Source organism: Oncorhynchus mykiss, chromosome 19, assembly GCF_013265735.2.
Source record: "Oncorhynchus mykiss isolate Arlee chromosome 19, USDA_OmykA_1.1, whole genome shotgun sequence".
NCBI lineage: Eukaryota > Metazoa > Chordata > Actinopteri > Salmoniformes > Salmonidae > Oncorhynchus > Oncorhynchus mykiss.
Window position 1 is genome coordinate 18,145,670 of NC_048583.1, and position 144,179 is coordinate 18,289,848.

At 43.2% G+C, this 144,179-nt stretch overlaps 1 protein-coding gene and 1 long non-coding RNA gene across 2 annotated transcripts; one reads left to right on the forward strand and one right to left on the reverse strand.

Annotated features, from left to right (window-relative positions):
- Nucleotides 1-488: 488 nt before the first annotated feature.
- Nucleotides 489-4,050, reverse strand: LOC118941355. Its single transcript, XR_005037600.1, has 3 exons — nt 3,961-4,050; nt 3,185-3,269; nt 489-947 (listed from the first exon to the last, which is right to left on the reverse strand). It is a non-coding gene; the product is annotated as an uncharacterized LOC118941355 (long non-coding RNA).
- Nucleotides 4,051-15,427: 11,377 nt separating this feature from the next.
- Nucleotides 15,428-72,990, forward strand: LOC110497458 (melatonin receptor type 1A-A). Its single transcript, XM_021573568.2, has 2 exons — nt 15,428-15,976; nt 71,090-72,990. The coding sequence occupies exons 1-2, from the start codon at nt 15,793-15,795 to the stop codon at nt 71,956-71,958; spliced, it is 1,053 nt and encodes a 350-aa protein (XP_021429243.1). The 5' UTR covers nt 15,428-15,792; the 3' UTR covers nt 71,959-72,990.
- Nucleotides 72,991-144,179: the final 71,189 nt, after the last annotated feature.

A 144,179-nucleotide genomic window follows, 5' to 3' on the forward strand; every position in this document is an offset into this window, starting at 1 on the left:
CTGAAGTCCATGGTCTGTGCCATATTGAAGATGAACCTACGGTGTATCCAGCGCCCTCTCCATTTCAGTCATCTCGTTTTGCTATTCTTTGTTTGTTATTTGTGTTCATTAGTTCATTTATCCAAATATACATTTTGTGGACCTAATAGCCTAGCTTGTGTTTCACTGTTGTACCTGTAGATGGGTTCAAGGTTCCCAAAGGTGCCAACGCCATCACCATGCCCTACTCCCTCCTACATCACCATGCCCTACTCCCTCCTACATCACCATGCCCTACTCCCTCCTACATCACCATGCCCTACTCCCTCCTACATCACCATGCCCTACTCCCTCCTACATCACCATGCCCTACTCCCTCCTACATCACCATGCCCTACTCCCTCCTACATCATCATGCCCTACTCCCTCCACCGTGACCCGCGCCACTTCCCCCAGCCAGAGGTTTTCCCCTAAATTTTCCCCTAAATTGGTAAATCAACATCATTCCATTTGAGATTAATGACACAAGATTGGTCACCTTTGGCGGCAATTTTCAATTTGAAGCCAAAATAAAAGATTTTAAAAATAAAACAAGGATTGGGTTGTACAATGTCACAGGTATTGATCAATGTTTTATCAGCTTGATAGTGGACTGTCCACTACAGTGGGCCTGTCCAACGAAGATGCTTACAAGCTATCACTACCTTAATGATAGTGACAAACTAAAGTTTAACTTCAGACAACAAAAAACAAGACATAATTAAAACAAAATGGAGGATTAAAAGTGTGTATCCTCACATGCTCTTGTTACACCCGTGCCCCCAGGTCAGAGCTTTGCCGTGATGGAGAAGGTGATCCTGGCATCCATCTTGCGCTACTTCAACGTGGAGGTTGTGTCAGAAGCGGGAAGACCTCAGTCCACTAAGGGAGCTTCATCCTTCGCCCCCGAGAATGGCATCTGGATCAAACTGGAGTAGAGGAATCAGCATCAGCACTCACAGGCTGCGTCCCAATGATATCTAATTTCCCCTGAAGGGCACTTCACTACTTCCTACGAATCTAAAAGCATTGGATTAATGGAGACGTGGGCTAGAGGGGAGTTTCTACCATGTTTTTTTTACACAAGTCATTTCCTTTTCAATCAGTGAAGGAAAGTGAACAAGTGCACACTTTGAGAGGAAGGAGAGATAATTGGGACATGGCCATAGAGATGTACTAGAGAGCTCATATCTTTGCATATCTACCTCGATGTGAAAGTAATACATTTCTTCTTTGACTTTAACAAGTGTATTGGCAACAAATGCTCAGCCAAAGTTCCCAAATAATATAGACAGAACTTCAGCCTCTTCCAGGCTAATCAGTCTCCTATGGGGGCTCTAGATCTTTCTTTGATGACAAATTGGTTATTAGTGACTAATTGGGTTACCCGTAAAGCAAGGTGGTGAGCCAATCAGAAAATTGCATGTTGCCGCCTGATCTATGGTCAGTTTTGCATTGCCCCCCCCCCCTAGATCCTAGATCTAGAAAAACCCTTGAAATGAAGACCTCTCACAGTGACAGGGTTATAAATGTTTACGCGATGAAGATTGCAATGAAATAAAAACGAAAACATCTCACCGACATCAAACGACGTGTGTCCTGACATATTCGTGTCCGACAACACAAGTGTCCTTGTTAGGACTCTCAGTTATTGGAAGCTATTATCGTTTCTCGAGAAGACGGTACGTTCAGTATGTTATTATCTGAGGACATATTGAAATAGTACTGATAATGGAGGCTGTGGTTGTCAGGTTCATTGTTGCATGTGATGTGGTGAAAAGGGACCTACTGTTTATTCTCCACAAGGGGGTGATAGTGGTCCTCTTTTCCCTCCTGTTATTGACAGGGAGTGTGTATGTGTGCCCACGCATGCCAGTGACAGTCTCACGATGTGTGTTAGTGTGCATGTCAGTGGTTGTTTGTGTACGAGTGTGTGTGCGCGTGTGAGTGTGTCCACATCAGTGGCTGTGTGGTGCGTGTATTGTCTGTATGCTACATTTGTTTGGGGGCATGTTCACTCTATGAATGGGTGAGCACTCAAGGACAAGACACTGCCACCGCCTGCCCTGCAATCTGCACGACCACAACGAACCACATCGTCAGAACAACAGAAGAAGAAAATAAAAACACGCCACAGGGCTGCCAAATCTGAATGAGAGAACTCTGATGTGGCAACCCTCCCATCTTTTTTTCAGACTCCTCCTTTGCCTCTACCTCTCTCTTAGCTCCCTCTGCCTCCCTCTCACTCTTAGCTCCCTCTCCCCTCCAGTCATCTCCCTTTTAAAGAGAATCTCAGATGCCGTATTCACAAACTGTCTCAGAAGTGGTGATCTAGGATCCTGTTTAGTCTTTTGCTCATTATGAATACGTTTAGCTGATCCTAGAATGAACCGGATCCTAGATCAGCACTCCTACTCTGAGACACCCAGAGCTCCGATCAATGCAATCGACCTTGTGTGGCGCTCCCCCAAACAATAGCTTTCAAAGACAGGGAGCGAGCGGCAAGGGAGAAAGCCTAACCACTATCTGCAAAGGCTGTTGTTAAATGCCCCAAAGAGGATGTGTCCAAAATACAAATAAGAAATATTGCTGGATAGCAGGGAGGGTAGAGAAGGAAAGAGAGGAAAGTATTGATCGTTTATTTCTGAAGAGTGATAATGTTGAGGTGGGGGCAGGGGGTGTTTAGGGATGATGGGCATTCTCTTGTCCTTTCTTGTGGTTCCACATCTGTGGGAGGCTGGTGGGAGGAGCTATAGGAGGACAGGCTCATTGTAATGGCTGTAATGGAATAGATGGACTGGTATCAAACAGATTAAACATATGGCCACCACGCCACCGTCCTCCTATAGCACTTCCAACCAGCCTCCACCGTTCCACATACTCCATGGGGTGTTGTGTGTGTGTGTGTGTGTGTGTGGTGTGCATGTGTGTGTACGAGGATATGCATGTGTTTACAAGCATACTGTATATATGAGTTCCTAAACATTTTTTTTTTTTAAACAGCAAAGCAAGGGAATTCTGTCGTATCACCTCTCGGACTTCGAATCAAACAATCTCATTGGTTCGTGCCGAGACATACCTCTCAAAATACACAGGGACGGACTTATAAATAACCCTCGCTCTCAGCCACATTCTCTCACACACACACACACACACACGCACATACCACCAGTGATCGCTTCATCCCTGTCTCACAGAATACACCTCTCTCTCGCTCTGGCCCCGCCGGGCTCTCCAGTCCCTGTGGTAACCTACGAAAACAAGACAGTGGCAAGTCAACTACAAAAACACCAGGGAAATAGTAAAGCTCACCTCTGGACCTCTGCACCATGCTTCAGAGCACAGTGATGCGAGAGAGAGAATAGGGAAAGAAAGCAGGAGGGAGAGAGTAAGTGAGGAGAATGAGAGAGGTTGAGAAATTCATCACCTCTCCATTACTCTCTTCATTACTCCCTTCATCACATCTCCATTACCCTCTTCATCACCTCTCCATTACCCTCTTCATCACCTCTCCATTACCCTCTGTTACGAATCCCTTTTGGCCCGACAGTCTAGGGGGGATGGTAATGAGACCCGTAACATAACTCATGCAATTTATAATAGTGACAAAGTAAAAGTGAGAACGAAAGAACCACGACTACTGAAATATACCGTCAAACTCAGGGTTTATTGGAAAACACACGGTAATGGGGGGAGCAGGAAAAGGGGCTGAGCTGGACCCAAGGAAAGAAATAGTAAGTATTCAAAAACACCCCTAAGCTAGACTAGCCTATTTCAACAACAGCTAACTAACTAACCAAAAATACAGTGGGTGGTCCGCCCAGTTCTAACTAGGGTATTTAAGAAAGTTTACCTACGGGTAGTGTATGCCCATGGGCGACTTGTCTTGGTTCCCCCTTTTCCCACCAGCAAACAGACACCATAACCAAAAACATTACTCACAGATGATGACAAAGTGCTATGGAGGTGCTCAAACAAACGATAGCTCAATACATAAAGAGAGCGTGAAACAGAGAGGCCTACAGACATGGCATTTACAGAGAGATTCAGACAACTGATTGGGGTTTTTAAACCAAGGGAAAGGAACTGTGATTGGGTAGGAAAGAGGAGGAGGTGTGTCTTCTGATTGATGATTGGTGACTGATTGGGAAGTGATGATTTTCACCTGTGAGGGGAGAAGGAGAGAAAAGAAACACACACACACAGGATACTTGTATCCGTAACATCCCCTTCATTACTCCCTTCATCACCTCTCCATTACCCTCTTCATCACTACCTTCATTACTCCCTTCATCACCTCTCCATTACCCTCTTCATTACTCCCTTCATCACCTCTCCATTACCCTCTTCATCACTCCCTTCATCACCTCTCCATTACTCCCTTCATCACCCCTTCATTACTCCCTTCCTCACCCCTCCATTACCCTCTTCATTACCCCTCTATCACTCCCTTCATCACCCCTCCATCACCCCCTTCATCACTCCTCCATCACTCCCTTCATCACCCCTTCATCACTTCTCCATTACATCACCCCTTCATTACTCCCTTCCTCACCCCTCCATTACCCTTTTCATTACTCCCTTCATCACCCCTCTATCACTCCCTTCATCACCCCTTCATCACCCCCTTCATCACCCCTCCATCACTCCCTTCATCACCCCTCCAGCTCTCCCTTCAACACCCCTCCATCACCCCCTTCATCACCCCTCCATCACCCCTCCATCACCCCCATTTCATCACCCCTCCATTACCCTCTTCCTTACTCCCTTCATCACCTCTCCATTACCCTTTCATTACTCCCTTCATCACCCCTTCATTACTCCCTTCATCACCTCTCCATTACCCTCTTCCTTACTATCTTCATCACCTCTCCATTACCCTCTTCCTTACTACCTTCCTCACCTCTCCATTACCCTCTTCCTTACTACCTTCATCACCTCTCCATTACCCTCTTCCTTACTACCTTCATCACCTCTCCATTACCCTCTACATCACTACCTTCATCACTCCCTTCATTACCCCCTTCATCACCCCTTCATTACTCCCTTCCTCACCCCTCCATTACCCCTCTATCACTCCCTTCATCACCCCAACATCACCCCCTTCATCACTCCTCCATCACTCCCTTCATCACTCCTCCATCACTCCCTTCATCACCCCTTCATCACCTCTTCATTACTCCCTTCCTCACCCCTCCATTACCCTCTTCATTACTCCCTTCATCACCCCTCTATCACTCCCTTCATCACCCCTCCATCACTCCCTTCATCACCCCTTCATCACCGCTCCATCACCCCCTTCATCACCCCTCCATCACTCCCTTCATCACCCCTCTATCACGCCCTTCATCACCCCTCCATCACTCCCTTCATCACCCCTCCAGCACTCCTTTCAACACCCCTCCATCACCCCTCATCACTCCCTCCATCACCCCCTCCATCACCCCCATTTCATCACCCCTCCATTACCCTCTTCCTTACTACCTTCATCACCTCTCCATTACCCTCTTCCTTACTAACTTCATCACCTCTCCATTACCCTCTTCCTTACTGCCTTCATCACCTCTCCATTACCCTCTTCCTTACTACCTTCATCACCTCTCCATTACCCTCTTCCTTACTACCTTCCTCACCTCTCCATTACCCTCTTCCTTACTACCTTCATCACCTCTCCATTACCCTCTTTCTTACTACCTTCATCACCTCTCCATTACCCTCTACATCACTACCTTCATCACTCCCTTCATTACCCCCTTCATCACCCCTTCATTACTCCCTTCCTCATCCCTCCATTACCCCTCTATCACTCCCTTCATCACCCCAACATCACCCCCTTCATCACTCCTCCATCACTCCCTTCATCACTCCTCCATCACTCCCTTCATCACCCCTTCATCACCTCTTCATTACTCCCTTCCTCACCCCTCCATTACCCTCTTCATTACTCCCTTCATCACCCCTCTATCACTCCCTTCATCACCCCTCCATCACTCCCTTCATCACCCCTTCATCACCGCTCCATCACCCCCTTCATCACCCCTCCATCACTCCCTTCATCACCCCTCTATCACGCCCTTCATCACCCCTCCATCACTCCCTTCATCACCCCTCCAGCACTCCTTTCAACACCCCTCCATCACCCCTCATCACTCCCTCCATCACCCCCTCCATCACCCCCATTTCATCACCCCTCCATTACCCTCTTCCTTACTACCTTCATCACCTCTCCATTACCCTCTTCCTTACTAACTTCATCACCTCTCCATTACCCTCTTCCTTACTGCCTTCATCACCTCTCCATTACCCTCTTCCTTACAACCTTCATCACCTCTCCATTACCCTCTTCCTTACTACCTTCATCACCTCTCCATTACCCTCTTCATCACTCCCTTCATCACCCCTTCATTACTCCCTTCATCACCTCTTCATTACCCTCTTCCTTACTACCTTCATCACCCCTCTTCATCACTCCCTTCATTACCCCCTTCATCACCCCTTCATTACTCCCTTCCTCACCCCTCCATTACCCCTCTATCACTCCCTTCATCACCCCTCCATCACCCCCTTCATCACTCCTCCATTACCCTCTTCTTTACTCCCTTCATCACCCCTCCATCACCCCCTTCATCACTCCTCCATCACTCCCTTCATCACCCGTTCATCACCTCTGCATTACTCCCTTCATCACCCCTTCATTACTCCCTTCCTCACCCCTCCATTACCCTCTTCATTACTCCCTTCATCACCCCTCCATCACCCCCTTCATCACTCCTCCATCACTCCCTTCATCACCCCTTCATCACCGCTCCATCACCCCCTTCATCACCCCTCCATCACTCCCTTCATCACCCCTCTATCACTCCCTTCATCACCCCTTCATCACCCCTCCATCACCCCCTTCATCACCCCTCCATCACCCCCTTCATCACCCCTCCAGCACTCCCTTCAACACCCCTCCATCACCCCCTTCATCACTCCCTCCATCACCCCCTCCATCACCTCTCCATTACCCCCATTTCATCACCTCTCCATTACCCTCTTCCTTACTCCCTTCATCACCTCTCCATTACCCTCTTCATTACTCCCTTCATCACCCCTTTATTACTCCCTTCATCACCTCTCCATTACCCTCTTCCTTACTACCTTCATCACCTCTCCATTACCCTCTTCCTTACTACCTTCATCACCTCTCCATTACCCTCTTCCTTACTACTTTCATCACCTCTCCATTACCCTCTTCCTTACAACCTTCATCACCTCTCCATTACCCTCTTCCTTACTACCTTCATCACCTCTCCATTACCCTCTTCATCACTCCCTTCATTACTCCCTTCATCACCTCTCCATTACCCTCTTCCTTACTACCTTCATCACCTCTCCATTACCCTCTTCCTTACAACCTTCATCACCTCTCCATTACCCTCTTCCTTACTACCTTCATCACCCCTCCATTACCCTCTTCATCACTCCCTTCATTACTCCCTTCATCACCTCTCCATTACCCTCTTCCTTACTACCTTCATCACCTCTCCATTACCCTCTTCCTTACTACCTTCCTCACCTCTCCATTACCCTCTTCCTTACTACCTTCATCACCTCTCCATTACCCTCTTCATCACTCCCTTTATCACCCCCTTCATTACTCCCTTCCTCCCCCCTCATTACCCTCTTCATCACTCCCTTCATCACCCCTTCATTACTCCATTACCCTCTTCATCACCCCCTTCATCACCCCTCTATCACTCCCTTCCTCACCCCTCCATTACCCTCTTCATCACCCCCTTCATCACCCCCTTCATCACCCCTCCATCACCCCCTCCATTACCCTCATCACCCCCTCCATTACGTTCTTCATCATTCCCTCCATCACACCCTCCATCACCCCCTCCAAGACCCCATTTTATATTGCTCCTACGGACCAAGGACACATCTTCTCAAATTAACAGTTATACACATTGCATTCAGAAAGTATTCAGACTCCTTATTCTAAAATGGATTAAATTGTCCCCCCTCATACATTTTTTAAATATGAAATATGACATATACATAAGTATTCAGACCCTTTACTCAGTACTTTGTTGAAGCACCTTTGGCAGTGATTACACCTTAAAAGTGTTCTTGGGTATGACGCGACAAGCCTGGCACATCTGCATTGGGAAAAGTTTCTCCCATTCTTCTCTACAGATCCTCTCAAGTTCTGTCAGGTTGGATGGCGAGCGTTTCAACACAGCTATTTTCAAGGCTCTCCAGAGATGTTAGATCGGGTTCAAGTCCGGGTTTTGACTGGGCCTCTCAAGGACATTCAGAAACATGTCCTGAAGCCCACTCCTGCGTTGTCTTGCCTATGGGCTTAGGGTCGTTGTCCTGTTGGAAGGGGAACCTTCGCCCCAGTCTGAGGTCCCGAGCGCTCTGAAGCAGGTTTTCATCAAGGATCTCTCTGTACTTTGCTCTGTTCATCTTTGCCTCGATTCTGACTAGTCTCCGAGTCCCTGCTGCTGAAAAATGTCCCCACGTCATGATGCTGCCACCACCATGCTTCACCGCGGGGATGGTGCCAGGTTTCCTCCAGACGTCCACAGAGGAACTCTAGAGCTCTGTCAGAGTGACCATCGGGTTCTTAGTCACTTTCCTGACCGATGCCTAGCTCCCCTGATTACTCAGTTTGGCTGGGCGGCCAGCTCTAGGAAGAGTCTTGGTGGTTCCAAACTTTTTCCATTTAGGAATGATGCTGCATACGTTTTTTGGGACCCTTCCCCAGATCTGTGCCTCGACACAATCCTGTCTCAGAGCTCTACAGACAATTCCTTTGACCTCATGACTTGTTTTTTTGCTCTGACATGCACTGTCAACTGTGGGACCTTATATAGACAGGTGTGTGCCTTTCCAAATCATGTCTAATCAATTTGAATTTACCACATGTGGACTCCAATCAAGTTGTAGAAACATCTCAAGGATGATCAATGAAAACAGGATGCACCTGAGCTCAATTTCGAGTCTCATAGCAAAGGGTCTGAATACTTATGTAAATAAGGTACTTCAGTTTTTGTTTTTTTAATACATTTGCAAAAAAAATCTAAAAAACGATTTTCACTTTGTCATTATGGGGTATTGTGTGTAGATTGCTGAGAATGAGTATTTATTGAATCAATTTTAGAATAAGGCTGAAACGTAACAAAATGTGGAAAAAGTCAAAGGGTGCGAACATTTCCCGAAGGCACTGTACAGAGTTATCACTGAATGGAACTCTTTACCAACTCATATTTCCCAAGCAAAAAGTACATTTACATTCAAGAAAATATTTTTAAAAATCTTTGAAACCAGATGGACCATGTGACTGGACAGATACTGAATCTGCTTATTGAATGTTACATTTTACCTTTCAGATATATAAGATGATAAATATTTTGGTAAGTTGGTAAATGTAAATGCATGTCTTTTTTGTTAGTCTTTTTGGGGCCCGACACCTATCTGCCCCCTCCGACACCTAACACCCAGAGCTATGACTCTCTTGTGCCTGTCTAGCTTCCATATCCTTCCTGTCCAGGGAGTTTCTCTCTCTCCTGTCTATCCCTCTCTCTCTCTCTCAATCTCTCTCTCTCTCGACCTCTTTCACCCTCCCCTCTCTCTCTGCCTCCCTATTTGCACGTCTCTCTCTTTCATGTCTCCCTTCATCTCTCTCTCTCTCCCTCCATCCCACAATCCCATCTCCTCTCTTTCACGTGAGTGTTGCCCCCCCATTGAAATCCCAGTAATCCCAGTCTATGGAAGTATTGCAGCAACAACTGTTAGGTAATTCAATTTTATGAAGCTCCAACAAATATCACCCACCCAGGTTGTACTGTACTGAGTGTCCCAGAGTAAGAGTAGGATCAGTTTTACCTTTTGGAAGATAATGAGATTAGATGGACAGGAGGGACCTGATCTTAGATCAGCAGTCACTTCCTTTTAGAGGCCCTGGAAATAAAAGAGGGCCCAGAGGCAGTGGCGTCATGCCTGTATCTGTTCTCTGTTCTAGGAACTCAGTGAAGTCATACAGTAATCTGAGTAGACCCGACGAAATAGGCAGCCTCTCCCTTCTCTCTCTCTCTCTCTCTCTCTCCCTCTCTCTCTCTCCTCTCTCTCTCTCTCTCCCTTCTCTCTCCCTTCTCTCTCTCTCCCCTATCTCTCTCTCTCTCTCCCTTTTCTCTCTCTCTCTCTCTCTCTCTCTCTCTCAATTCAATTCAATTAAATTCAGTTAAATTTAAGGGCTTTGTTGGCATGTTAACATTGCCAAAGCAAGTGAAATATATCATAAACAAAAGTGAAAAATACTATATGAAATTAACAGTGAAAATTACACTCACAAGATTTAAAATGTCAAATTATGTCTATATGCAGTGTTTGTAATGATGTGCAAATAGTTCAAGTACAAAAGGGAAAATAAACATAAATATAGGTTACATTTACAATGTTGTTTGTTCTTCATTGGTTGCCCTTTTCTTGTGGCAACAGATCACACATCTTGCTGCTGTGACGGCACACTGTGATATTTCACCCAGTAGATATGAAAGTTTATCAAAATTGGATTTGTTTTTTTAATTCTTTGTGGGTCTGTGTAATCTGAGGGAAATATGTGTCTTTAATATGTTCATACATTTGGCAGGAGGTTAGGAAGTGCAGCTCAATTTCCACCTTAATGTGTGGGCATTGTGCACATAACCTGTCTTATCTTGAGAGCCAGGTCTGCCTTCTGTACATATTCAAATATTACCCTAAGTTTGGGTCAGTCTCAGTGGTCAGGTATTCTGTCACCGTGTACTCCCTGTTTAGGGCCAAATAGGATTCTAGTTCTCTGGTTTTTTAATAAATTCTTTCCAATGTGTCAAGTAATTATATTTTTGTTTTCTCATGATTTGCTTGGGTCTAAATGTGTCTTTGTTCTGTCACACACACACAGTCTGTCTCGCCCCCCCCCCCCCCCTCTCTCTCTTGCTCTCATTCATTCAGAGGTGTGTGTAGTGTGTTGCCCTTACGTCCCTGCTCACTTCAGTGCCTTTGTATTTTATTCAAACCATAGATTTATTAGTGATCGGTAACGCAGCAGAACCATGTGTGTAACGATCCTCTTCGGGAGAAAGAGAGAACCAAAATGCAGCGTGATGATTATCTATTTTTAATGGGATACTTAAACAACGAACAAAAACAATGAACAGACAAAAAAAGTCCCGTAACGTGAATACCAACACTGGAACACTGGAAACAGGAACAATCACCCACACAATACAAAACAGGCTACCTAAATATGGTTCCCAATCAGAGACAACGACTAACACCTGCCTCTGATTGAGAACCAGATCAGGCCAAACACATAGAAACAGACAAACTAGACATACAACATAGAATGCCCACTCATATCACACCCTGACCAAACAAAACATAGAAACAAACAACGCAAACCATGGTCAGAGTGTGACAATGTGTATGATTCTGTTTTTGTTGGGGGGGTTGCTTTGTGAGATTCACTTCCACTGTGACTATGATTCTTGTTTGGACTAAAAAGTTTGGATGCATTGGTTTCCCCACTCATTCTCTATTGTCTGAAATAGTTTGGGGGGGGGTGTTTGGGTTTGGTTGGCCAGTATCAGACCCAAAGAGGATGATAGAAAACTCAACAGATCACAACACTGTCAAAGGGTCTCAAAACGCAGAATCTCTCTCTCTCTCCCCTCCCTACATCTCTCTCTCTCTTGCACTCTCTCTCTCCCTCCTTCTAGCTCTCCTCCCTCTCTGCCTCCCTCTCTCAATTCAATTCAAGGGCCTTTATTGGAATGGGAGATATATGTTTACATTGCCAAAGCAAGTGAAATGGATGAACAAAAGTGAAATAAACAAACAGTAAATATCTCTCCTGCTCCCCCCCCCCCCCCTCTCTCTCCCTCTCTTCTTCTCTCTGTCTGTAGTGTATCATGAGATTAAGCAGTAAAACATAGGGGTAGGGTTGTTAGAGAATCGAAGTTACCATGAATGTAATAAGAAACCTTGGGTGCTGGCTTAAGGCCGGTAGCAACCACTACAGAATGTCCGATCAAAACAAAGATGAGGCGGATGTCGAACGGAAGAAGATGTCCACATTCACACACACACACATCACACACACACATCTGACCTCTCATGGTTCAGATAACTGAGGATCATGTCCAATGAGAACTGACATGAACTATGTGGTGGTTTGGATGCACGCGCAATTAAACATCAGACAAACAGGGACTCAGTCCACAGAAGGATAAGTTCAGCAGGAGGGAAAACTGTGGAAGTGCTCATTAGGATGGGGAAAACACGTTTCTGACCACACAGCGTTCTGGGGTCATTTATTATTTGTAATGTAACCTTTATTTAACTAGGCAGGTCAGTTAAGGACAAATTGTTACTTACAATGACTGTCCTACCCCGGCCAAACCCTGACGACGCTGACGACGCTGGGACAACTGTGTCTGGACGTGTGCGTGTGCGAGCGTGAACCCGTGCCTGACTATGTGTGTGTGTGTGTGTGTGTATCATGCAGGGGCCATGTTTTTTTGGAGTGACCTTTGCCCTCTCTTCAACTTAACTCAAGTCTATTCCTGGTTCACTAACAATTTAGTCTGGATAATATTTTTTACTACCACACATGGACACATTACAACCTTATGACAGGTGGTAATGGGTCTAACTTCATATTGGCTTTCAGGGTAATATGTTAACATTTTTTGACAAGCTAAAAAAGCATGGTGGACATACAAAGTCGCCTCATATAGTAGCCGTGCTGGGTCAGACACAGTGTTTGCATCGCAAACAGCGCCCTGTTCCCTTTTGTGCACTTCAGGGCTCTGGTCAAAAGTAGTGCACTATATCGGGTATAGGGTGCCATTTGGGACAAAGCCCTGTCCCGTCCAAACTGAATTACTTGAGTAGTGCTCAATCAATCAAATTGTTTCTATATAGCCCTATGAACAAGATGTCAAAATGAAGCTGCTGCTATCGTGAACAAGTGATTTGGCTAAATAGATTTGATCTTAATGAGACTAGCCTGTAACCTCCTACAACCACCCAGAAGTCTTACGGGTTTACATTCTGTTTTGCAACACGGATTACATCTGACTATGGGTGGAAGATGTGAGCTTGGTGCGCTCACCGTTTTGTCGGACCAATCAGCGTCCTTTGATGAACTATGGGGGTGGTTTAGTTGATGGCGAACGTAAAGCGCCACTGTTGACAGGCACCATTGGGCTTTAGTTCAGTTGGCATTTCTTGGCTGAAGCCAAGGTAGTAAGTAGATAGCTATGTTAGCTAAAATGCTTTTGCAGCCAGGTCATCAGGATGCAAGTCAGTATTCAACGTCCATCCATGTCCAAGGACGTCGGGAGATGATATGGAAACCGGCCACTAGGGGCAACCGTGAGCGCAGTTAACTTAAATTAGGTTTTGGTTTTGCTAGGGCGTTTTGCTAAGCATCTGCCTCTGATTCCAAAGGTTGCAAGTTCGAATCCAGCGATAGAAAGTTGTTTTTTGTGATTTTTTTTCAAGCCTATCCCAAACCTCAACCCTTACCTTAACCATGCTGAGTTAATGCCTAACTTTAAGATTTTGGGGATAACGCCTCAACTTAAACCCTAACCTTAAAAACTCTAAGCTAATGCCTAAACTTAACCTTAAACACTACAATAATATACTTCGAAAGTTGATGTTTGAGAAAGTTGGACGAACGTCTAATTCTGACGTGAGACTGTGAGACCTAGTTGGTTTATGTCTTGGTACTCGATGTGCCTTTCTCTGCAAAGACGACAAGTGCTGGTTTTACTTCTGCAAAATGCGGCGCTGTGGCATCTGTTTTCTGACTGGTTGAATATGATCCAATTACTTTTAAAATGGGTTTTTCTGCAACACCACTCGGGCAAAACAGCTTCAATGGTATCTCTTCCAGAATGATAGTGCAGCGGTAATCAGTCTGATAATTGGGATCCTAATTTACTTGTATTAAAGGATAAATATGCTGACAATAACCAAGCCTAGAGCCTAGGATTTGGAATTAGCCCAACGTTAATCCAACACACAAACTGCTGATGTTCTGGGTTGATTATAAAGGTAATTTGAACAGATGGACCTACCTTCTACTGTGAGACAGACTATTTTGAGTCGGTGGTCTGGCTCACGGCATCTGGACTCTGTCACTGACACACACACACACACACACACACACACACACACACACACACACACACACACACACACACACACACACACACACACACACACACACACACACACACACACAGAAGGATAATGGGGAGAGGGAGAGCTGGAGGGAAAGAGAGTGAATGAAAGACAGAAGGGGAGAGAGAATTAGAGAGAGAGAGAGAGAGAGAGAGAACATAGCCCACACAACCTTTTTAATGAACTGCCATACTCACAGCAGACATATTAGTGGGATGTCTCCACATTAAAGTTGCGTTCGCATGGCAGAGGAGGTTTGGGTGACAACCCCTCAACAGCGTGTGTGTGTGTGTGTGTGTGCTTGTACGTGCGTGTGTGTGGGCATTTGTGCAGAATAAAGCGATCATAAATGTACTTATAGGTCGCAGGGGCGCAGTTTCCTTTGGTAAAATAAACATAACCGTAGCCGTTTCGAGTCAGTTCCACTATATTCCCCCAGCTCAGCTACAAGCAGTCTCCTCAACCTGTCTCTATAAGTCTGCACATTACTATATAGTGCACTACCTTTGATCAGATCCCAATGAGCCTTGAGCAGAACTAGTGCATGGGGTGCCATTTGAGATGCAATTCATGTTTCTATGTCAGAGTTTGTAGTTTATCTTGATATTCTGTGGTACTAATCATGTGGATTCTGCTTTGCAACACACACACACAGAGAGAGAGAGAGAGAGAGAGAGAGAGAGAGAGAGAGAGAGAGAGAGAGAGAGAGAGAGATGCATGCACATGCCATTATATTCTCTCATCCTGACCTATATATTGTGATCTAACATGTCATCTGGATTTACATCCGTACATCTGTCTAAATCTTTCTGTCTCTCCATAACAATTGTACATATGTTATTTGAATAAATAATACTTTCTCTATCATAGTAATTGGAATCAATTCCAATAATTGATATTAAGCATAATCATTAGGATCATTTTAATAATGCCATAGGCTAGTCAACATCCTTATATCGACATGTTATAAAAGGTGCATGCTATCTGCTTCTTTAAGTGTGAATACATCGATGTGGGAATGGATAAAATATGAACTATTCCTCAGAAATAATGATCAACGAACGCATGAATAAATGAACGAGTCGCTGGAAGCAAAGCAAAGCAATAATTGCGAGGAGAGCTCGCAGCCAGGCTTCAAAACACACCCGGGAAAAAAAAGGAGTGCCGCCGCGTGCCGTCCACTGTTTTTCCCTCTTTCGGGCGCTGAGAGGCAGCATTAGGCTACCACTTACCCGTCACCACCCAAGACAGGCTCACTGTAATAACACAATGTTAACATGGGAAGGTTTGGAGTTGCCTCTGAATGTCACATACCAACAATGTGATGCGTACACATATAGCCATGTACGTCTAGACTCTGACACGCGAGCATTGTGACTAGAAGGATAAACAGAAGGTTGTCTACGGGAGCTATAAACGGGCAATATGGAGAGGAGGAAAGTCACGGGAGAATACCACGGCATCCCTGTATCCAAAATGTAGACTACATTTTATGGGACGGGCGGCACGTTTACTTCGCTAATTGGAAAAGTTACAAAATATACAATGATTATCAATGGGTCTTATCTGAACAGGTCGTCGCTGGACCCGTACGAGGAAGTGCTGAATCGCCCTCCGTGGGTTACTACAACTTTGGGGTGCTTCCTCATATTCACTATCGTGGTTGATATTTTGGGCAACCTTTTGGTGATATTCTCTGTCTACCGGAATAAGAAGCTAAGGAATGCAGGTGAGTAATATTGTGCATGAGGTCGGAGGAGCCAAAGTATTGTATTGTGTTTATAAACAAGTTTCAAAGTGTTGTAATTGACACAACATTGTTGTTTTGATACATTTGAGTCCGAAATATGACAACAATAGACCTGCGTTTGGGTAAATCTGTGTACACTTCGCGCGCAATTGTCGAAATGAACAAGAAAAGTAGGCTTATTTCGGATTCAGAAATTGTGATAGGCGTATTACATACATCGATGAAAATCAATAAAGCGCATTGGTCTATCCCAATTAATTTAGCTTGGGTTTAAAGCTACGGTGAAAGTAATGTCCCGTTGCCATTTGGAGGTAGCTACCCGAGCGTTATAGAGGATTCCGTGTCAATGTTGGTAGCCTGATGGTAACCTTGATACCTTATGATGTACCTTATGATGTTATACCCCAAACAATGTATGTTATATACCGGTAGGTTTTTATATAGGCTAGTCAAGGATGCCTAAATCGGCATGTCATGAAAGTTAGATTATCGCCCTCTTATTATAACCGTGTATGGACGCGCAAGCTGCTCTGACCAGACCGAATAACCATGTCTAACTAAACACTTCTCTGTTTAAACTCCGAGCGAGCAAAGACGAAATAATAACTAGAGAGTGTCAACGAATGAGGCTCTTCCAAGAATGAAAAATAGACTCGCGGGGATTGATTGACACGCGTCGCCCGAAGCCACTCAAGAGAAACTACAGAATGGACAGCAGTGTATTTTAGGAAACATTTGCGCCACAGCCTCGGCATGCTTAGCTGGGGATTGCGTTTCACATCCTATCAATAGCATGTAACTAAACTTGGAAGTTGAATGAGAACGTCTTGTACTATCCGTTTTATTTTTCAATGGAACATTTGGATTTAGGTGACGGAACATGCGTCACGTGCGCACTTCGGTTTTATGAATTGGGATCGGAGTGGGGCTGCTGTGTCTCGACCAGCCCATTAACACCAGATATTATATAATGTAGCATAATGCTGTTTATGGGATAATGTTGTATGTTGTGTAGTGTGGATATCTTAAATTCGTTATAGTATTGTACTGTGGCGTGATTATTTAACGTATTGTTTGGATGATTATATTCCGAAGTACTGTACTGCTGTAACCCTGTGATAAGAACCTATGGCATTATTGTGTGAGAAAACGCAATAATATGCACATCATAAAAACGAAGTACATCGTGATTTGATAAGCTACAGATAAAATGTGCGCCAGATAGAAGTTAGGCTGTTGAGAAAATATCAATTTTGTCCTACATTATTACAGACGGGTGTGTTCTCCAAATACCAAATGGACATGCTTTGCGCTTCGGTGCCGCTCTGGCCATTCAATGACAGATTGGAATTCTAGACGAGCCCACATTGTAGATAGATTTGAGTGCTTTATCGTTTACTGGAATGTGTATCGAGCTAAATCACAATTTTTTTACCCCCCAAATTAGTTTTATTTTCTTTGATGTTTCATGTTATTAGTTGCGTTTGTTTATCACAGCCTAGAAATAATGTAAAACGCAGAGGATTTGTTTTGTGAATTAAGCCAAATGGATTTGTGCCAGTCAGGGTAGCCTAGTGGTTAGAGCATTGGACTAGTAACCGAAAGGTTGCAAGTTCAAATCCCCCAGCATGTGAGGCACGTGAAAAAAATGATTTCTCTCTCTTAACACTGTTTCCACAACAGCATTTGGTGAGTACTAACATCCCTTTAAGCAGGCCAGCCACCCGGTTTCCCTGTATCCTTAGGTTCATGCCTTTCAGGAGCGTTTGCAATTTCTCAGCCCAGTTCCCAAAGATGGTGCCTGTCCTTCTATTCAAGCCAAAGAAAAGGAGAAACCCTGCATTGGCAAATCGTATACCTCATGGCGGCCATATTGATTGACACAGAAACTTTTCTTTTGTACTTTCTAGGTCTATCTGCCCATGTGGCCTGCCCCTCTGCCAGCGAACAGAATGGCTGTGCCGCAGGAGAGTGTGTGTGTGTGTGTGACTGCACATTGAACTCTGATCTGAAGCACTCTCTCTCAACCCAGCGATGTTGCATTGTTTTCCATCCTTTCAGAAGCAGAATGTTGTTTGTGTGCCAAAGTTTTGTATAGACGCTACATGCACGCACACGCTTGTGTGTGTGTTTGTAGTACACCAGGCACAACAACAGTGTTTACTTCTCATGTTGTGTATGATTGAGGGCAAGTCATTCAATTCAGTTCATCATTCAGGTTGTAACAGACAGTAGATCTTGGCAACAGAGAACTTGAAGACATGACATACATGTAAAGTGCATTCGGGAATATTTTCAGATCCCTTGACTTTTTCAACATTTTGTTACATTACAGCCTAATTCTAACATGGATGAAAACAAACATGTCCTCATTAATCTACACACAATTACCCATAATGACAAAGTGAAAATAGGTTTTTATAATTTTTTGCAATTGTTTGAATAAATAAAAAACAGAAATACCTTATTTAGCTAAGTATTCAGATTCTTTACTATTAAACTCGGAATTGAGCTCAGGTAGGTACATCCTGTTGCGGTTGATCTTCCTTAAGATGTGTTTACAACTTGATTGGAGTACACCTGTGGTAAATTCAATTGATTGGACATGGTTTGGAAAGGCACACACCTGTCTATATAAAGGTCACATTTGACCTTGCATGTCAGAGCAAAATCCAAGCCATGAGTTTGAAGGAATTGTCCGTAGAGCTCCGAGACAGGATTGTGTTGAGGCACAATATCTGGGGAAGGGTACCAAAACATTTTTGCAGGTCCCCATTCCTAAATGGAAGGTTTGGAACCACCAAGACTCTTCCTAGAGCTTGCCGCCCGGCCAAACTGAGCAATCGGGGGAGAAGGTTCTTGGTCAGGTAGGTGACCAAGAACCCGATGGTTACTCTGACAGAGCTCCAGACTTTCTCTGTGGAGATCGGGGAACCTTCCAGAAGGATAACCATCTCTGCAGCACTCCACCAAACAGGCCTTTATGGTAGAGTGGCCAGACGGAAGCCAGTCCTCATTAAAAGGCACATGACAGCCAGCTTGGAGTTTGCCAAAAGGCCCTTAAAGAGACTCAGACCACGAGAAACAAGATGGTCTGATGAAACCAAGATTGAACTCCTTGGCCTGAATGCCAAGTGTCACGTCTGGAGGAAACTTGGCACCATCCATATGGTGAAGCATGGTAGTGTCAGCATCATGCTTTGGGGATGTTTTTCCGTGGCAGGGACTGGGAAACTAGTCAGGATCAAGGGAAAGATGAACGGAGCAAAGTACAGAGAGATCCTTGATGGAAAACCTGCTCCAGAGCGCTCAGGACCTCAGACTGGGGTGAATGTTCACCTTCCAACAGGACAACAACACTAAGCACACAGCCAAGACAACGCAGGAGTGGCTTCGGGACAAGTCTCTGAAAATCCATAAGTGGCCCGGCCAGAGCTCATACTTGAACCCAATACAACATCTCTGGAGAGACCTGAAAATAGATGTGAAGCGCCGCTCCACATTTTTACAAATTTAAAGTAAAGATATCTTATTAGAAAATGACTCAAGTAAAAGTCGGCCAATAAAATGCTACTTGAGTAAAAGTATTTGGTTTTAATTATACTTAAGTATCAAAAGTCAAATTCACTTCAAATTCCTTATATTATGCAAATCAGATGGCACCATTTTCTTGTTTTTGAAAAAATGTACAATAAGCAAGGGGCACACTCCAACACTCAGATGTAATTTACAAAGAAAGCTTTTGTGTTTAGTGAGACCGCCAGATTAGAGGCAGTAGAGATGACCAGGGATGTTCTCTTGATAATGTGTGAATTGGACCCTTTTCCTGCTTAGCATTCAAAATGTAACGAGTACTTTTGGGTGTCAGGGAAAATGTATGGAGTAAAGAGTACATTATTTTCTTTAGAAATGTAGTGAAGTAAAAGTTGTCAAAAATATAAATAGTAAAGTACAGATACCCCCAAAAATGACTTAAGTAGTACTTTAAAGTATTTTAACTTAAGTACTTTACACCACTGGTATTTGTACCTGTTTTTCAAAATCTGATTCTACTGCTTGTATCTGATGTGGAATAGAGTTCAATGTAGTCATGTCTCTATGTAGTACTGTGCACCTGTTCTGGACTTGGGGATTGTGAAGAGACCTCTGGTGGCATGTCTTGTGGGTTATGCATCATGGCTTTCCTGGCTGTAAATACATTAGACCTCACTCCCAGATCCCTTAGTTACCTCACAAGGGCAACAATCATAACCACATAACTTCATATAAAGTTACTTTGAAATGATTTGTGCATGCAAAAAAATAGTATAATATCCTCAGATTGTGTTTTTCTGTCTCTGATGTGGAATGGAAAGTATTCTGTGTTTACCCTCATGTGTCACGGTCGTCCTCCTCTTCATCTGAGGAGGAGAGGCGAAAAGGATCAGAGGACCAATATGCAGCGTGGTAAGTGTCCATGGTAAATCTTTAATAAAGAAAGTACTGAACACTGAAAACTATACAAAACCAGTAAACAAAATAACAACCGTGAAGCTAATGCGAGCTGCGCTGAAACAAGCCATCAACATAGACAATCACCCACAAACAAACAGTGCAACCCAGGCTACCTAAGTATGATTCTCAATCAGAGACAACTAATGACACCTGCCTCTGATTGAGAACCATACTAGGCCGAAACATAGAAATCCCCAAATCATAGAAAATCAAACATAGACTGCCCACCCAACTCACGCCCTGACCATACTAACTAAATACAAAAACAAAGGAAATAAAGGTCAGAATGTGACATCATGAGAACACTTCCTTCACTATGGCCTGACAGAGCTTGAGAGGATCTGCAGAGAAGAATGAGAGAAACTCCCCAAATACAGGTGTGCCAAACTTGTAGCGTCATACCCAAGAAGACTCAAGGCTGAAATCTCAGCCAAAGGTACTTCAACAAAGTACTGAGTAAACGGTCTGATTACTAATGTAAATGTGATATTTCCATTTTGTTTCAAGAAATTTGGTAATATTTCTAAAAACCTGTTTTGCTTTGTCATGATGGGGTATTACAGTACCAGTCAAAAGTTTGATCATACCTACTCATTCCAAATTTGTTACAGTGCCTTGCAAAAGTATTCGGCCCCCTTGAACTTTGCGACCTTTTGCCACATTTCAGGCTTCAAACATAAAGATATAAAACTGTATTTTTTTGTGAAGAATCAAAAACAAGTGGGACACAATCATGAAGTGGAACGACATTTATTGGATATTTCAAACTTTTTTAACAAATCAAAAACTGAAAAATTGGGCGTGCAAAATTATTCAGCCCCCTTAAGTTAATACTTTGTAGCACCACCTTTTGCTGCGATTACAGCTGTAAGTCGCTTGGGGTATGTCTCTATCAGTTTTGCACATCGAGAGACTGACATTTTTTCCCATTCCTCCTTGCAAAACAGCTCGAGCTCAGTGAGGTTGGATGGAGAGCATTTGTGAACAGCAGTTTTCAGTTCTTTCCACAGATTCTCGATTGGATTCAGGTCTGGACTTTGACTTGGCCATTCTAACACCTGGATATGTTTATTTTTGAACCATTCCATTGTAGATTTTGCTTTATGTTTTGGATCATTGTCTTGTTGGAAGACAAATCTCCGTCCCAGTCTCAGGTCTTTTGCAGACTCCATCAGGTTTTCTTCCAGAATGGTCCTGTATTTGGCTCCATCCATCTTCCCATCAATTTTAACCATCTTCCCTGTCCCTGCTGAAGAAAAGCAGGCCCAAACCATGATGCTGCCACCACCATGTTTGACAGTGGGGATGGTGTGTTCAGCTGTGTTGCTTTTACGCCAAACATAACGTTTTGCATTGTTGCCAAAAATTCAATTTTGGTTTCATCTGACCAGAGCACCTTCTTCCACATGTTTGGTGTGTCTCCCAGGTGGCTTGTGGCAAACTTTAAACGACACTTTTTATGGATATCTTTAAGAAATGGCTTTCTTCTTGCCACTCTTCCATAAAGGCCAGATTTGTGCAATATACGACTGATTGTTGTCCTATGGACAGAGTCTCCCACCTCAGCTGTAGATCTCTGCAGTTCATCCAGAGTGATCATGGGCCTCTTGGCTGCATCTCTGATCAGTCTTCTCCTTGTATGAGCTGAAAGTTTAGAGGGACGGCCAGGTCTTGGTGGATTTGCAGTGGTCTGATACTCCTTCCATTTCAATATTATCGCTTGCACAGTGCTCCTTGGGATGTTTAAAGCTTGGGAAATCTTTTTGTATCCAAATCCGGCCTTAAACTTCTTCACAACAGTATCTCGGACCTGCCTGGTGTGTTCCTTGTTCTTCATGATGCTCTCTTCGCTTTTGACGGACCTCTGAGACTATCACAGTGCAGATGCATTTATACGGAGACTTGATTACACACAGGTGGATTGTATTTATCATCATTAGTCATTTAGGTCAACATTGGATCATTCAGAGATCCTCACTGAACTTCTGGAGAGAGTTTGCTGCACTGAAAGTAAAGGGGCTGAATAATTTTGCACGCCCAATTTTTCAGTTTTTGATTTGTTAAAAAAGTTTGAAATATCCAATAAATGTCGTTCCACTTCATGATTGTGTCCCACTTGTTGTTGATTCTTCACAAAAGAATACAGTTTTATATCTTTATGTTTGAAGCCTGAAATGTGGCAAAAGGTCGCAAAGTTCAAGGGGGCCGAATACTTTTGCAAGGCACTGTATTTATTTTTACTATTTTCTACATTGTATAATAATAGTGAAGACATCAAAACTATGAAATAACACATATGGAATCATGTAGTAACCCAAAAAGTGTTAAACAAATCAAGGCCACCCTTTGCCTTTAATGACAGCTTTGCACACTTTTTTTAACCCCTTTTTCCTCCCCAATTGGTAGTAGTTACAGTCTTGTCTCATCGCTGCAACTCCCGCACGGACTCGGGAGAGGTGTAGGTCGAGAGCCATGCGTCCTCCGAAACACAACCTAGCCGCACTGCTTCTTGACACAATGCACATCCAACCCGGAAGCCATCCACACCAATGTGTTGGAGGAAACACTGTACACCTGGTGATCTGGTCAGCGTGCACTGCGCCCGGCCCGACACACGAGTCGCTAGTTTACGATGAGACAAGGATATCCTTCCCAGCCAAACCCTCCCTAACCCGTACGGTGCTGGGCCAATTGTGCGCCGCCCCATGGGCCTCTCGGTCGCGGCCGGCTGCGACAGAGCCTGGGCCCGAACCCAGCATCTCTGGTGGCACAGCTAGCACTGCGATGTAGTGCCTTAGACCACTGCGCCACCCGGGAGGCCAGCTTTGCACACTCTTGGTATTCTTTCAACCGGGTAGCCATTTACAGGCAACATTCACACTGAGCTAAAGGGTAGACCTGCCGCTTTCAAGGTGTGGGACTCTAACCCGGAAGTTCCGGGCGTCTGTTGACCAACTGGCAGGTATCTTCACTGACATTTTCAACATGTCCCTGATTGAGTCTGTAATACCAACATATTTCAAGCAGACCACCATAGTCGCTGTGCCCAAGAACACAAAGGCAACCTGCCTAAATGACTACAGACCCGTAGCACTCATGTCCATAGCCATGAAGTACTTTGAAAGGCTGGTGATGGCTCACATCAACACCATTGTCCCAGAAACCCTAGACCCACTCCAATTTGCATACCGCCCAAACAGATCCACAGATGATGCAATCTCTATTGCACGCCACACTGCCCTTTCCCACCTGGACAAAAGGAACACCTACCTGAGAATGCCATTCATTGACTACAGCTCAGCGTTCAACACCATAGTACCCTCAAAGCTTATCATTAAGCTAAGGATCCTGGGACTAAACACCTCCCTCTACAACTGGATCCTGGACTTCCTGATGGGCCCCCCCCCAGATGGTGAGGGTAGGTAGCAACACATCTGCCACGCTGATCCTCAACACGGGGGCCCCTCAGGGGTGCGTGCTCAGTCCCCTCCTGTACTCCCTGTTCACCCACGACTGCATGGCCAGGCACAACTCCAACACAATCATTAAGTTTGCTGACGACACAACAGTGGTAGGCCTGATCACCTACAACAACAAGACAGCCTATCGGGAGGAGGTCAGAGACCTGGCTGGGTGGTGCCAGAATAACAACCTATCCCTCAACGTAGCCAAGACTAAGGAGATGATTGTGGAGTACAGGAAAAGGAGGACCGAGCATGCCCCCATTCTCATCGACTGGGCTGTAGTGGAGCAGGTTGAGAGCTTTAAGTTTGTTTGTGTCCACATCACCAACGAACTAGAATGGTCCAAACACACCAAGACAGTCTTGAAGAGGGAACGACAATGCCTATTCCCCCTCAGGAAACTAAAATTATTTGGCATGGGTCCTCAGATCCTCAAAAGGTTCTACAGCTGCAACATCGAGAGCATCCTGACTGGTTGCATCACTGCCTGGTATGGCAATTGCTCGGCCTCCGACCGCAAGGCACTACAAAGGGTAGTGCATACGGCCCAGTACATCACTGGGGCTAAGCTGCCTGCCATTCAGGACCTCTACACCAGGCAGTGTCAGAGGATTACCCTAAAAATTGTCAAAGACCCCAGCCACCCCAGTCATAGACTGTTCTCTCTACTACCACATGGCAAGCGGTACTGGAGTGCTAAGTCTAGGACAAAAAGGCTTCTCAACAGTGTTTAACTCCAAGCCATAAGACTCCTGAACAGGTAGTCAAATGGCTACCTGGACTATGTCTGGCTACCCAGTTGAAATGGCTACCCCCCAACCCTTCTTTTACACTGCTGCTACTCTCTGTTTATCACATATGCATAGTCACTTTAACTATACATTCATGTACATAGTACCTCAATTGGCCCAACCAACCAGTGCCCCCGCACATTGGCTAAACGGGCTCTCTGCATTATGTTCCGCCACCCACCACCTGCCAACCCCTTTTTTACGCTAACCATACCTACATGTAGCTACTACCTCAATCAGCCCGACTATGTAGCCTCGCTACTATTATAGCCTCGTTACTGTATATAGCCTCTCTACTGTTATTTTTCACTGTCTTTTTTACTGTTGTTTTTATTTCTTTACTTACCTATTGTTCACCTAATACCTTTTTTGCACTGTTGGTTAGAGCCTGTAAGTAAGCTGTTGTATTCGGTGCACGTGACCAATAAACTTTGATTTGTCCAAACTTTTGACTGGTACTGTATGTGTAGATTGACGAGGAAGAAAAAACAATTTCCTCCATTTTAGAATACGGCTGCAACGTAACCAAATGTGGAAAAAGTCAATGGATCTGAATACTTTCCAAATGTACAGTATGTCTATATCACAGAGTCCGATTATAGAGTCTGGTGTAAAAGCTATATCAGGTCTACAAGCCATTTGTGTACTATCAATCTTTTCATGTATGCACATTACAAGTTTCAATGGTGTTACGGTAAACTTCAGATCCAATCTTCAAGTCCCAATGAAGTTCTTTAGCTCAAAGCATGACTAGATTTGCTACCGGATGTCCCCAAAGTTTGTTTTCATTTCATTAATGTTATTTTGGATCATCATAGAATCCAAACCCCACTGCCCCTCCAGAGTCTGTTGCTGTAGCTCCAAGCGTAATACATGATTTCTAAGCATATAATACGGCATTAAGTGCTTTGCGTATGTCTCCATTTACGACAAGCGTTTATGGCCCCTAAATATCCCACTGGCTTTGTTGTTAAACCTCTTTAAGGTAAAATTGGCACACAGCGCAGTGGCGTCAAATTAGAGAGCTCAGGGAAAAACAAAAGACAAATCCTCATTTTGGAGGGAAATTGATATATTTTAATTGCAGTGATTCCTCCCAGGGTCCTGTTTGATTTTAATCTAGAGGGAAACCATTTTATATCCCAATTAAACTCTGGATCAAACAAGATTGAGGTTTGTACTTTTGGGACTATTCCATTGTACTAGTCACACCTAACCAACAGCAACTCTAAAGTATAAGAAAGTATTACAATATTTCGATTAGCAAGATTGAGGTTTGTACTTTTGGGACTATTCCATTGTGCCAGACACACCTAAACAACAGCAACTCTAAAGTATAAGAAAGTATTCAAATATTTTTATTAGTTAGTATTTTATTGTGTGTTTTCACAGAAGTGTCTATTATATACAGAAATTGCACTGCGTTCAAAGAGATTCCACAACAAAAAGAGAAACCTAATATAGTCACAACATCAGACATACAAATTCATGAATTTATTCCTATTTGACACAGGTCTGGTATTTCCTAATCATCTGGATGGTCAATGGACAGCCTAGCATGTTTGAGTGACAGGAAAATACATGGGTGTTGTGAACAAAGCTTTTGTCCACCTCTCTGACAATCTGCTGCTCAATATCTGTCATTGGAGTGTACCAGACAGAAGGAGAGTCCCATTCTAAATCTGTCTTGTGAAGTGCAATGTTAATTTTGCTGTTCATGTTCATTTGCAAAGTATTACCAGAATGTAGTGTGTTGTATTTAGTTCACAAGGTTTGGAATGAGTACATTTTGGCACCGGGTCGATTTGTTAAATCCAGTTGCAGTAGTCAACTTCTATTGCGTAGTCGAAACAATATCAAAGTGAGCTGTCATGCTGTTCCATAAAGACGTCAACACCACCTGTTTTCGAGAGACACGCTCAATAGGCTTGGGCACCCGACCGTATATACCCTATACCGTGGTATTTTGAAATACCAGCGGTATGATTTTCAACAGCGTAAAAAAAGGGAGAAATAAATTATCTCCAGCTCAGGGCTTCAGCTATGCATTTGGTTGCTAGATAAGTGGCTAGCTTGCAAGATCACGTTTCTTGGTTACAGCAGAGACAATCAATCTCCTCCTGGATCAACATCCCTGCTGCCTAAAGTAGCTTTGTGCGCCCCCCCCCCCCCCCCCCCCCCCCCAAAAGAAAAGGATTAACCCGGTATGGTACAGGAACGGTATGAGTTATGAAAATCTGGGTACTGCCCGACCATAGCACTCAATACCCATTAAAGGCCCTTGCTGTGTAGACTGCTGCTTGGACAATAAATTGTGTAAAAAAAACAAAAACTGCTTTTACATTGCACAACCTTCAATGTTATGTCATAATTATGTACAATTCTGGCAAATTAATTACGGTCTTTGTTAGGAATAAATGGTCTTCACAGTTCGCAACGAGCCAGGTGGCCCAAACTGCTGCACATACCCTGACAGAACGCAAGGGAAGTGACACAATTTCCTTAGTTAATATTGCCTGTTACCATGAATTTCTTTTAACTGAATATGTAGGTTTAAAAAAATATACTTGTGTATTGATTTTAAGAAAGGCATAGATGTTTATGGTTAGGTACATTGTTGCAACGACAGTGCTTTTTTTTCGTGAATGCGCTTGTTAAATCAGCACCCGTTTGGCGAAGTAGGCTGTGATTCGATGATAAATCACTGCATTGATTATTTGCAACGCAGGACAAGCTAGTTAAACTAGTAATATCATTAACCATGTGTAGTTAACAAGTGATTATGTTAAGATTGATTGTTTTTTATAAGATACGTTTTAATGCTAGCTAGCAACTTACCTTGCCTCCTTGCTGCACTCGCGTAACAGGTGGTCAGCCTGCCACGCTGTAATGCTCGTCTGAAGAAGTGGACCAAGATGCAGCGTGGGGTAGGTTAATCATATTCTTTAATGATAACCCAAAAAACAAGAAAGAGAGAATACAGCCTTGTAGGGCTCAACAGCAACAATACAAGGACAAGATCCCACAACATAGGTGGGAAAAACGGCTACCTAAGTATGATTCCCAATCAGAGACAACGATAGCCTCTGATTGGGAACAACACTCGGCCAAACCCAAAGAAATACAAAACATAGAATTTCCCACCCGAGTCACACCCTGACCAAACAAACATAGAGAACAAAAGGATCTCTACGGTCAGGGCGTGACACACGCAGTCTGGAGTGCAATGTAATTGGCCATAATCGGCGTCCAAAAATGCTGATTACCGATTGTTATGAAAACTTGAAATCGGCCCTAATTAATTGGCAATGAATCGGTCGACCTTTAATATAAATCCCAAAAGCGCTCAAACAAAGCAGCAACAGTTCCGCTCTTTCTTCTGTAAGACTTGCCGGGACCCCATTTTGACTTCGCTTTTTCTGTTGGCTTTTTCTGTTGGATCAGTGCAGCTATAGGTGATTTGAATGTGGGGTGGAGTGTCACGCGCCAGGTGTCCACTGCTACTCTATGTGAAATTGAACAGCGGCTGGCTGATATGTTTGAAATGCCCCACCACTGTGAACGCTGCTACATCTGACATATTGTTACTCAAACACTGTGCTTGCTCGCTTTCTCCTCTGGCTGCAGGGGAGAAGCTATCATTAACTATGTCCTTGAAACCCCTGTTCACATTTCTACAGAGACATCGTAGACACGTTGGTCGTATAGACTGTATTGTATACATGAGACATCACTCAATCTTGCAAGGTGAATACCAGTAATCTGCTTCCGCAATCTCTCTGTAGACACAGTTCCTGTCTCCTTTAGTTGCATAACTGTCTCAGTTGGATATGTCTAGCCTTGGTTGATATGCTCAAACTTTTCATCATGTCTGTCAGAGTTTCTACAAAACCATCAGCCGAGAACCATTATTTTACCAAAGAGTTTGCCTCGCTACACTACACAAAGCACAACTTTCCTATCAAGGGAATTGGTACCATTCTTTCAGTATAAGAACATGTTTAAAACAACACCTCAAGGCATCAAAACGATATCCAGGAAGTCACATTGCGATCAACATCTTTGTCAACTCTTACATGTGAACACTGGCCAAAAAAGCTGCATGCTCCTGTTGACGTCATGCTCCTGCTGACCACACTAGGAGTCAAGCTGTGGCATAGGGATAGGGCACGTTATCAGGACCGTTATCAGGATGGTGGGTAAACTCGGTTGACTCAGGTGAGAGTGGCCGCGGGGTTGCATGACCTTGGGGTGCCTTCGCTGTGTGTATGTGTGTTGGTGGCTTACCTGAGTGTATGTGTGTGTGTGTGTGTGTGTGTGTGTGTGTGTGTGTGTGTGTGTGTGTGTGTGTGTGTGTGTGTGTGTTGGTGGCCTCGCTGTGTGTGTGTGTGTTGGTGGCTTCGCTGTGTGTGTGTGTGTGTGTGTGTGTGTGTGTGTCCAAGCTGCATAAATGAATAATGTGTTGGGAAGAAGTGGATTAGATAGCAAGGCCTGGCTAAGCAACGTTCTCCTTAGTTCTCATTATAACCCACTTAACATCGGCTGTAAAATCAGTCTTAAGATCACCACCAGTCAACTAGGGCAATAACAAAAAAAGTGGAAGTCGTCAATACCTCTTCAAGTAGGCTTGCGTGTGTGTGTGTATTTTGTATTTTATTAGGATCCCCATTAGCTGTCACGAAAGCAGCAGCTACACTTCCTGGGGTCCAACCAAAACATGAAACATGACATAATACAGAACATTAATAGACAAGAACAGCTGTGTGTGTTTGTACCTTTCATGAGTTACGCCAACAGTACTCTTCTCTGTGACACTGTGGTCTTTTCTGGTGATCTGTAAATTGGCCAATGTGAATTCTATTGGAGTGCCGTCAGGTGCATGTGTCTGTCAAGCCACCCTGGAGCAGTGAGCAAACCTAATGAAAGGTTTGGATTGTGTGGTTTGGTTATAAGTCTGCTGTTATCCTCTATTGTGCTAACTCCCATGGGGATGGACCGAGTGGGGGGAAAGAGAGGTAGAGAGAGACTAATAGAGAGGGAGGGATACAGAGACATTTAATCTGTTGAATTTGTTCATTGAAGATGAAAATATAGACATTTTCTGGGTCCCTCTTTTTTTGCCTATTCCATTCCCACGGCACAGATGTCAATTCAACGTCTATTTCTTGTTTGTTCAGCATATTTGAACTGAAATGGCGTGGAAACAATGTTGATTCAAGCAGTGTGTGCCCAATGGGTTGCTATGTCTCTCTTTCTCTCTCTCTTCAATACTTTCAAAAGTACCTTAAAAGCCCCTGTGCCCATCCCCCACATCTTCCTTCCTCATCTTTATCCCCCACATCTTCCTTCCTCATCTTTATCCCCCACCTCTTCCTTCCTCATCTTAATCCCCACCTCTTCCTTCCTCATCTTTATCCCCCACATCTTCCTTCCTCATCTTTATCCCCCACCTCTTCCTTCCTCATCTTAATCCCCACCTCTTCCTTCCTCATCTTAATCCCCACCTCTTCCTTCCTCATCTTAATCCCCACCTCTTCCTTCCTTCCCCTTCTTTATTCCCCACCTCTTCCTTCCTCATCTTAATCCCCACCTCTTCCTTCCTTCCCCTTCTTTATTCCCCACCTCTTCCTTCCTCTTCTTTATCCCCCACCTCTTCCTTCCTCATCTTTATCCCGCACCTCTTCCTTCCTCATCTTTATCCCCCACATCTTCCATCCTCATCTTTTCCCCCCACCTCTTCTTTCCTCTTCTTTATCCCCACCTCTTTCTTCCTCATCTTTATCCCCCACCTCTTCCTTCCTCATCTTTATCCTCCACATCTTCCATCCTCATCTTTATCCCCCACCTCTTCCTTCCCCTTCTTTATCCCCCACCTCTTCCTTCCTTTTTTTTCCTTTTATCTCCTTCCTTCCTTCCTTCCTTCCTTCCTTCCTTCCTTCCTTCCTTATTTCATTCCTTCCCCTTCTTTATCCCCACCTCTTCCTTCCTTCCTTCCTTCCTTCCTTCCTTCCTTCCTTCCTTCCTTCCTTCCTCTTCTTTTTCCCCCACTTCTTCCTTCCTCTTCTTTATCCCCACCTCTTCCGTCCTTCCTTCCTTCCTTCCTTCCTTCCTTCCTTCCTTCCTTCCTTCCTTCCTTCCTTCCTTCCTTCCCCTCCTTCCCTTCCTTCCTTCCTTCCTTATTTCATTCCTTCCCCTTCTTTATCCCCACCTCTTCCTTCCTTCCTTCCTTCCTTCCTTCCTTCCTTCCTTCCTTCCTTCCTTCCTTCCTCTTCTTTTCCCCCCACCTCTTCCTTCCTCTTCTTTATCCCCACCTCTTCCGTCCTTCCTTCATTCCTTCCTTCCTTCCCCTTCTTTTTCCCCCACCTCTTCCTTCCTCTTCTTTTCCCCCCACCTCTTCCTTCCTCTTCTTTATCCCCACCTCTTCCTTCCTTCCTTCCTTCCTTCCTTCCTTCCTTCCTCTTCTTTTTCCCCCACCTCTTCCTTCCTCTTCTTTATCCCCACCTCTTCCTTCCTCTTCTTTTTCCCCCACCTCTTCCTTCCTCTTCTTTTTCCCCCACCTCTTCCTTCCTTTTCTTTATCCCCCACCTCTTCTTTATCCCCAACCTCTTCCTTCCTCTTCTTTATCCCCCACCTCTTCCTTCCTCTTCTTTATCCCCCACCTCTTCCTTCCTCTTCTTTATCCCCCACCTCTTCATTCCTTCATTTTCTTAATCCTGCTTTTTCTCCCTCATTTCAGGGCTGCATTTAATCGTTTACAATACTATACAGTACAAACCTCTTTCTGCTTGATGTGCACTGGGGATGACGCAAATTGGCGGGCTCAATCAAGTATAACCTAATGCTCGTCCGTGGGAAACCGTGCACAACATATGCATACAGTAGTATATGCCGGGTTAGAGTATAAGAGATGTTGTGAACATGCACACACACACCCACGTACACACACTTAAAGGCTGACCACACCGCTCGCGTTGCGTGCGCGAGCGTTGCTAAATATATTTAGAAATCTATGTTATTCAATTATTGCACTCACACTACGCGCACCAACGAGCATCTGCATTGCCAAGGGCTAAAATAGAAATCACTTTTATTTCTGACGCAGATCGCGCTGCAAGTCCTGCCTCTCCCATCTCCTCATTGGTTTGTAGAAGCAGGTACCCACGTGCCATCTCCTTATTGGTTATACCCACGTGGGTGACTGAAGACGAACAAGGTCAGTGGCGGTAATGCACCTAATTTATGAAAGTTGCCAATCGCAATATAAAGTCAAGAGAAGAAAAATCCTGGAAGGAAGACAGATGACTAGAAATGATTCAGTTGACCGTTTTATGTGTGGATTAATTGTCGGAGTAGAGGACCTTGGGCATTTCAGGTAAAATAACAGCTCAGTGTTTAAATCCTAGGACAAATTAGCTAGCAACCGCAAACTAGCTAATTAGGACAAATTAGCTAGCAAGTGCAAGCTAACTAGCTAAATTGCCATACATGTTTAAAGCTTTTCGACCTGTCCCCAAATTAATGTCATTGGTTCAGAGTTTGTTTTGATATTCTAACCTGCGTGTCGTGATCGCGTTTGGTGTAGGGTGACAAAATACATTTATTCACGATGGCGCACGCGCGCAGCCGGTTTGGGTTCCGTGTTACGCCTCAATTACACTTACAGTGCCATTGCGCAAAATGGTATGCAGCATCATCATGAAAATTCAACATTAAAGGTTCTTTAAATGTAAAAAAAAAATTGTATTGAAAACATACAATATACTTGCAGTGAAGCCGCTCAACAACTACATAACATTAGTCATCTAACAGACTCCCATCCAGAGCGACACACAGAAGTAACCAGGGTCAACAGATCTCCCACAGGGTCAAAAAACGGGGACCTGAACCAGCGATCCATCAGCTACCAGCCCAAGCTCCCAACTGCCAGCCCTTCCAAGATCCCACCCACAGTTCCCCAAGAGCTGCCTCTCAACCATCCGAGACCCTCCCCACAGCCCCCCCCCGAGAATTTTTTTATAAATAATTTTAATTTAAAAAAAAAAAAATGTAAAAAAAAATTTAACAAAAAAAATAAATTCCCCCACTCCCAAGAGCCCCCCCCCACCCAATGCCCCAACAACCAACAAAATTAACAAAAGAGAAAAAAGAGAAAGACAAAGGAAAACCAGAAATAAACTATTCAAAAACCAACAAAGACACCAAGGACAACAACAATCACAACAGCAAGGTCAACTAAATATGTTTGAGTGCATGTATGGCACTATTTACCTGTGTGTGTGCGCCTGTGTATGTGCAGATGTGTGCATTTGAATGAGTGTGTTCTGCTATCATTTATGTCAAGCCGTCTACACATACGATTTGATACATACGTTTGATAAATGCAACGCATGCACCACACTGAACACACTGCAGCTGCCTCTGACACACACAATGCTGCGAGGCAAACACAGGGTTCCATTGGAAATTAATGTGCTTCTGGTGTGTCAAAATGCAATGACACTGTATGTGTGATCAAGGCGTTACTGGGCAGCTCTCCCCTCCGGTGCGCCTGTCTGTTTCCCCAAAAGAGCTTGGGCATGATCCACTTATGTTTGTGACATCGTGGTCAGGTTTTATATGCGGATTGCGAAAGGACGTTCTTTCGACATATTTCTAGAGACCAAAAAAATTGACCTGTGAAATCTACGACCAGAAAACCAATTTACAACCAGAAAATGTCATACATCGCATAACACATTTGGCCTTCTGGTTAAACTCAGGAATCATTACTACATTAACTTTGGAACTAGTGAACAGATGTACAGTTGAAGTTAGACGTTTACATACACCTTAGCCAAATACATTTAAACTCAGTTTTTCACAACTCCTGACATTTAATCCAAGTAAAAATTCCCTGTCTTAGGTCAGTTAGGATCACCACGTAATTTTAAGAATGTGAAATGTCGGAATAAGTTGGGTGAATTTTGGCCCATTCTTCCTGACAGAGCTGGTGTAACTGAGTCAGGTTTGTAGGCCTTCTTGCCCGCACACGCCTTTTCAGTTCTGCCCACAAATTTTCCATGGGATTGAGGTCAGGGCTTTGTGATGGCCACTCTAATACCTTGACTTTGTTGTCCTTAAGCCATTTTGCCACAACTTTGGAAGTATGCTTGGGGTCATTGTCACGACTTCCGCCGAAGTCGGTCCCTCTCCTTGTTCGGGCGGCGTTCGGTGGTCGACGTCACCGGCCTTCTAGCCATCGCCAATCCACTTTTGATTTTCCATTTGTTTTGTCCTTGTTTTACACACCTGATTTCAATTCCCCAATTACATGTTCATTATTTACCCTCTGTTTCCCCCATGGTTTTTGTGCGTGTTTGTTTATTGTAAGTTCAGTCCGATGTTTGTGGGCCTGGTGTTACTTCATGTATTTTGATATTTTTAGTAAAGTTCCTTGTGTTACTCATCTCTGCTGTCCTGTGCCTGACTCTTCTGCACCAGCTACACCCAGATCCTTAAAGTCATTGTCCATTTGGAATAACCATTTGTGACCAAGCTTTAACATCCTGACTGATGTCTTGAGATGTTCCTTCAATATATCCACATAATTTTCCCGCCTCATGATGCCATCTATTTTGTGAAGTGCACCAGTCCCTCCTGCAGCAAAGCACGCCCCACAACATGATTCTGCCACCCCACTCCAAACATAACGATGGTCATTATGGCCAAACAGTTCTATTTTTGTTTCATCAGCCCAGAGGACATTTCTCCAAAAAGTATGGTCTTTGTCCCCATGTGCAGTTGCAAACCGTAGTCTGGCTTTTTTATGGCGGTTTTGGAGCAGTAGCTTCTTCCTTGCTGAGCAGCCTTTCAGGTTATGTCGATATAGATACTGGATATAGATACTTTTGTACCTGTTTCCTCCAGTATCTTTACAAGGTCCTTTGCTGTTGTTCTGGGAATGATTTGCACTTTTCGTACCAATGTACGTTCATCTCTAGGAGACAGAACGTGTCTCCTTCCTGAGCGGTATGACGGCTGCGTGGTCCCATGATGTTTATACTTGCGTACTATTGTTTGTACAGATGAACATGGTACCTTCAGGCATTTGGAAATTGCTCCCAAGGATAAACCAGACTTGTGGAGGTCTACAATTTTTTTTCTAATGTCTTGGCTGATTTTTTTTGATTTTCCAATGATGGCAAGCAAAGAGGCACTGAGTTTGAAGGTAGGCCTTGAAATACATCCACAGGTACACCTCCAATTGACTCAAATTATGTCAATTAGCCTATCAGAAGCTTCTAAAGCATGACATCATTTTCTGGAATTTTCCAGTGTTTAAAGGCACAGTCAACTTAGTGTATGTAAACTTCTGACCCACTGGAATTGTGGTACAGTGAATTATAATTGAAATAATCTGTCTGTAAACAATTGTTGGAAAATGTACTTGTGTCATGCACAAAGTAAATGTCCTAACCGACTTGCCAAAACTATAGTTTGTTAACAAGACATTTGTGTGTGGTTGAAAAACGAGTGGTTGAAAAACAAGTTTTAATGACTCCAACCTAAGTGTATGTAAACTTCCGACTTTAACTGTGTCATAGATGAACGTGAACAAGAGACTCTCCACTCACCCCAGTCTTCAGAGTGATTAACTGATTCACTATGTAAGTCCCAAATGGCACCCTATTCTCTAGTGAACCAGCGCCCATAGGGACTTTATAGAGAATAGGGTGCCATTTTGGGACAAACCCATAGTGGATGATAGACACATAGGCACTTTAATGTTCTTCTTTAATATCTACTGTGAACACTTGGTCCCCTTCAAGCTTTATCTGAACGCTGCCTCTGCGTTTCCTTGTTATTATTAGCTTGGCAGTTACATTTATTACAATCAGAACTCACATAAGTAAGAGAGAGAGAGGTGGAGAGAGGTAGAAAGATGGAGAGAGTGAGGTAGAGAGAGAAGGAAAGGTAGAGAGAGAGGGAGAGAGAGAGGATGAAGAAGAGCAGCGAGGTAGAAAAAGAGAGAGAAAGAAGGGGAGAGAAACAGAGTGAGAGAGGGATGGAAGGAAGGAAAACAGCATGACATATATGCAGAAACCAGCAAAGGATGACACGAGGTGATGAAACATCACTGTTGTCTTTGTGTGCCAGAGGAAAAGAGCAAGAGAGGAATACAAGCCAAAATATGAAGGAAAAAACCTAAAGCAAAAATCGTATCTGATGTGCCTCTTCTTATTTTGGGCAACAGATTTGTTGGAAATTATAAAGTATCACGATGCTCAAAGTGTAATTACAGAGACAAACTTTTATCAAATGGGTATTTGTTTCTCAGCAGGATAGAAAGAAAGCCAGTTCCACCCCAAGGCGAGATGCGTTGACTCCTTCCATGTGATTAAAACAATTAACCTATTGTTTTTTTTCTTCTTGTGCTTGGATCAATTACGGTATCTGGGTTTTCAGCAGGGGTTGGAACTAAAATTATTTTCCGTTCTGAAAATAACCATAATAATTTTGCTTCCGTTCCTCTCTTACGTCCAGCTAAATAAAGTTCTGATCCGGTTCGAACCCCAAAAAAGTTAATGGTTAATATTGTTCCTTTCTGTTCCTTTTAAACATCTGAAATTGGAGACAGCCTCATATTTAAACCTCTGAAATCAATTTTGTACGTTTAGCTCGGCATTAAATTACTTCACCAATCAGTGCAGATAGAGCAGCTTGCTATATTGTATTATATATTATTATATATTATATTGTTTACATGCATTGGACGGACAAATGTAGGGCGTGTGATGCGGTTGACATTTTGTGGGTGGGGAGAGAGCATGAGACTGTGGAGGAGGAGGCTTGTCTTGAAGCGCTGGGCATGATCTGAATTAGGCCCACAGAATTATACCTATGGAGGAGTGGCTTCCATGAAGGAACTTTGAATGTCTTTGAACTTCCCATGGTTGGTTTGATGTTGGACCAGAGCTAGCTAGCTAGCTTACACAGCTACTATACCTTAATAGAAAATGACTCAAGTAAAAATGAAAGTCACCCAGTAAAATGCTACTTGAGTAAAAGTCTAAAAGTATTTGGTTTTAAATATACTTAAGTATCAAAAGTATAAGTATAAATCATTTCACATTCCTTATATTAAGCAAACCACAATTTTCTTGTTTTTTAAAATGTATTTACGGATAGCCAGTAGGGATAAGTGTTTGAATTTGTCTGTCCTGATAAGCGTTTGAAAATGTAACGAGTACTTTTGGGTGTCAGGTAAAATGTATGCAGTAAAAGTACACCATTTTCTTTAAGAATGTAGTGAAGTAAAAGTAAAAGTATTTTTACTTAAGTACTTTTCACCACTGGTGCAGATCGGCACCAGAATTAAAATACAACACATCTTACCTTTTTGTAGTTAATAAATCCAATTTGAAACGTGACGACTATAGTGTCCTTAATTAGCATTGAAAAAGTGAATCCATTCTTCTCTAATAAAAATCTTTCTCCCGTATTTCTGAATCACACTTGTAACATCAGTAGGCTGCAGTAGCCTATGCTTCGGAAGGGAGAGGGGCAGGTAGCCTACACACGCACGAACACTGGTAAAGATTTTCAGCTAGCAGGCAGACATCAGAATAAGCTTCTGAGAATATGTTCACCAGAATGTTATTAACCGGTTCCCATGCTTTTAAAATAACGGTTCTGTTCCGGAACGGTATAGATTCACTTTCTTTCTTGGTTCAGATTCTGGTCCTAGAAAAATGTAGTTATTTTCCGGTTTTCTGTTTTGTTTCCTGAACCGGTTCCAACCCATCTGTCTGTGGATAAATTTACCCTGGAATCCTAGTATTCACCTAACACTGAAGGTGTTAAAGGGCTGGTTCTGTGAACCATGTTCACGTGACAAGTAACCTTGCCTGAGACTTGAAGACTTGCATAAGCGCTCAGAGCTAATGCCTAGGCTTTAGCTCAGCGGGATAACACAGTCTTGTGGTGCACAGTTGACTCGGTTTCTAGCCCAGACATCCCATTTCAACATTGCTGCATGGTCATTTCTCTCCTTAAAGAATTGAAAGTCTTATCACACTGTCAACCTCAATGCAGTGCGGATTACAAGGGCCAAAGACATGAGACGAGTAGGTGTAATATCATTTAGCTCTTCTTTCCAGAAGGACTTACAGTGAGCGCAAACATTTGTTGTATATGTGACCCAGTGGGAATCGAACCTACGGCCCTGGCGTTGCTAGAGCCACGCTCCTATAACCTGAGGAGGTTATAGAGGACCAGCGAAACCACGTAGCTGTGAACTGCCAAGATAAGCCATTTAACGTACCTGTCCTCGTCACACGATATGCCAATAGCCACTCCATTGTACTGACCAACCGCTAATGGCTTGTATTGTTGAGGCCTGATTATGTGGTAACACATGCATCCCAAATAGCACCTTATTCCCTACATAGTGCACACATTTTTAACCAGGGCCCATAGTAGTGCACTATGTAGGGAATAGGGTGCCATTTGGGATGTAGGCATTGTGTCAACGACCGCAGTTGTACTTCACAGTACTGTATGTATCACTATTGTGACAGGGCCGTCCATGTACCAGAGGACATTGGTGTCAGCTTCTCCCATAGGGCGGTATACATTCCCTTGTCTGGATGGACCTTAGGGACAAGTAAGCACCCCCTCTGACTTCTCCTCCATTGTCATTGTCACATAGTGAGAAGCTTTTGACTTGTTATAAACAGCTATAGCAGCTCATGGCTCCGAGTAACAGCCTATATATTCAGTAAATGCATCAATGAGGCCTTCAATTATGAATGAATGAATTGCGCTACATACAGAGATTGTGTAGTAGTAGCAGATTGTGTTGCCAAACTTTCTAAGGATATTTATACCTCCAGTATGTGAACTGTATGTCCCAAAACCACAAAGACATCTCTTGTAGAATTGTATATATTGTTTTAGAATTTGCCATTGACTTGCAAGGATGGGGGATGAAACAGTAACTTTCCGTTTGCTAATGCCAATGTGAAAGTGGGTGCAAATTGTTTTGCTTCCAAGCTGTATGATTTCTTTTAACAGGCCATTAAACAAACTCTTTGAAATTGGGTTAGGGTTATTTCATAGACTTTCAAATCCGTTACACGCTCCCTCCGCCTGCCTGGCTGCTTAGCCCTTGTCCAAGCCAGCTAGTCCAGAGCCGCCTCCCGTGCACTCCGACGGCGATGAAATGGCATTTGAAAATGATGCAGTAGGAAATAAGATGATCTCGACCATAAAGAATACCTGCACGTCCAAAACTGTCAGAAAACACTTTTGGATGTGTTATGAATCCAAAGGAGTGACTTCCGTGCTAATGTGGTGGTGAAGACAGCCTCGCGTTTGTCTATAATTGATATCACCTCTGGTATTTTAGGGGAAAAGATAACATTGATGAGCATTTTGGCGGTTGGAAGGTGGCTGCATGGGTGTGGTTCACTGATATTTCTCCTCTGTCAGAAATGGTGTGGCTTCCAATTTGAGTGAGCTGCGCTCTGTATCAAATGCCAAATCAGACCGTAGCAGCTTTGCTGTCGTTACCTTGTGGATTATCCCACATTTCATTCTGCTGCACATAACAGAAGGAAATAGAGAGTGAGAGAGGAAGAGAGAGAGAGAGAGAGAGAGAGAGAGAGGAGTGGAGGGGAGGGAGGAAGAGAGCGACAGGAAGGGACAGAGACCGGAAGGGAGGCGACAGGGAGATAGGAAGGGAAAGAGAGAGAGAGAGAGAGAGAGAGAGAGAGAGAGAGAGAGAGAGAGAGAGAGAGAGAGAGAGAGAGAGAGAGAGAGAGAGAGAGAGAGAGAGAGAGAGAGAGAGAGAGAGAGAGAGAGAGAGAGAGAGAGAGAGAGAAGGAAGGAAGGAAGGAAGGAAGGAAGGAAGGAAGGAAGGAAGGAAGGAAGGAAGGAAGGAAGGAAGGAAGGAAGGAAGGAAGGAAGGAAGGAAGGAAGGAAGGAAGGAAGGAAGGAAGGAAGGAAGGAAAAAATGTCCGTGTTCCACTATATTGCAACTTTATCTTATCTCAACTTTTTTTCATTTGTTGCAACAGGGTTTATTGTAGTGATGGGGGGGGGGGGGGGGGGAAATCTATACAGTCACATGTCAGGATATTCTTTTTGATGATATGTTTTATTTCATCGTTTGAACGATATTATGTTTTTGTCCTTGTTGGCTGGACCTCCATTTTGTTTTCAGCACTTTTATTTCCATGACAGATCAAAACGTGTTTTCTCATAGCTCTCTGAAACATTGAATTGCAATAAAATAACAGTATAGAATTGTAACACATATAGAATTGTGATAATTGTGAGACTCGCAATACATATCAAATCAAACTTCATTTGTCACATGCGACGAGTACAACAACTGTAACCTTACCGTGAAATGCTTATTTATAAGCCCTTAACCAACACTGCAGTTCAAGAAGAGTTAAGAAAATATTTACCAAATAAACTAAAGTAAAAAATGTAACACAATAACATAACAATAACGAGGCTATATACAGGAAGTACCAGTACCGAGTCAGTGTGCGGAGGTACAGGTTATTGTACATGTAGGTAGGGGTGAAGTGACTATGCATAGATAATTAACAGCGAGTAGCAGCAGTGTAAAAACAAATGGGTGGAGGTGGGTGGGGTCAATGTAAATAGTCCGGTGGCCATTTTATTGTTCAGCAGTCTTATGGCTTGTCGGTAGAAGCTGTTAAGGAGCCTTTTGGTCCTAGACTTGGCGCTCCGGTACTGCTTGCCATGCGGTAGCAGAGAAAATAGTCTATGACAATTTTATGCGCTTTCCACTGACACTGCCTATTAAATAGGTCCTGGATGGCAGGAAGCTTGGCCCCAGTGATGTACTGGGCCGTACGCACTACCCTCTGGAGCGCCTTGCGGTCAGATGCCGAGCAGTTGCCATACCAGGCGGTGATGCAACCGGTCAGGATGTTCTCGATAGTGCAGATGTAGAACTTTCTGAGGATCTGGGGACCCATGCCAAATCTTTTCATTCTCCTGTCGTGCCCTCTTCTCGATTGTCTTGGCGTGTTTGAACCATGATAGTTTGTTGGTGATGTGGACTTGAAATGCTCGACCCACTCCACTACAGCCCCGTCGTTGTTAATGGAGGCCTGTTCGGCCCGCCATTTCCTGTAGTCCACAATCAGCTCCTTTGTCTTGCTCACAATGAGGGAGAGTTTGTGGTCCTGGCACCACACTGCAAGTTTTCTGACCTCCTCCCTATAGGAAGTCTCATCATTGTCAGTGATCCCTGTTGTGTCGTCAGCAAACTTAATGATGGTGTTGGAGTCATGTTTGGCCAGTCGTGGGTGAACAGGGAGTACAGGAGGGACTAAGCACACACCCCTGATGGGCCCCAGTATTGAGGATCAGCGTGGCAGACCTGTTGTTGCCTACTCTTACCACCTGGGGGTGGCCCGTCAGGAAGTGCAGGATTCAGTTGCAGAGGGAGATGTTTAGTCCCAGGGTTCTTACCTTAGGGATGAACTTCGTGGGCACTATGGTGATGAACGCTGAGCTGTAGTCAATGAACAGCATTCTCACATAGTGCGATTGAGATTGCGTCATCTGTGTATCTATTGGGGCGGTATGCAAATTGGAGTGGGTAAGGGTATCCGGGAGGATGCTGTTGATGTGAGCCATGTCCAGCCTTTCAAAGCACTTCATGGCTACCGACTTGAGTACTACGGGGCGGTAATGATTTAGACAGGTTACCTTCGCTTCCTTGGGCACAGGGACTATTGTGGTCTGCTTGAAACTTGTAGGTATTACAGACTCGGTCAGGGAGAGGTTCAAAATGTCAGTGAAGACACTTGCGAGTTGGTCCACGCATGCTTTGAATACACGTCCTGGGCTTTGTGAATGTTGACCTGTTTAAAAGGTTTCGCTCACATCGGCTACCGAGAGCATTATCACACAGTCATCCAGAACAGCTGGTGCTATTGTGCATACTTCAGTGTTGCTTGACTTGAAGCGAGCATAAAAGGCATTTAGCTCATCTGGTAGGCTGACGTCACTGGGCAGCTCACGTCTGGGTTTCCCTTTGTAGTCTGTAATAGATCCGGTGTAGTAGGATTCAATCTTAATCTTGTATTGTAGCGTTGCTTGTTTGATGGTTCGTCTGAGGGCATAGCGGGATTTCTTATAAGCGTCTGGATTAGTCTCCCGCTCCTTGAAAGCGGCAGCTCTAGCCTTTAGCTTGATGCTGTTGTTGCCTGTAATCCATGGCTTCTGGTTGGGATAGGTACGTGTTCACTTTGGGAACAACGTTGTCGATGCACTTATTGATGAAGCCGATGACTGAAGTGGTATAGTCCTCAATGCCATTGGATGAATCCCGGAACACATTGCAGTCTGTGCTAGCAAAACAGTCCTGTAGAGTAGCATCCGCGCCATCTGACCACTTCCGTATTGAGCGAGTCACAATTACTTCCGGATTTCGTTTTTGCTTGTAAGCAGGAATCAGGAGGATAGAATTATGGTCAGATTTGCCAAATGGAGGAAGGGGGAGAGCTTTGTGTGTGGAGTAAAGGTGGTCTAGAGTTTTTTTTTCCCCTCTGGTTGCACATGTGACATGCTGGTAGAAATGAGGTAAAATGAATTTAAGTTTGCTTGCGTTAAAGTCCCTGGGCACCAGGAGCACCGCTTCTGGATGAACATTTTCTTGTTTGCTTATGGCCTTATAGAGTTGGTTGAGTGCGGTCTTAGTGCCAGCATAGGTCTGTGGTGGTAAATAGATGACTACAAATAATATAAACTCAGCAAAAAAGAAACGTCCTCTCACTGTCAACTGTGTTTATTTTCAGCAAACTTGACATATGTAAATATTTGTATGAACATAACAAGATTCAAGAACTGAGACGTAAACTGGACAAGTTCCACAGATATGTGACTAACATAAATGGAACAATGTGTCCCTGAACAAAGGGTGGGGTCAAATTTAAAAGTAACAGTCAGTATCTGCTGTGGCCACCAGCTGCATTATGTACTGCAGTGCATCTCCTCCTCATGAACTGCACCAGATTTGCCAGTTCTTGCTGTGAGATGTTACCCCACTCTTCCACCAAGGCACCTGCAAGTTCCCTCACATTTCTGGGGGAATGGCCCTAGCCCTCAACCTTCGATCCAACAGGTCCCAGACATGCTCAATGGGATTGAGATCCGGGCTCTTCGCTGGCCATGGCAGAACACTGACATTCCTGTCTTGCAGGAAATCACGCACAGAACGAGCAGTATGGCTGGTGGCATTGTCATGCTGGAGGGTCATGTCAGGATGTGCCTGCAGGAAGGGTACCACATGAAGAAGGAGAATGTCTTCTCTGTAACGCACAGCGTTGAGGTTGCCTGCAATGACAAAAAGCTCAGTCCGATGATGCTGTGACACACCGCCCCAGACCATGACGGACCCTCCACCTCCAAATCGATTCTGCTCCAGAGACAGGCCTCGGTGTAACGCCCATTCCTTCGATGATAAACGCGAATCCGACCATCACCTCTAGTGAGACAAAACCGTGACTCGTCAGTGAAGAGCACTTTTTGCCAGTCCTGTCTGGTCCAGCGAGGGTGGGTTTGTGCTCATAGCCAAGGTTGTGCCTGGCGATGTCTGGTGAGGACCTGCTTTACAACAGGCCTACAAGCCCTCAGTCCAGCCTCTCTCAGCCTATTGAGGACAGTCTCAGATCTGATGGAGGGATTGTGTGTTCCTGGTGTAACTCGGGCAGTTGTTGTTGCCATCCTGTACCTGTCCCGCAGGTGTGATGTTCAGATGTATTGATCCTGTGCAGGTGTTGTTACACGTGGTCTACCACTGCGAGGACGATCAGCTGTCTGTCCTGTCTCCCTGTAGCGCTGTCTTAGGCGTCTCACAGTACGAACATCGCAATTTATTGCCCTGGCCACATCTGCAGTCCTCATGCCTCCTTGCAGCATGCCTAAGGCACGTTTACACAGATGAGCAGGGACCCTGGGCATCTTTCTTTTCTTTTTTTTCAGAGTCAGTAGAAAGACCTCTTTTAGTGTCCTAAGTTTTCATAACTGTGACCTAATTGCCTACCATCTGTAAGCTGTTAGTGTCTTAACGACCGTTCCACAGGTGCATGTTCATTAATTGTTTATGGTTCATTGAACATGGATGGGAAACATGTTTAAACCCTTTACAATGAAGATCTGTGAAGTTATTTGGATTATTACTAATTATCTTTGAAAGACAGGGATGTTTCTTTTTTTGCTGAGTTTAGATGAGAACTCTCTTGGTAGATAGTGTGGTCTACAGCTTATCATAAGGTACTCTTCCTTAGGCGAGCAATACCTCTAGACTTCTTTAATATTATACATCGCGCACAAGCTGTTATTTACAAAAAGACACACAACTCCACCCCTCGTCTTACCAGACGTGGCTTCTTCTCTGTTCTGCCGGTGCATTGGTAGATTAATCGTCATCGTAGGTTATCAATTTTCATTTTCCAATGATTGCATGTCAGCAAGTAGAACAGATTGCTGTAGAAGTTTTCTTGCTCGCCTACGGATTCTCAGAAGCCCGACCTGCGCCCTCTTTTCCTCTGTCTTTTCTTCATGCAAATGATGGGGATTTGGGCCTGTTCCCGGGAAAGCATTATATCCTTCTCATCAGACTTGTTAAAGGAAAAATAATCGCTGTTCTGATGTCCAGAAGTTATTTTTGGTCATAAGTGACGGTAGCAGCAACATTATTTCTAAAATAAGTTAAAAAAAATAGGTTACAAACAACGCAAAAACGAACAAAATAGCACAGTTGGTTAGGAACATGTAAAACGTCAGCCATCCTCTTCGGCGTCGTCTTATAACTCATCTCATATCGGCACCTAATTATCGTGATAATATCGTACCGTGAGGTCCCTGGCAATTCCCAGCCCTACTTTATAATATATTTAAGCATTACATTGTCATATGCTGTCAACAGTTTCTAATTCCCTGTCCAAACTGTCATAACAATATTAACTTATCCAGTATTGTCGGGGCAGAAGGCGTGAGAATAGAGTGAAATCATTTTGACTTCTTTCTTTTACAAAGAATCCTGGTCATTTTACATTGTTTAGTTCTCAAAGTGAGTTTAGACTTCTACCCCTGGTTATCCATACCCTAAATCTTCCTTGCCTCTCTTGCCACAGAGACACTGATCTTTGGTTAGTTTAGCATTTTACCCACTAACGGTTAAGGTTAGGATTGGGGGATGGGAAGCTGATTCTAGATCTGTACCTGGGAAACTTCACCTTGGAGCACTTTCCTACAAAGGGATGCCTTCCTTTGGAAGAGAAGTCCCAGATGGCATCCCAAGCCACGTCCTCAGAGCATTTGCAGACCAGATGGCTGGAGTGTTTACAGACATATTCAATCTCTCAATATACCAGTCTGTTGTCCCCAATTGCTTCAAGATGTCCACCATTTTTCCTGTACCTAAGGAAGCGAACGTAATTTAACTAAATGACTAACGCCCCGTAGCACTCACTTCTGTCATCATGTAGTGCTTTGAGAGTCTAGTTAAGGATCATATCACCTTCACCTTCCCCGACATCCTAGAGCCACTAAAATTTGGATACCTCCCAAACAGATCCACAATTGCCATTGCACTGCACACTGCCCTATCCCACCTGACTGCAGCTCAACCTTCAACACCATAGGGCCCTCCAAGCTCATCACTATGCTCAGGGCCTGTCATGCCAAATAATGTCCACCTGCCAAAAAGTGTCACCCTCTGCATCACAATGGGACTCGATAAACTTTTAGGGTCCGTTGCTATATCAACGGTGTGATGACCTAATGATAAGAATTTTGGAGATCACGACAGCTTAAATTACGTTCCTTTCAACAAGGCTGATTCCCGTGACAATTTCGCTGTTTAGAGTTTAGTCGAGCTAATCAACAACGTGACTTTGTGCTGCTTTTGGGTACCTCGTTAACATTACAACATGAAATCCATGTCTTAGACTTTGCTACGTTTCGGAAATGGCAAAGGAAACGTGTAATCTGCTTGACACATTCAAGTTGCTTACCTTACAGCTCACGAAAGCAGCTAATTTACACTCCATTCATATCCGTTTGATTCATACACTGGCTTGTCTGGCTGCCATGTTTATTTTAACCTGCCTTTTCCTTATCGACACTGAAATGATAAAATTTCAGTAGTCCTCTATTGTGATTCATGTTGTTCTATCTCACATAGCTCATTAGCACCCCCCTGTGGTTGAATATATATGTATCTATATATATATATATATATCTATATATATCGGGTCCTAGTATACAACAATGAATCATGTGGAACAAATAAATAAGGATACCTTACAACTTACAATAATGAACACCTTGTGAAACAGAGGTCAAAACTAACCTGGCAATATTTTGGATTTTAATACAAACGTTTATATATATTTTTGTACAATTGTGTCACTCACATGGCAATCAAAGACTAAAATACGGAATTCTGGTTTGTGGAATATTGAGGAGGTGGTTGCTGTGTGGGTGTGAGGTTCTGCCTGTCAGGGGGACTTGAAGAGGGAGACTGCAAAGTCCAGGCTCTGCTGCTCTCGTTGTTGTGTTTTTAGTTCATCTGTGTATCTCACATATTTTGTGCACCGTATGATAGAGCAAGAAAACTTTCTTAGCAGATAATGACATCATGACAACAACAGTAGCTGTAGATGATGTAATGAAAGTTGGAGGGTGGTTGGTAATGGAGGACATCTGGTGGATCCATGACCTGGTGTTGGGCAGAACCACTAGGTCCTGGAGAACAGGAGCAAAGTTAAAGGGAACAGGGTAGGAAACAAGCAAACACAGGTTACACTTCACTGTGAGAAAATCTGATGGATTAGTGCAGTGTTATAAATGGGAGATATCAACACTTTTGGAAGGTATAGCCTACCTCAAGCTGGTCTCCCTCCGACTCAAAGCATAGGGAATCAGACTGATCCGAACTTACTGGTTCTGGTGAATGGGATACCCCCTGGGAGGGCTCGGGGAGTCGACGGTCTTAAAGTCATTTGGAGAGGTAAATTGAAGAGGTATATTTTTATAAGCTCAGCATAACGACTGTTTCTTGCTTCCTCAAATGTCAACCAAAGCTTAATATACTTTGTCTATTGGGCTTCACCGAAGTGTAGGGCGTCAGTGCTTTCAATGGTCGACCATCAAACTGCTCCAACTGGAGAGGATTGTTGGCTTCCACCGAGGTAAACCTAGGAAGAGAAAAATATCAGTGTTAAGGAAGCTAAAACTATCTTCAGGTTATTTTGTGTGCAAATGAAAATAGTTATTATCTGAGATTTTTTATATTCACCTTAATAGATGGTGACCCCAGCTAGGAGCAAAAGAGCAGCGAGGTTATCCAGTTCTCGCCTTCCTTTCGTCCTTCTTCCAAACCAAGTAATTCGCCCAGATGTCATAGCACTTGGTCTCCTTCTTGATTCTGCTCCGATAGCTCTCCTTTTGTTTCTCCTGCGCCCTGTCAAGGTTCAGTCTTACCTTGATTGATAACAGGAATTTTTTTAAATTAGATTTCATATTACAATATACATGTCTTACATATCTCTCGGAGGGCCAGAAAATAAATGAACAGCAGACAATCATTTTTACCTGGTTAAAAACATCCACATCCTTCTCAGTCTGTGCCTGAAGGTAGTGCCTGAAGGTGGTCCTCAAAGGCATTTTGGTCTGGTTCGACAATTTCCACCACATCAGGTGGGGTCTCAGTGATCTGAAAGTACGTTATACAAACATAGCAATAGACAAACAACAACACTAAGTCAATCACAAATTTGAAAGACTACAGTATATACAATAATTGTATATAAAATTGCATTGTTTACCTCAGTCAACAGCTGTACTCGGTGGAGGCCTGGATACTGTTGTTGTGTGCAAAGAGAATTACCTTCAGGTTGTTCTCCACCCTTCCTGGTACCAATCAAGAGACTTTCCCATGGCAGTCTTGAAAGTCTGGTTGGTCCATTCACCAAACCTGGAGGAGGGGTTAGGAAAGTGGTTTCTATTGACAATGTAAGATATTGAAATACGTCTGATTATGTACCATGGAAAAACTAAAACAAATTGTAAAAAATAAATAAAACAAACCATTGGTGACAGAATATAACTTCTGTACCTTGTTCCAGCATTCATGACCTCGGTCACTCAAGATGACCTCAGGAGAGCCGTGGGTGTTGAAGATGTCCATCATTGCCTTGGAGGTAGCCTCGCCAGGCTCGTCCTTGTTGGGTATCATACAAAATGAAATACATTTTTGGTTCCAAGCACCCTTTTTAATGGGTTACAGAAGGGAATTTAGAGTTAAGCACGTACTCTTCCTTTACTAACCTTAATGGGTATCGCCTCCACCCACTTGGTAAAGTGATCGGTAGCCGTCAGACACCAGCTGTTGCCATTCCTGGATTTCGTGAAGTGTTCAATGAGGTCCCCCCCTAACATTTAGTGCAGATTTTCATATTTGTAAGGATACTGACACTCACACACACATTCTATAATATTGAACTCTGCTGTGGTCAAATAAAGCAACCATTACAAAACAACTTATCAGTGCAGAATTTGAATTGGGACACCTACTGATCATGTGCCAAGGTGAAATAAGCTTCAACTCCGACACCACATTCTTCGCCTTCTCAAACTTCTGGCAGGCTAGACAGGGTACTGACCTTTAAGCAATAAGTGACAAATTGAAACATTGTGGGCTCTCTGATATGACATTTATTGAAATCCTAATAATTTCAGATATAATAGAATGTGATTGATAAACAAAAGGTTATTTCACTTGCCCAGCTGTCCACCTCCTTGACAATTCCCCATTAGAAGAAGCGTAGGTTGATTTTGGCAATCATGCTCTTCACTCCGAAATGGCCAGAATGCATCTCGGTCAGTACGGCCTCTTTCTCCTTAGTAAAAATCGCCCTCCTGTATGGCTGGCCATCCTTCCCTCATGTGATTGCCTAACAAGATGGAAGAGAAATACTCTAGTCTAAGTACATTTGTACTTCTGCCTTTCGTTCTCTCTTTCTCTCTCTCGCTCTGTCTTCCACTCTCTTCCCACCTCTCTCTACCCTCTCTCACTTTTATCCTTTCTTTCTCACTTTCTTCCTCTCCCCCCTCTCTCTCTGTGTCTGTCTAGCAAAGACACCTAGTTTGGAATTACCATAATTGCTTGATCAAGTTTAACTTGTAGCTAGACACCTCAATATGACAGACATATAATTGGAGTCAATGGAATGGTATCAACCTCGTCACGTGTTTGATACCATTCCATTTACATTCAAGACATTATTATGAGCCATCCTCCCCTCAGCAGCCTCCACTGAACTATATGTTTAGCTAGCAACATGTAGATGACCAGTTAGCTAGATGGAAAACGGTTGTTGAAAAAATGGTTGTACATAGCTAAATCCGTCCAGTTACCTAATAGAAGTGAACTGCTTAATGTCTGAATGTTGCGCCTCTTGTCGAGATCAGTGGTGCCTTCATAGTACTTCGCCTAGTTGTAAAGATAAAATAAAATCTCCTCGAGGGATGCCATTGAAACGCAAGCTACATTCAAACAGAAAGCTACAATAACAGTTACAGTAGCTAGCTAGCTAACATTAGCTAAATAAAACTGTTTGGCCAGCTAGCTGGCTACCTGACTAGGCAGGCTGAGGTAAATAAGTTGCTAGCAATGTCAATCTAAAAACATCTTAAATGATTTCTTCCTATTTAACAATATTTTCTTATATGAAGACAAATAAATGGTAAAGTAAGAGTGTTCTACTAGAACTTCCCGCACCCTCCTTCCTTCGTGATCCCTACGAGGTAAAATAGAGTCAAGCAACCAGCATAGCATAGCAACGGACGCTTTGATTAATTTCGTAATCTGGTCAGAATTTTGTTCTAGCTACAACCCTTGCAATAGAAGCTAGAACTTATCGAATCCCATTGTGATGCAGGGAGGGGGGGGGGACACTTTATGGCAGGGGAACACTATTTGGCATACCAGGCCCTGAGTCTGTACCCCTCCCTGTGCAACTGGGTCTTGGACTTCCTGGTGGGCCGACCCCAAGTGGTGAAGGTAGGCAACAACGCCTCCGCCACGCTGATCCTCAACACGGGGGCCCCTCAGGGGTGCATGATCAGTCCCCTCCTGTAGCCCTTGTTCACCCATGACTGTGTGGCCACGCACGTCTTCAGCTCAATCATCAAGTTTGCTGACGACACAACAGTGGTAAGCCTGATTACCAACAACATGAGACAGCCTACAGGTGAGAGCCCAACACATCATCGGGGGCACACCGACTGCCTTCCAGGATATCTACAACACCCGGTGTCACAGGAAGGCCAAGAATATCATCAAGGACCTCAGCCACCCGAGCCACGGCCTGTTCACCACACTACCATCTAAAAGGCAGGAACAGTACAGGTGCATCAAACTGGGACCTAGAGACTGATAAACAGCTTCTATCTCCAGGCCATCAGACTGTTAAACAGTCACCACTAGTAGGCCTTTGCCCAGTACAGTGCCCTGAACCTTATTCACTGTTAATAGCAATCTACCACCCGGTACCTCTACCCTGCACTTTAGAGACTGCAGGCATATGTACTTTCATAATGTTTAATAAGGTTTACATACTGTTTTACCCATTTTAGATGTATATACTGTATTCTAGCCATGGCGTATCCTACTTATCCTAATATAAAATGTGTGTACTGCTGTACACAGCTTTTATATTAATATACTGTCCATAATGTCTATAGACACCAATATAAATACTATTATATTTTGTATATTCTGGACTCTGAAATTGCTCATTCTGATATTTCTTAATTTCTGTCTTTTAATTTTTGGGATTATGTATGTATTGTTTTGCATTGCTGGGTATTATTGCTGCACTGTTGGAGCTAGAAACACAAGCATTTCGCTTCACTTGCGATACCGTCTGCAAATCTGTGTATGCGACCAATAAACAGATTTGTTTTGATTTGACGTACAATCCATGTTCTGGGTCTCAGTGTTCTGAGCTCTAAATTCCCATTGCACACGTGTGGCATGAGTTGGAGTGTTAATCTCAATGTCCTGGCTAAATTCCAAACCTGGCCCTCAGTTTCCAATGGGCTCATTCAACCTCTCTATTCCTGTCGTATTTGTAAATGAGAATGTGCTCTTAATTAACTTAATTTCCTAGCTCCCTAGTAGCTGACCGGTTCTACTGATATTCTTTATTTCAGTCCTGGGCTCAGATTCACAAAACACTTCTTACGCAAAAATTTAAGAAATAAGAAGTTCATAAGTTAGTTCGTAAGTGCAATTACCCAACAATATCATAAAATTGAGTGATTTTCTCAGGAACTTCTCAACGATGTTTGTTGCTTGGCAAACATTTTAGCTAGCTAGCTATCTAGCTAGCAATGACAGCTAGCTAGCAATCTTGTTAGCATATTTCTTACTTAGATTACTGTTCTAAAACATGTTCTTGGGTTTAAAATAATCCATACGGAAAATTTCAGATGACGTTTGTGAGTGAATTAAACATGTTCAATTGCTTTTTCTCTCACTGCCCTGAGTTTAAGACAAAGGGTATCTTGGAATTAAGAACATTTCCAATAACTTCATTTTCAAGAATCAAATGTATTCTTAACTTTTTGCTTAAGGAGAAACATAAGAAATAGCACAAGATAATTTCCAAGAAACTTTTTGAGGAATAGCAACTTTGCTTAACTTTATTCTTAAGTCTATAGTTAAGGAAAAAATGGCAGTTAAGAATTAAGAAGAAATGTCTTAAGAAGGTTTTGTGAATCTAGGCCCTGGACCTGTCTAGGCCCTGGACCTCTATATACTCTATGTAGTTAATTACTTGCATCAGGTGTATTAGTACTGTCCTAGAACGCGTACCCTGTGGTTCCCCCCAGGACCTTGATTGAAAAGCCCTGCTCATTACTCTAGAATCTGGAGGCACCTTTTGACTTCACACCATGTCATGTGAAGATTCAAAGAACAGGCAGTTAACCCACTGTTCCCAGGCCGTCATTGAAAATAAGAATTTGTTCTTAACTGACTTGCCTGGTTAAATAAAGGTAAAAAAAAAAAAAAAAAAGGGGTGGAGCTCCACTAGTATAGGATGTGTGTGTATTCAGCCCAGACTCAGTTGAGCTGTATCTACAGACTGAGAATGACTAATTCATCATTTATCTGGTTTAGCTCTCTCGGCACACTCCCAAACTGCAACGCTCAGCTCCGTCTCCCAAGTCTCTCCTGGTGGTGTGTGTTTGTGTGTGAGGCCGCGGTTTCCCTGGAACATTCTGCCCAATTCTGTTTGCTAAGTTTCTGTCTGCTGGTATGTTTCTAATCACCACCCAAGAGTTGTCCGTGTTTTCAAACGTTGAACTCTCTAAGACCTGAAGACTTGTGCTGTAGGTCCCTGAGGTAATAGCTCAGCAGGCTAAAACACTGTTGTGGCATTCAGGATCTCTCCAGTGTGAGTATCTCTGTATCTCCACTGTGTGTGTGTGTGTATCTCTGTCTCCAGTGTGCGTCTGTGTGTGTGTGTTTGTGTGCCTCTCTCCAGTGTGTGTCTAAGCACTCTTCAATGTTTCACATTGTTCACAAAAGTTCCAAGATAGCATAGCAGTGCAGACATGGTTTGATGTTCTTCCATGTACATTTTTGTATTTTTCGTCTTTTTTTCTATATATTTCAAATTTATTTTCAATATCTTTTCCATTTTTAAATTAAATATACCTTCCGGTAACCCGCCTCGCCCAATGTGATACGGATCTGCTATTTTTAGACCTTATAGCCAGAACCTCCATCAGGAGCTAGCCATCAGAAGCTAATCAGCTAATAGCTAACTAGCTATTTAGTCATTGTGAGCCACTGCTAGCGGCCTTTACCTTCTGCACAGACACTAGCCGCTTTTAGCCTGGATAATACTTGCCAGCCTGCCAGTATCGGACTGTTTTCTCCACTACAACACCAGATTCCTGCCGTAAGCCCTGGACCATTACTTCTTGCCACCGAGTGTCCCAGCCCCGAAACTAGCTCTGAGCCATGCCCACCTCCCGGCCTGCTCAGTGATCACTCGGTTACACAGCTGATGCCTCCCGGACTCTACCCCAACATGGCTAGAATCCACTACTCCACCGGATCCTTGCCTTAAGCTCTGGACCTTTGCAACGGATCATCACTGCTAGCTAGCTGCTACCGAGTGGCTATAGCGGCTAATGTCCCTGTCCCGAAGCTAGCACCAGTTAGCCGCGAGCCAGGCGCATCTCCCGGCTAGCAAACAAAATTACTAGAATACCTCTTTCGCCAACTGGCCTAGACCCTTTGTCGACACGGCGCCCCGCCAAACCACCACGACTGGTCTGCCGACGTAACTCCATCCACTGTGCCCTCAACCGGACTTCGGAGCAGACGCTTTTACTAGCCCCAGCCTGCTAACTTTAAACGCTGTGTCTCCTGCTTGCTAGCGTAGTAACAACTACCCCGGCTTCCCTGTTTCATCTATTGCTGTTCACTGGACCCTATGATCACTTGGCTACATAGCTGATGCCTGCTGGACTGTTCATTGATCACGGTACTCCATTTTGTTTATTTATTTTTTAAATATTTTTTAAATATTTTTTATCTGTCGGCCCCAGCCTCAAACTCAGGCCCTGTGTTTAGTTAACTGACTATCTCTGCCCATTCATCACCATTTTACCTGTTGTCTTAGCTGATTAGCTGTTGTTGTCTTACCCGTTGTTGTCTTAGCTAGCTCTCCCAATCAACACCTGTGATTGCTTTATGCCTCGCTTTATGTCTCTCTCAAATGTCAACATGCCTTGTATCCTGTTTTTTAGGAGAGTTATCATTGTTTTACTTTACTGCGGAGCCCCTAGTCCCATTCAACATGCCTGAGATACCTCCTTTGTCCCACCTCCCACACGTGCGGTGACCTCACCCAGCATTACTAGCGTGTCCAGAGATGCAACCTCTCTTATCATCACATCAATGCCTGGGTTTACCTCCACTTTACCCGCACCCCACCATACCTCTGTCTGTACATTATACTCTGAATCTATTCTACCACGCCCAGAAATCTGCTCCTTTTATTCTCTGTCCCCAATGAACTAGACGACCAGTTTTGATAGCCTTTAGCCGTACCCTCATCCTACTCCTCCTCTGTTCCTTGGGTGATGTAGAGGTTAACCCAGGCCCTGTGTATCCCCAGGCACTCTCATTTGTTTTCTTCTGTAACCGAAAAAGCCTTGGTGTCATGTATGTTAACATCAGAAGCCTCCTCCCTTACTCACTGCTTTAGCACACTCTACCAACCCTGATGTCCTTGCCGTGTCTGAATCCTGGCTTAGGAAGGCCACCAAAAATTCTACAACATTTTCCGTGAAGATAGAACTGTCGAAGGGGGAGGAGTTGCAATCTACTGCAGAGATAGCCTGCAAAGTTCTGTCAAATTTCCCAGGTCTATGCCGAAACAGTTCGAGCTTCTAATTTTAAAAATGAATCTCTCCAGAAATAAGTCTCTCACTGTTGCTGCCTGTTTATAGACCCCCCTCAGCTCCCAGCTGTGCCCTGGACACCATATGTGAATTGATTGCCCCCCATCTATCTTCAGAGTTCGTTCTGTTAGGTGAAATCCGTAATCCTAAATCCGTAAACATGGGCACCCTCATAGATATTATCCTGACCAACTTGCCCTCCAAATACACCTTTGCTGTTTTCAATCATGATTTCAGCGATCATTGCCTCATTGCCTGCATCAGCTATGGGTCCGCGGTCAAACGACCACCCCTCATCACTGTCAAACACTCCCTAAAACACTTCTGCCAGCAGGCCTTTCTAATCGACCTGGCCCGGGTATCCTGGAAGGAAATTGACCTCATTCCGCCAGTCGAGGATGCCTGGTCGTTCTTTAAAAGTAATTTCCTCACCATCTTAAATAAGCATGCCCCTTTCAAAAAATGTCGAACTAAGAACAGATATAGCCCTTGGTTCAGTCCAGACCTGACTGCCCTCGAACCAGCACAAAAACATCTTGCTGCGGACTGCACTAGCATTGAATAGTTCCCGCGATATGCAACTTTTCAGGGAAGTCAGGTACCAATACAGCTCCCAAAAAGTTTTGGGACACTGTAAAGTCCATGGAGAATAAGAGCACCTCATCCCAGCTGCCCACTGCACTGAGGCTAGTTAACCTTTCTGATCTCCCCATCCCGGATCCGGGTTCGTGAATACAGACTCAAGCTCATTACCATAACGCAACGTTAACTATTCATGAAAATCGCAAATGAAATGAAATAAATATGCTAGCTCTCAAGCTTAGCCTTTTGTTAACAACACTGTCATCTCAGATTTTCAAAATATGCTTCTCAACCATTGCAAAACAAGCATTTGTGTAACAGTATTGATGGCTAACGTAGCATTTAGCATTAGCATTCAGCTGGCAACATTTACACAAAAAAACAGAAAAGCATTCAAAAAAATCATTTACCTTTGAAGAACTTCAGATGTTTTCAATGAGGAGACTCTCAGATAGCAAATGTTCAGTTTTTCCTGAAAGATTATTTGTTTAGGACAAATCGCTCCGTTTTCTGCGTCACGTTTAGCTATGAAAAAACCCCTGTATCCAGGATTGTGTAAATCTATCAGCAAGCTCATTAGCATAACACAACGTTAACTATTTATGAAAATCGCAAATGAAATGAAATAAATATGCCATCTCTCAAGCTTAGCCTTTTGTAAACAACACTGTCATCTCAGATTTTCAAAATATGCTTCTCAACCATAGGAAAACAATAATTTGTGTAAAAGTAGCTAGCTAGAGTTAGCATTTCGCGTTAGCATTTAGCGTTAGCATTAGCGTTAGCATCCAGCACGCAACATTAACAAAAACATAAAAGCCTTCAAATAAAATCATTTACCTTTGAAGAACTTCTGATGTTTTCAATGAGGATACTCTCAGTTAGATAGCAGATGCTCAGTTTTTCCAAAAAGATTCCTTGTGTATTAGAAATAGCTCCGTTTTATACATCACATTTGGCTACCAAAAAAAATCCATAAATTCAGTCCTCAAAACGCAAACTTTTTTCCAAATTAACTCCATAATATCGACTGAAAACATGGCAAACGTTGTTTAGAATCAATCATCAAGGTGTTTTTCACATATCTCTTCATTGATACATCGTTCTTGGACACATGCTTTCTCCCCTGAATCAAATGGTAAAGTAGAAGCAGCTGGCAATTGCGCACCGAATTCGACGCAGGACACCAGGCGGACACTTGGAAAATGTAGTCTCTTATGGTCAATCTTCCAATGATATGCCTACAAATACGTCACAATGCTGCTAAGACCTTGGGCGAACGACAGAAAGTGTAGGCTCATTCGTTGCGCAATCACAGCCATATAAGGAGAGAATGGAAAACAGAGCTTCAGAAATTCTGCTAATTCCTGGGTGATGCATCATCTTGGTTTCGCCTGTAGAATGAGTTCTGGGGCACTTACAGACAAAATCTTTGCATATTCTGAAACTTCAGAGTGTTTTCTTTCCAAAACTGTCAAGAATATGCATAGTCGAGCATCTTTTCGTGACAAAATATCGCGCTTAAAACGGGAACGTTTTTTATCCAAAAATGAAATAGCGCCCCTAGAGCTCTAACAGGTTAACACTGTCACCACTGATAAATCCACGATAATCGAGAATTTCAATAAGCATTTCTCCATGGCTGGCGATGCTTTCCTCCTGGCTACCCCAACCCCGGCCAACAGCTCTGCACCCAACGCAGCTACTTGATCAAGCCTCCCCAGCTTCTCCTTCACCCAAATCCAGATAGCAGATGTTCTGAAAGAGCTACAAAACCTGGACCCGTACAAATCAGCTGGGCTAGACAACCTGGACCCTCTCTTTCTAAAATGATCCACCGCCATTGTTGCAACCCCTATTACCAGTCTGTTCAACCTCTCTTTCGTATCGTCCGATATCCCAAAAGATTGGAAAGCTGCCGCTGTCATCCCCCTCTTCAAAGGGGGTGACACTCTAGACCCAAACTGTTGCAGACCTAAATCCATCCTTTCCTGCCTTTCTAAAGTCTTCGAAAGCCAAGTGAACAAACAGATCACTGACCATTTCGAATCCCACCGTACCTTCTCCACTGTGCAATCCGGGTTCCGAGCTGGTCACGGGTGCACCTCAGCCACGCTCAAGGTACTAAACAATATCATAACCGCCATCGATACAAGACAGTACTGTGCAGCCGTCGTCGTCGACCTGGTTAAGGCTTTCGACTCTGTTAATCACTGTATTCTTGTCGGCAGACTCAACAATCTTGGTTTCTCAAATGACTGCCTCGCCTGGTTCACCAACTACTTATCAGACAGTGTTCAGTGTGTCAAATCGGAGGGCCTGTTGTCCGGACCTCTGGCAGTCTCTATGGGGGTACCACAGGGTTCAATTCTCGGGCCGACTCTTTTCTCTGTATATATCAACGATGTCGCTTTTGCTGCGGGTGATTCCCTGATCCACCTCTATGCAGACGACACCATTCTGTATACATCTGGCCCGTCTTTGGACACTGTGTTAACAAACCTCCTTATGAGCTTCAATGCCATACAACTCTCCTTCCGTGGCCTCCAACTGCTCTTAAATGCTGGTACAACTAAATGCATGCTTTTCAACCGTTCGCTGCCCGCACTCGCCCGCCCATCGAGCATCACTACTCTAGACGGTTCTGACTTAGAATATGTGGCCAACTACAAATACCTAGGTGTCTGGCTAGACTGTAAACTCTCCTTCCAGACTCATATTAAACCTCTCCAATGCAAAATAAAGTCTAGAATTGGCTTCCTATTTCGCAACAAAGGCTCCTTTACTCACGCCACCAAACATACCCTCGTAAAACTGACTATCCTACCGATCCTCGACTTCGGCGATGTCATTTATAAAATAGCCTCCAACACTCTACTCAGCAAACTGGATGCAGTCTATCACAGTGCCATCCGTTTTGTCACCAAAGCCCCATATACCACCCACCACTCTATGCTCTAGTCGGCTGGCCCTTGCTACCAATTCGTTGCCAGACCCACTGGCTCCAGGTCATCTATAAGTCTATGCTAGGTAAAGCTCTGCCTTATCTCAGCTCACTGGTCACAATAACAACACCCGTAGCACGTGCTCCATAAAGGTATATCTCACTGGTCATCCCCAAAGCCCACATCTCCTTTGGCTGCCTCTCTTTCCAGTTCTCTGTTGCCAATGACTGGAACAAATTGCAAAAATCACTGCAGCTGGACACTTATATTTCCCTCACTTTAAACATCAGCTATCTGAGCAGCTAACCGATCGCTGCAGCTGTACATAGCCCATCTATAAATACAGTGCCTTGCGAAAGTATTCGGCCCCCTTGAACTTTGCGACCTTTTGCCACATTTCAGGCTTCAAACATAAAGATATAAAACTGTATTTTTTTGTGAAGAATCAACAACAAGTGGGACAGAATCATGAAGTGGAACGACATTTATTGGATATTTCAAACTTTTTAACAAATCAAAAACTGAAAAATTGGGCGTGCAAAATTATTCAGCCCCCTTAAGTTAATACTTTGTAGCGCCACCTTTTGCTGCGATTACAGCTGTAAGTCGCTTGGGGTATGTCTCTATCAGTTTTGCACATCGAGAGACTGATATTTTTTCCCATTCCTCCTTGCAAAACAGCTCGAGCTCAGTGAGGTTGGATGGAGAGCATTTGTGAACAGCAGTTTTCAGTTCTTTCCACAGATTCTCGATTGGATTCAGGTCTGGACTTTGACTTGGCCATTCTAACACCTGGATATGTTTATTTTTGAACCATTCCATTGTAGATTTTGCTTTATGTTTTGGATCATTGTCTTGTTGGAAGACAAATCTCCGTCCCAGTCTCAGGTCTTTTGCAGACTCCATCAGGTTTTCTTCCAGAATGGTCCTGTATTTGGCTCCATCCATCTTCCCATCAATTTTAACCATCTTCCCTGTCCCTGCTGAAGAAAAGCAGGCCCAAACCATGATGCTGCCACCACTATGTTTGACAGTGGGGATGGTGTGTTCAGCTGTGTTGCTTTTACGCCAAACATAACGTTTTGCATTGTTGCCAAAAAGTTCAATTTTGGTTTCATCTGACCAGAGCACCTTCTTCCACATGTGTGGTGTGTCTCCCAGGTGGCTTGTGGCAAACTTTAAACACTTTTTATGGATATCTTTAAGAAATGGCTTTCTTCTTGCCACTCTTCCATAAAGGCCAGATTTGTGCAATATACAACTGATTGTTGTGCTATGGACAGAGTCTCCCACCTCAGCTGTAGATCTCTGCAGTTCATCCAGAGTGATCATGGGCCTCTTGGCTGCATCTCTGATCAGTCTTCTCCTTATATGAGCTGAAAGTTTAGAGGGACGGCCAGGTCTTGGTAGATTTGCAGTGGTCTGATACTCCTTCCATTTCAACATTATCGCTTGCACAGCGCTCCTTGGGATGTTTAAAGCTTGGGAAATATTTTTGTATCCAAATCCGGCTTTAAACTTCTTCACAGCAGTATCTCGGACCTGCCTGGTGTGTTCCTTGTTCTTCATGATGCTCTCTGCGCTTTTAACGGACCTCTGAGACTATCACAGTGCAGGTGCATTTATACGGAGACTTGATTACACACAGGTGGATTGTATTTATCATCATTAGTCATTTAGGTCAACATTGGATCATTCAGAGATCCTCACTGAACTTCTGGAGAGAGTTTGCTGCACTGAAAGTAAAGGGGCTGAATAATTTTGCACACCCAATTTTTCAGTTTTTTATTTGTTAAAAAAGTTTGAAATATCCAATAAATGTCGTTCCACTTCATGATTGTGTCCCACTTGTTGTTGATTCTTCACAAAAAAATACAGTTTTATATCTTTATGTTTGAAGCCTGAAATGTGGCAAAAGGTCGCAAAGTTCAAGGGGGGCGAATACTTTCGCAAGGCACTGTAGCCCATCCAACTACCTCATTCCCATATTGTTTTTATTTACTTTTCTGCTCTTTTGCACACCAGCATTTCTACTTGCACATCATCATCTGCACATCGATCACTCCCGTGTTAATTTGCTAAATTGGAATTACTTTGCTACTATGGCCTATTTAAATAAAGGTGACATAAAAAAAAACTCTGTGTTTGCTCCCCCCAATCCCACAGTAGGCGAGATCACACAATGCGGTATAGAAACTAAAAGTGGCATCAAAAGTGCCGCACACGTTGTGCCACCAAATCGGGCAAATGTGTTTAAAAACCAATACTGTCCTGATACCGGGAGCCCGGATTCAATGGAATAGTGATGAGTGGGGCTTTCTGAAAGCCCAACCCCACGTTTAGGCCTGGACCCGGTACTTCTCTGTCTCCTGCGAGGCAGCTCTTCAGGGTGGGAGGGGTGTCTTATTAGGGTTGTGGCGAAACTCGTAAGTATCGTGGCAAGGAAACAAAACATGAAGCGAATTTAATCTCTGAAGAGAAACAGTCCTGATGTTCACCTGGAGTCACATTTGTTTGTTTCGCAAGCTCCCAAGTGGCGCTGTGGTCTAAGGCACTACGTCTCAGTGCAAGAGGTGTCACTGCAGACCCAGGTTTGATTCCAGTCTGCATCACAACTGGCCGTGATTGGGAGTCCCTTAGGGCGGTGCACAATGTCCTGGAATTAGGGTTAGGGTTTGGCCGGGCTAGGCCATCATTGTAAATAAGAATTAGTTCTTAACTGACACACCAGAGGTCCATTTAGTGAAGAGAAGTCACCTCAGACAGGCCCTGCTCCTGAGCTCCCATCAGCATCAGATATGAATTTAAAATGGAAAATTAATGTGTTCATGCAACAACAACAAAAAGTTGCATCAAACAGTATCGCCTCAATTTGTTCCCCTAATCATACCGAATTGTTTCAAACTAAAACATATAGTTTCTGTATTATATCTGTGTGTGTTGCTATGATTTAATCTGTTTTAGGGTGTGTTTATGTGTGCGTGTGTGTGTGTGAGAGAGAGACAGAGCTTATGTATTTTTGGGGCCTTTCGCCGAGCTGTCAGATAAGTAATTACAGGAGTATCTGAGCTGTCTGGGATGGAGGGAGAGAGTGGTGGGAGGCAGGCGAACGGATGGGATCTACTCACTGTTGTGGAAAATAGGATTCATTTTCATGTTGAATTGAAGATAGTGGATCGTTTTTTAATATAGGGATTAATAAATGTGACTAAATGCTCAGAATTCCGGATAAGGTATTGGCACGTCTATGATGGTGAGCATGTTGCATAAACATGGTCAGAGACTTGGAGGTTAGAGGAGGTCAGAGACCTGGCTGTGTGGTGCCAGGACAACAACCTCGCACTCAACATGATCAAGATCACGTGATCAAGACACGTGATCAAGGAGATGATTGTGGACTACAGAAAAAGGAGGACTGAGCACGCCCCCATTCCCATCGACCGGGCTGTGGTGGAGCAGGAGTAGGTAGCCTACACACACACACACGGCACACACACTGGAATAGATTTTCAGCTGGCAAGCAGACACTGGAATATGTTTCTGAGTGACAGAGCGAGGGCTTTGCATACGTGCTTTGTGCGTTTTTTGTGGGACTGGAAAAAAATGCCTGGAGCTAAAATAACTTTATTAACTGGTTACCGTGCTTTTAAAATAACGGTTCTATTCCGGCACATTATAGATCACTTTCATCCCCGGCTCTGATTCTGTTTCTCAAAAAATATAATTTTGAGGTTTTCGGGTTCTGTTTCCTGAACCGGTTCCAACCCTTGCTAGTAGTTGCAAAATGGAGCCCAAACTCTGCATAATGGGTTTCCTATATGCAGGAAACCCACTGGGCACAGATGTAAGTTCAACGTTTTGATTTACATTTGGTTGAGTTGTCAACTAATGTGAATTCAACAAAACATTTCGCCATTGTATTGGATTTAGGTGAAAAGTTGGGTGAAAAAAAATGAAATTCCCTTACATTGATGCCTTTTTCAAAAATCCTATCAGTTCTCCACGTTGATTCAACGTCATCGTTGAATTTTTGTTGTTGAAATGACATGGAAACAACGTTGATTCAACCAGTTTATATGGGAAGGAAGAAAAAAGGAAGGGAAAACCTCTTCTCTGTATATCACGATGCTACGGGTTTTCTGTCCATTCTTCTTAATTAGTGTTTGCGTTCCACCACCTAATGAGTTTGACTGCAATACATGGTTTGTTAGCCTGTTAGCCACCTAGCGTTCCTTGAGAAAAAAAACATTGAGAATACCCCCAGAATCACTTCCAACTAAGACCTCTACCACGCTCGTGTCCTGTAATCCTTGTGTCCTGGCTGAACTTTCAGTTTGTTTCCCCCCTATCTGAGTCACCTCATCAGTCCCCTACTGTGCCGTGCCCAGGCTTGCCTCTCCAAATCAAAACTCACACACCCACTCAAAACAAATTCACCTGGGTGTCTAATGGGAGGTGGAGGGAAGGTGATAATCGCACTGTGTTGGCTATGGACAACACTTTGATTCCTGCTGCTAGGCCATCCCTGGCCTGTATCCTTATGCCACAAAGCTGAAAATCTAAGGGCTCCTTTCGAAAATAATGGAGTTGGCCCCTGGGGCTTGCCCAAAGCACCCGGGCAGGTGCCAACTCTCCTGTGATACTCCTGATGTGGTGACCATCATTACAGTCGACCTCTGGTGGGACACGGAAATCCCTTTGATCCTCTGATATTTAACAGCAGAAAAAGGGTTGATGGGACGGGAAACTTAGGACCGAATGGGGTTGTGTTTGTGAACCCACTCAGTATGGATCCAGAAACGGGCAGCCTTGCTATTTGACATCCTTTTCTCTAGCGCACAGTCCAGCACAGTGCAACACAGTGCCAGTGTAGGGTCCTAGTTTTGCATTCACAGTGCCCAGGAAGTGGATCAGGGACTGCAGCTGTGGTGCACTGGGGGCGTGGTTCTGTGAATATATTTTTCCCTTGCTACTGTATCTGATGGTGGATATCTGAAAAAATACAGATTGATGCCGAAGGGGATGGCTGCCGTTTTACAATCCCGTAACCAATTGTGCTGTTGTGTATGTTTTTTCGCGTTATTTGTAACTTATTTTGTACCTAATGTTTCTGCCGAGAGCTTCTAGATATCAGGACAGCGATTACTCACCCCGTACTGGAGGAATACTTTTTCTTCAACGAGTCAAACGGGAAGGATTTAATTCAGACGCCCGACAAGGTCCCCATCCCGGTCATTCGCAGGAGAAAGAGACAGATCCGTCGACGAGAGGGTAATCTACCTATACCTTTGGTTCTATTATCCAGCGTTCAATCAATCAAACTACAATCACGTATATCCTACCAACGGGACATTAAAAATTGTAATATCTTATGTTTCACGAGTCGTGGCTTAATGACGACATGAATAACATACAGCTGGCAGGTTTTAAGCTTTTTCGTCAGGATAGAACAGCGGCCTCTGGTAAGACAAGGGGTGGCGGTCTATGTATATTTGTAAACAACAGCTGATATACAAGGTTTTGCTCGACTATTTACCCTAGAGAGTTTTCATCTGTATTTTTCAAAGCTGTCTTTATACCACCACAAACCGATGCCGGCACTAAGACAGCACTCAATGACCTGTATACGGTCATAAGCAAACAAACCAGAGGCGGCGCTCCTAATGGCCAGGGACTTTAATAAAGGGAAGCTCAAATTCGTTTGACCTAATTTCTATTAGCATGTTAAATGTGCAACCAGAGGGAAAAAAACTCCAGACCACCTTTACTCCACACACAGAGACATGTACAAAGCTCTCCCTCGCCCTCCATCAAGGAGCTGGACTCTAACCCGGAAGCTTATAAGAAATCCTGCTATGCCCTCCGACGAACCATCAAACAGGCAAAGCGTCAATACAGGACTAAGATTGAATCATACTACACCGGCTCCGACACTCGTCGGATGTGGCAAGGCTTGCAAACTATTACAGTCTACAAAGGGAAGCACAGCCGCGAGCTGCCCAGTACACGCGAGCCTACCAGATGAGCTAAATTACTTCTATGCTCGCTTCGAGGCAAGTAACCCTGAAGCATACATGAGACCATCAGCTGTTCCAGATGACTGTGTAATCACGCTCTCCGTAGCCAATGTGAGTAAGATCTTTAAACAGGTCAACATTCACAAGGCCGCCGGGCCAGACGGATTACCCGGACGTGTACTCCGAGCATGCGCTTACCAACTGACAAGTGTCTTCACTGACATTTTAAACCTGTTCTTGACTGAGTCTGTAATACCAACATGTTTCAAGCAGACCACGGTAGTCCCTGTGCCCAAGAACACTAAGGTAACCTGCCTAAATGACTACAGACCCGTAGCACTCACGTCTGTAGCCATGAAGTGCTTTGAAAGGCTTGTCATGGCTTACATCAACACCATTATCCCAGAAACCCTAGACCCACTCCAATTTGTCTACCTCCCCAACAGATCCACAGATGATGCAATTTCTATTGCACTCAACTCTGCCCTTTCACACCTGGGCAAAAGGAACACCTATTTGAGAATGCTATTCATTGACTACAGCTCAGCGTTCAACACCATAGTACCTGCAAAGCTCATCACTAAGCTAAGGACCCTGGGACGAAACACCTCCCTTTGAAACTGGATCCTGGACTTCTTGACAGGCCGCCTCCAAGTGGTGAGGGTAGGTAACACTTCCACCATGCTGATCCTCAACAAAGGGGCTCCTCAGGGGTGCTCGCTCAGTCCCCTCCTGTTCACTCATGACTGCATGGCCAGGCATGACTCCAACACCATCATCAAGTTTGCAGATGACACAACAGTGGTAGGCCTGATAACCAATAGCGATGGGACCTGGCCGTATAGTACCAGGACAACAACCTCTCCCTCAACATGATCAAGACAAAGGAGATGATTGGGGACTACAGGAAAAGGAGGACCGAGCACGCCCCTATTCTCATCAACGGGGCTGCAGTGGAGCAGGTTGAGAGCTTCATGTTTCTTGGTGTTCACATCACCAACAAACTATCATCAAACTATCATGGTCCAAAAACACTAAGACAGTTGTGAAGAGGGCACGACAAAGCCTATTCCCCCTCAGGAGACTGAAAGATTTTGGTTCTCTCTGCTTCCTCACGGCAAGCGGTATCGGAGCGTTAAGTCTAGGTCCAAGAGGCTTCTAAACAGCTTCTACCCGTAAGCCATAAGACTCCTGACCAGCTAATCAAAGGGCTACCCAGACCCGTCTTTTACGCACTGCTATTCTCTGTTTATTATTTATGCATAGTCACTTTAACTCTACCTACATTACCTCAAATACCTCAATTACCTTGACTAACCGGTGCCCCCAGACATTGACTCTGTACCGGTTCCCCTTATATAGTCTCGCTATTGTTATTTTACTGCTGCTGTTTAATCATTTGTTATTTTTAATTTTTTTTCACTTAACACTTTTTTTAATCTTAAAACTTCTTTAAGCATTGGTGGTTAAGGGCTTGTAAAGTAAGCACTTCACTGTACGGTTGTATTCGGCGCATGTGACAAATACAATTTGATTTTGTGAGCAGCTGAGGTAAGGTGCAGTGGTGCCCGGGGATACGACAAGCCGTGACCCACATGGCTTACCCAACCCACACCCCCCTCAGGGCCTCAAGTACAGTAGCCCTTACACAACAGGCCAGGGCCCCATGTGAAGCAAGTAGTGCTGAGCGATTAACCGAAATGTCGCTAATTTTCATTTTTTTTACAACTAATTGACCGACACCCGTTCAATGATTTTAATTCCATTTTGCTCAAGATTGATAGCTGATATTCAGCAGTCATAAAAGTATGCCTTATTTACTTTGAAGAACTGCTACAGTTTTCAACCCATATAATCATATAATCAAAATATTATAAAAAAATAATAATTGAACAGAAACTGAACTGACCTCAAAAAGCACTAATCGTTCAGAACTAGAAGCAAGATGAGTGTTTGGGAAAATTACGCAGCTAATGTGTTATTGTGTAGCAGTCAGTACATCCTAACAGCTAGCTAGCCTAAAACGCACCTTTTCAGATCCTCGTGTTGGACTGAATCGTAATTTCTCTGTCATAATGATACACTGAAGATGTTGTCTGGGGTTGTTACACCTGCAGGCCAGTGCTGCATCTAGAACGGTGACACAAACAGCCTTTGTCACGCCGTTCAGGTATGAGAAAATACGATACCTTAACTAGCGCCCATTCACCGGTTTGATGTTTTCCGTCTATGTTTTCGGAAGAGAGGTTGCAATTAACATTGGAGACGCCAAAACGTCACAAATGAAGGATGGTGTAATCGGAGTGACAATATGACAGTGAACAACTCTGCCCGGGGGTGGGGGTGGGGGGTGGGGGGTTCTGTCTGGCTCCACGACCAACATGGCTGGTCCTGTCATCTCGCTTCATTGCCACCAGCTGTGTGGGCCATGTTGACATCCAGTGTGACACCACCCATGGTGTTTTGTCATCGCGGCTTCCTCAGCTTCCCGAGGAGAGACAGTGAGTGCGCCGGACAGGTACATGCACAGCGTATGATCCTCAAAGCCGCGACACGCTGTGGTCTAGCGGTCCGTAAAAATTGACTAGCAGCCCGGCAAATTGAGAATGAGATCGGGAACTAGGGAGGATGAGCAACTTTGGTGGAATTTTTTTGTGGCATGTTCTGTGAGTAGGTGCAATTTGCGATTCAGTTGACTCAAGTTTATTTGAGTATTGTTAAACCACAGCGCTATCACACCCTAGGATTCGTCCTGCTGTGCCGAACACTAAGATAAATAAATAGGGAATTGGAAGAACTTGACGATTGCTTTCTGATTTCCACGAATATAACAGTGAAAGTCATTTCCTGAAAGGTCTTCAAGCGCCCATAAAAAGTACTTTGTTTTACTTAACAAAATGTAAATGTGCACAGAATTAAAAACTCACTCTTGTCTGAAGAGTTCTCTCTGAATACAGACAGAGGGAAGCACCCTGACCTGACAGTCTGTCTGCAAGACATCTTATGCCAAAAGCTGCACCCTTGTCTGAGAGAAAAAGAGACAGAATCCCAGATGTCAAGTCAAAAGCACTCTCCGAAATGTCACAAGCTAGGTAAGGGCCTTGAAATATCTGGGGTAATGTGAATCTCTTGGGGCTGCAGTCAGGTTCTCTCTTCTCTCCTCTGGCACTAGTCCGCCCCGTGTGACAGCTCTTGACTCCTGTGATTTATTAACTGGTAGCAATGACAGTTCACGTGCGGTAGCTTACCGCAGAATCAGCTTTCATTTATACTGTCTCTAATCGTTGGATTTGTTTTGTCTATGTCGTCTTTTGTGGACGTCTTGTGTATTCCATTGTTGCTTTGTATTCTTTCATCTTTTCCTTTGTTATGTCTGCTGGTGTGAACTGGTCGAATGCCAAATGTTTACATATTGCATATAAGATAACCTATTGCGTTTTATATGTTCTACAAGGTTGTGGTGCTTTATGTATTGATTGCAATTGCAGAATCTGCCTATGCCCAGAGAGAGCGAGAGAGAGAGAGAACAAACCAAGCAGCTAAGCCCAAATCTACCAAATTATTCTGACTGGTTAAGGCAAGGGTTAAGGTTTGGTTTTAGGTGAAAACAGGAAAAAAATAAAAACCCAGAGCATAGCACTAGGATTACACCTGTGATCCTCGGAGCCACGTGCCTACTTGATGCATGCTCACGTTGCCTCTAGTGGATGGTATCGAAGGCGCCACCTGACGTCCTGGGGACCTGGACAGAATATTGAAGTAATATCTGGTGTGATCCTGCTGATACTCTACACTGCTTGCATTAACAGATTGTTTCACCGTGCTTTCTGGGGCCTGGCTATTTTCATTTCTAAGCCGTTCGTTTTATGGTCTCCGCTCTTGAAATAGCCTTAGTAGCGAGGAGAGAACAGATTAACTCTGGAGAGGCGGGCCTCATCATTCATGCCTGTCACCAGCCCTCATTCATAAACACAATATCTGCAAATCCAATAATGTCAAAAGTTTTTGTTTGTTTGTTTGTAGCCATCATATTCTATCTTTGTTGTGCTGGTGGCAGCGGTGGGATATTTTGGGTTCATTCCAACTAGTCCCTACTAAATACCCGCAATGTCCATCTGTGACACATATCAATGTTATTGACTTAATACGCCAGTGTTACCACATTACTTTTGTGAAAGAAACACTTGAACTATTAACCATTTTATCAATGGCCAAGTACAGAAGGTGAACGTTAAATGCGAAGTTACAATTCATGAATGTCAGATATGCATTCACCAACATCTATGTTTTATCTGCACAAGCACTGTTCATGACACTGTTCACACCCCTCTTGTTTTGCTGTTTTTAAGCTAATTCCCTTCAATTTGTTACACATTTATGTCTTATGTCTGTTCATGTGATATCGGAGTGACTCAAAGTTTACAACAAAATCAAAACAACAGATGACATGGGCTAGTTGATCAACTGGGTATTTCTGACAAGTTAAAAATAGCTCTCTCTACAATGACTGACTGGACAAGAGGAAAACTGCTGATGTACTAGCCACTTTTGAAATTGCACCTTGTGCATTTTACCATTACAACTTTCAAGTGCACTGTAATTTGAAAGTCCAACTGAGTTCCTTTTTCATTTGTTCCTCTCCCCTAGTTTAGGAACCGCTTGTAACAATGTGTGCTGAGAGTCGGGAAGCAAGTTCAGGGAGTGAGTGTTTTAATAAATAAATGAAACCAACACGCACCACAAACACACTGGCATGACCCAGGAACAGAAACAATAACACCTGGGGAAGAAACCAAAGGGAGTGACATATATAGGGAAGGTAATCAGGGAGGTGATGGAGTCCAGGTGAGTCTAATGCTGTGCAAGTGAGCGTAACGATGGTGACAGGTGTGGGCCATAACGAGCATCCTGGTGACCTAGAGGCCGGAGAGGGGGCACACGTGACACCGCTGTCATACATTATAACAGATTACTTTTTAACAGCTAGCTAGCCTATGCATAACACAGTGCCAGGGGCAATAGAGTTAGGGCCCTTGTAACCTTCTCCGCTTACTGACACTTCGACCTTGGTGCCTCGCTGACGTAGTTTACACTTTGACTCTAGGTGTTAACATTCCCACCTCATTAGCGGAGCGTAACCGGGAGGCTACAGTTGGCCGCCGCTGACGGGCTTGGACTCACTCCGACTCGCTCTACCTGCTGTCCTTAAAAAAGGGCACGCCGCTCGAGGTATTGAAGGTATCTTATCCATGCTGCTCCATTGCAAAAAATGTATCTCCACTGCCTGCCAAAGAAAAAGACCAGGGGGGATTCCCTCATGCATAAATCCTTATCAAAGTTGGTGGCAAGTGAATGAAAATGAAAACTTGGAAGAGCTGGGCTGTATTTCCCCTTAAGCTAAATTAATACTTTGAGCGGTGTGTCAATCACCGGGTCTAGCCTCCATGGTGACAAGAGCTGATAGAAGCCAGGCCTCAGGGCACCTGAAAGCCAGCCGAGCTGCCTGTAAGGGCTCTGTCTCACAACCTTGTCAAGGTCTAGGCTCTGTATGAACACTCCAAGCAGCTCAAATAGTCTAAACCCTGGTCCCAGCTTTGCTTTAGCGAGTCTCACGTTGAGGGGTAGTGCAATCCTGGTCTTAGAGGTCTTAAAGACGAACTTCTCGACCCTTACTGTCTCCGCCCGTAAGCTCTCACCACACAGCTTGAGAAACATCTCTTTGTTTTAGCCGCCAGACCTTTTGTGAAGTCTCTTCGTCCTGCTAATCGTGACAATAGCAGGTGCACATAATCCTTTTACAGAGGTCTCCTGGATGACAGATCCAAGAGGACAAAGCTTAATTTATTGCAGGTAAGGTCTTCGGCCATTAAAGAATGTCTGGTATGCTACGTGGGGTTGGGGGGGGCAGAAAGAGAGAGAGAAGGCGCCGGGCAGACCTTGGTTTTGTTTTGCTTATGTGTCTGTGCCACCGGCGTCCCGGAGAGACTGACACATTTCCTAGAGGCGTCTGGGAACTGATCTGTGTGATAGATCGTAGCTGGAAGTCAAGGAGTGATGTGTGTGGAAAGACAATACTTCAACGCTACTGCAATGTTGCTGAGTCGTTGTAGCGATGTTGTAGAAGCCTGGTACTATGCTGTCTTTATGTTTAGCTCACGTCTGACACACAAGGAACTCGTCACTAACAGGACCAGGTTTGTGACACACAGACAGTACTGTAGGTACTGTAAAGCTGTTAACTGCCTGTTAAGATGAAGTGAGACACCACACTTGCTGTTTATTTTGTCAAATGTTTTGGTTCAAGGAAAGTCAAATTACTAAGTCGACCAGACCCAGCTGCTATTGCATTGGTGTCTATGGGAGACACACCCAATTAAGTAGGAAAGTAATTTATTTTTTCAATAGCTAACGGCCTGGGTGAACTATCTTAATTTATCCACCATCTTTGCTGCAAGCGACCGAATAGTAATGTCTGTGGTAAATTTGGGTTGACTTTGGATATCCTTATGGGGCTAGTCAGGGACCATCAGTAAATTACACATTATACATGAGGAATATGTTAAAATTCCAGTAGCTCTAAATTACAATGACTAAAAAACCTAAAAACAACTATAAATTGTAGAAATTCATATACAAATATTGAAATAATTTAAAGGTGTGCAACATGAAAATAGTCTCATTGACATTGTGTAATTTATTGACAGTCCCTAGCTAAGAAACAAACAAACACACACACAAACACAATGACATTCACACACTGACATACACATTTACACAAGCATATGCAGATTCAAAGGCATTGTTTTTCTCTCATCATAAGCACCTAGTTGTCAAAGTAGTTGCCTTGAAGCAGATTGCTGTGTAGTGAGGTATGCAAAATGGTAAATGTAAATAAATGAGTCAACCCTCGCTGGCTGAAAGAACCGAAACACAATTACCTGTCCGTCCATTCAGCCACTTATTTAGTGACATTAACATTGTGTTTGTCTTGATGACTTTGATTGTGCTCATTGTGAAAGGATAGAATATTTACTAATTACCATGGTCTTTGTTTTCTCTCTCCTTATCTATATGTTCTTTCTCTATCTCTCTCTATGCTCTCTCTCTGTTCTCTCTCTATGCTCTCTCTCTATGCTCTCTCCCTCCCTCTCTATGCTCTCTCTCCCTCCCTCTCTCTCTATGCTCTCTCTCCCCTCTCCCTCCCTCTCTCTCTATGCTCTCTCTCTCCCTTTCTCTCCCTATGCTCTCTCTCTCTCTCTCTCTGTGTCTCCAGGCAACATCTTTGTGGTAAGCCTGGCTGTGGCCGACCTGGTGGTGGCCATCTACCCCTACCCTCTTGTCCTCACCTCCATCTTCCACAAAGGCTGGAACCTGGGCTATGTCCACTGCCAGATCAGCGGTTTTCTCATGGGCGTCAGCGTCATTGGCTCCATCTTCAACATCACCGGCATTGCCATCAACCGCTACTGTTATATATGTCACAGCCTTAAGTACGACAAGCTGTACAGTGACAAGAACTCAGTGTGTTACGTCCTACTCATCTGGGCATTGACCATTGTGGCCATCGTGCCGAATCTCTTCGTGGGTTCGTTGCAGTACGACCCCAGGGTGTATTCGTGTACGTTCGAGCAGTCGGCGAGTTCGGCATACACTATCGCCGTGGTCTTCTTCCACTTCATCCTACCGATCATGATCGTCACCTACTGCTACCTGAGGATCTGGATCCTGGTCATTCAAGTTAGGCGACGGGTCAAACCGGACAATAGACCAAAACTGACGCCAAACGACGTGAGGAACTTCGTGACTATGTTTGTGGTGTTTGTGCTGTTCGCCGTGTGCTGGGCACCGCTCAACTTCATCGGGCTGGCGGTGGCCATCAACCCAGAGGTGGTGGTGCCTCTCATCCCCGAGTGGCTCTTCGTGGCGAGCTACTTCATGGCCTACTTCAACAGCTGCCTTAATGCCATCGTGTACGGGATGCTCAACCAGAACTTCCGGCGCGAGTACAAGCGCATCGTGGTATCGGTGTGCACAGCGCGAATCTTCTTCCACGGCAGCTCCAATGATGCGGCCGAGCGGCTCAAGAGCAAGCCTTCACCGCTCATCACCAACAACAACCAAGTCAAGGTGGAGTCGGTGTGAGAGGACCAGCTGGTCCCAGTGCCCTCCCTACCCCTCCCCCATGGCGCGAACCCTTCGATGTCTATACATCTGTAAAGTGGAAACCAGCAATATGGCGGAAGCTCAAGCTTCACCATTTCGCTCCTTGTACCTATCCAGTACACTGCAGATCTATAAACATCGGAGGGGTAAAGGAGCCCAGGGGAAGGGGTAGGGAGCGATTTGGGACTGGGTGATACTAACACATAGACACACACATGGACAAAGGGGGAGGGGGGATTAAGGGAACCAATGTGACATAAAATAGTTAAATTAGTTTTAAAAATACAAGTGAACGGAGAAAAATTTCCAAATACAAAAAACCTTCCACTTTCCGGACCGTCCGTGATCTGTGCTATCTTCACCTCTATACAATCAAAGCGAAATGGGGTAAATGTATCTGTCTTTTGCAAAAATCACTTTTGTTAGTTTTTTTCGATACCTAAAAAGATATAATGTACTTTGTTTTCATGTTTACAGTGATGATAACAGTGACTCTATGTAAGACGTATATGTTTTTATTTTGTATGAAGTATATGTTATATAGATATACAAGAATATATATCAGATTCATTTCACCAACATCGATAATCCGATGAAAGAAAATGACTAGGGTTGTAAAATTCCTGTAATTACTCAAAAGTTCCTGGGTTTTTCAGAAATTCCAGTTGGAATATTCCCAGAATCAGGAGGGAATAAACAGGAACCTTCCAACCAAGATTTATGGAAAACTGGGAACATTTGTGGAGTTCCCTGAATTTTGCAAACCTACAAATGACAAATATATCATGCCATGAAATCCAGAACATTTCTGCAATGTCTGGTCACAGACATAACCAAAAGTGTTTTACAGATTTTTACTGATGTTAATGATCATTTTTGTTGGGGTGTGACACTGTTACACTCCTTCCTTTGGAGGAGGAAGCAATATGTTTGGATTGCTGCTTGTTTCACAATGCCCTGCGGAACTGTTTCCATCGTTTGGTGGAATAAATATGTTTTGTAAGCATGGGATTTCTTTCTGACTCACTTCTCATTCCCTTTCTGTCTCTTTCTCTCTGTCTCTGTGAGCTCTTTGTATGCATGGATCTGAGGAATCGTTCATATGAAAAATAAAGGATCAGATGTAGACATGGGGGCTCCTATTTCAGTACAGCACAACAGAACACGAGCGCACACACACATTGCAGTTCAGTTTGTTCAAATCCAATGTCATCTTTTTTTTATATATTTTATTGGAAAGTTCTTTCGTTATATTGATACATAAGGAAATATACTTAGTAAAGACAGTTGGGTCAAATGGATTACCTTGCCATCAGCCAGTACATTTTCACCTCTCAGCCGTTTCCTTATGACATATTTGATGAAAGCCTTTGTCAGACGACGCTCGCTAAGATAAATACACTTTCAAACCCACTGAATACACTTTCATTGCCTTAGAAAAAACACACCAATCTCTCTCAGGATGGGGCTGTATCGATGCGCAACGTTAATTGATGTCCCCCGACTTGGCTGATGTCCTGGCTCCACAACCCTATTTTTTTGGCCCAGAACCAGAGATCGACAGTGCTACAAAGCTACAAATCTGCTCAGGTAATATGTGATTCGACCTGGCCCATGCAAAGGCTCAATCACTAACAGTAGGTGTAAACCAACTCGATATCTATCCTGGCTGGAATTCACGTTTTTGTATGGTACAATGGACTATATCAGTTTGGATTCCAGGCGATTTGAAACCACTATCTCATTGCAAAAGTACATTTGTTTACCACTGTAAATGATATAATTTGATAGCTTTCAGGTATTCTATTTCTAACAAACAAGATTTTTCCTTCAAACATTTGAATACACTTCCTGGGCCCAGGACTCTATAACAACTAGCTGGAAATAGTGTTTGACTTGAGATGAAAGAGTTGTCTTTTCCAATTCGGTCCATTAGTTCACCAACTCACAAATGCTATAAAGCTATAAAGACTTTTGATTATTCACTTTTAAGGGTTCATACACATTTTTCATGATATCTCCATTACCTTTAACCACATTTCCATGACTACTATTACAGCCTACATTAGAATCTAAAGCATTATTTACACTGGGAAGATGCTGTTACTGATCCCATGCAGGTCTACCGTCATCTGCCGTTGTGCCCTTGATCAAGGCACTTAACCTTGATGTCAACATGTGGTCAACCCTCCATCTGGAGAGCTCCTGGGTGTGCAGGCTTGGCTTCTGATCCATCCCTGAAACACCCAAGGCTGCTTATCAAGGTCCTGTTGAGCAGCTGATGTTCAGGCTACAATTTGGTTAGACCAGGGCTTGAACGAAAGCCTGCACCCCCAGTAACTATCCTGGAGGATAGTTGCCACCCTTGATATAAAATATTGCAACATTACAATCAAATACTTTTGTCTTTTATAAAACGATTCCCTCATTCAATGAATCAGAGATCAAATGGATAAGGTAGGCTACTTCAAAGCAAGGTATCCAACTAGACAATGTTTTATATCAGTCTCAAATGTTCGTGTTTGAGGGGAGATCTATGCAAAGCAAGTTATTTGTCATTTAGGCTATTCTTAGAATATTTTTTTTACATGGCAATTACATGACTACTGTTTAATAGAGGGTCATCCCAGCCAACAGTTGCCAATTTATTTAGGCTATCTACAGTGCTGATGAAAAGGCGACAATGACATTAATGTTTAGTTAGCTATTGTTAACTAGAGAGATAGCCAATTCAAAACATGACTTGTAGTAGTTATCTAGTTAGTCTGTTACCTGCTGCTAAAATGGTGCACTCTCTCTATTGGGGCAACGGCCCATTCGCACTAACACACACCCAGCTAGCAATGAGGAATCGGCCTGGGGGGCCGGAACTGATTCAATCGGCCCGGAATTGTGTGCCAGACTCAGCCCGGAATCAAAATGAATGACTGCCCAGAATCCGTTTCCATTTACCAGCATCGTACGAGAATCCACCCAGAAGCGGCCCGATGCAAATTCAAATAAATGTATTCAAAATTACCCGATTTAGTAATTTTAAATATTAAGAATATTAATTTTATACATACAAATTATACCCATCCACAAAAATTTAAAAAATAAAATAAGATAGTGTCGGAGGAAACACCATATACCTGGCCAACCACAGGAGTCACTACAGCATGATGGGACAAGGACATCCTGACCAGCCAACCCCTCCCCTAACGACGCTGGGCCAATTGTGCGTCGGCTCATGGGTCTCGAACCAGCATCTATAGCAACGCAGTTTGTACTGCGATGCAGTGTCTTAGACCTCTCCACCACTCGGGAGACTCCATCCTCAAAGTTTTTAATGCTTATCAATTGCCTTGCACAAAGTATCAAAATACTAAAATACTACACAGGACTCTTAAACAATTTCATTTAAATGTGAATTGTATTTTTCGATCAAAGAAACAATTAGAAAATATGGAAAAATAAATAATGAAATAAAGACAGAAGTTTACATACACTTAGGTTGGAGTCATTAAAACTTGTTTTTCAACCAGTCAACAAATTGCTTGTTAACAAACTTTAGATTTGGCAAGTTGGTTATGACATTTACTTTGTGCATTTTTCCAACAATTGTTTACAGACAGATTATTTCAATTATAAATCACTGTGGTAAATCACTGTACCACTGTTGGTTCACAGTTCTGGTTCATCCTTGGGAGCAATTTACTAATGTCTGACAGTACCACGTTCATCTGTACAAACAACAGTGCACAAGTATAAACACCATGGGAGCATGCAGCCATTATACAGCTCAGGAATGGGGGGCAGGGTGGCTAGCGCATTGAGCTAGTAACTGAAAGGTTGCAAGTTTGCAACTGCACATGGGGACAAAGATCATACTTTTTGGAGAAATGTCCTCTGGTCTGATGAAACAAAAATAGAACTTCTTGACCATTGTTATATTGGAGGAAAAAGGAGAAGGATTGCAAGCCGAAGAACACCATCCCAACCGTGAAGCACAGGGGTGACAGCATCATGTTGTGGGGGTGCTTTGCTGCAGGAGGGACTGGTGAACTTCACAAAATAGATGGCATTATGAGGTAGGAAAATTATATGGATATATTGAAGCAACATCTCAAGACATCAGTTAAAGCTTGGTCGATCTTCCAAATGGACAATGACCGCAAGCATACTTCCAAGGTTGTTGCAAATTGGCTTAAGGACAACAAAGTCAAGGTATTGGAGTTACCATCACAAAGCCCTGACCTCAATCCTATAGAAAATGTGTGGCCAGAACTGAAAAAGCATGTGCGGAGGCCTACACACCTGACTCAGTTACACCAGCTCTGTCAGGAGGAATTGGCCAAAATTCACCCAACTTATTGTGGAAAGCTTGTGGTAGGCTAACAGAAACGTTTGACCCAAGTTTAACAATTTAAAGGCAATGCTACCAAATACTAACTGAGTGTATGTAAACTTCTGACCAACTGGGAATGTGATGAAATAAATAAAAGCTGAAATAAATCATTCTCTCTACTATTATTCTGACATTTAACATTCTTAAAATAAAGTGGTGATCCTAACTGACCTAAGACAAGGAATTTTTATTAGGATTAAATGTCAGGAATTGTGAAATACTGAGTTTAAATGTATTTGGCTAAGGTGTACCACATCCCCACATCCTAGCCATAAGTAATACTGCCGAAGGCGGCCCAGAATCGGAACACATTATGTCGTCTGAGTCTGACTCTAAGCCGAGTGCCCTGACTCTCAGCCGGAATCGGCGCTGATCCACTGTGCTAGCTGGGCACAGACACAAACTGAAGGGTCATTACGATAATGGATATGTGTCACACCCTGGTCAAAGTATTTTGTGTTTATCTTTATTTATTTGGTCAGGCCAGGGTGTGGCATGGGTTTGTGTATGTGGTGTGTATGTATGGGGATTGTAGCTAGTGGGGTGTTCTAGCTAAGTCTATGGCTGTCTGAAGTGGTTCTCAATCAGAGGCAGGTGTTTATCGTTGTCTCTGATTGGGAACCATATTTAGGCAGCCATATTCTTTGAGTTTGTCGTGGGTGATTGTCCTTAGTGTCATTGTTCTGTGTTAGGTTACACAAGTATAGGCTGTTTCGGTTTTCGTTAAGTTTATTGTTTTGGTAGTGTTTGTGTTTAGTGTGTTACTTCATTAAACATGGATTGCAATAGACACGCCGCATTTTGGTCCGACTCTCCTTCTCATATAGAAAACCGTTACAATATGTTCATTTGTTGGGATTGATCATATTTTAGTGTGCCTTCACGAATTACATTAGCAAAAATGATTAAACTAATTTCCATGACTTTTCATGACCTCATTGACAACTTGGAACAGCGCATCGTGCGCATTCAGGCTGGTGCATTTTCAGTCTGCACATTCTCGAACAGCCTGCTATCACACACAGATTTACAGATAATTAAACTTGAACAAAGCGGATTCATGAAATGAATACCCACGTTCAATTGCTATTCGATGAAGATCCCATCATCATTCCGCTTTGATCAATCTTTTTCGCATGTCAAATCCTTTTTGCATGGGCCGCTTATAGGCTACTTTGTTATACAGTGATGAGTATTGCCTTTGTTGAAGGACGGATGTCATAGGCTCCTCGATTGTGTGTGACTCGGCCCGTTTAATTCGTTTTTTTATTTGATTTATTAGGATCCCCATTCGCAGACGCCAGACAGCTAGTCTTACTGGAGTTCGACACATGATGGAAAAAACATTACAGACAAAATACTTTACAATTTACATACATTTAATAACGTTAACATGTGGTGTGTGTGTGTGTGTGCGTGCGCGCGCGCGCGCGCATCTGTCACTCATGCATGTCAGTGTACATGTACAGTGGCTTGTGAAAGTATTACAACCTTAAAATCGATTTTTGGGGGGTTTGTTTCATTTGATTCACACAACATGCTTACCACTTTGAAGATGCTAAATATTTTTTTATTGTGAAACAAACAAGAAATAAGACAAAAAAAACCCAGAACTTGAGCGTGCATAACTATTCACTCCCCCAAAGTCAACACTTTGTAGTGCCACCTTTTGCAGCAATTACAGCTGCAAGTCTCTTGGGGTATGTCTTTATAAGCTTGGCACATCTAGCAGCTGGGATTTTTTTCCCATTTGTCAAGGCAAAACTGCTCCAGCTCCTTCAAGTGGGATGGGTTCCGCTGGTGTACAGCAATCTTTAAGTCATACCACAGATTCTCAATTGGATTGAGGTCTGGGCTTTGACTAGGCCATTCCAAGATATTTAAATGTTTCCCCTTAAACCACTCAAGTGTTGCTTTATCAGTACGCTTAGGGTAATTGTCCAGCTTGAAGGTAAACCTACGTCCCGGTCTCAAATCTCTGGAAGACTGAAACAGGTTTCCCTCAAATGTCCCTGTATTTAGCACCATCCATCATTCCTTCAATTCTAGTTTTTCAATTCAGTTTCCAAGTCCCTGTCATTGAAAAACATCTACACAGCATGATGCTCCCACCACCATGCTTCACTGTGGGGATGTTGTTCTCGGGGTGATGAGAGGTGTTGGGTTTGCGCCAGACATTTTTCTTGATGGCCAAAAAGCTCAATTTTAGTCTCATCTGACCAGAGTACCTTCTTTCAAATGTTTGGGGAGTCTCCCATATGCCTTCTGGCCACTCTTCCGTAAAGCCCAGCTCTGTGGAGTGTACGGCTTAAAGTGGTCCTATGGACAGATACTCCAATCTCCGCGGTGGAGCTTAGCAGCTCCTTCAGGGTTATCTTTGGTCTCTTTGTTGCCTCTCTGATGAATGCCCTCCTTGCAAGGTCTGTGAGTTTTGGTGGGCGGCCCTCTCTTGGCAGGTTTGTTGTGATGCCATATTCTTAAATTTTTTGATAATGGATTTAATGGTGCTCCGTGGGATGTTCAGGGTTTAGGACATTCCTTTGTAACCCAACCCTGATCTGTACTTCTCCACAAATTTGTCCCTGACATGTTTGGAGAGCTCCTGGGTCTTTATAGTGCAGCTTGCTTGGTGGTGCCCCTTGCTTAGTGGTGTTGCAGACTCTGGGGCCTTTCAGAACAGTTGTATATATACTGAGATCATGTGACAGATCATGTGACACTTAGATTGCACACAGGTGGACTTTATTTAACTAATTATGTGACAGAAGGTAATTGGTTTGCACTAGATATTATTTAGGGGCTTCATAGCAAAGGGGGTGAATACATATGCACACACCCCTTTTCTGTTTTTTGTTTTTTTAAACAAGTTATTTTTTCATTTCACTTTACCAATTTGGACTATTTTGTGTATGTCCATTACATGAAATCCAAATAAAAATCTACTAAAAATGACAGGTTTTAATGCAACAAAATAGGAAAAACCCCAAGGGGGTTGAGTACTTTTGCAAGGCACTGCATATACACAAGAAGTAGGTCGCATAGGTGAGAGGTGTTGTGCCATGAGGGGTTGCTTTATTTGTTTTTTGAAACCAGGTTTGCTGTTCACTTGCACTATATAAGATTGAAGCAAGTTCCATGCACTCATGGCTCTGTTTAATACTACAGTATATGTTTCTTTGATTATGTTCTGAACCTGGGGAATGTGAAAAAGACCCCTGGTGCCTGTCTGGTGGGGTAAGTGTGTGTGTGTCAGAAGTGACACAGTCTTTCTTAGCAAAGACTGGCATACATAGTACGAATATTACAGACAGACCTCTCCCTATCTTCACAACCATTGAATCTACAGTATATGTTTTGACCATGAGAGTTTACAATGCTCTTAGTTCAGGACTAGTGTGGCAGGTAGCCTAGTGGTTGGAGCATTGGACTAGTAACTGAAAGGTTGCAAGATCAAATCCCCAAGGTAAAATATAAATACAAAATCTGTTGTTCTTTGAAAATATATATTTTTCTTAACTGACTTGCCTAGTTAAATAAAGGTAAAATAAAATATATATATATTTTTAAATGACTGGCCACCTATTCCAAAACAGACTGCAACTCTTTGTTAATAAAGACTTTCAGTGACTTCATTAGCTGTGGTTGCTGATGCGTATATGGTTGAATCATCAGCATACATGGACACACATGCTTTGTTTAATGCCAGTGGCAGGTCATTGGTAAAAATAGAAAAGAGCAGAGGGCCTAGAGAGCTGGCTTGCAGTACACCACACGTTACATGTTTGACATTAGAGAAGCTTCCATTAAAGAAACCCCTCTGAGTTAAATTAGATAGATAGCTCTGGATCCAGAATATAGGAGAAGTTGACAAGCCATAACACATACGTTTTGGTCAATAATATCAAAGGCTGCACTGAAATCTAACAGTAAAAAGCCCACAATCTTATTATCAATTTATTTCAACCAATCATCAGTCATTTATGTCAGTGCAGCACACGCTGAGTGCCCTTCTCTATAAGCACGCTAAAAGTATTTTGTTAATTTGTTTAGGGAGAAAAAGCATTGTATTTGGTCAAACACAATTTTTTCCAACAGTTTGCTAAGAGCCAGCAGCAGACTGATAGATCTGCTGTTAAAACCAGTAAAGGCCACTTTACCACTCTTGGGTAACAGAATGACTATGGCTTCCCTCCAGTCCTGAGGACAAAGACTTTCCTCTAGACTCGCTTTCCATCTAAGTTTTCAATGCCAGGAGGTTTGTCATTATTGATCGATAACAATCATTTTTCCACATCACCCACTCTAACTTTACAAAATTCAAAAGTACTTTTTTTTTTAATGCATGAGTACGATGGCACACTTTTCATTGTACTTTTCATTGTAGGAATTTCCTTCCTTGCTCACTTTGCTAATGACATAATCATTCAAATTATTAGCAACATCAAATGGTTTGGTGATGAATAAATAATCGGATTTAATAACACAGTAACACAGTTACACATGGAATAAACAAAACATACAGTCAATAATACAGTAGAAAAAAGAAAACAAGAAGTCTATTTACAGTGAGTGCAATGAGGTAAGATAAGGGAGTTAAGGCAATAAATTGGCCATGGTGGCGAAGTAATTACAATATAACAATTAAACACTGGAATGGTAGATGTGCAGGAGATGAATGTGCAAGTAGAGATACAGGGGTGCAAAGGAGCAAGATAAATAAATAAATACAGTATGGGGATGAAGTAGATAGATGGCCTGTTTCAAGATGGGCTATGTGCAGTGATCTGTGAGCTGGTCACACTCCAACACATTATTAACAAAAGATGCATTTGTGTTTAGTGAGTCCGCCAGGCCAGACGCAGTAGGGATGACAACGTGTTCTCTTGAAAGTGCATGAATTTGACAATTTTCCTGTCCTTCTAAGCATTCAAAATGTATCGAGTACTTTTGGTTGTCGGGGAAATAAATACAGTATGGAGATGAGGTAGTTAGATGGGCTATTTACTGATGGGCTATGTACAGGTGCAGTGATCTGTTAGCTGCTCTGACAGCTGGTGCTTAAAGCTAGTGAGGGAGATATGAGTCTCCAGCTCCAGTGATTTTTGCAGTTCGTTCCAGTCATTGGCAGCAGAGAACTGGAAGGAAAGGCGACCAAAGGAGGAATTGGCTTTGGGGGTGACCAGTGAGATATACCTGCTGGAGCACGTGCTACGAGTGAGTGCTGCTATGGTGACCAGTGAGCTGAGATAAGGCGGAGACTTGGCAGAGACTTGTAGATAACCTGTTGCCAGTGGGTTTGGAGACGAGTATGAAGCGAGGGCCAACCAACGACAGTGTACAGGTCGCAGTGGTGGGTAGTGTATGGGGCTTTGGTGACAAAACGGATGTCACGGTGATAGACTGGATCCAATTTGTTGAGTAGAGTGTCGGAGGCTATTTTATAGATGACATCGTCAAAGTCGAGGATCGGTAGGATAGTCAGTTTTACGAGGGTATGTTTGGCAGCATGAGTGAAGGATTCCTTGTTGCGATATAGGAAGCTGATTTTATATTTAATTTTGGATTGGAGATGCCTAATGTGTGTCTGGAAGGAGAGTTTACAGTCTAACCAGACACCTAGGTATTTGTAGTTGTCCACGTATTCTAAGTCAGAGCCGTCCAAAGTAGTGATGCTGGACAGGCGGGCGAGTGCGGGCAGTGATCGATTAAATAGCATGCATTTAGTTTTACTTGCATTTAAGAGCAGTTGGAGGCCATGCAAGGAGAGTTGTATAGCATTGAAGCTTGTCTGGAGGTTTGTTGACACAGTGTCCAAAGAGGGGCCAGAAGTATACAGAATGGTGTGGTCTGCGTAGAGGTGGATCAGAGAATCACCAGCATCAAGAGCGACATCATTGATGTACACAGAGAAGAGAGTCGGCCCGAGAATTGAACCCTGTGGCATCCCCATAGAGACTTCCAGAGGTCTGGACAACAGGCCTTCCGATTTGACACACGGAACTCTATCAGAGAAGTAGTTGGTAAACCAGGCGAGGCAATCATTCGAGAAAAAAAGGCTGTAGAGTCTGCCAATAAGAATGTGGTGATTGACAGAGTCAAAAGCCTTGGCCAGGTCGATGAATACGGCTGCACAATAATGTCTCTTGTATTTTGTATTTTGTATTTTGCAATGTATTTTGTATTATCTCTTATACACTATTTCAGAGCCAGCTTTTGGCTTTCCTGGCTATAGCCAGTGGTTCTTCCTTTAAAAGTTGCGTCGTACTGCCGCACAGTTTGCGGGCTGCCTCAGATTTCTATGGTACGTTATTTAATTGTCAGCCAATGTTGCTAGTTAGCCAATTAATGCTAGTTAGTGCTAGTTTGACCACCAGAGGGTGTCTTTGATAAGCCTTTGACTGTTTTTAATATTGGCCGTACTAGAGAATTTAAAGCCTTTTTTTGTCAATTTTAAGAAAAGCTAAATTAAAGCTTAATTAATTTGATTAATACTATGGTGTTTCTATTCCAAAAATGTATGAAAAACGAAACCCTCAGTGTTTCCGTTAGGAAAATATGATGCTGTACAAAGTGACTGGTCGGGAGTAGGCTGCTAAGTGACTGCGAGTGAAGAGCAAAATAATCCTAACATTTCCACACCCTAATTGTAGGCTAACCAATACCCAAACGGAGATTCAGTGAAAACAAAAATCTCATTGATTTATCAAGACCAGTCCCCATGCTTGTCTCAGAGCAGCGCGAAACGGTGCTGAAATAGTTGACCACTCACACATCACTGACAAACTGAAATAGTCCAACCACACAGACAGCGTGGTGAAGAAGGCGCAGCAGTGCCTCTTCAACCTCAGGAGGCTGAAGAAATTTGGCTTGTCACCAAAACACTCAAACTTTTACAGATGCACAGTCGAGAGCATCCTGTCGGGCTGTATCACCGCCTGGTACGGCAACTGCTCCGCCCACAACCGTAAGGCTTTCCAGAGGGTAGTGAGGTATGCTCAACGCATCACCGGGGGCAAACTACCTGTCCTCCAGGACACCTACACCACCCGATGTCACAGGAAGGCCAAAAAGATCATCAAGGACAACAACCACCTGAGCCACTGCCTGTTCACCCCGCTATCATCCAGAAGGCGAGGTCAGTACAGGTGCATCAAAGCTGGGACCGAGAGACTGAAAAACAGCTTCTATCTCAAGGCTATCAGACTGTTAAACAGTCATCACTAACATTGAGTGGCTGCTGCCAACATACTGACTCAACTCCAGCCACTTTAATAATGGAAAAATTGATGTAATAAATGTATCACTAGCCACTTTAAACAATGCCACTTCATATAATGTTTACATACCCTACATTACTCATCTCATATGTATATACTGTACTCTATACCATCCCCTGCATCTTGCCTATGACGTTCTATACCATCACAAATACAATTTTGATTTGATTTGATTTGATTTGATCGCTAATTGTCTCCACTTTGATTATGCTGTAACAACATACTGTAGCATCATGACCAGGATCTCTATTAATTTAAGTGAGCAGATTAGGGCTTTCAGGAGGAGCGGAAAATTTTTGTCAATTCATAAACCATGTGCTATGGAATCGGTACATCGAAAATCTCTTCCCAACTATTTTGCAATCTATATGGCACAGCTGTCAATTTTTTGGTTCCTTAATGAAACTGGTACATAAAGTCAGCAAAAAAAGAAACATCCTCTCACTGTCATCTGTGTTTATTTCCAGTAAACTTAACATGTGTAAATATTTGTGTGAACATAACAAGATTCAACTGAACAAGTTCTACAGACATGTCACAGACATGTCACTCACAGAAATTAAATAATGTGTCCCTGAACAAAGGGGGTATCAAAATCAAAAGTAACAGTCAGTATCTGGTGTGGCCACCAGCTGCATTAAGTACTGCAGTGCATCTCCTCCTCATGAACAGCACCAGATGTGCCAGTTCTTGCTGTGAGATGTTACCCCACTCTTCCACCAAGGCACCTGCAAGTTCCCAGACATTTCTGGGGGGAATGGCCCTAGCCCTCACCCTCCGATCCAACAGGTCCCTGACGTGCTCAATGGGATTGAGATCCGGGCTCTTCGCTGGCCATGGCAGTACACTGACATTCCTGTCTTGCAGGAAATCACGCACAGAACGAGCAGTGTGGCTGGTGGCATTGTCATGCTGGAGGGTCATGTCAGGATGAGCCTGCAGGAAGGGTACCACATGAGGGAGGAGGATGTCTTCCCTGTAACGCACAGCATTGAGATTGCCTGCAATGACAAGCTCAGTCCGATGATGCTGTGACACACCGCCCCAGACCATGACGGACCCTCCACCTCCAAATCGATCCCTCTCCAGAGTACAGGCCTCGGTGTAACGCTCATTCATTCGATGATAAACGCGAATCCGACCATCACCCCGGTGAGACAAAAACGTGACTTGTCAGTGAAGAGCACTTACAACAGGCCTACATGCCCTCAGTCTAGCCTCTCTCAGCCTATTGTGGACAGTCTGAGCACTGATGGAGGGATTGTGCATTCCTGGTGTAACTCGGGCAGTTGTTGTTGCCATCCTGTACCTGTCCCGCAGGTGTGATGTTCGGATGTACCGATCCTGTGCAGGTGCTGTTACATGTGGTCTGCCACTGCGAGGCTGATCAGCTGTCTGTCCTGTCTCCCTGTACCGCTGTCTTAGGCTTCTCACAGTACGGACATTGCAATTTATTGCCCTGGCCACATCTGCAGTCCTTATGCCTCTTTGCAGCTTGCCTAAGGCACGTTCATTCAGATGAGCAGGGACCCTGGGCATCTTTCTGTTGGTGTTTTTCAGAAAGGCCTCTTTAGTGTCCTAAGTTGTCACAACTGTGACCTTAATTGCCTACCATCTGTAAGCTGTTAGTGTCTTAACCACTGTTCCACAGGTGCATGTTCATTAATTGTTTAAGCATGGGAGACAGTGTTTAAACCCTTTACAACGAAGATCTGTGAAGTTATTTGGATTTTTATGAATTATCTTTGAAAGACAGGGTCCTGAAAAAGGGAAGTTTCTTTTTGTTTATCACAATTTTCTTTAACCAATTTTGGTCTTTAATGCATGGCCGACAGACAAGTTCCTTACTTTTTCTCCCTTCCACTTGATAAAGGTTCCAATTGATAAAGTAATTTCTCATATTCATTATATAAATAGGTCCTTTTAATTTTGTCTGGCTTGAAATTCCAAATTAAATTATATGATCAAAAAATATTCAATTTTAACAGGTTAAACAACCTGCAAAGGTTTAAAAAATATAATTTGAACAACCTGCACAGGATCGGTAGGTGTAGGCAAAACCATAAGCAAATTGGTAAACTGTGAAATGACTAAAGATTTAATTAGGTTTATTTTTCCACAAACAGACAGCTATTTTCCTTTCCATAGTAGCAAGATCTTAAATATTTTTGCTAACTTTCTATTAAAATGTATTGGAGTGAGATCATTTCTTTCTTTCGGGATATGTATACCGAGTATGTCCACATCCCTGTCAGTCCATTTTATTGGTAAACTACACAGTAATGTAAAAGTTATATTTTTTGTGATTTTGTGATATAGTAAGAACAAATAAATCAAGCTTGTATCACGCATCTGATTATTTATCATGAATAGGATTTATTTGATTTATTTTCTTTACATTCTTCATTGCAACCACAATGTCACAAATAATTAAACACAACGTGAGCTAATTAACTTGTACAAAACAGTCAAAACATTTCTTTATTAAAAGAGGATCAGAAAGAAGGTTGGTACTTATTTATTTTGATCGAAAGCAAATTGAATGAGTGAGTCACTCATCTTTATGCAGACAAATCCTCGCTGGACTATTTCATTACGTTTCTTCTTCACGTCATCAAAGAAGGACTCTGGGTTTCAGAAACTCACTTTATATAGAGGGGCTATCACTCTTTCACACTGTGGTAAATAAAGCCAGTTTGTTACTTAGAATTATTTATTTCTGTTTTAACAGGGAGAGAAACCAAAAGCCCACCGTGCCTATTTTTCGAACATCGTCAGTCCACATGTCAAGTGTACTTCCTCCATTGTATTTACCCAAGTTCTCTCTTAACTCCAACACCACCGACAGCTTTTCGTCGTTGTTGCCCGACGCAGGACTCTCATGCCAGAGAAGAGAGACTCTCAGACTGAAAACACCTCCCTTAACTCAAGAAAAGATGGTCAATTTGTGCCACAGTTTAGACTTCCCGAAAGATCAGAGTTCTAACTCCCCCTTGTGATAGTGTGGTGCAATAACAGAATGCCGCAATCTACCAACAACGGTCGCGGCATGAGCTCAACACTTCTAGGAAGAACCACTGTGATCACTACATCCAATGGGTACAGATACAGCCTTAGAACAAAGTTCTACAGTATTAGTTCAAGTGTGATCAATACATGTGGATGATCTTGTTCCTGTAGAGTTTGGAAACACCCTGGTAGGTTGATTGATAACCTGAATCAGATTACAGGCACTGGTTACAGCGAGAAGCTTCCTCCTGAGGGGACAGCTTGATGGAAAATCTGTTAATATTCAGTTTTCCCATGAAAGTAGACCCCTCTGTTCACATCACATACACTATCAAGCATTTCACACATATTACTTAGTTACTGACTGTTAGCACTTGGTGGCCTATAGCAACACCAAGTTCCAGGTGAACCTGCAACCACAACATTTCAATAACACTTGACATAAGATATTCTCTAAGCCTTACGGGGATATGGCTCTGAATATATACAGCAACAACTCTCCCATAACCTTTCCTGTCTCTTCTATATATGTATGTTATATCCTTGTATTGCTACTGATGTATCATCAAATGAATGCTCTAAGTGAGTCTCAGAAATGGCTAATATATGAATGGTATCTGATGTTAGCAAGTTATTGATTTCACAAACCTTATTTCTAAGGCTACATACAGTTGAAGTCGGAAGTCTACATACACCTTAGCCAATTACATTTAAAAACACTGTTTTTCACAATTCCTGACATTTAATCCAAGTAAAAATGTCCTGTCTTAGGTCAGTTAGGATCACTACTTTCTTTTAAGAATGTGAAATGCCAGAATAATAGTACAGAGAATGATTTATTTCAGATTATATTTCTTTCATCACATTCCCAGTGGGTCATAAGTTCACATACACTCAATTAGTATTTGGTAGCATTGCCTTTAAATTGTTTAACTTGGGTCAATCGTTTCGGTGAGCCTTCCACCTGCTTCCCACAGTAAGTTGAGTGAATTTTGGCCCTTTCCTCCTGACAGAGCTGTTATAACTGAGTCAGGTTTGTATAGGCCTTCTTTCTCGCACACGCTTTTTCAGTTCTGCCACACATTTTCTATAGGATTGAGGTCAGGGCGTTGTGATGGTCACTCCAATACCTTGACTTTGTTGTCCATAAGCCATTTTGCCACAACTTTAGAAGTACGCTTGGGGTCATTGTCCATTTGGAAGACCCATTTGTGACCAAGCTTTAACTTCATGACTGATGTCTTGAGATGTTGCATGAATATATCCACATAATTGTTCTACCTCATGATGCCATCTATTTTGTGAAGTGCACCAGTCCCTCCTGCAGCAAAGCACCCCCACAACATCATGCTGCCACCCTGGTGCTTCAAGGTATGGATGTTGTTCTTCGGCTTGCACGACTTCCCCCTTTTTCCTCCAAACATAACGATGGTCATTATGGCCAAACAGTTACATTTTGTTTAATCAGACCAGAGGACATTTCTCCAAAAAGTAGGATATTTGTCCACATGTGCAGTTGCGAACCGTAGTCTGGCTTTTTACGGCAGTTTTGGAGTAATGGCTTCTTCCTTGCTGTGTGGCCTTTCAGGTTAAGGCAATATTGGACTCATTTTAATGTGGATATAGTTACTTTTGTACCTGTTTCCTCCAGCATCTTCACAAGGTCCTTTGCTGTTGTTCTGGGATTGATTTGCACTTTTCCCACCAAAGTATGTTCATCTCTTGGAGACAGAACACTTCTCCTTCCTGAGCAGTATGACGGCTGCGTGGTCCCATGGTGTTTATACTTGCGTACTATTGTTTGTACAGATGAACGTGGTACATTCAGGCATTTAGAAATTGCTCCCAATGATGTACCAGACTTGTGGAGGTCTACAATTTTTTTCCTGAGGTCTTGGCTAATTTCTTTTGATTTTCCCATGATGTCCAGCAAAGAGGCACTGAGTTTGAAGGTGGGCCTTGAAATACATCCACAGGTACACCTCCAATTGACACAAAAAATGTAATGTAGCCTATCAGAAGCTTCTAAAGCCATGACATTATTTTCTGGAATTTTCCAAGCTGTTTAAAGGCACAGTCAACTTAGTGTATGTAAACTTCTGACCCACTAGATTTGTGATACAGTGAACTATAAGTGAAATAATCTGTCTGTGAACAATTGTTGGAAAAATTACTTGTGTCATGCACAAAGTAGATGTCCTAACCGACTTGCCAAAACTATAGTTTGTTAACAAGAAATTTCTTCTGCAGATATGTCCAGGCATCCAGTCTTCATTGCGTCCAGGAGGGACATTTGATCATGTGGATGGGGGTCATAAACCTTCCACCTCCACAAGGAAAATAATTCCTCTATGGGGTTGAGGAATGGAGAGTAAGGTGGGAGGAAAAGTGACATCATCCTGGGATGGGCTGAAAACCACTCTGACTGCACGGGAGTGGTGAAATGCCACATTGTCCCATACAATTACAAACGTTGGCCGATTTCGCTTCACTGCAACCCTTCCCTCACCTGGCAAACACCTTCAATAGAGGTCACCCAGGAATGAAATGAGACGCTTGTGTTGTGTGGCCCAATTAGCCGTTTGTGTAACAGCAATTCATTAGAGGATATTGCTGCACACATTGTGATGTTGGCACCCCTCTGGCCCAGGACATCCACTGTGGCTCTTTTCCCAATCACATTCCTTCCTCACCGCCGTGTTTTGGCCAAGTTGAAACCAGCCTCATCCACATAGATGAATATATCGGGTGTTTGCCTGGCTTCAATCTCCATGACTCTCTAAGGCAACATAAGAGTTAGGCTATTACGGTAGTTTACATTATACCTAAAAACATGCCATTGTGTGCCCTCTGCCCTGTTTGGTTTCGTTCAAAACCAGTTCTGTATGTTATAGTCATCTTAACTGGACATATTGGTTCCTAAGTTGCTTGACTCGTTCAGAGTTCCTCTCAAAGGGGACAGTGTACAACTGCTTCATCCTGACTTGATGTTGTTTCAGGACTCTAGAAAGAGTTGTTATGCTTACATTGTGAATATTTCCAAATGGAATAATGTCTGCCAACACTGTCCCGAATCTCTGTGAGTTTTATGCCATTGTTGCTGATGATCATATCAACAATTGCAGTTTCCTGCACAGCAGTGAAAATCCTCCCTTTACCACCTGTGGGAGGTAACTCTTGGGTCCTAAGCTGAAATACAAAAACAATTAAACACAAGTGGGTTTGGAGGCTTTGCTCAATTTACTTCTGTAATGTGCAGTTCAGTCAGATGCCCTTGCAGAATGCACATCTTTCCTGTTGTTTTGCCGGAAATGTGTAACAGTAGATAATACTGTTGAGCGTTGCAGATTTGGCTATGCTCTCAGACCAGCCTCTCTCATTGATAGACCATGATTTATTACACGATCAATTATAGTAGCCCTAAATTCATCTGAGACTACAGCCCTTGTTCTTCCTCTCAGTCTTCTTCCACCACGCGTACTCCTCTTCCTCTCCCAGTCACTCTTCTATCCTTTTATCTGTCAGCCGCTTCTCTATCTCTGTCTGGGTCCATGTTCACATCACAGTACAGCATTATTCCTAAGATGTCCCCTTTAATATAGATGGTAATGCAATTGAAAGACTAACACCTGTTCAGCTACAATGGGAATCATCTGTGGTTGGTCTAATTGTTTTGATAGTATTTAATTTTTTAGATTTGGAATATGCAGTATTACTGTAGAAATGTAGCAATTTGCTGTCTTATTCAATTTTGTGTTATGTTAGGTTTTGAACTTAAGTTTAAAAGTTTTGAAAAGAGCATGTAAACGTGCAAATTGGACTGTAGGTACATAGAGTTTTGGTGGTAGTGTCTGAGTGAGAAAATAATTGATAACATTTGAAAGTTGTAGTAATTGAATGCATTTTGTGCTAAAGCAATACAAAATGATCCACAGTTTCCACTGTGGTGCTCACTGTGTGAAGAGTTTTGAAAAAGTGACCTAAGTTTTGAGAAATGGGTCCTAGCGATTGTAAAAAAAACTGTAAAGGTAGGCGTTATGTTCCAATACAACTGACTATAATTTTGACTCGCTTCTTGGGACTGGTTGGAAAACCTAGTCACTTCAACCAATGTTACTCCAAGGCTCTCCTTTATGGTATTGTACAGCGAGGTAAGTTGGAATCGTTAATGGCCAAATAGTTATTCCCAGTGTCATGGCAATTACAATGCTGTGACAATACTCCAGAGAAAACATTCATAAATGGACAAATTAACCGAGAGTCTTTGTCCGCGCCCCCACAAAAATCTAATTAGGTTAATAAAAAAATACTCAGAAAAATTTCTTAGTTGAAGCTTGAGATATCTGGTGCATTGGATGCGTCTCATTCCACCAACGTCACACTTCCACATTTTAGCAGGCACTCTTTTCCAGAGCGACATACAGTAAGTAGTGAGTGCATACTTTATCACACTGGTACCCTTTGGGAATCAAACCCACTACCCTGGCGTTGCAACGCCATGCTCGACTAATGTTCTACCAGCTGAGCCACACAGGACCATCTGTGGTGAATGGCCACAGCGCTAGAGTGGTGTTTGTCAGACCATAAGACATACAGAAAGTCGGTCTTCTCACAAAATGGTCTGTAGCGTCTGAATGGTTTGGCCCCTCTATGGAATGATGAGACTCTCGCGAAGACGATGGTGTTCTCAGTTTTGCTCTACGACCCCCGCAAGCGTCGTGGGACTTGTCTGAATTTGGTACAGCTGATCTGCCAACTTCTGTCTGTAGTTTGGGCTACACACTGATAACCCCTCTGTGGAATGGTGAGATTCTCACGGACACTTACATGTCAGTTGTTTTGCTTTAGTACGGCCACAGGCCTCACAAGACTCGTCTGAAGGTCACCCGGTACCAGTTGAAAAAAAATGATGGAAGTACAGTGTCATGACGTTGGCCTGGGGGTAGGTTTATGACAGTCATAAACACCTCTTCTCCCCTTTTTCCTCTCTCTACCCTACTGATGTGACATTTGAAAATCCCCAGGTTAACATAGATATTCTGGGAACATCAGAAGGTAGGGGGAAATGAACTATATACTGGTAATCCGACCAATTGTACATATGCGGTGAATATGATGTCAGTTCGGTTGTCATCTGAGACATTCTCATGAATGATAGGATGACATAAATTCTACAGTGGAAAGTATGCACATTATAGTTCCTGGATTCACATGGAATTGTTGTTCAAATTAAATGTTTGAATATAAAATAATTGGTGAAGAGATGGAATTTAATTTTAGCTTCCAAATGAGAGATTTGGGTTTTCACAAGGTTAGGGCTCTGCTCAATCAGTGGCCCGCCCCTGTGAAGAGACATGGGTAATAAAACTTTTCAAACACACCCTTCTCGCTCCACTATATAAAGCCTTGACGGAAATGTAACCTCCTGTTCCAAGTACGTGAGGTCTGCGGCCTCTGCGTTAAAATGACTAACATGTCAACTACAGAACTAAGCCAACCTCAGCGTGAGCTTTGGTTGCGAATGGTATGAACTTTGAACTCTTATTCACTACAGAAGTGATACCTCCTAGCTGTTGAGTTAGCAACAGCAGCTGCAAACGTGGGCTAGGAAAGAACAGACAGAGTATCCCGTCTACCACAAAACGACGTTACTACAACGTCTTCAATTTACCACCAGAGACATTCTTCAAAGGGCAAAGGACTCGGTTGGGCTACACGGCCTTCAATCTACCACCAACCTACCGAAGCGCAGCTCAGAGTAAATATTTATTGCATTTTCCTTTTCCAAATGGGCGGTCATTTAGAATGCATAAGATACTATATTTACAATAGAGACATCGCTTCTCCCTTTGTTCTTCAGTCTTCCCGCTCTTTCACTCAAACCCAATCCCCCTTTTCTTTGTGTAACCAGCTGTCATATCTGTTCCGCCTGCTAGGGACGTTTTCCTTTATGACGTAATTTGTAATCAATGTATGATTCATTCTGTGTATATGTAATTCTGTGTGATTAGTTAGGTATTTAGTAAATAAATAATTAAAACCAATTCTGTATTGCTGATTCAAGTTGTTAGCCAAGGTTCGTGAAGATAACCAAGAATTTACAACTTTCAGATGAGACTGAATTATTAGTGACTGCTATTGATTTAAAATATTACTAGGTCTTTAAGAGTTTATTCGGAAAATAAAAGCTCTATAAATATTATTTTGTGGTGCCCCGACTTACTAGTTATTTACATTTACATGATTAGCTCAATCAGGTAATATTAATTACAGACAAAGGATTTTATAGAATAGCATGTCATATCACTTAATCCGGCATTGCCAAAGACACGACAACAGTATAGTATGGAGACTGTTTAGTGCCAAAAATAAGGGGTTCAATACATGTATATTTTTTATATGTATACTTCCTGATCTTTCTTATAGCTCTCAGATATAGGACAGACACTTCAGAACAAACTTCCTTTAGATTTTTTTTTGGGGGGGGCTATCTGTTGTTCCGTGTAGTGAATCTTTTTGTCACATTGTCACATATGCTCTCTCTCTGGCGGTCTAGGTCGCCATTCTCCCGCGCCTCAGTCGGATCGACAGGTTCCAGCGCCTCAGCAGAGGTGACCGGTCCCTAACTGTTTCTGTTTCAGTTTCATGTCTGTGCGTTGTTCGTGTTTCTTGTTTTGTATTATGTTTCGTTAATTTATTAAGTTGTTCACTCACTGAACTTGCTTCCTGTCTCCCAGAGCACACGTTACACTGTTATTCAACAAGCAAGGCTGAATTAAATGTTTGATCAAATCATTTTGTAGTATACAGTGGGGCAAAAAAGTATTTAGTCAGCCACCAATTGTGCAAGTTCTCCCAAGTAAAAAGATGAGAGAGGCCTGTAATTTTCATCATAGGTACACTTCAACTATGACAGACAAAATGAGAAAAAGAAATCCAGAGAATCACATTGTAGGATTTTTAATGAATTTATTTGCAAATTATGGTGGAAAATAAGTTTTTGGTCAATAACAAAAGTTTCTCAATACTTTGTTATATACCCTTTGTTGGCAATGACAGAGGTCAAATGTTTTCTGTAAGTCTTCACAAGGTTTTCACACACTGTTGCTGGTATTTTGGCCCATTCCTCCATGCAGATCTCCTCTAGAGCAGTGATGTTTTGGGGCTGTTGCTGGGCAACACGGACTTTCAACTCCCTCCAAAGATTTTCTATGGGGTTGAGATCTGGAGACTGGCTAGGCCACTCCAGGACCTTGAAATGCTTCTTACGAAGCCACTCCTTCGTTGCCCGGGTGGTGTGTTTGGGATCATTGTCATGCTGAAAGACCCAGCCACGTTTCATCTTCAATGCCCTTGCTGATGGAAGGAGGTTTTCACTCAAAATCTCACGATACATGGCCCCATTCATTCTTTCCTTTACACGGATCAGTCGTCCTGGTCCCTTTGCAGAAAAACAGCCCCAAAGCATGATGTTTCCACCCCCATGCTTCACAGTAGGTATGGTGTTCTTTGCATGCAACTCAGCATTAATTGTCCTCCAAACACGACGAGTTGAGTTTTTACCAAAAAAGTTATATTTTGGTTTCATCTGACCATATGACATTCTCCCAATCTTCTTCTGGAACATCCAAATGCTCTCTAGCAAACTTCAGACGGGCCTGGACATGTACTGGCTTAAGCAGGGGGACACGTCTGGCACTGCAGGATTTGAGTCCCTGGCGGCGTAGTGTGTTACTGATGGTAGGCTTTGTTACTTTGGTCCCAGCTCTCTGCAGGTCATTCACTAGGTCCCCCCGTGTGGTTCTGGGATTTTTGCTCACCGTTCTTGTGATCATTTTGACCCCACGGGGTGAGATCTTGCGTGGAGCCCCAGATCGAGGGAGATCAGTGGTCTTGTGTGTCTTCCATTTCCTAATAATTGCTCCCACAGTTGATTTCTTCAAACCAAGCTGCTTACCTATTGCAGATTCAGTCTTCCCAGCCTGGTGCAGGTCTACCATTTTGTTTCTGGTGTCCTTTGACAGCTCTTTGGTCTTGGCCATAGTGGAGTTTGGAGTGTGACTGTTTGAGGTTGTGGACAGGTGTCTTTTATACAGGTAACGAGTGGAGGACAGAGGAGCCTCTTAAAGAAGAAGTTACAGGTCTGTGAGAGCCAGAAATCTTGTTTGTAGGTGACCAAATACTTATTTTCCACCATAATTTGCAAATAAATTCATTAAAAATCCTACAATGTGATTTTCTGGATTTCTTTTTCTCATTTTGTCTGTCATAGTTGAAGTGTACCTATGATGAAAATTACAGGCCTCTCTCATCTTTTTAAGTGGGAGAACTTGCACAATTGGTGGCTGACTAAATACTTTTTTGCCCCACTGTATTTTTTTGGTACTTCAAGGGGTCTTAAAATTCTACATCAAATAGCAAAATTATCCTTGGTATGATCGTATTAAAACAATTCCATATATCTTAGTACAGTGACTTGACTATCGACTTGTCGATCTACAAGGCATTTCTAGTCGATCCCAAACATGTAAAAACAACAACGATAAAGCCTTGTGTTCCTATTTTTTTATTCGTTTCGGGCTGTTGGTGGTAGGTCCAATTCAGCTGCCCTGCACACCAGGTAGGCAAACTGTTGCCATTTCAGGAAGGTACAAACTCTGCCTTCCCGGTGGGCCTGGAGAGGAAATCAAGTGCACTGTGCAACCTCTGGCCAATCAGATTGCTCAGATGAGTCTGCAGTAACATAGCAGGCATAAAAGAAAGCAAAATTGATACTGTGAGATTTCAAAAAACGTTTAAAACCATGACTAGATAGAGACTGTCAACAAATACAGCAAAGAGCTGCTGTTTTTATGAATGAGATCATGTTTAAGTTTTTACTCAGCACTGTCAACACTTTGTATTCAACACTTTTATAAGCCATAAAATGCACGTTCTTTCCATTTCCACTCAGCGCTACAACAAGCAGTGCAGCAGTGATGAATGAGTAGGAAAGTGGATCTATAGGCTTTGGTCAGTGCATGCGGAGCTGAGTGCTTGAATCCATTGTCTGTGTAAAGGCCTAAACCTGCAGTCTAAATCAGCCTCTTTTGCATTATCCATTCTGATAATATTTTTTTGCAGCTTTCCAGCTTTGGCTATTTTCGTCGGGCAGACTTGTGCGTCACAAGCCCCGGAACAGTAATGTGATTTTCGAGATGATCCAAATCAATATGTGTGTATTAATAAAGGTGTTTGCATTCAAAAGCCTCTCACAGCCACCTCCTCCCCCACTCTCTGCTCTCCCATCTCTCCAGCCCTCCTTTCTTGTTTTCATAATAGCATCCCAGTAGGGGGAAGGAATCAACTGACACAATTCGTCATTCATACCAATATCAATGATACCGGATACGTTTTTCATAGACATCTTCCCCCCTCCTGACGATATCTGTGCGACAGTGACAGAGAGGGATGAGGGCCTAAAAGAGCCGTGAATGGGGTTTGAAAAGCGATCTGTCTGCCTTGTCCTTGCCTACAATTTCCATGACAGTGCCTGGGTTATGTTCATTAATGCACTCAATGGGTAACATTTTACAAAATTTTGTAATGAAAGTGAATGTTTGCTATTGGACAAGTACAGGTGGTCCCTGCATGTTTCAGAACTTTTTATTTTGCCTAGTGCCCAATGAACACAGCCCAGGCTTTGGCCATGTCTGACACACACCTGACCATTCCACAAGTAAAGACTACTGCCAGGTATGAAGGTAAGACCCAGATGCAGACAACGTCGAATTAACAATGATTTAATTATCCAACAGGGGCAGGCAATAGACAGGTCAAGGCAGGCAGGGGTTAGTAATTCAGAGGTGGGGCAACGGTACCGGACGGCAGGCAGGCTCAGGGTAGGCAGAGGTCAATAATTCATAGGTGGGGCAAAGGCACAGGTCAGCAGGCAAGCTCAGAGTCAGGAGCAGGCAGAGTGGTCAGGCAGGCGGGCTCAGAGTCAGGACAGGCAAGGGTCAATGCCAGAAGGGCGAGAAAAAGAGAGACTGGAAAAGGCAGGAGCTTAGACACAAAAACGCTGGTTGACTTGAACAAACAAGACGAACTGGCAACAGACAAACAGAGAACACTGGTATAAATACACAGGGGATAATGGGGTAGATGGGCGACACCCGTAGGGAGGTGGAGACAATCACCAAGACAGGTGAAACAAATCAGGGTGTGACACTACTATGTCATGGCCGACTTAGATCTTTGGAAAATGGATGTCTACCAACCACCGTTAAAGTTTTGGAACTTTCTTTCCACATAGATACAGAGTAATGAATCCTGACTGTGGATCAAAACGAGTTCAAAAACAATTACCACCCAATCTTTCATAACTAATACAGCCGGTTTGATAATGAACTAGTTAAACCAACTCAAGTGATTAAACATAGTGTTTAATTAAACAGGTCTTCTTTAAAAAAGTGCTGCAAGAAGAGGCATGGAATGGCAATGAGCTTTGAGTTACATCAAATGAATGATGAGTCATTTTCATCCCGCCATGAACGCCAATCTGGCGGCCATTTTGACCTTCATCATAGCAGGAGTTGAAGGAACATGAAGCACAAAAACACACAAACGTAATAAGGGGCTCCTGCTATCGCTATTCACCCACCATCATTACCTTCGAGAGCTTAGGATCAAATGTCCCCCCGCCCCTTTCATCCACGCCGCTGTAGATAAGAAATAATTATTAGTATTACTGCCATCGTTAAGCAGTGGCTCCTTATCTAAGCCGGTTTATATCAACAATGATTTTGAATGTTTTATGTATTCACCTAGGATGATAGATGCATAAGTGATGTGAAAGGAGAAGGGAGGAAGGAATAAGGTGATTTGAGACCTGGGGAATTTGACTCTGGAGGCATTTCTCACCACTCTGTCTGGGCCGAATGGGTCACTCCTTAGCCGACCATTCAAAAAAAAAAAAAAGAGGAGAGGGGGAGATGTCGCTATCAACCACTCAGACATGTAACAGGAGAACATAGACTTCATGAATCACTTGATATAAATCACGAGTGAGGACGGATCATCTGGAAACACTCCAGATATGGGAAGAGAGTGTCTGCCACTGGTGACGAACTTCATCCTCTGGAGATCCATAGAGTTTGTAACACACACTACCGTGAACGCATAACGTGAATATCTAGTCCTTAAAGAAATTAAATTAGGAAATTAGGAAAATAATGTGTAAATATACAGTTCATATACAAAAGTATGTGGACACCCCTTAACATCTGTGGATTTGGCCGTTTCAGCCACAGCCCGTTGCTGAAAGGTGTGTAAAATCGAGCACACAGCCGTGCAATCTCCATAGACAAACATTGGCAGTCGAATGGCCTTACTGAGGAGCTCAGTGACTTTCCAACAAGTCAGTTTGTCAATTTTTGTTGCCCTGCTAGAGCTGCTCCCGTCAACTGTAAGTGCTGTTCCTGTGAACTGGAAACGTCTAGGAGCAACAATGGCTCAGCCGCGAAGTGGTAGGCCGCACAAGCTCACAGAATGGGACAGCCGAGTGCTGAAGCTCGTAGTGCATAAAATTCATTGGTTGCAACACTCACTACCGAGTTCCAGATTGCCTCTGGAAGCAATGTCAGCACAATAACTGTTCGCCGGGAGCTTGATGAAATGGGTTTCCATGGCCGAGGAGCCGCACACAAGCCTAAGATCACCATGCGCAATGCCAAGCGTCGGCTGGAGTGGTGTAAAGCTCGCCACCATTGGACTCTGGAGTGGTGGAAATGCGTTTTCTGGAGTGATGAAGCACGCTTCACCATCTGGCAGTCTGAAGGACGAATCTGGGTTTGGTGGATGCCAGGAGAAAGCTACCTGTCCCAATGCTTAGTGTCAACTATAAAGCTTGGTGGAGGAGGAATAATGGTCTGGGGCTGTTTTTCATGGTTCGGGCTAGGCTTCTTAGTTCCAGTGAAGGGCAATGTTAAGGCTACAGCATACAATAACATTCTAGACAATTCTGTGCTTCCAACTTTGCAGCAACAGTTTCAGGAAGTCCCGTAACTGTTTCAGCATGACAATTCCCACGTGCACAAAGCAAGGTCCATACAGAAATAATTTATTGAGATGGGTGTGGAAGAACTTGACTTGCCTGCTCTCAACTCTCATCGAACACCTTTGGGATGAATTGGAATGCAGAATGATCTTAGATCAGTAGCCAGGCCTAATCGCCCAACATCAGTGCCCAACCTCACTAATGCTCTTGTGGCTGAATGAAATCCCAACATCAATGTTCCAACAACTAGTGGAAAGCCTTCCCAGAAGAGGGACCAACTCCATATTACTGCCCGTGATTTTGGAATGAGATGTTTGGCGAGCAGGGGTCCCAATACTTTTAGTCATGTAGCGTAGGTACTTAGCAAAGACTGTATAAAATCAAATCAAATTTTATTGGTCACATACACACATTTAGCAGATGTTAATTCAGGTGTAGCGAAATGCTTGTGTTCCTACCTCCAACAGTGCAGTAGTATCTAAAAACAATTCACAAAAATACACACAAATCTAAAAGTAGAAAAATAAGAATTAAGAGATATATAAATATTCGATCGAGCAATGTCAGTGTCGCGACTCCTACCGAAGGTGGCTCCCCTTCCCGTTCGGGTGGCGCTCGGCGGTCGTCGTCACCGGCCTACTAGCTGCCACTGATTATTTCCTCCCCCTCCTTGTCTGTTTACTAGTTACACCTGTTCTGTATTTGCTGATTAGTTGGGCTTTATTAGCCAGCCGGCCCGCCTGCTCTTTGTGCGGAATTGTTTTGTGTAACTTGTGTGCATGTCTGTGGGTTACGTGTTTCCCATTTCGTGGGTTTTAAGTCCCCGTGTTTGGGGCATTTGTTTTGTTGTACTCCCTGTGTTTACGTGGGGTTGGCTTATGTTCGCCATTTTGTGCATTAAATTAGCACTACCCTGAACTCTCTGCTTCCTGCGCCTGACTTCTCACCCACCACAACCAGAACGTTACAGTCAGTGTGGCATTGACTAAAATAAAATAGAATAGAATACAGTATACTGTGTACAGTTGAAGTCAGAAGTTTACATACACCTTAGCCAAATACATTTCAACTCAGTGTTTCAGAATTCCTGTCTTACGTCAGTTTGGATCACCACTTTATTTTAAGAATGTTAAATGTCTGAGTAATAGTAGAGAGAATTATTTATTTCAGCTTTTTTTTCTTTCATCACATTCCCAGTGGGTCAGAAGTTTACATACAATCAATTAGTGTTTGGTAGCATTGCTTTAAAATGGTGTAACTTGGGTCAAATGTTTCAGGTAGCCTTCCACAAGCTTCCCATGATAAGTTGGGTGAATTTTGGCCCATTCCTCCTGACAGAGCTGGTGTAACTGTGTCAGGTTTGTAGGCCTCATTGCTCGCACACGCTTTTTCAGTTCTGCCCACACATTTTCTATAGGATTGAGGTCAGGGCTTTGTGATGGCCACTTCAATACTTTGACTTTGTTGTCTTTAAGCCATTTTGCCACAACTTTGGAAGTATGCTTTGGGTCATTGTCCATTTGGAAGACCCATTTGTGATCACGCTATAGCTTCCTGACTGATGTCTTGATGTTGCTTCAATACAGCCACATAATTCTTCTACCTCATGATGCCGTCTATTTTGTGAAGTGCACCAGTCCCTCCTGCAGCAAAGCACCTCCACAACATGATGCTGCCACCCCGTGCTTCAAGGTTGGGATGGTGTTCTTCAGCTTTCAAGCCTCCCCCTTTTTCCTCCAAACACAACAATGGTCATTATGGCCAAACAGTTATATTTTTGTTTCATCAGACCAGAGGACATTTCTCCAAAAAGTACGATCTTTGTCCCCATGTGCAGTTCCAACCCGTAGTCTGGCTTTTTATGGCGGTTTTGGAGCAGGTGCTTCTTCCTTGCTGAGTGGTCTTTCATGTTATGTCGATGTTTTACTGTGGCTATAGATACCTTTGTATCTGTTTCCTCCAGCATCTTCACAAGGTTCTTTGCTGTTGTTCTGGGATAATTTGCACTTTTCGCACCAAAGTACGTTCTTCTCTAGGAGACAGAACGTGTCTCCTTCCAGAGCGGTATGACAGCTGTGTGGTCCCATGGTGTTTATACTTGCGTACTATTGTTTGTACAAATGAATGTACAAACACCTCCAATAGACTCAAATGATGTCAATTAGCAGAAGTTTCTAAAGTCATAATTATCTGGAATTTTCCAAGCTGTTTAAAGGCACAGTCAACTTAGTGTATGTACACTTCTGACCCACTGGAATTGTGGTTTGTAGGCCTCCTTGTGAATTATAAGTGAAATAATCTGTCTGTAAACAATTGTTGGAAAAATTACTTGTGTCATGCACAAAGTAGATGTCCTAACTGAACTGAATTCATGCACACTGCTTTGGTTGAAAATAGACATTGAATGGTTCAAAGTCATTGGTTTCCATTGGACCTTTTGGATTGATGTTGGCTCATTGACTTAAATTGGTATTACCTATGTCTTTTTGGGGGGTTTATTTCCTTGGATTTGAACTTTGACTTCCCTTCAAGACTCAACCTGAGGTTCTGGTAGGACTAACGTTTTATTAGTTTTATTATTAAATCATTAGTTGTGTGACTTATGTTGAATCCCTATGCTTTTTCCGATCAATAAACTATTATTGCACTCACCAAGTTCCCCAACTTCTTATTTCTTGCAAGTTCGTGTTTCATTCAAGTTTGTTACAAGTTTCATTCCACGCATACTTTTCTAGCTTCCCTAATTCCGGGGGAAAAATCTCTCTAGGAACTCATCACCATTAAATCATTTTTTTATTTCATTTTGGAATCTTTGTTCCCACTAGTCCAGTTTCCCTATACCACTACTGGCCATACTACATACAACAAGTAATCTTGCAGTTTCAGCAGTAGGGAGGAAAAAAGCAAGTGGGTCTGAAATAACTACAGTGGGGAGAACAAGTATTTAACACACTGCCGATTTTGCAGGTTTTCCTACTTACAAAGCATGTAGAGGTCTGTAATTTTGAATTACAGACCTTTTTACTTCAACAAAATGACTTAAAAATCATACAATGTGATTTTCTGGATTTTTGTTTTAGATTCCGTCTCTCACAGTTGAAGTGTACCCATGATAAAAATTACAGACCTCAACATGCTTTGTAAGTAGGAAAACCTGAAAATTCACCAGCGTTTCAAATACTTGTTCTCCTCACTATATAACCAGTTGTATTGTTTCTGCACTTTTCATCCACTTGAATATTGTGAGAACTGGTCCTAAACCTTCATCACTACCTTGGTAGATTAGTACTCAATCATTTGTGCCCCGATGCTTTTCCAGCTAGCACATACCATTCTGAGAACCATATGTGCCCTTCGAGCTTCAAGAAACATATGGTTTTGAACCGGGAAATACCCTCACACATGGAAGTAATTAGAAAGCATCGTAAAGCAACGGACGAGTTGAAAATATCGAAAGCATGCAGCACGCGGAACGCACGGCAGCCTCGTGCGGCACCCTCAACGCAGCGTTGCGGACTGCTCCAGTGACAATGCATGACGTCCGCCGGAAAGCAAAGATTTTGATGCATCTGGTGGACATGAGGTGTTGGCCAGGGCTGTGAACGTGCGTGTACAATCTTCTAGGCATCTACCTTTAACCAGTCCTTTACATTGTTTAGACTGAAATGCAGTCATATTTCATTGAGCACGTGGGGATATTTTTTAGAACCTGTCAGGAGATAAGAAAGAGTGTGCTTGCACACAAGCGGTTAATTAGGTCACGGCCAATGTCAAGCCTGCATCGGAGCTACACGGTGTGTGTGTGTGTTTGTGCATGCGTATGTGTGTGTGTGCATGTGTGTGTGAGAGCATGTGTGCATATGCGCGAGCGTGTGTGCATCAATGCATGAGAGTGGGCGTGTGCACGTGCGTGTGTGTGTGTGTGTGCGCATGTTTTGCATCCAACTGAATTTGGCCGACACTTCCCACACATTGCATTTTGATACCACACGTTTTACTGGCAGATTTGTAGATGTGGTTTTAATGAACAGAAAAGCTGTAATCCGCCCAAAACGTGACTTACTGCTAAGTGAGCAAGCAGTGAAATATGTGACAGATCAGTGAGAAATGTGAAGAATAAAGGCGGCTTTTTCTTCTTGGTCATTTCCAATGACCGACTTGACAGTAAAGCATTTTTTTGTTTTGTTTTTCATAGTTTTCATTTGCAATTCAGTTCAGTTCAGCTCACTAGTTTGAAAAGGGTACTAGTTAATTAACACAAATGTCACATAACTGTCGCACCACCACTTCTTCAATATAGACTCAATGTCTCCCTCCCAAAGCAGACCCAACATAACTTATTTTTCCCTTCAAAAGTGTCATTGAGACGCATATCTAGTCGTCTGTGGCGGACCTTTCGCTAAATAGCCGTGGACTTCTCATTGACCTCTCAAAGCGTAACAGACCAAAGATCCCACTAAAGGTTGTTCGAGTCCCAAATAGCACCATATTCCCTACTTTGTCCATTACTTTTGACCAGCCCTATGGCCCTTGGTTCAAAAGTAGTGCACTAGGGATTAGGGCACCATTTAGGACACAATCAGGGTTTCCAAAATGGCTAAAGCACTCTATTAAGAGATGAGGCTGCCAGTGCCGGTTTATTTTTTTAGAGCTTTTCATCATAAAGTGGCATATTCAGACTGCCCAATAATCTATTCCGGCGACATCACAGATGATGTCATCTGAATACGGAATTAGCGTGTGCAGTGGCGTCCTCTTTGTGAGCTTTCTACATTTAATGATTGCCATAAAAAGCAGACTGCACCACAAGGCCGGGACGAAATGAAAATGATGGTTGGAAACACACAAGGAACGATGGAGGGAGCCAGAGGGATGCCCCTAGCCGGAGCAAGGTCCTAGGTGGCCATTCCGGCCTCTGAGTTTTTCGTATGTATGTGTGCGTGTGTTTTTTACCCTAACAAGGCTGGAGGAGCATGTGGCTCACTGGGTAGGCAGTAATAATGTTATAGACAGAGTGCTTAGATGACAGTGTGGTCTGTCACACACACACACACACACAACACACACACACACACACTCGCTGCAACAAGCTCTCAAAGCTATGTCCTAATATCACGTTGAAGGTCTATGTACCGAAATGGTTTGTGGGAGGTCTGTTCAATACGTTATGGAGAATAGAAGAGTATCATCGTGCTGGAGTTTCTTCCTCTATGCAGCTAAGTAGGCTATATAAGGCATGGAAAGAAACCTATTTTACAGGGATAAAATATGCCTCAAAAGATAAAGATATTTGAAATCAAAAGCAACAAACCCTTTAATTACGTCAATATTTCCCATAACGCCTCCTTGTGAATTTCTGCCCCTGTAAAAAAGCAATACGAATAACAACACTTACGAGAATTTCAAGACTCATTCCCACAAAATCCCCCAATCCTTCAAAAGAATTGCAATTAAATTGAATCCCTGAATGTAAACTCTATTCTCTTCTGACAACAATCCTCTGACACCTCCAGACTTTGCTGATGGGCAGACGATGATTTGAGGACTTAAGCCATGTGTATATTTTCCCATTCCCTGATTCCGCTAAAAGTCCAATATTCCATTGGGATTAATGCCAAAATCGGGGTAAGGGATCGGAAGGCTTAGGGAGGGATAGAGGAGGGCTAGAGGAGCTCATTTTCTCTTTCATATGACAGATGGTGGTTGGAGCCATGGATATAGGCGCCTCAGAACTCAAGGTGCTTCAAATGTCTATTTCCTATTAATCACTGGCCATTGCGACATATTAGGAACAATGATAAATTTAAGTTGTCAGTGTGTGTGCCAATAGGCTGGTCCTTTCATTAGACATAATGAAGACGAGAGACAGTCTCTTCTTAGTGTGTGTGTGTGTGTGTGTGTGTGTATTAGAGGTCGACCGATTAATCGGAATGTCCGATTAATTAGGGCCGATTTCAAGTTTTCATAACAATCAGTATTTTTGGACGCCGATTTTGCCAAATTATTATTATTATTATTATTTTTACACCTTTATTTAATCTTTATTTAACTAGGCAAGTCAGTTAAGAACACATTCTTATTTTCAATGACGGCCTAGGAACGTTGGGTTAACTGCCTTGTTCAGGGGCAGAATGACAGATTTTTACCTTGTCAGCTCAGGGATTCAATCTTGCAAAATATGCAGGGTATATGCAACAGTTTGGGCCGTCTGGCTCATTGTGAACTAATTTGCCAGAATTTTACGTAATTATGACATGACATTGAAGGTTGTGCAATGTAACAGGAATATTTATATATATTTATATATTTATATATATCATTCAAACAGCACTTTCGTGCGTTTTGCCAAGCAGCTCTCCTGTTTATGACTTCATAGTCTATCAACTCCCGAGATTATGCTGGTGTAACTAATGTGAAATAGCTAGCTAGTTAGCGGGGTGAGCTCTAATAGTGTTTCAAACGTGGTTGTTCCCCTTGCTCTGCATGGGTAACGCTGCTTCGAGGGTGGCTGTTGTCGTTGTGTTCCTGGTTCGAGCCCAGGTAGGAGCGAGGAGCAGTATGGAAGCTATACTGTTACACTGGCAATAGTAAAGTGCCTATAAGACCATCCAATAGTCAAAGGTATATGAAATACAAATGGTACAGAGAGAAATAGTCCTATAATTCCTATAATAACTACAACCTAAAACTTCTTACCTGGGAATATTGAAGACTCATGTTAAAAGGAACAACCAGCTTTCATATGATCCATGTTCTGAGCAAGGAACTTAAACCTTAGCTTTCTTACATGGCACATATTGCACTTTTACTTTCTTCACCAGAACTTTGTTTTTGCATTATTTAAACCAAATTTAACATGTTTCATTATTTATTTGAGGCTAAATTGATTTTATTGATGTATTATATTAAGTTAAAATAAGTGTTCATTCAGTATTGTTGTAATTGTCATTATTACAAATACATTTTAAAAAATTGGCCGATTAATCGGTATCGGCTTTTTTGTCCCCCAATAATCAGTATCGACCTCCAGTGTGTGTGTGTGTGTGTGTGTGTGTGTGTGGGGGGGGGGGGGGGGGGGGGGTGTTACTACACACAGAATTGTACTGTACATCTGCATACAAACATTATTTTATTGGTGCACACACACACACACAAAACCCACACACTACTACCCATGCGTTTATTCCTGTAGTTGTTGACACACCCCCAGCCTCTGCTCCGGCCCCATGTCATAGAAGACAAAAATCGATTATGTAAAGTTTTGTCCCCTTAGCAGCAGTGGGCATATAGGTCCCTGGGGCTGTCATTACAGATACAGACAGACACAGAGGTCAGAAGGCAGTGTAACCGCTGCGGGTGACCAGATCAGACCATAGCTACAGTAGCCTGTGTGTGTGTGTGTGTGTTTGTGTGTGTGTGGGTATGTGGGTCTGTTATGGTGACCGTATTACCGCCACGTCAGCGATCATGAGTCATGACTCCAAGCTCTGATGCTGCTGATGGTCATTAGTAGCCTACCAAACTTGATAACTGCCTGGTACTCAGCACTCTATTGTCCCTCAAATCACTCTGGCATCAATGCAAATGTGATCGAAAATCTAATCATACACTTTATAAGAATCCATGAGCTCATGTTGCACAACATTTCTATAGGCTATGCAAATATGTAAGAAAAGTTTTTCAATGGCCTCTATTAAAAAGAGGAGGATCCCATCAGCTTTCTAAAGGCTAGGCCTACTATATTTATTTCTCAACTTTACAACAAGAGTATAACCTACTTGGCTGGCATGAAAATTAGCCGTGGGAAAGGCATCCTCCATTCACTATTTAAGTGCATAGATGACATGTATTTGTTTCCCCCTGCCCCTGATTCGAGACGAGTGCATGATAATGGTCCATTCTAAATCTGAACAAAATTCACACACATATTATTTTATATATGTAAAGGCAAGATTAAATCAAGAATAGTCTGACGGGTGCCAATATTAGCCTATCAAATGTGAATGTTATCACTTGTGAACGATGCCACGCTCGTGTGCAGTAAGGCAAGAAATAGCGCATGCCTTTTTTCTCTCTCTCTACTGTTTCAATTCATAGTCGCACACCTCATGTAGCATAGCCCATAGCCCGTAGGCCACTAAAGTGGCCAAATAACTTCTTAAAATGAAGCACATTAATCTGATTTACAACCGGTGTAGAATCTAACTGGCATACATAGGCGGCGCGTGAGTTTCAAGTTTGGGGAAGATCATTTTCACCATAAAAATGTAACATCATAATAAAGCATGTGGTGGAATGATTGTAATCGAAAGGAGAGACCTTTAGATTTCTTCAAAACAATCAAACTTTATTATTTTATTACTGCAGTAATGGAGCTAGTCGGTAACCACCCCTGGGGGTTATCACGGAGAACTCAACGAGCTTGGTTTGAGCCACAGCATTTTATAGCAAAGTCCATCCTCCTTCAGTCTATAGAACACAACAGATGTATGGAATGGGTCACAAGGTTATGATTTGTATGAAAGATACTTATAATTCACAGCAGACAGTATCTACTGTAACAACAGTTTTCATTGTGTAGAGACCAGTGTCTGGCCCCCCCATCTCCATACTAGAGCCATGTCTCCCTGGTACCATATAGACCAGAAACATTAACCCATGCTCTGGAATGTGGTATCCCCAAAGACATCGTAAATCTCCTGTCAGTGTTATCTCCCAGAGGTCAACTTTCAGTTCACACAGACACAATAGAGCGTTATAAGAACCCTATATTCTGTTGCATTAAACAACCATTTGATGCAATAAAAGTATTATAACATAAGCTTGTAATTTCCACCATAAGCATTACATGCATAATCGCATTTGTGGTTGCTTTTGAGAATGGTGTTTTCCCACTAATTAATTGCATTTTGGAACATTTGCGCATATATCCTACTGCTGTGTGCACAATGCTGCGCTTATAATGTGAAGAAATAGCTTAATAGTCTATCAACATTTTAAGCTAAATGTTCTGATCTGTTGCATCAGCCACATTGTGTAAAAACATTTTTTTTATGCTAGTGGTTGCATTAATTTGGAATCTATCGCATCCCACAACTGTCCCAAACTATGTTCTGGAATACTAATTTCTCGCACAGAATAGGTCAACTTTTGTACAATGGGGGATAGTAGATGGACCTAAACTAGTACTTTTGCTGTTCGTTAGGCCTACTCATCTTGTTGGCTGATGAAAAGTAAATGTGGACAGTTCTTCTGACATCTTCAATATGCGCCACAGAATTCGATAAGGATGCACACAGTTGCGTCCCCGATGTGTCGGTCTTCACTTGTAGCCTGTGAGAAGGACCCACGATGCCTGTGAAAAGGACCCGATCACGTGAAGGGCATTGGCTAATACCCTGACTACACCGCTCTCGTCACGTGCATGAGCGTTGCAGGCACTTTATTAAATTATTGCACCCACACTGCTCGCGCCCGTCAACGAGTGTCTGCGTTGCCAAGGGCTAAATTGAAGTCCTTTCTATTTCTGAAGCAGATCGCGCTGCAAGCCCTGCCTTTCCCATCTCCTCATTGGTTTATAGAAGCAGGTACCCACATGCCATCTCCTCATTGGTTATACCCACGTGGGTGAGTGAAAGACGAACTGTTTTGCCGGTCGTCGTGGTAATACTATGAAAGTTTAGATGCCAATCACCATATAAGTTCAAAGCTGAAAAAGCCTGAAATGAGGAGAGATGACCAGAAACAATTCGGTTGACCGTTTTATGTGTGGATTAATTGTTGGAGTAGAGGACCTTGTGCATTTCAGGTAAAATAACAACTCAATGTTTATATCCCAGGAAAAATTAGCTAGCAACAGCAAGCTAGCTAAATAGGACAAATTAGTTAGCAAGTGCAAGCTAACTAGCTAAATTGCCATAAATGTTTAATGCTTTTCAATCTGTCTCCAAATTAATGTAATTGGTTCAGAGTTTGTTTTGATATTTTAACCTGCGTGTCGTGATCGCGTTTTGTGTAGGGGGACAAAATAAATGTATGCACGTTTGTGTTCCATGTAATGAGAGTTGATATACCTGAGAGACATATAGCCTAACATTTGTATCACAACTAAAGTTTCATAAATAACTCCAAATTAAGCATATAGGAGGACCTGTTTATAAATCCCTTTTTACATCAGCAGATGTCACAAAGTGTTTGTACAGAAACCCAGCCTAAAACCCCAAACAGCAAGCAATGCAGATTTAAAAGCACGGTGGCAAGGAAAAATTCCCTAGAAAGGCTGGAACCTAGGAAGAAACCTAGAGAGGAACCAGGCTCTGAGGAGTTCCAGTCCTCTTCTGGCTGTGCCAGGTGGAGATTTTAAGAGTACATGGCCATTAAAGGCCAGATAGTTCTTCAAGATGTTAAAATGTTCATAGATGACCAGCAGGGTCAGATAATAACCACAGTGGTTGTAGAGGGTGGAACAGGTCAGTACCTCAGACTGAAATGTCAGTTGGTTGTTAAAGAGAGAGAGGGGGGGGGTCACATCCCTGCTAGAGGGCTAGCGTCATGACAGAGCGTTTTTCTGATTGATCAATTTGCACATTGATTCCAACGCTTCCATTGACTTAAGTGGTGGTGTGTGTGGTTGCCATACCGGAACATGTTTACCCTAAACAAGGGTGAGAGGACAGATGCTGATAGGGAGGTTAGAGAAGTTAAGACTTAAACCAAAACAGACAAACTTGTCAATTCGACTAAACCAACTTTTACTCAAAAATGGAACATTCAAACGCCGCCATTACTCATGTTATGTTTTGGTTAGTGTTAGCACTACTTAAATGTTCTGTCTGTAATATGAGCACGTTCAGAGTAAAATAATATCCTTGTAGTTAAGATTTCGGCTGCTAAAAAGAGGGGGTGGGGGGGTGGGGTTGGTTTAATTAGACATTCACGATTCTCTCCTGCCATCTGAATAAGCTTTCTCCCATACTTGCGATGTTATGATAGCTAGCTCTAAGACTTAAGTTGGCCGTGCTGCATTACCAACGGATTCAAGACGAGGACTAGCAAAGCAGGCCTGTTTGTTTTCACAGGCGTTCACATGTCCCCACGCTAATCCCAGGAAGCAAGGGAGCCGTTGACCCCAAAATGGTGCCATCTACGGGCGAGACAAGTAGCAGTTTCTCCTTGAGACAGGCGATTTACCATTGATGGGCGACTACTGCTCGTGTAGCTCAGCTGTATAGTGCACTGTATGGATCCACACATGGAAAATCCCTGTGACTGGCCCTGTGGATTCAGGGCCAGTCTTGTAGTGTTATTAGGAGAGACAGAGAGCAAGAGAGAGAGAGAGAGAGAGAGAGCAACAAAGGGAAAGTGAGAGAGAAACACAAATATATAAATACAATGCACATTGCTGAGATCCATGAGAAATAGTGATTTGACAACCACACATGGTAGGACTTGTTTATCTGACAGATTCCAATGCATTTCTCATCCCAGTGCTTTCTGTGGAGGTGACAGACCGAACATGTTTGTTTAATGCATGACAGGCATCGCATGAATTCGTATCAGGGCAATCAAGCAGATAACCTACTGTATGTTTTCCATGTTATTTAAATAGATGCAGGCAGAGAGAACAAGGGAGGAGAGATAGCAAGATAGCGTGTGTGTTCGCGTGTGTGTATGTGTTTGTGTGTACTGTATGTGTTTTACAGATAGATAGAATGTGCGTGTGTGTGTGCGCGTGCATGCTTGTGTGTTAGTTACGGTGTGTGTCTCTGTCTGTGTCAGAGAGCGAGAGGGAGAGCACCAGAGGCTGGAGCTAAGAATAAAATGTTTGACGCCCTGTTGGTTTACATGCTGCTTGCATGACATATTCTCTGCTGGATGAAATGACATTTATGTGATGTCAGCGCGTATTAACCATCCCCCAAAACACAATGAACTTGGCGACACTCGCACAGGTTTGTGGGAGGTCGAAGAGTATCCTAGATCTGTCCTACCCCACCAGACCTAAGTAGCACGTCTAGCAGAGTATAGGGCCCGAGCCGTGATAGAGAACATGTCACAAGTTCCAAAAGAAACAAAGACAGGAACCTTCATGGGGACTCCTTGTATCTTGGGGGCAAGTTTGGGGATCAAAACCACATACTATAGCAACCTTAATCCATCACCTATAGCAACATTATCAAGAGGTGTAATACTTTTGGCGTAACAGCTAAGGTGCTGGATTGACCAATCACTGGACTTGGGTTTGTTTCTCGGTCGGGGCTACGCCTCAAATACACTGCAGTACATTACAATCAAGGTCTTCACTTTATCCACAAGGAGTTCTAACATAAACATAAATCTCTAGAGGTTCAACAGTTGGTCGCCATGGCTACAGAGGGACCTCTTCCAAAGCCTTTTAGCACAGAAAGGGACATTTCTATTTTTTTTTAAACTTCATATTCATCATCTCCAGCACCACCCCAACATCAACACATGTGAAAATGGTGCATTTCTATGTTTTGTTTCTATGTTTCTATGTTTCCAATGACATCATCAACCAATTAGCAGGCAATGCCTACTCATAATTGGCTTAAAATCACAAAATGCACACCGATGATGTCATTGGAAACACTCATCTTCCTCTATCTTTCTTTTACTACAAAACCTAGAAACACAACATTTTCACATTATGTTGATGTTGGAGTGGTGCTGGAGATTATGAAAATGAAGTTGAAAAAAGTTTACATTTCCCTTTAATACTCCTCCTAGTTCTCCAGCCATCTGCAAAAACGAGAGAGCTGTTTTTAGAAGACAGAAACTATGCCGGGAGACCTAGTTGTGTAATCAGGTAGCTTCGGTGGAGCCAAAAATAGACGAGGCGTCAGCTCTTGTCAATTGTTAATGCCCAGGATGGTGATTAGTTTTGAGAAGCCCACGCACAACAAGTTCAGTGACAGAGGGCTAGCGTTAAAAACATGAGGAAATACAGGCAGACTGGGGCAGCTCAAATTGATTGGGTCCTGGTCTCACCTTCCCAAGGGTCCATTATGTATGTTTGTGTTTGTGTTTGTGTATCCTGTGTGCTGTGTGTTGGTGGGAGGGGTGAGATGAATAAAATATTTGTTTTAATGTCACATGTGTCACGGGTGTAGGCTTTATGTGGAAATGCTTACTTAAGAGCACTTCCCAATGATGTAGAGTACATTTTGTTAAAATAAAATATAATTATTACTTGTAACTCAAGAGGAATAACATACACGAGAATGGAGTTATATACAGAGATTACCAGTACCAGATCAATGTGCAGGGATACAAAAACAAACTGAAATATCACATTTACGTAAGTATTCAGACTCTTTACTCAGTACTGAGATTTGGTCCGAAGCCACTCCTGCATTGTCTTGGCTGTGTGGTTAGGGTTGTTGTCCTGTTGGAAGATGAACCTTCACCTCAGTCTGAGGTCCTGAGCAGGTTTTCATCAAGGATCTCTCTGTACTTTGCTCCGTTCATCTTTCCCTCAATCCGGACTAGTCTCCAAGTCCCTGCAGTTGAAACACAACCCCGCAGCATGATGCCACCACCATGCTTCACCCTAGGGATGGAGCCAGGTTTCCTCCAGATGTGACGCTTGGCATTCAGGCCAAAGAGTTACATCTTTGTTTCATCAGTCCAGAGAATCTTGTTTCTCATGGTCTGAGTCCTTTAGGTGCCTTTTGGCAAACTCCAAGCGGGCTGTCATGTGCCTTTTACTGAGGAGTGACTTTGGTCTTGCCACTCTACCATAAAGGCCTGATTGGTAGAGAGCTGCAGAAATGGTTGTCCTTCTGGGAGGTTCTCCCATCTCCACAGAGGATCTCTGGAGCTCTTTCAGAGTCGCCATCGGGTTCTTGGTCACCTCTTTTACCAAGGCCCTTCTCCCCCGATTGCTCAGTTTGGCTGGGCGGCCAGCTCTAGGAAGAGTCTTGGTGGTTCCAAACTTCCTTCGACCTCATGGCTTCGTTTTTGCTCTGACATACACTGTCAACTGTGGGACCTTATATAGACAGGTGTGTTCCTTTCCAAATCATGTCAGATCAATTGAATTTACCACATGTAGACTCCAATCAAGTTGTAGAAACATTTCAAGGATGATCAATGGAAACAGGATGCACCTGAGCAAAATATTGAGACTCATAGCAAAGGGTCTGAATACTTCCACTACTGGTCAAACGTTTTAGAACACCTACTCATTCAAGGGTTTTTCTTTATTTTTACTGTTTTCTACATTGTAGAATAATAGTGAAGACATCAAAACTATGAAATAACACATAACCTCATGTAGTAACCAAAAAAGTGTTAAACAAATCATAATATATTTTATATTTGAGATTAGCCACCCTTTGCCTTGATGACATCTTTGCACACTCTTGGCATTCTCTCAACCAGATTCATGAGCTAGTCACCTGGAATGAATTTCAATTAACAGGTGTGCCTTGTTAAAAGTTCATTTGTGGAATGTCTTTCCTTAATGCGTTTGAGCCAATCAGTCGTGTTGTGACAAGGTAGGGGTGGTATACAGAAGACAGCCCTATTTGGTAAAAGACCAAGTCCATATTATGGCAAGAACAGCTCAAATAAGCAACGACAGGCCATCATTACTTTAAGACATGAAGGTCAGTCAATATGGAACATTTCACTAACGTATTTGATTTGATTAAAAAAAAATTGGAATCCCTTGCAAGTTCTTCTGAAACTTAAAGGGTCTCGTATATGGCCACACATTCACAAGGTCATATTGGAGTTGGCCATAGTCATTACTAGAAACAAAAGTTACCAGAGACAGTTGGACACCCTCACAAGGTCTTCTGAAATTTAAAGGGTCTCATATATGGCCACAGATTCACAAGGTCTTATTGGAGTATATCTTAAGTCAATACAAAAGTGAACAAATAAGTTATAAACTCTCAAAAGCAGTCTATGTGAAACGTAGAGGGTTTCCTGCCCCTTAAGTACCTCCATCCTTATCCTTCCACTTCCACAATGTGCCTTCACCCTGCCCGGGGTCCTTGCCCTCCTCCAACGAACCAGGAAGTAAGTAACCTCCCTCTGGCAACCTTTGTTCCAGCAGAGGTGGATCAGTAAACGTTTCTTGCATGATGACTAACCTTCCCTGAGACCTTAAGACTTGTATAAGTTCCCAATGCTAATGCCTGTTTTTTTTTTTAGCTCAGCGGGATAATGGGGCATTAAGTCGTGCAGGCGACCCGGGTACAATACCAAGTCGGTTACGTCCAACAGTGTACTTACTATGAGGCACTGGCCTATGTGCTGTACTGTCTATAGAGCTAGAACACCTAACTTCAAGCACTGACACGAGATCAGCTAAAGCCACTACTGTTGTACATGTGTGCTGTGCTGTCTATAGAGCTAGAATTCCTACAGTCAAGCACTGACCTCAGCTAAAGCCACTACTATTGTACTTACTATGAGGCACTGGCCTATGTGCTGTGCTGTCTATGGAGCTAGATCACCAAACTTCAAGCACTGACCCAATATCAGCTAAAGTATTAGCCGAGGAAAACTTTAATCTACAGCTATTCACACATATTACACATGAATGATTGGGATAATACCATTTCACTAATACACCAGAACACAATGCCGATGTCAATCCACTTTATACCAATAGTGACATACTATTGACCTGGGTTCAAATACTATTCGAAATCATCTCAAATACTTTAGCTTGATTGAGCTTGCCAGTTTCAATGGGACCATTGAATGCACCGAGCTGCCTGTTTAAACTACTAGCACACAGTTCAGACACCAATGCATACCCCACAAGACATGCCACCAGAGGTCTCTTCACAGTAACCAAGTCCAGAGCAGACTATCCCTAACCCTAACCCGACTGTATATCTGTAGTATTTGAACCCAGTTCTGCAGCCAACTACGACTCTCAGAAACCATCAACTCACAAGAATCACTTGGAACGTGTGCTGCACCACAATTGACACAGATTCCTTTGGAGGTAGTAATCAGCATAGCAAAGCACGTTGACCCTTGATTATCTAATTACGCTGGAGCAGTGTGCAAATAGATTACCCCGACATCTGTTGCCACCGTCCTTTGTTTGCGCCATCGGTTAGTGCAGACATCGGCAGAATAGATGGAAGGAGAAGGAAAGCAGGAGAAAATTGGAGGAAAAGTGAAAGGGAGAGGAGAGGAGAGGAGAGGAGAGGAGAGGAGAGGAGAGAGTGAAATAGGTTGAGGGAGAGAGTGAGAAAGAGAACAAGACAGAAAGAAAGAATGAATGAATGGGGAAGTAAACAGCAATTTTGGAGCAGGAGCAGAGTTGTAGCAGGTGGAGGGATTTTATAAAATAATGCGTTCTCGATAAATAGCGGAGGGCCGGAGTACCTAATCTCATGAATAATTCACGAGGGAAATATTAAAAACATGCTCACTCATATTGGGCACAGTTGTGCACAGTGCCGAGGTATTGTGCACAAAGCGTCAGCACTCTCAACAGAACGGCTGGGCTGATAGCAAGATTGAAAATAGGAAATGCCAAAGACAACAGAGGAGCTTCACTGCCCAAGTATCAGTTATTTCATTTAAACTTCCCTGCCATCGTTGCCGCGCTTAGCATCAGAAGGCTTAGAGGAGTGACATTTCCCTCCCTTCTTCGCTGTTCGATGCCGATGGTGTGGTTTCTGCTATTTGTATTTCTTTGGTTTTCGAGAGAGAGCGAGAGAGCGAGAGAGTGAGAGAGAGCGAGAGAGAGAGAGAGAATGTTGACATGAACCAAACATGTACAGCTAGCTAGGTGTGATTGGGGTCACTCCGTCACTCACTCAATTCTTTCATTTCCCCTCCCTAACCTCCCTGCCTCCTCAGAGAGATTTGCCATTGTAAATCCATCTCCATTTTATTGTTCTCTAATTGCCTCTGTGTTTCATTTTTTGGTACCTCAAACCGGCTCCAGGGAGATTGGGAGAGGCCGTTAAGGCAGGGAGTGTTTGGTCTAGGCCAACATGTAGAATGTATGTTGTCTTTGAAAGAACGAGAGATTTCTTGAATTAATTCCGATTTAGCAAACCTGCTTGCGTTTTAACAAAGTGTATGCTATTCCACAAATCGCGTAAAAGTGTAGCTGATGATTTATGCATATGTAAATTGGAGGGTGCTCATTGATCGTGTCCCCGCTTATAATTATCTGGGCATTTGGACTGACAAAAAGCTATCTTTACATTTTTTTTTTTGGGGGGGGGGGGGGGGGGGGGGGATGAGTTAGTTAATAAATTAATAATAATAAATGAATTCAATATCAGAAAACAAATCGTTCAGTCGAAATCATATCATTCAGATCCCTTCAATCTCCACTGAGTTGGGTAGATTTTGCATTTTAAAACTATAGGAAACGGTGCCTCTAGGGCATTTCAGATGATTGTCAGAGGACCTTTTCACTGCAATATTTTCATGTGTATATGGATGAGTCATTTAATGTGTCTAATTGCATTTGGACGTGAACTGCGGTGCTACACATCTGGAAACGAACCTTGGTCTCAGCAAAGACGCAGAAGAAGCTAACGCTCCATCCAAACGTACAGGAACACAGCCAACCACGGTGGTTTATCAGGAACTCACAGCACAATTAGAACTTGCGTTCACAAATGAATTACCTTTAAGTCAAATGCAAAGTGCCTGCTGACAACATGCTGTGGATTGAATCCTGGCCTTTGCAGGAATCAATGGTGGCTGGTGGACGAAGATATAGGAGGAAGCGCTCATTGTAATGTCTGGCATGGAAACCATGTGTTTATAACGTCTTTGATACCTTTCCATTCATTCCAGCTATTACAATGAACCCTCCCTCTGATATCTCCGCCTACCAGCGTACTCTGATTGAAATTGATATTTTACATTTCTGGCTGGTTTTGACTTGTACATTTTGCAGCAGTCATAGTGGTTGCAGCTATACCGTAGTATTTAGAAAACAGGCGTTTCAGGGTGTTTGTACAATGCAGGATATACCAGATTGTGAGGTAAATGCCTCCCTGTATTTTTTCACCTTCCAAATCAGCCCCGCTTGATGTGAAATGAAACGGGGCTGAGCGATGACGTCGTCACGATTAGAGTGTGAAAATTGGCCCCAGCTGTCACTCATCTCATCGTTGAGGCAACCATCAAAGCACCCAGACATAGTAAAGCCAAGGGCACAGCAGAGCGATAAGACAGATAGAGAAAGACAGAAAGAGATGGAGGGAAGCGAGAGAGTGAGGGGAAACCAAAATACATATGGCAAAGAGAACGAATGGGGAAAAAATGAAGAAAGGGGGGAGTGAAAGAGAGCAAAGGAGAAGGAGGGGGTGAAAGGGATTGCAATAAAAAAAATATGAGAATAAAGAGAGGGTGAGCGATTGAATGAGAGAAATGGGATTAGAGAGAGAGAGAGAGAAATAAATCAGATGACAGAGAGAATGTGAAAGAAGTTAGTGTACGGAGGATGTGGGAGATAAAACAGAGTAAACTAAAGACATCTAGGCAATAAGAGAAAGATTATGGGACAGATATGAGAGAGAGAGAGTGAGAGAGAGAAAGAGAGAGAGAGAGAGAGGAAATTACAATATGCAGAACCTTGTGGGTTTGGGTGGAACTCGCGCAATCAAGCATGGGGCTCATAATCTGATCCCCAAACGCCGCCCAAATCCAGTCATCACTATTCATCCACACACTTGCCAAATACAGACCATGGAACACTCACAGGAATCTTTAGCCATCCGGATCATTTAGATTCACTTAAGCCCATTCTGTAGCCCAAAAACACAGCATACCTGTCATTAGAAGACCCTGAAGGACAGACAGGATGACAGAAAATGACTGTCTAGTTGCCTCAAAAATGCTAAGATCCTTTGACATCCATTCTCTCTCCATTTCCGATGTGAGTCATTCGATTCAGGTAGGGTAGTCGACGCATTAAAGAACGAGTGTGTAAGTGGTAAGATGGGGTATAATAATGCGCATTACCTACATTTTACATTACCTACATTTTACCTTGGCCCATACACTCTAAGCTGTGTTTAGATAATTCAGCAGTTCGAGAGAGGCCTCACAAACTGGTCAATCTACCATAGTTATGCATGGATGTAGTGGTAAGTACAATTATGGTAAAAGCTAAATGGAGCTGGAAGAGCTGTGAGTAGCATAAATGCTAACAACCCATGATTATATGTATTTACACTCCATTACATCGCTATACGAATGAATTAGAGTGACTGCCAAAGAAGCTACACTCCCCTACATATTTATTTGGACATTGAAGCTACGACTTTAAATGTGTCTAAGACTGTATAAGCATGCTGTGCTTAAGCCTAGGCGTCATTCCGATCTCAGGCAAGGTCTCTCACCGAACCACCTCTGTCACATTAGGACCAGTCCAGCTGAATGTCATCCAAGTGGGGTCATTGGTAAAACTATACTCTCCTCCGGTATTTGGATGGTGAAGCTAAAAACCTTTAATTTGGCTCAATACTATTGGATTTGAGGTCCACGTTTTATTTGAGGCGCCGACTGTACAGAATGTCACCTTTTATTTGAGGATAGTCTCGATGCATATCTGTTTTACTGTTTAGCAATTCAATAAAAAAAATTGTAGAGGAAACATGCTTTATTGTCTCCGTGCGTTCAGCCCCTATACCGCGGTTCTCCCATCCTCCTCAACTTTTAAAGTCACAAGCCTCCACTGGTGTACATACAGTCACTGGTATATTTGTTTGCAATGTTTGTCTGCTTTTTACCTTTGAAATGACTCCTACAGTAAATCCTTACGAAAAACGGAACTTATTCAATCCCCCCCTCTTAATTTGAAAATGCACAAGGCTCTAAGTATTTAAGTACCAAAACCATACCATTCCAACCTGAGATTGACAGCTTCTAAATAACATCTGGTAGTGGCAGGCGGTGGAAAATCCCGCTTCAGGAGTCTTGTCTAATAGCTCTGAAAGAGACACAATAGGAATGTGTAAAAATTCCCTTCCGTAATCTGTGTCTGCTTGGATAGGGCTTGGGGGCTCAAGCAGGTACGAATCAGGTATATGTCGGCATAATGAAAAGGGCTTTATGTTGCCTGAAAACGCTTCACACCTCTCAAAAGAAAATAAGGGATTAACCCTGTCCTGGTTTTCCCCTGTAACCACACCCTCCATTGGCTGGCTACCTCATTTGTCTCTTTATAACTTTTCAGCAAGAATTTGAAATGCAAAACTGAGGAAAAACGTTGTGCTTGACAATACTGTCTAGGCGCAGGCGGTGCACCTTGTGATGTGTGACGGCAGCCATTGCAATCGAAGTACAGGCAGGTGAGGCACGTATAGATAGAGAGACAGGAGTGAAATAAGGGGAGAGGACGATTTGAAAGGAGAGTGTTGTTTTTTGTTCTCTTTCTCACTCAGGCCTTTAATCATCATTTTCTGTTGTGCGAAGGAACAGTTTATCATGCTCTCTCTCACTCTCTTTTACTCTCTTTACCTGTCACTCACGACTACATCAATCTGTCTCTCTCACCCACACACACCAGTGGCGACCGTTGTTCAGGGCAAGTGGGGCAGAGCCCCACTTGTTTAGAGCCCCACCTGTTTAGAGCCCCACCTGTTTAGAGCCCAACCTGTTCAGACCCCAACCTGTTTAGAGCCCCACCTGTTTAGAGCCCCACCTGTTTAGAGCCCCACCTGTTTAGAGCCCCACCTGTTTAGTGCCCCACCTGTTTAGAGCCCAACCTGTTCAGACCCCAACCTGTTTAGAGCCCCACCTGTTTAGAGCCCCACCTGTTTAGAGCCCCACCTGTTTAGAGCCCCACCTGTTTAGTGCCCCACCTGTTTAGAGCCCCACCTGTGTAGAGCCCCACCTGTGTAGAGCCCCACCTGTGTAGAGCCCCACCTGTTTAGAGCCCCACCTGTTTCGAGCCCCACCTGTTTAGAGCCCCACCTGTTTAGAGCCCCACCTGTTTAGAGCCCCACCTGTTTAGAGCCCCACCTGTTTAGAGCCCCACCTGTTCAGATCCCAACCTGTTTAGAGCCCAACCTGTTTAGAGCCCCACCTGTTTAGAGCCCCACCTGTTTAGAGCCCCACCTGTTTAGAGCCCCACCTGTTTAGAGCTCAACCTGTTTAGAGCCCAACCTGTTTAGAGCCCAACCTGTTTAGAGCCCCACCTGTTTAGAGCCCCACCTGTTTAGAGCCCCACCTGTTTAGAGCCCCACCTGTTTAGAGCCCAACCTGTTTAGAGCCCCACCTGTTCAGATCCCAACCTGCTTAGAGCCCCACCTGTTTAGAGCCCCACCTGTTTAGAGCCCCACCTGTTTAGAGCCCAACCTGTTTAGAGCCCGAACCGGTTTAGTTACATTATATTTTTTTTAAATGCCTGTTTTGTGTTCTATTATGGCATTAATACATGTCACATATCAGTGTGTAAACAATGTACAAATAATAATAATTTCTTGAGTAATTCGTAATTCACAAATTGAATCATAGAATTCCTATATTGAACTTGCATTTCATGATTTGAAACTGAATTAATATTGCATTCAGTTTTTAAAATACAATTTCAATAAAATTCAATATTCAAATTCAGTTTTCAAATTCAGTTTCTAAATTCAGATTCAAAACGGCTAGCAACAACATCTTGTTACTTTTCCAGCCAGGAAAGTAGAAGAACAATTATAAATTGAACTCTCTTCCAGCCAATCGCAAAGTAAAACAGGCTACCACCTGACCTCATAAATGGCTGTTGCATTGACTGTCTTTGCCGGCAGAAGATACAAGAGACAATAGTGATCACTGAGCAGTCATTAACTAACTGTTCTAAGAAAGGCGTGTTCTTTAATATTACACCTGATCAAGCATAATGTGGCACGATGCCACTGTACCACCACTGACAATGGTAAGTTTTAACTGTCTGTCATAGTCACAGCACTAATTAGTGGAATGCAGGACAAGGGTTAAGGTTAGCTAGCTAGCTAGAATAGGTAAAACATTTAAAATAAAAGCTTGCGATCGCATTGTTAACTTGGCTGCTTGTTAATTGCAATGTAAACACTTTGGATAACTAAAACTAAGAGAAACTGTAACACATTGGTTGATGTTTAATAGAATATTCCCCGCGCAACCAAAACAGGCTTCTTATGAAGGCAGCTAGCTATCTATGCTAGCAACAGTTGGCCTGGTTAGCAAGATCCAGATGTTGAGATGCGTTAGCATGCGGCAACGGTTTACCCCGTATATGACCAAAAGTATGTGGACACCTGTCAGTCGACTATCTCATTTAAAAATCATGGGCATTAATATGGAGTTTATCCCCCTTTGCTGTTGTAACAACCTCCACTCTTCTAGGACGGCTTTCCACTAGATGTTGGAATATTGCTGCAGGGACTTTCTTCCATTCAGCCACAAGAGCAATAGTGAGGTCGGGCACTTATGTTGGGCTATTAGGACTGGCTCGCAGTTGGCGTTCCAAACTCATCCCAAAGGTGTTTGATGGGGTTGAGGTCAGGGCTCTGTGCAGGCCAGTCAAGTTCATCCACACCAATCTCCACAAACCATTTATGTATGGACCTCGCTTTGGGATGGATTGTATGGACCGTTGGGATGGATTGGAATGCTGACTGTGAGCCAGGCCTAATCGTCCAAAATCAGTGCCTGACCTCACTAATGCTCTTGTGGCTGAATGAAAGCAAGTCCCCACAGCAATGTTCAAACATCTAGTGAAAAGCCTTCACTGAAGAGTAGGAATGGGGGGGACCAACTCCATATTAATGGCAATGATTTTGGAATGAGATGTTCTAGTCTTCACATCTGGCCAAATGATGTAGATGTTGGAGGGTGTCAAAAATGTCACTACTTGTGTGTCTGGCTTCTTTTTTTGCCTGCTAAACAAACTCCAGGAAGCAGGGCACAGCCTGGTTGCAAACAAACAGTGTACATATGCTACTGTATGAGAGTGGGGGGTAAACCATGGCCACATGTTAATGCATTTCAACATCTGGATCTGGCTAACCATGCCACTGTATAGGGTAAACTGTTGCTAGCGTTGTTTTGGTTGCTCTGATGAAATAAAACTAAACATCAACCAATGTGTTACAGTTTCTCTTAGTTTTATACTGAATACAAATATAAACTCAACATATAAAGTGTTGGTCCTATGTTTCATGAGCTGAAATAAAAACACCCTAGCTTATTTCTCTCAAATTTTTGCATGTTTGTTTACAGCCATGTTAGTGAAGATTTCTCCTTTTCCAAGATAATCCATCCAAATGACAGGTGTGGCACATCAAGAAACTGATTAAATGGAATGATCGTTACACAGGTGCACCTTGTGCTGGGGACAATAAACGGACACTCTTATCACACAACACAATGCCACATATGTCTCAGGTTTTGGGGGAGCACAAAATTGTCATGCTGACTTCACAAATGTTCACCAGAGCTGTTGCCATTGATTTGAATGTTGATTTCTCTACCTTAAGCCACCTCCAATGTCGTTTTAGAGAATTTTGCAGTATATCCAACCGGCCTCGCAACTGCAGACCACATATATGGCATCGTGTGGCAAACGATTTACTGAGGTCAACGTTGTGAACAGAGTGCCCCATGGTGGGGCTTGGGTTTTAGTATGGGCTATAAGCTACCACCAACAAACACCATTTTATTTTATCTATGCTAATTTGAGTTACTGTGACGAGATCCTGAGGCCCATTGTCGTGCCATTCACCTGCCGCCATCACCTTTCAGCATGATAATGCACATCCCCATGCCGCAAGAATCTATAGTATACACAATTCCTGGAAGCTGAAAATGTCCCATTTCTTCCATGGTCTGCGTACTCACCAGACATGTCACCCATTGAGCATGTTTGGGATGCTCATGATTGACCTGTGTTCCAGTTCCTTCCGGTATCCATCAACGTTGCACAGCTATTGAAGAGGAGTTGGACAACATTCCACAGGCCACAATCAATAGCCTGATCAACTCTATGTGAAGGAGATGTTTTTGTGATGCATGAGACAAATGGTGGTCAAATTTCTGATCCACTCCCCTACTTTTTTTTAAGGTATCTGTGACCAACCGAGACATATCTGTATCCCCAGTAATGTGACAACCAATTAATTATATTGAAATTTTATTTTAAAACTGAATGCAATATTAATTATATTCAGTTTCAAATCATGAAATACAAGTTCAATTTTGGAATTTAATGATTACATTTGTGAATTACGAATGAAAAAATATTGAATTCAAACTGTTTACGTACACTACAGGAACAGGACCATGCATATTTATTGATGACATTTTTTCAGTACCCATTGGATGCAGTGATCCCAATATTGTGGCTATATCAAGGAAAGCCAAAGTTCCAAAAGCTGGGACTTAGTGTGTATGAGATCATGCAAACCATTTTGCTGTGACTCTTATGTGGATGATGTTAAAACATGTTTTTTGGGGGCTGATGTGATTAATAAGGATCATCCAGATGCTGAACTTCATGAAGTTATTGATAAACATGCAACTGTTAAGAAACTGACTGCTAGAACTGTTAAGGCTCCATGGATTGATGAGGAATTGAAAAACTGCATGGCTGAAACAGATGGGGCAAAAGGGAATGGCTAATAAGTCTGACTGAATATCTGCACATTTTTATTTTATTTAACTAGGCAAGTCAGTTATGAACAAATTCTTATTTACAATGATGGCCTAGGAACAGTGGGTTAACTGCCTGTTCAGGGGCAGAACGAGATTTGTACCTTGTCAGCTCAGGGGTTTGAACTTGCAACCTTCCGGTTACTAGTCCAACACTCTAACCACTGGGCTACCCTGCCGCCACATTGAGAAATTATGTGACTCATCTCAGCATAAAGAAGAAGAAACTGTATTATGAAGCCAAGATCAATTAAATAAAGAATGATGGAAGAGTACTTTAATGAAGTAATGGGCAGTAAAACACAATCAACTCCATCTTTTATCAAATCCGATGGCTTATTCATCACAAAATTAGTATTTTTTTGATTGCTTCATTGGCAAAGGGTGGAAACTTAGGCAGGAACTGCCAACAATGAACAGTGAGCCATTGCAGTCATGCATGAAAAAAAAAAAATAATGAAAGAAAAGCATTGAAAGTTTGAATTTTGTAAAGTTAATGTGGGAGAGGTGGAACAAGTATTATCGATCAATAATGACAAACGTACTGGCATTGACAACTTAGATGGAAAGCTATTGAGGACGGTGGCTGACTCTATAGCCACTCCTATCTGTCATGTTTTTAATCTGAGCCTCAGGCCTGGAGGGAAGCCAAAGACATTTCACTACTCAAGAGTACTGGCCTTTGCTGGTTCTAACAGCAGGCCTGTCAGCTTGCTGTCAGCTCTTAAGAAACTGTTGAGGAAAAAAAATGGTTTGACCAAATACAATGCTATTTACTGTATCTGTAAACAAATCAACAACAGACTTTCAGCATGCTTATACAGGACACTCACCATGTGCTGCACTGACACAATTGATGATGATTTGATGAAAGAAGTCTGAGTGCTAGTATCAATACTATGCATGCCAGTCTCTCATAGTATCAATACTATGCATGCCAGTCTCTCATAGTATCAATACTATGCATGCCAGTCTCTCATAGTATCAATACTATGCATGCCAGTCTCTCATAGTATCTCTCATAGTATCAATGATAGCATGGAACACCCTTCCATCTCATATCGCGCAAGTGAACAGAAAACGTGGTTTAAACAAAACAAATAAATCAACACCTCATGGTGCAACGCCTCTCCCCCATGTGACCTGTTTGTTTTGCATGTACTCACATGTATGTGTAAATGATAGAGGCACACACACGCTCACACACTACATGTTCATGTTTTTTTTAAATGTATGTCAATTCTAAAGTGTTTTGGCTGTAATGGGATCCTATTCAAATCTAATCAGAAACACCAGGCTTAGGGGCCAAGCCCCTAAGAGAGGGAGAGGGAGAGAGAGAGAGAAAGAGAGGGAGAGGGAGGGAGAAATTGGCAAAAGGAGCCAAAACAGAGAGAGAGAAACAGGGAGAGGGAGATTGAGACTATAGTTCAGAGGGAGAAGACGAGAGAGAGAGAGAGGGACAGAATGTGAGAGAGATTTCCAGCTCATTATCCAAAAGAGCAAAGCCGGGGGGGGGGGGGGGGGGGGACTAGGGCTAACTGGGTGTGTGTGTGCAATAGCTTCTCAATTAATTTGGGAACGCTCTGCCCTTAGAATATCCAGGTCAGCATGGCCTTGAACAGTGAGGCAAGGCAGTAAGGTTGAAGCTTGCTGTACTTTACTGTTCTGTGCTGTACTTTCCAAACACGTGAAACATCTATGATTGGTTCAGATTTGGTCTGGCCAGGATCGAGTTTTAACCACTTAATCATTCATAAATAAACTTGATATTAATAAAAACACAAATGTTGTGCTCTAATGTAACCAACGGAACGTAATGGTGAATCTAAGTGCAGGCAGTAGTGCTCGAGGTTCAGGGGTGTGTCAGAAATAGATTCACTATCACGAAAGGGCTGGTATTTTATGAATAAACAAGTTGTGGGTGTGTTGAGGCTTGGCACCTCCCTGGCCAATCAGAATGTGCGATTTCTTCTAGTAATGTATTTATCCTATTTAGCCCACATCGTTCTAAGTAATTGCACGGCTTCAAAGCATTCACACTGATATAGAGGCTAGGCCTACTGTACTTTGCATTATGGCTGAGCATGGACATGTCAAACATGGTCAATAAGTAAGAGTAAATTAATTATTGACAAGACCTAAAAAGAGAACGAGTGATTCAAATTCTAATTCTAATCAAGGCAACAACTTATTTCAAAATAGGCTATGTCACACTTACAGGCACCGTCATTTCTCCCCGTGGTCATGTAATATTGAAATTACAACAGACAATGGAGCGTTTTATGCACATCCAAACTTTTTCACAGTGCCCGGACAGAGATCTAATGTAGACAGAAAGAGAGGATGTCCACTCACCGTTGTACTGCTCCCAAACAGGCCTGTGTTTTATGAACACCATCAAAACCATTTTACAGATCAGATCGCGTTCACACATCCCCAGGAGATGCAATGCAAACACACCACGGACGTTGTCACCATAAAACCAGGAATGTGAATCATTCTAATAAGGAGCCAAACCCTTTATCCACTGCTTTAACTACTTTGCGATTGCATTGGGCAGACCAGAAAAAGGCTTCATTGAGCTTGGTTTTTAATCGAATAAAAAACGAAACTGGATTAAAAAAAAGAAGTTTCTAAATAGGAATCAAACAGGCACCAAATGCACATTAGGCTGCTCTTGTTCCATACGCATATGGGCATTGTGCATCACAGCTGGATAGGCTGTGTTAAAATTCATGCCATAACCAACTGCGTTTCTTCTATAGCCAGCTTTTGGTTAGTCTTAAATATCCCTTTCAGCTCTGCCTGAAATTAGCATTTTGGATCATGTTTTTAAGGGCAGACCTCAAATATATCCACCCCGCCCATCTAAGCCCAAGCGAGCTGATAAAAGACATGAACATTGCCGAACCTGGCAAAGAGGGCAGGAAAATGCCAGTTCGTACATGACAAAATTGCAAACTAACGTGAGTTTGACACTGGCACGGCCTTAACGCCAGCAGAAAATAGAGCCCTTGGTGTGTCACAGTGTTCTGTGACTTGTGGTCAGACTCATTCAGGTGGAACAAACTTAAACATGCACCTTTTTTCGACACTGATTTGAATGAAATTAAGAAAACAGAATGTTGTCAACAACAACAACAAAAAAATCGAGGATCTTGTTGGGGAATAATCAGAATTAGTTGGTAACATAGGTAAGATGTTTTATATTCATCATATGTTTGTAAGTTACTTCTCATCAGAATGTATATAGAATGTATAATACTGTGGCGGGGTTGCAGTATCTGTTCTATGTCAAGACTAAGTTATTTGGGCCGGAGAGAGGGGAGAGGTCAAGCGTGTATCTCTTGGCTCCACAATGTCTGTGTGCCAGTCAATGTGTCTCTGTGATCTTGTCAAGATAGGGTGGATTTGATATATGCCTGTTGATATGGGGGATTGGTTTATGGTTCTGAGTTTGAGAAAATAACATAGTTTAGGAGACAAAGCTGAACGATGAATTATGCCGATGCTGTCTGGCTATGTGTGTCTTTGCTATAAAGGATCTCAGTTGCAATGTGTAAGGGACTCTCAGAGAATTCATTTATAGACACTGAATTGATCTGAGAGTCACAGGGTTGTAATGGAGCTCATATAATTAAAGATGGACTTTGTGATAACTAACTCTGACCTGTATGTGGTTTGCTCTCATGATTTGGTAAATACAGAACATTTCCACGACAATCTGTAATCTGATTACAATATTTTTTCTGCTAACGTAACAGATTACAATGACAGTTTTATGTAACCAGTTACTCCCTAACCGTGCAAATGTAATTCTGTTAAAATACCCCAAATCATGGTCTTTTTTTGGTCTGGGTTTCCTGAGGAATCGCTCTATTCTGACAATAGCCAACAGACCTTTACAAGACCAGTGTGTCTGCAGTGTTGTTAAAATCGAGACCGCTAGCAGTGTAGGTGGAATCGGACACTCCAGACCGACGATGCGTCAACTACATGTGTCAGGCCTCAAAAGCCTAACGGTGTAGAAACGGATTGTTGTGACTACCAGTTTTCCAAAAGTTGCCGAACAACTCAGGAGAGAGGCAACGGGTGAAAGCTGACGAGGTCAAGCGTTGATGCGTGAACCGCAGACACACATACATTTACTCACACACACTCTCTCTCTTTCTCTTTCTCTCTCTCAAACACACACCGGTTTGCTTTCCCTTGTCCTGTGTTGTGAGGGAGGGAAAATTTGCTTCAAAATGTCACAGACACAAAATCCGAGGAATTCTCACCACTGATTGTTCATAGAAGTACATACACAGCCAGTTTTGATTCCCCCCCCCCCCCCCCCATTTTTCTCTGAAGAAAACCACACTACTATTAATGAGGTCGTCCAAGACTTCCAGCATTATAATGTAAGTGTAAAACATTCCATTTGACTCTTGAGGTCCTTCCATTCCAAATAAAGTTGGAGAGTAGGCCATTTATTTTGGCTACTTAGGCTTGGAATAAATACATCAACATTGGTAATATATTATTTAAAATAGGGAGAGTTCTCCATCTCTGAATCGCTATGTTCTGATACCACAGCTGTTATCACACCGATCTAAGGCAGAATTAATAATATTGGTTAGAGGATGTGAAAATAACGTAAGGCTCGCTCGGTGGTTGGTGCACAGGGTTGCTGGTTCAAATTTGACCCCAACCCAATCTTATCCAACCACTTCTTATTGCCCAAACTCAACCCAACCTCTAACTTTGACTTTGTTAGGAATTACTTGCCTAAACCTACCCATTAACATGTCTTGCCTGGTATATCCACGCATATCATTGGTTGGTCTACTCTGCAGACTAAAAGCCCCAATGGCCTTCCTCTTAATAACCTGAGCTACAAATTCATTAAACCATATTAACGGAAAACACAGTCCCAAAAAGACAAATCGCTGGAAACGAACAACTTGGCCAATTTTACAGCTGACTGTTCAAATCAAATGTTATTGGTCACATACACATATTTAGAAGATGTTATTGCTACTGTAGCGAAATTCTTGTGTTCCTGGCTCCCACAGTGCAGTAGTATCTAACAATTCACAACAATACACAAATTAAAGGAAAATAATGGAATTATAAGCAATATATAAATATTAGGACGAGCAATTTCGGAGTGGCACTGACTAAAACACATTAGAATAGAATACAGTATGTACATAGGCAAAAGTAAAGCAGTATGTAAACATTATTAAAGTGACTAGTGTTCCATTAGTAAAGTATCCAATGGTTCCATGTCTATGTACATAGGGCAGCAGCCTCTAAGTTGCAGGGTTGAGTAACAGGGTGGTAGCCTGCTAGTGAATACTATTCAACAGACTGATGGTCTTAGAAGCTTTTTTTCAGTCTCTCGGTCCCAGCTTTGATGCACATGTACTAACCTCACCTTCTGGATGGTACTGGGGTGAACAGGCAGTGGCTCGGGAGGTTAATGTCCTTGATGATCTTTTTGGCCTTCCTGTGACATCGGGTGCTGTTGGTGTCTTGGAGGGCAGGCAGTGTGCCTGATGTGTGGGGCAGACCGCACACCCTTCTGGAGAGCCTTGTGGTTGCGGGTGGTGCAGTTGACGTACCAGGCTGTGATACAGTACAGATCGACAGGATGCTCTCAATTGTGCATCCTGTTCGAGTTTCTGCCTACAGGAAGGGAGGAGCAAAATTAAGTCGTTATCGGATTTGCCTGAAGGGAGGGCGGGGCAGGGCCTTGTAGGCATTGCGGAAGGGAGGGTAGCAGTCACGGGATTCTTCCTGGGAAGGAGAGGAGGACCAAAATGCGGCGTGGTTTGTGTTCATCTTGATATTTAATGACGAAAACACTGAACACTGAAACACATTATACAAAACAATAAACAAATAACGACCGTGAAGCTAAATGAGAACTGTGATGACACAAGCAATCAAAATAGACAATCACCCACAAACAAACAGTGAAACCCAGGCTACCTAAGTATGATTCTCAATCAGAGACAACTAATGACACCTGCCTCTGATTGAGAACCATACTAGGCCGAAACATACAAATCCCCAAATCATAGAAAAACAAACATAGACTGCCCACCCCAACTCACGCCCTGACCATACTAAATAAATACAAAACAAAGGAAATAAAGGTCAGAACGTGACAGTAGCGGTGATCGAGCATTTTAACAGTGCTATTACTACAGTCAATGTGTTGATAGTACTTCCAAATGTTCAAATTTGCTTCATTAAAATCTCCAGCTACAATAAATGCGCTCTCAGGATATGTGGTTTCCAGTTTGCACAAAGTCCAGTGTAGCCCCTTGTGAGCCGTTGTGATATTGGCTTGAGGGGGAATATACACGGTTGTGACTATAACCGAAGAGAATTCTCTTGGGAGGTAATCCTATCGGCATTTGATTGTGACGTGTTATAGGTTGGGTGAACCAAAGGATTTGAGTTTCTTTACGTTATCACAATCACACCATGAGTAGTTAATCATGAAACATACACCTCCGCCTTTCTTCTTCTTGGAGAGTTCTTTATTCCTGTCTGCGCGATGTACTGACAACCCAGCTGGCTATATGGAAGGGGACTGTGTATCCGGATAGAGCCAGGATTCTGTGAAACAGAGTATGTTACAGTCCCTGATGTCTCTCTGGAAGGAGATCCTCGCCCCGAGCTCGTCCACTTAATTGTCTAGAGACTGAACATTAGTGAGTATTATACTCGGATGTGCATGCCTCTTGAGTCAGACTAGAAGTTAATTTGAATACCTCTTTTCCGCCGGCAGAGTCTTGGAGCAGCCTCTGGAATGTTCAATTGCCCTGGGGGATACGAATGAAGGATACAATTCGGGAAAAGTCACATTCTTGGTCGTAATGCTGGTGAGTAAACACCTCTCTGATATCCAAAAGTTTTTTTCCGGCTGTATGTAATAACACAAAAAACGTTCTGGGCTAATTATGTAAGACATACCACAAAATAAATATACTGCAAAGTTGCTTAGGAGCTAGAAGTTGAGTTGTCATGTCTGTCGGTGCAATGTTACTTAGTCCTTTTTAAAATGTATATACACCACTAAAGATGCTAACACGAAGAAGAAACTGCTCTCGCAGGTGAAAAGGGTAAATATATATATATATATATATATATATATATATATTTGATAAAAATATACATTTTTAAGGAAGATCTAGCCAAGCCTCCGGCAGAGTGCCTTTTTAAATTAGGACAAAAACATTTTGGTGCAGTAATGTGACGAGATGTTGAAATAATTGAAATAGGATAGCCCCCGGATGTCATGGTGACTCCTAGGGTGGCAGCACTACTACTAGGCCAGCCCCCAGTGTGCGAATGAATTGTTCTTTGTGAGCCACTGACTCAAGTCCCCAACTCTGCTCCACGATACACCAACCCCAGTTTAAGAACTTAAGAACCACATTTTATTATAATGTGAAACACCAATGATGGTTTATGGGGGCTTCAAAAAGCCTTTAAAAGTTATAATATAAACTCACCGGCCAGTTTATTATGTACACCACCCCATTCGTGAAATTGGATCGCTCCTGTAGACAGTGATCGTGGCCATGGCTTGGTATATAAAACAGGCAGACAGGCATCAAGGAATTAGTTACTGTTCAATTGAATGTTAGAAGGGTCCAAATGAGTGACCCAAGCAACTTTGAGCGTGGTATGATCGTCGATGCCAGGCGCGCCGGATCCAGTATCTCAGAAACGGCCGCCCTCCCGGGCTTTTCACACAGCAGTGTCTAGGACTTGTTAATAAGAGAGGTCGAAGGAGAATGGCAGGAATCGTGCAGGCTAACAGGTGGGCCACAAACAGACAAATAACAGCGCAGCACGACGGTGGAGTGCAGAACGGAATCTCGGGTATGGACAACTCATCGATCCTAGTCACCAATGGGCTATTGCAGCAGGCGGCCACACCGGTTTCCACTCCTATCAGCTAAAAACAACTAGAAGCGGCTCCAGTGGGCACGTGATCACCAACACTGGACAATTGAGGAGTGGAAGATCATTGCCTGGAACAGTTCAGTTTACATGAGTGGCCTGCACAGTCCCCAGACTTCAATCCAATAGAGCAGATCTTTGGGATAAGATGGAACGGGCTGTTCGCAGCATGAATGTACCTCTGTCCAATCTGCAGCAACTGCGTGAAGCTATTGCGTTAGCATGGACTGACATCCCTGTGAAATGTTTTCCCGACCCCTCGCAGAATGCCCTGAAGAATTCAGGCTGTTCTGGAGGCAAAGGGTGGTCCAACCCTGTACTAGATGGGTGTATCTAATAGACTGTATACTATTTTAAGTGTGATCAGCCTATAGGTATTTATAAGGTGTCATAAGCTCAAATAAATGCTTCTGGCATGTTTTTTATTTCACTTCAAGGTAAATATTGGAAAGCCGTTATCTTATACCGACATAAGTACTCTATAGGAACTCAAATGTTTGCAGTTGGTCAAACATTATCTTTTTTTCAGATACATTTACATAAACTTTCATAGAGCACTTCAGCTTCCTCTCCCGCTAGCCAGGAACCATTATTGATGTAATCTTGTTCCCCAGACACATCCTCCTTCCTCGAGTGGCCTGGTCGCCCCCCAACCTTTACACATGGCCTTCGCTAAACCCAATAGAAAGATAAGAAAAAGTCCTGATCCAATAGAAAAAGCCCTCACCCATAGCCATTTGCTTTCTCTCTCGTCAATCACCTCTCTCCGAACTCCCCCCCCCCCAAACCTCTGAAAACAGCCTCAAGCACACCGAATCTTAATGATAAGGAGGAGTGTTTCTGTCTGTAAGAAAGCCCTTATGTGGGGCAAACTCATTCTGGTTGGCTGGGTCTGGCTGCCTAGTGGGTGGGCCTATGCCCTCCAAGGTCCACCCATGGCTGCACTCCTGCCCAGTCATGTGAAATCCATAGATTAGGACATAATTAATTTCTTTCAATTGACTGATTTCCTTATATGAACTGTAACTCAGTAAAATCTTTGAAATTGTTGCATGTTGCGTTTATATTTTTGTTCAGGATAAATGCAAATGGAGGGCAAGATAGATGTATGCATGTCAGAACTCATTTCACTCCTACTAGGAGTAGTACTGTTGACCGAGTAGCACAGTTGACCAATGACAGAGGAAGGAGCCAGAAAAAAAACCTGCCGAAGACCAAAACAAATACACACTTAAAAAAATGTTGCGGGGAGTGTTTCGAAGAATATGGTAGACTTAAGTCTTACTGCTTCAGTATTCAAGGCCATGCAAACCTGGCTAAGTTCATTCTAGGACATCAACATCAAGGAAGGCAGATTAATGATATTCTAAGGGCCTGAATACTAAATTACTTGAGAAGCTATTGCACACACACATGTGCACGTGCACACACACACGTGCACGTGCACACACACACACACACACACACACACACACACACTCCATCTTCAGAACTTTAAATTATCTTTTGGATAACAAGCTGGAAATCTCTCTCTTTCTCTCTCTCTCTCCCTCTCTATCTCTGGCCTACAGTCTCAATCGCTCTCACTCTGTTTCTCTCTCTGTTTCAGTCTCCTTTTGTAACTTTCTCTCTCTTCCTCTCTCCCTTCTCCGTCTGACCCAGGGTTGGCCCCTAAGCCTGGTGTCCCAAAACTATAGTTCTCACAAGGCTTAACTATGGTTATTAATGCTATATAGCAGCTGGGTGTGTTAGTTGTCCACAAACACAACTAACAGATAATACATTATATATACACATAAGTCACCTTTTCAGTGACATTATGTTGACCCTCACATACACAAACAAAAAGAAGACTATGATGCACTATTCATCAGGTGTCAGATAATGCGGGAAGGTCTTTCTTCACACTGTGGAATATGGACCATTATAACAGGAAGAGGCTGGGTTCCATTTTGACCCGACCTTTATGAAATATGTTGAAATTGTAATAATGATGGCATGCACATCAAAGGAATGGAAGCCAAGCAGTTTATTGCGTTCCCACCAGTGTTCCAAGCCACAGCAAAGCATTGATACAGGAGATTATGCACGGTGTTGACATTATCTTCTTTTCGCAAAGTTAGATATTTTTTTTTTATCTCGTTCACTTTCACTCTCTCTCTCTCGTTTTACCTAGCAATACCTGAGCAAAAATTGGTACTGAATACATTAACTGTAAACATATTCATTCACATTTTAATCTAGTCTATTTTAACTCATGGCGGGGACAAGGTTGGTGCAGCATAAGGGAGTTGTGGAAAATTGGATTTTGGGCCTGGTGTATCGTGGAGCAGAGTTGGGGACTTGGAGTCAGTGACTCAGAAAGAACATCGATTTACATGCTGGGGGCTGTTCTAGTGGTAGTGCTGCCACCCTAGGATCACATGACTCAGACTAGCACTCATTGAGAGGCACCAAAGTCCACCAGGACATCCGGGGGCTATCTTTATTTCAACGCCTCATCGCTAAAGAGAGATTGAGATGACAAAAAAACTAAACAAATTACACACAACCTCACCAAAATGTTTTTTTTTTGCTCTTTTAGAAATGGGTGAAAATGTTAAACGCCCTGTGCCGGAGGCTTGTCTTGCTGTTCCTTCAACAGAAAAAAGAGCTGTTCCACTTTAAGGGCTGGATAGAAAGAGTATCCCTTACCTCCCAGGCCTCAAATATAATTGTTTTATTGTAAATGCCATATCCCTAATCGTTTGCATTTGATTTGATTCATTTTGAAAAGGACTAAGTGACAGTTTTTATTTTACCTTTATTTAACTCAGCAAGTCAGTTAAGAACAAATTCTTATTTTCAATGACGGCCTAGGAACAGTGGCCATTCAGGGGCAGAACTACAGATTTGTACCTTGTCAGCTCAGGGATTTGAACTTGCAACCTTCCAGTTACTAGTCCAACGCTCTAACCCCTCGGCTACTCTGCCGCCCCTGTAACATGTGGCTAAGCACGTACAAGGTTGCTGGTTCAAAAATTAACCCCAACCCAATTCTTACCCAAACATTTATTGCATAATCTGACTTGCTTAAACTTACCCTAACATTTCTTGCCTTAAATCACATTTGCTTCTGCCCTCGGGACATTGAAAACAGAAAACTCCAAAACTGCTTTTACACGACACCAATAAATGAGATTATCTATCTATAGTAGAATTTGTAGTTGTCTATGTTGGTGTATCCACACATAAAATTGGATGGTCTGCAGATTAACTGACTTGCATAGTTCAATTTTTAAAAATGTTGTTTTACAGTTGTTCACTAACTTCTTTACATACCGCAGAGGACTGAATTATTACTAGCTCATTATCTATAGGGCACTAAAAGCATAGACAGGTGGAAAACTAGTTCCCTCTGGTTAGGCTTTAAATATCCTGTCACTCCTCTATCTCCTCTGTAGGCTGTGAAAACTGGTTAGAGCCTGTTGTCACGTTGGTATAAATGGGTCGGGAGACGGGCGCAGGAATGCGTAATAGGGGTTTTTATTTCCCAAATTACAGCGTGCCGTGTAAAGGCACAGGGGCGAAGACCAAACAAACACATATACAAAACATAGGGTAGAAACCCAAACAAAAGAGCGAGGAGTACCTCGAATAAATACACAATCGCACAATGATTATTACGGGGGATGAGACCCGTAATCATCTGCACAATATACGTGGCACGAAAGCCAAAACAACATGGCACAGCACACGAACCAACGGACATAGTAACAATAATCGACAGCCCAATGGTGAACCAAAGGGCACACTTATACAATTACTAATCATTGAGGAAATGGGGACCAGGTGTGCGCAATGACACAGTTCCGGAGGGATCCGTGACAGTAATCCCCCGACGCCCTGCACCAGCAGCGCAACGACACCGGCCCAGAGGACGATCACAGGAACGCAGTGCGGGTCGATCAGGACCCGATGCAGCTGCCGAAGTTGCGTTGTCGTCAGACGGGCCAGTTCCAACTGCCGAAGTTGCGGCGCCGTCTGATGGGCCAGTTGCAGTGGCATCAGAAGGACAGGTTGTGGCGGCGTCAGACGGGCCAGTTGCAGCTGCTGAAGTTGCGGCGGGGCCAGACGGACCAATCGCAGCGACGTCTGACGGGCCATTCCCACTGTCTCCTTTAATGGTCGATTATTCTGTCACGTTGGTATAATGGGATCGGAATACAGGTGCAGGAATGCGTAATAGGGTGTTTTATTACTCCCAAAACTACAGCGTGCCATGTAAAGGCACAGGGACGAAGACCAAACAAACACGTATACAAAACACAGGGTTGAAACCCAAACAAAATAGCGAGGAGTACCTTGAATAAATACACCGGGGCGAGACCCGTACACACACGCACACAATGATGCCACACGGGTCGGGACCCGTAATCATCTGCGCAATACAAGCGGCACAAAAGCCAAAACAACACAGCACAGGTACTCACACGACCAATGGACATGGGAACAATAGTCGACAGGACATTGGTGAACAAAGGGGACACTTATACAATTACTAATCAATGGGAATAGGGGCCAGGTGTGTGTAATGAAAGTTCCGGAGGGATCCGTGAAACCTGTTCTCATTTGTAATGTTTTTGTAGGGAAGTAGAGCCAATTACCCGTTATCTGCTGTATTTTCATAGCTTAACACCGCTAGAAGGGGGTTTAGCTCTTTGTGTAGATAAAGTATATAAAGACTGTGTCTTTTGTAAATGACCAAGATCCTCTCCGGGTTCACCCTGAGAGAGTGATTTTCCTTGCAACTGCTTGAATAAACCTCTCATTGCTGATAAATGAGTTCTGCCTGATTCCATGAACTGAGTTTCTCAGCACAACTGAAGGTAGATAATTAAATGATAGGTAGGTTATAATGGTAGGTGTGATATAAAACCATCGCCACCTAGCAACACGACTGAAGGTAAAACAATGAACTTGTATTATGTATGTAAGATACCGTAGTTGTGATATACTGTAATACAATGTGTGATAAAATAACATAGCTGTGGACCAATACTACTGTAGTTACATAATGGCATGATCCTGTGAGTTGTGAAAGAATGCTCGGTGTGATACAAGACCATTACCAATGCTACAGTAGGTAGTAAATCAAAAATAATTTGGTCACGACTCCAATTTGCCCAAGGGTCAAAGGTGCATCTGCTATGGTAGCCCTGCCTGATGAGTGGACAAAAAAGCAACGTTCTATGTGTGTGTGTGTGTGTGTGTGTGTGTGTGTGTGTGTGTGTGTGTGTGTGTGTGTGTGTGTGTGTGTGTGTGTGTGTGTGTGTGTGTGTGTGTGTGTGTGTGTGTATGTGCGTGCAAGGTTAGTATACCACACAAACACTGCATACCTCAAAAACACTGTGATCGAGGTTGTACAGGTAAGATGCAACACACATCATACTACGATTGATACAATTCTCAGTCTTCTCACATGCCTTCCGACTATGACATATTTTCTCCATAAGCCTTATCATGGTTCTTGTCAATTTTACACATTTTGCAAGGATTGGGTGTGACAGACAAACGATATTACATACTTCCATACTTACACATACATACATATACTACACTAATATATTTGGGACAAGAGGAATGTGAGCTTTGAAAAATGCAGATGAGCCCCGAATCTCAAGCCAAGAGGACATTTGTGTTCCTAGCCTTGGTACCAAGTTAAACACAGATTTGCCTGGCTACACCACTATTAGGATTCAGCAACCAAGTAGCTCAGTGCATATTGATTACTTGAGGGAATTACTCTCTACATAACTGAATAGCAAAGCAACATAATCAGGTATTTCTTCGGGGAAGGGTATGCTTCAGCTGATAGACTTCTTGTTCCCGACATGGCAAACAACTAGACACTTGAAGACTCATATTGGCAGTTAAAACATTGACAGGGGAAGGGGGTAAACATTAAAATGAGAGAAGCAGAGAACAACGCATTGGGGAGTTTGCCATCTGTAGAGACGTGCAGAGAGAGACAGAGGACGCTGGAGATGAGAGTGAATGGGCGTAGAGAACTTGAATTAATATCTGTATCTCGCGAGGAGAAATGGGTAAACGCTATTAGACTGGAGCGAAATAGCTCTCTCTTTCTCTCGTTCTCTCTCTCTCTCTCTCTCTGACGTGAGTAAGACGTTTAAGCATGTAAACCCTTGCAAGAATGCCGGCACACACGGCATCCCAAGCACAATCCTCAGAGCAGGTATAGACGAGTTGGCTGGAGTGTTTATAGAGATATTCAATCTCTCCTTATTCCAGTCTGTTGTCCCCACTTGGTTTAACCCTTGTGTGGTGTTCAGGTCTGTGGGACCCATTTCAATGTTTACTTAGGGAAAAATGATACAATGAATCATTTTTTCAACCTGAGACTCATTGGCCTTGGCTCATTTTCTGTGAAGAACATGTAAAATAACACATTTTCATTGAGTGCACACTGTGCACCCCCCTACACATTTATATTACATGTGTGGTGTTCGGGTAATACGTGTGGAAAAGTGTGTGTGTTGGTGAAAACAAGTAAAAAATGAAACAAAAAGGTTCACTCTTGTCTTCCTCCTCCCTGGGCCTGCTGTTTCAACATAGCCTTAAGAACCTGTCTGTCTCCCTGCCTGTCCCTGTCTGTCTGTCTCCCTGCCTGTCTGCCGGTCTCCCGTTTTTCTGAAAGTCTTTACCCTTTGAATGTAGTATGTGAAACTACACAATGTCTTACGGGAACGTGCACAATGTTATTAAAATACATTGTTTTTATGCATTATTTTGATACATTGTAAACATAAATCTGTCCGGAGCCAGGTGCAAATTGGGGTAGGAACACAACAAATAAATAGCTTTGCATAAGTGGCTCCTTACTACAATCAATCAGTATGGCAAAAATAATCTTAAAGGACATCGCTCAGAGGGCCTTAGAAATATTTTTTTTGCAGAGAGAGAAGCTAGTGTGGAAGGAGCGACTTCCACTTTGGAAGATGAAAAGCGTTTTGAATATTGATGTTACCCTTTCTGGTTATAACCTTTTTCGGCAAGACGGATCTTCCAAAGGTGGGGGAGTGGCAATCTTTACCAAGGATCACCTTCAGTGCTCGGTTGTCTCCACCAAGTCTGTCCTCAAACAATTTGATTTGCTGGTTTTAAGTATTAAACTTTCAAATAGCTCTTTGTTGACTGTTGCTGGGTGCTATCGTCCTCTATCATCACCTGCCTGTACCCTACCTGCCCTAAGCTCTCTCCCTGGCCCCTTATACCAAGTTTGAATTTATCCTGCTAGGTAACCTAAACTGGGACTTGCTTAAACCACCTGACCAAGTCCTAAAGCAATGGGACTCCCTAAATCTTTCTCAGATTATTACCAATCCCACAAGGTATGACTCCAAACACCCAGAAAAGGCAACTCTTTTTGATGTTGATGTCACAAATAATCCTGATAGGTATCAGTCTGGGGTTTTCTGTAATGACCTTAGTGATCACTGTTTTACAGCCTGTGTTCATAATGGCTGCTCAGTGAAATGACCTGTCCTATTTTGTCATAAACGCTTGCTAAAAAACTTTAATGAGCAAACCTTCCTTCATGAACTGGCCTCTAAATTGGTTTAGAATCAGTTTGATCCCCTCTGTCGAAGACGCTTGGACCTTCTTTTTTGAGATATCAGTAGTATTGTTAAAAAAACACGCCCCCAAAAATAAAATGAGATTTCAAAACTGGTTCAGCCCCTGGTTCTACCTTTATCTTGCAGAGTTACTCCACCTCAAGAATTGCATTTGGCGAAATGTTCAGCACACGCATACTCATGCTGACTGGCTCTTCAGGCAAATGAGAAATAAGTGCATTCAGGCTATCCGGAAGGCCAAAGTTAGTTACTTTAAGGAGTCGTTCTCTCTCTATGGGTCTAACCCCAAGAAGTTCTGGAAAACGGTTAAAGACCTGGAGAATAAACCCTACTCAGAGCTGCCTATGTCCCTTAAAGTTGAGGATGTGGTTGTTACTGACAAGAAGCACATGGCTGAGCTCTTTAATCACCACTTCATTAAGTCAGGTTCCTATTTGACTCAGCCATGCCTCCTAGCCCACACAATATTTCCTCATCTCCCACCCCTTCTAATGCGACTATCCCCGATGCTTCTCCCTCTTTTTCCCCTGCCCCGCTACAAAGTTTCTCCCTGCATGCAGTCACTGAGTCCGAGGTGCTAAAGGAGCTTCTCAAGCTTGACCCCCTAAAAAAACATATTGGTCAGATGGTTTAGACCCTTTCTTCTTTAAGGTTGCTGCCCCTATCATCGTCAAGCCTATCTCCAACCTTTTTAACCTGTCTCTCGTTTCCGGGGAGGTTCCCATTGCTTGGAAGGCACCCACGGTTCATCCTTTATTTAAAGGGAGAGATCAAGCTGGTCCTAACTGTTATAGGCCATTTTCTATTTTGCCCTGTTTATCAAAAGTGTTCGAAAAAACTAATCAACTGACTGGCTTTCTTGATGTCTATGTACTGCCTGAAGGGGCAGCGGCACCTAAATGGCATAAGCTGCTCATCAACAGTAACGTTGGGCCCAGGGTTGTAAAATAGGGCAGGTGTTCCACCCACTTGTCCAACACTGACCTGATTGCAGCTAGCTGGTCTCTCTGCTGCCTAGCTGGTCTGGTGTCTCAGTTATCGAAGCTGATAATCCCGGAAATAATGTGGAAGGTTTCGAGAGATATTGTTGCATGGAAAAGTTATCTGACAGTTTCTGCATCCCACAGGGATTCTGTTGATTCCCCATTGGATCTGAAAACACCAGCAAGGATAAGAACCACAAAGTATGCATGTAAATGAGTTTGGTCCATCGCCTTCCATCTCTCTCCAAAAACACGCCTTCCCTCCAAATTAATGCAGTCCAGAATGATTTTCTGGATGGTGTCTGGGATGAGCAGTTCAAAAGAAGGCTTTATGTCCTGCACATGAGTACCGGACGTAAGTGTGAGTGATGTTGTATGCGTGTAGGTCTGAGTGTGAGCGAGTGAAATGTTAGTAAAATTCCTAAACGAACTGTTTTCGTCATTCTGGATTGCAGCCGGTAGCAACAAGAAGTGACGTGTGTGGACCCAAGAATGACAGAAGACACAATACAGTACACATGCATCAAGTGCAAGAAATACATTTGCAACACACACACAAAGTAGAACTCTGTCCCTCATGTGGTGTGTAGTCTGTCCTTAATTTATGTTCAATGGGGCTCATTTATCATTTCCATAAATACAGTATGGAAAATGTGTTCTTCCAATTTGTTCAGTTCAAATCAATACACATCAATAGTGATAACCTTGTTTCATTTATATTTGTTCAAGATAAACATGATTTATTCCACCCATGTCTTGATTATAATTGATTTGTGTTGACATATTTTATCAAAAAAACAAATAGTGCATTTATTGATAAATGTGATCAATATTAACCATGTATACTGTCTATATTGCATGTAATTGATATACAGTTGAAGTCGGAAGTTTACATACACCTTAGCCAAATACATTTAAACTCAGTTTTTCACAATTCCTGACATTTAATACTAGTAAAAATTCCCTGTCTTAGGTTAGTTAGGGTCACCACTTTATTTTAAGAATGTGAAATGTCAGAATAATAGTAGAGAGAATGATTTATTACAGTTTCTATTTCTTTCATCACATTCCCAGTAGATCAGAAGTTTACATACACTCAATTACTATTTGGCAGCAATGTCTTTAAATTGTTTAACTTGGGTCAAACGTTTCGGGTAGCCTTCCACAAGCAACCTACAATAAGTTGGGTGAATTTTGGCCCATTCATCATGACAGAGCTGTTGTAACTGAGTCAGCTTTGTAGGCCTCCTTGCTCGCACATGTTTCTTCAGTTCTGCACACACATTTTCTAAAGGATTGAGGTCAGGGCTTTGTGACGGCCACTCCTGTAACGGGTGTCGTCGTCTGATGAGGAATAATCGGACCAAAGAGCAGCGTCGTTAGTGTTCATGACTTTTATTGAACTGAACACTGACACAAAAATAACAAGGTGCAAAACTAAACCGAAACAGTCCTGTTAGTTGCAGAAAACACTAAACAGAAAAAAACTGCCCACAAAACATAGGAGGAAAAAAAGCTACCTAAGTATGGTCCCCAAACAGAGACAACGATAGTCAGCTGTCCCTGATTGAGAACCATACCCAGCCAAAACAAAGAAATACAAAACATAGAAAAAGAACATAGATTGTGATTTGGGGTGGGCACACTGACCAAACCAAAATAGAGACAGGGCGTGTCAGGGCGTGACAGTATTCCCCCCCCCCCCCCAAAGTGCGGACTCTGGCCACAAAACCTGAACCTATAGGGGAGGTTCTGGGTGGGCATTTCTCCGCGGTGGCGGCTCTGGTGTGGGACGTAGACCCCGCTCCACATCTGGCTTGGCCCACTTAGGTGGCGCCTCTAGAGCGGGGACCCTCACCGCCGACCCCATTCTGGGGACCCTCGTAGCGGGCCACGGACTGGGGACCCTCGTAGTGGGCCCCGGACTGGGCAACCACGTTGCGGGCCACGGACTGGGCACCCTCGTTGCGGGCCCCGGACTGGGCACCCTCGTTGCGGGCCCCGGACTGGGCACCCTTGTTGAGGGCTCCGGACTGGAGGGCGTCGCTGGAGGCTCTGGACTGGAGGGCGCCTCTGGAGGTTCTGGACTGGAGGGCGTTGCTGGAGGGAGGAGACACAGAGACAGCCTGGTGCGTGGGGCTGCCACAGGGCCCACCAGGCTGGGGAGACCTACAGGAGGCCTGGTGCGTAAAGGAGGCACAGGATGAACCGGGCTGTGGGGGAGCACTGGAGCTCTGGTGCGCAGCCTTGGCGCCACTCCACAAAATAAAGGGAACTCTTAAACAACACAATGTAACTCCAAGTCAATCACACTTCTGTGAAATCAAACTGTCCACTTAGGAAGCAACACTGATTGACAATACATTTCACATGCTGTTGTGCAAATGGAATAGACAACAGGTGGAAATTATAGGCAATTAGCAAGACACCCCCAATAAAGGAGTGGTTCTGCAGGTGGGGACCACAGACCACTTCTCAGTTCCTATGCTTCCTGGCTGATGTTTTGGTCACTTTTGAATGCTGGCGGTGCTTTCACTCTAGTGGTAGCATGAGACGGAGTCTACAACCCACACAAGTGGCTCAGGTAGTGCAGCTCATCCAGGATGGTACATCAATGCGAGCTGTGGCAAGAAGGTTTGCTGTGTCTGTCAGCGTAGTGTCCAGAGCATGGAGGCGCTACCAGGAGACAGGCCAGTACATCAGGAGACGTGGAGGAGGCCGTAGGAGGGCAGCAGCAGGACCGCTACCTCTGCCTTTGTGCAAGGAGGAGCAGGAGGAGCACTGCCAGATCCCTGCAAAATGACTTCCAGCAGGCCACAAATGTGCATGTGTCAGCTCAAACGGTCAGAAACAGACTCCATGAGGGTGATATGAGGGCCCGACGTCCACAGGTGGGGGTTGTGCTTACAGGACATTTGGCATTTGCCAGAGAACACCAAGATTGGCAAATTCGCCACTGGCACCCTGTGCTCTTCACAGATGAAAGCAGGTTCACACTGAGCACATGTGCCAGATGTGACAGAGTCTGGAGACACCGGGGAGAGCGTTTGGCTGTCTGCAACATCCTCCAGCATGACCGGTTTGGCTGTGGGTCAGTCATGGTGTGGGGTGGCATTTCTTTGGGGGGCCGCACAGCCCTCCATGTGCTCGCCAGAGGTAGCCTGACTGCCATTAGGTACAGAGATGAGATCCTCAGACCCCTAGTGAGACCTTATGCTGGTGTGGTTGGCCCTGGGTTCCTCCTAATGCAAGACAATGCTAGACCTCATGTGGCTGGAGTGTTGTAGCAGTTCCTGCAAGAGGAAGGCATTGATGCTATGGACTGGCCCACCCGTTCTCCAGACCTGAATCCAATTGAGCACATCTGGGACATCATGTCTCGCTCCATCCACCAACGCCACGTTGCACCACAGACTGTCCAGGAGTTGGCGGATGCTTTAGTCCAGGTCTGGGAGGAGATCCCTCAGGAGATCATCCGCCACCTCATCAGGAGCATGCCCAGGCGTTGTAGGGAGGTCATACAGGCAAGTGGAGGCCACACATACTACTGAGCCTCATTTTGACTTGTTTTAAGGACATTACATCAAAGTTGGATCAGCCTGTAGTGTGGTTTTCCACTTTAATTTGAAATTTGATTTCCATTGATCATTTTTGTGTGATTTTGTTGTCAGCACATTCAACTATGTAAAGAAAAGAGTAGTTAATAAGAATATTTCATTCATTCAGATCTAGGATGTGTTATTTTAGTGTTCCCTTTATTCTTTTGAGCAGTGCATATGTGTAAACGTCCGTGCTTTAACATAACAACTCCATTATAAGTCAATTATTGCACGGGTGCATAAATGCCACATGGACCATGTTGAAGGCAAATGTTCACATCCAATTTGTGTGTCCTTTGTGGCGGGAGCTCCTTTGACAACCAGTGGTGGTGTAGTGGGATGTTCTCTTCAGAGGAGGGCTGAAACATTTTAACTCGATGTGTCTGTACAGTACGTCAATGAACAATTTGTGGTAAGGATTCTTCGCATTGTTTGTCTGTCATTTTGAAGCTAATTTTCCCTTCCTCACAACACAGGAAGAGGGAATGCAAACAAGTGTGTGCGTGTGAGAGAAAGAGAGAGATTGTGTGTGTGTGTGTGAGTGAATGTCTGCGTATCTGCTGTTCAAATATCAAAGCTCCTACTCGTCAGCTTTCCCGTGTCGCCTCTCTTCTGAGTTGTTCGACAACATTTGCAAAACAGTTAGCCATAACAA

Excerpts from the sequence above, each read along its gene's own strand:
- LOC110497458 (XM_021573568.2), top strand. The coding sequence starts at position 15,793 with ATGATTATCAATGGGTCTTATCTGAACAGGTCGTCGCTGGACCCGTAC. Across the intron at positions 15,977-71,089 it reads TAAGAAGCTAAGGAATGCAG|GCAACATCTTTGTGGTAAGC; the intron begins GTGAGTAATATT and ends CTGTGTCTCCAG.